We start from the raw sequence: 144,179 nt of genomic DNA on the forward strand, positions 1-144,179 counted from the left end.
CTCACACACCAATATCACACCCACCACCCACCCACCAGCACCCCCAAACAATCCAAACACAACACACCATGACCTCACCTAAAATGCCCAAATTCACTGAGAGTGAGTTGACAGTCATGGTCAATGAGATAGTGAGAGTAGAGCCACAACTGTTTGGTAGCCTGGTCCAACAGACACCATTAGCCAGAAGGACCCAAGTGTGTGAAAGGATAGTCCAAAGGGTGAATGCAGTAGGGAACACCCCAAGATCCAAGAAGGAGATCATGAATCGGTGGCATGATCTCAAGAGGGTTGTCAAGGAGAAGAGGAGCAAGAACTGGATGCTGGCTGAGAAGACTGGCAGTGGACTTCCCATCCCACAGAAAACATTCACACTATGGGAGGAGAAGGTGCTTGCCATCCTGCATTCTGAGAGTCTCACAGGAGTTGGCGGGGGAATGGAGGCTGGTAAGTACAAACAAATGCCAAACAACACACAGAGAATTACTCCCTTGCACAACCCAAACCCCATCACACTGTCCACCCTCACCCAACAGGTAGCCAGCCATCTTGCAATGGATCCTTGTATGGGATGCCTGTTTCACTATGCCCAGCATGCCTCCTGGCCCACAGCCCAGCAGCATGGAGGCCATCCCCACCTAGGAGCATGTGGCAGCCATTGCACTGTTCCCCCTCACCTAACAGGTAGGTAGCCATCCTGTAATGGAGTCCTGTTTGTGGGTGGGATGCCTGTTTCACTACTCCCAGCATGCCCCCTGCCACACAGCCCAGCAGCACGGAGGCTTCCCCCACCCAGGAGCATGTGGCCACCATTGCACTGTTCCCCCTCACCTAACAGGTAGGTATCCATCCTGTAATGGAGGAGTGTTGGTGGGTGGGAGTATTGTATCACTACTCCCAGCATGCCCCCTTCCCCACAGCCCAGCAGCACGGAGGCCTCCCCCACCCAGGAGCATGTGGCAGCCATTGGACAGTCCCCCCCTCACCTAATAGGTAGGTAGCCATCCTGTAATGGAGGAGGGTTAGGATTGTATCACTACTCCCAGCATGCCCCCTGCCCCACAGCCCAGCAGCATGGAGGCCTCCCCCACCCAGGAGCATGTGGCAGCCATTGCACTCTTCCCCCTCACCTAACAGGTAGGTAGCCATCCTGTAATGGAGTCCTGTTTGTGGGTGGGATGTCTGTTTCACTACTGCCAGCATGCCCCCTGCCCCACAGCCCAGCCGCATGGAGGCCTCCACCACCCAGGAGCATGTGGCAGCCATTGGACAGTTCCCCCTCACCTAACAGGTAGGTAGCCATCCTGTAATTGAGGAGTGTGGGTGGGTGGGATGCCTGTATCACTACTCCCAGCATGCCCCCTGCCCCACAGCCCAGCAGCATGGAGGCCTCCCCCACCCAGGAGCATGTGGCAGCCAGTGCACTGTTCCCCCTCACCTACCAGGTAGGTAGCCATCTGTAATGGAGGAGTGTGGGTGGGTGGGAGGATTGTATCACTACTCCCAGCATGCCCCCTGCCCCACAGCCCAGCCGCATGGAGACCTCCCCCACCCAGGAGCATGTGGCAGCCATTGGACAGTTCCCCCTCACCTAACAGGTAGGTAGCCATCCTGTAATGGAGGAGTGTGGGTGGGTGGGATGCCTGTTTCACTACTCCCAGTATGCCCCCTGCCCCACAGCCCAGCAGCATGGAGGCCTCCCCACCCAGGAGCATGTGGCAGCCATTGCACTGTTCCCCCTCACCTAACAGGTAGGTAGCCATCCTGTAATGGAGGAGTGTGGGTGGGTGGGAGGATTGTATCACTACTCCCAGCATGCCCCCTTCCCCACAGCCCAGCCGCATGTAGGCCTCCCCCACCCAGGAGCATGGCAGCCATTGGACAGTTCCCCCTCACCTAACAAGTAGGTAGCCATCCTGTAATGGAGGAGTGTGGGTGGGTGGGATGCCTGTTTCACTACTCCCGGTGCAAAAGGGGGTGGTGATGGACGGAGCATCTGAACCAATCAAACACTCACACCCAGTCAAAAGATCTGGGTTGAATCCATCACCGTTCTTTAGCCCACTCTGCCACCCCAGTTCAGACCTGGCTATATGCAAATCAGTCTGACCCTATGCCTCATGGGAACAGTCCAGCCCGAACTGCCAAGCCATGCCTTCCCTGGACCGGAAACAAGCTTCCGAGGACCGGTTTCTGCCATTACAGCCGTCTTCAGCCCGGCTTGCTTGAATCCAGTGGCAAAGTGAGCAAGGGACTCATGTCTGAGCATACCCTGCCACACTTATGGCGGCCAAAAGCGGTACAAAAGGGGGTGGTAATGGACGGAGCATCTGAACCAATCAAACACTCACACCGGGTTTAATCCATCACCATCCTTTAGCCCACTCTGCCACCCCCAATATGCACAGACAAGGGTAAGTCACAGAAGAGCAAGGCCAGAAGATCATTCTGGCAGACATCAGGCTCACATGCTGTCTCACCTGCCATGGACTCTAGCTCTGTTGCTCTGCTCTGCTGTACTCTCCCCTGTGCGGCCTCTCATGTAATTGCTGTCTCACCTGCCATGGACTCTGGCCCTGTTGCTCAGCTGTGCTGTACTCTCCCCTGTGCAGCCTCTCATGTACTTGCTGTCTCACCTGCCATGGACTCTGGCCCTGTTGCTCTGCTGTGCTGTACTCTCCCCTGTGCAGCCTCTCATGTACTTGCTGTCTCACCTGCCATGGACTCTGGCCTTGTTGCTCTGCTGTGCTGTACTCTCCCCTGTGCAGCCTCTCATGTACTTGCTGTCTCACTGTAGTGTAGTTCCTATATTCTCAATAGGCTCTGCGCATTGGAATAACATAAACAATGGTTTAGACGTAGGACTGAGGTCACTAGAAACTTTCTCGAGTGAACAGGAAGGAGATAACGTTCCTGAATAGACAAGAAGGGATTAGTTTCTGACAACCGCATAAACATGACAACTTTGCTCCCTCCAGAATAAGGAGTATACCTGCTGTCCCCAAAACACAGCCAGGACCCAGTCCGCATGACAGCCAGGAGTGAGTTGTCAACACCCTCATACGCCTGTGCCCCACACAAGTGTGCTAGTCACGACCATGTTTGCGACCTGGGTGTGTTGCTGGCCCTGTTGCTCTGCTGTGCTGTGCTGTACTCTTCCCTGTGCAGCCTCTCATGTACTTGCTGTCTAACCTGCCATGAACTCTGGCCCTGTTGCTCTGCTGTGCTGTACTGTCCCCTGTGCAGCCTCTCATGTACTTGCTTTCTCACCTGCCATGGACACTGGCCCTGTTGCTCTGCTGTGTTGGCCTCTCCCCTGTGCCATGGACTCTGGCCCTGTTGCTCTGCTGCGCCGTACTCTCCCCTGTGCAGCCTCTCATGTACTTGCTGCCTCACCTGCCATGGACTCTGGCCCTGTTGCTCTGCTGTGCTGTACTCTCCCCTGTGCAGCCTCTCATGTACTTGCTGTCTCACCTGCCATGGACTCTGGCCCTGTTGCTCTGCTGTGCTGTACTCTCCCCTGTGCAGCCTCTCATGTACTTGCTGTCTCACTGTAGTGTAGTTCCTATATTCTCAATAGGCTCTGCGCATTGGAATAACATAAACAATGGTTTAGACGTAGGACTGAGGTCACTAGAAACTTTCTCGAGTGAACAGGAAGGAGTTAACTTTCCTGAATAGACAAGAAGGGATTAGTTTCTGACAACGCATAAACATGACAACTTTGCTCCCTCCAGAATAAGGAGTATACCTGCTGTCCCCAAAACACAGCCAGGACCCAGTCCGCATGACAGCCAGGAGTGAGTTGTCAACACCCTCATACGCCTGTGCCCCACACAAGTGTGCTAGTCAAGACCATGTTTGCGACCTGGGTGTGTTGCTGGCCCTGTTGCTCTGCTGTGCTGTGCTGTACTCTTCCCTGTGCAGCCTCTCATGTACTTGCTGTCTAACCTGCCATGGACTCTGGCCCTGTTGCTCTGCTGTGCTGTACTGTACCCTGTGCAGCCTCTCATGTACTTGCTTTCTCACCTGCCATGGACACTGGCCCTGTTGCTCTGCTGTGTTGGCCTCTCCCCTGTGCCATGGACTCTGGCCCTGTTGCTCTGCTGCGCCGTACTCTCCCCTGTGCAGCCTCTCATGTACTTGCTGCCTCACCTGCCATGGACTCTGGCCCTGTTGCTCTGCTGTGCTGTACTCTCCCCTGTGCAGCCTCTCATGTACTTGCTGTCTCACCTGCCATGGACAGTGGGCCTGTTGCTCTGCTGGGCTGTACTCTCCCCTGTGCAGCCTCTCATGTACTTGCTGTCTCACCTGCCATGGACTCTGGCCCTGCTGCTCAGCTGTGCTGGCCTCTCCCCTGTGCCATGGACTCTGGCCCTGTTACTCTGCTGTGCTGTATTCTCCCCTGTGCAGCCTCTCATGTACTTGCTGTCTCACCTGCCATGGACTCTGGCTCTGTTGCTCTGCTGTGCTGTACTCTCCCCTGTGCGGCGTATCATTTACTTGCTGTCTCACCTGCCATGGACTCGGGCCCTGTTGCTCAGCTGTGCTGTACTCTCCCCTGTGCAGCCTCTCATGTACTTGCTGTCTCGCCTGCCATGGACTCTGGCCCTGTTGCTCTGCTGTGCTGTACTCTCCCCTGTGCAGCCTCTCATGTACTTGCTGTCTCACTGTAGTGTAGTTCCTATATTCCCAACAGGCTCTGCGCATTGGAATAACATAAACAATAGTTTAGACGTAGGACTCTATTGAATATGTTAGACTTAATTATGAATGGCAGCTAGCTCAGAGGTCACTAGAAAATTTCTCGAGTGACAGGAAGGAGTTAACTTTCCTGAATAGACAAGAAGGGATTAGTTTCTGACAACCGCATAAACATGACAACTTTGCTCCCTCCAGAATAAGGAGTATATCTCCAGAGTCGTGTGAAAACAATAGACAGCTATTTCACTCAGTCAATCGTGCATGCTTAGTTTCATCAGAGTGCAGAGAATTAGAGAGACGGGCTTTTTCAATAAAAGTTGTTATTTATTGAGCAGTCTACTTTCTCATGCAAGAGAAATGAATTGCCACAATTGCAATACTTGTTATAAAGTAAAGTGCGTACAGTAAAAAGAGTATTATGAAATAATACTGTAAAAGCATTGATATGGTTTCTGAGCGATATGATACTTAAAACGGATAAAATGCATAAAATACATACAATGATAAAAGGTTGACTAAACGCGCTCAACTGGTGTTTCTAAATACGCCTACCCCGGTGTACCTGACCTAAGCCTAATACGTGGGAAGGAGTAAGTTAAGATAATTTTGCCAAGAATCTGCATCAAGAATTCTCTAAGGATCTAATCAGCTCCATACCTTGTTTATAGAATGAAGGAGGTCTTGTATCTCTCTCTCAGGACTTGATATCCCAGCAACCCGCAAGGGTGACTGGAAACACTGGAGCTGAATTTCTCGGCAGGAGAAAAGACAGCGTCTCTCTCAGTGCGTCAAATGGGAAGGTCGGCTTCCTTCAGCACTCGCATCAGCTGGGCATCGAGCAAGCAGATAGCCGTTCTGCTCCAAACCATCGTGTGTTTGCTTAAGGCAAATGCAGGTATATTTATACCTGAAAGGTGCCGAGTTTGACGTAAGGTTGGACATAAGAAGTCACTAAGAACTTACAGTTCTTTCTGGACTCCAGGAGTTCTTGCACAAATCAAAACAAAAGCAGGGGGAATTCCCGGGCTGCTGGAGGCTTGGTTTGTTTAAAGAACGCATTGTTCTTTCTAGGAGTCTAAGGGAGTAGCCTTGCGTATTTGGAATGCATTGGCTATGACTAAATATGGACATGAATCTTATGCCTTTATAAGGATATGATTTGGTATAACCACATAAGGGCATGAATCGGGGATATTTAATTAGGGTCCTAGATACGTTTACAACACCCACTCCACGTATAATGTCCATCATTACTAAATACTAAGCAATATGTAAACATATAAGTATGCATGTGTTTGCCAGCCGACCCCAAAATACAAAAAATGCATATGAAATGGTATATGGTATATACACAAAAATGAGTATTTATACTGTACGTTGTTCAAGCAGTGGTATCATTCAGATAATGCATATATAAATATTGGCTGAATGAATCGCGAAAATTACATTTATGAAATGGCTCTTAATACAGAAGAGAAGGTCGAGACCATTTCATCACATATTTATACAATACTGTACATGTGCTAGAGGCTAAGTCAAAATATTGTCTCTAGAGTCTCTAAAAATAGAAGTTCTGTTCTCTAATAATAGTTCTACTTTAAGCGGAGTACATGTGCCAAAAAAAGGAAAATATTTTGGAGATTGGAAAATAATTTTGCTTTCAGGGGAAAAAATAGTTCCAATGTTTTCAGAAAGTTGTTTATCAAAATTGAAGGCCGAATTCAGAGTTCAGGGAATGCTGTGTGCTTGCTGTTTCAAAAGTTATTCTCGTTGTTAGGAGAGAACATCAAATCAGAAAAGCTGGTAAAAAATGTGTCTACAACGTAGGTGAAAGTGTGACCAGGTTTGAAAATGCTGCAATAGTGCAAATGTGAGAATCATTGCCATCATCGATTTCTACATCAGCAATGCTCACAGAAGGTTGTACCTATGTGGTGCCGCTTTCATCTCGTACTCCACCGCCACCTAATCGTAATGGTGAAGTCTCAACTAATGCCGTCATCAGAATAGGTAGCTGCTGGGGACAACACGTTACATGAGCCGTTACCGAACCAAGCAAAGTATCGATTTCCATTGGTACTGCTGATGGTAGTGTAAGACAGACGTCCAACACGCATTCTTCTCTGCATAGCAGACATCAAAGCACAGGTAAGATGCAATCTTGCCAGATTGGTCTGAATGAAAGAAACCAGGTAGTACTTAGATCTCTTAGCCGGGCCAATCCGAGGACTCTAGTGATTCGTTCTCGGTAACGTATTGCTAGGATCGTTTCTTTCATGATAGCTGGAGTTTTGTCTGTGACTTGGCTTGCCATATCAGAGCAGAAGGAACAAAAATAAAATTCCTGCTACGAGACCCAAGATCAGAGGAAGGCCGCCAAAGACAGACTGCACAAAATTCGGGAAGATGCCCAGAACTGATTCAAAGGGTGCTAACAGTGCCGAAAAATTGTCTTAAATACATGTGCGATGCCACTGGTATCAGACATGTTTAGAATTTGGCTTAACATTTCTACGAAATGCACGGGGCAATTTGTCGATAATAGGGTATGTGTCTCTGCTGCTGTCCTTGCAACTTGCAGCTCATACCTATCTTTGGACGAGGTTAAAGGCACAGTTGTCTGTAAAAGAATAGACTTCATTCTGCTTAAAGTATCAATTCGAATAGAAGAGATATTCAGAGAAGGCCATATTGCTGCCTCTTTGTCTGGTTTGCTGTTTGGATACAATACTTGCATACAGCAAATGACCCTGTAAGTAACGGTTACGAGATAGGCTTTTTCTGGCACCATGCCACAACAGCTGTGGTCACTTATTAGAACGTAGCTGCAGTTGGAAAGCTGTCTGAAAAAAGGCTCTATCTGTGCTGCAGGTGTGCCTTGCAGGTGATATGAAAGGTTATTTGATGAACCTTCGCAGGCTCCATTCAGGTTAATACCTTGACACAGGAGTGTACCACTTAGTGAATTTTTACAGTTGTTACCACTAAGAAATACCTCTTTTTTCCCTTCACTCTAGCATCTATGTGTATAAGGTAAATTCCAGGTTGACTTGATGTATCCTTTACCCAACCTTTCATACAATCCTGCTGGTATATACTTTTGGCAATATTGAAACTGAAAAGTTGTTATCGGAATTGTAATTGTTCCATGTATTATCCATTCAATGACAGGTCTCTCTGACATTGTCAATGATAATATCTCAAGTTTTTCAATGCTCAGAATCGTATAGTCTGCTCCTTTTTGTGCCAAACTGATTTGTTTATCAGTAAGGTTAAAGATAGAATATAATGACGTTATGTTGATTAGACGCCATGGCACGTAGCCTGAACGCAGGTTTTGCAACATCCAGCCTAGCTGTACAATAGAACGCAAGTGGGACTGGCCATGTTGTAACATTAGCAAGTCCTGCTCTATTATATCAATAGCAGATGATAATATTGCTGTCCAGTGAATAAATTCTGGAGGACAGAGTCGTTAACCCATTGTCCACTAAAGAAAATGATTTTTCCAAATGAATACGATCAATTTCTCATATTTTTTCAGCAGTTTCAATTTGTGTTTCTTTCCATGCTTCGTTGTAAGCTGCGTATTTACCGGCGAATATGAAACGTTTTTGACGCTGTTTTTGAGGTCCCAGTATGAAATCTCGCAAGTCAGCACCTTCTTTAAGTAAAGTCAAGTGTTGCTTAATTTCAGGCAGTGTGGATTTCTGTAGCCACTTAAAGGCATAGTTTTCCTACACTATATGTTGTAACTATCCCTGGATGTTGTCTCTGGGAATATCTTGGGTCTGGCCTGTTCTGTGTGAACCCCTGTGTTTTGTTCAGGAATCTATCATGACAGTTATTTGTGTCTGTGGGCCAGATCAACCATTTTTTTCCAATCAGGATTTGTTCTGTTTTGGTATAAAATATGGGATACGTCTATCTCCACATCTGTAGTGCTATTACTATCAGGTATGGGCTTTGGAATAGACGGTTTGTTTAAGTCTTTTATCTTAGCTAGGCCAAGACAAGTAGTTTTTTGAATGGTGTCATTCAGGAATATTATCTGTTCTGGGATCATGCAGGCTGTAAATAATGATCTAGACCTTGTACCTGCCAGTCTTTTGTACCCCAGATGGTTTTTGTCTCAATGTTGTTTTTCCAAAATTCAAAACCAAATGTAGACATTTTTTCATAACATTTTTCAGAGTAAATCAATTTAGTATTTGTCAACATGTTTTTCATTCCTGTTTTGTTTAACATTTTAAAATAAAACGTTTCGGGGTCACTGTTATTAAAACCTGAGAAGTATGGGAATTTCTCATAAAATGTTTTCGAGCTGCCATTTGGCGGAGTTGGACAATGTTCCCATTGGTTATAACTAAAAACATTTCTAGCATTAGCAGATTAATGCAAATAGTGATGACCATAAGGATTATAGCAATACATTTCTTCATAATTTGATGAACCCTGCAAATAATCATGTTCTGTGAATTTTGCTGACATTTGTAAATCTGACATCATATTATTAATATTTTCAAAGTCCCAATCATCAGAGAAAGTACTTGGTGATACAAAGTCACTTAAGGAAATCTTGAACTGGTGTAGATATTTCAAGAGCTCCATCGGGCCATAGATTTCGTAATCAGTTTTGTCCCATGCACACCCCCAGGTATAGGATTGGCTGTGATGTTCACTGAAGACAGTTCTCTTTTTTCGATGTGAGATGATCTGTGAGACTTTAGGACCAAGTTGATGTTCTGACTTGCTGTGTCTATTGTACTATGTTTTCCATCAATAAATCTACCCAAACTTAAAACCATGATGAACCAGAGCAGGAGGAAAAGTACACCTAACACAATCCATAATTCAATCCATGGTAAAATCAGATATGTTTCTCCAAGTTGATGAAAGAGTTCAGTAATTTTCTCTTTGAAAGTTTTTGTTGCTGGCGTTTCTTCATGTTCACTTGGATCATCAGAAAAGTCATCGAAATTGATGAAGTAGCCAGATGCAGTTCTGTCAATTGTTGGAATAGCTTCCGGATTCTCATTAGTCTTTGGATTTTTCTTTGTTTCATTAGCATAGTCTGAGGCTACATCGTTGTAGACAGGTGTTTCTTGACGAACTGTTGCAATTTGGGCTTCAAGAGGCACAAGTTCCATGGCTTTGTTGCATAGTCCTTTTTTATTCACTGCAGGTTTATCAAATGTGATTAGTTTCTCAGTTTGAACCTCTTGGATTGTAGCAAGATTTGGTCTTCTGCTATTGCTTGGGAGTCCACTGGGCCTACTACTTATTATTAGCCACATGATTGTGGTTTTACCAGGTCGATTGATACAACTCTGTTCTCCTTTTTACCAGCAAGAGGCGGTAGTACTACTGATCTTGTTACGCTGACAGCTAAGACAGGTACTGCTTTTCTGTAAGAAGGCCCAAATTTCTTCTTCACCGCGATCTTTTCTCTGACCAGATCCCCAATCTTTGGAATCCAGACAGGTTTTGCTGGCACAGGTGATTTTTCTTCAGTGGTCGTTGGCTTTAGCTTTGTGTTACTTAGACTTCTTCTTTTTTCAATTAAGTCCTGTAAAACAGCCAAACGATCTTTGATATCAAAGGTTTTTTGTTTCACCACTGAAGTCTGACAATCTAGGTCCTGGATGATCATTCTAGTGCCGAACAAAAGTTTGTATGGAGTGATAACTCCTAGAGAATGTCTTGGCAGATTATTAAGACTACGTTGGACACTTGTTAGATGTTTGACCCACTTATCACCCGTACCTAATACCCTCGCTGTGATCTATTGCTTTATGTCACGGTTTTTTCTCTCCACTACCGCATTTCCCTCAGGATGGAATGGACTAGAGTACCGCAATGCAATGCCCATGCTGGTCATGGCCTCTTTGTAAGCTCGAGAGCTAAACGCAGGACCCTGGTCAGAATGTGGCATGCCAATTGTGTATGTGACGATAAAGACTCGCAAATCTTTTATAACAGTTCTGGCATCAGCCGAGCGCTGGGGGCCACATCTAAATGATTCTCATCTTAATAGTTATGGGATCGCATTTCTCCCTCTGCATTTCTGCGCATAGATAGCCTAATGCTTTCTAATAAAGGTGTCCGGGCAGGTGGGTGGTCCGGTTCACAACTGCGATCTCTATTGCAGTTCTGACAATTCATTGCAAAGTTATAAATTTGCACGCTCATCCCCGGCCACAAGTACTCTGATTGTAATTCTATTGGAGATCTCAAGATCTCTTGGTGCCTCAGACCCATTCCCATGTGTGCTTCTTGAATCAAGTAAGCCCTCCTGTCCGTGTTTGGAATTACTCTGTCCCCCACTCCAGGGATTTGAGCAAAAGAAATGGAGTTTGCATCAATTATGTATGCATTACTGAGTGGATAGTTGAGAGGTAATGCTGCATAGTCGCCTTTTAATGAGGCTTTTACCGCCAGCATGGTTTCTCCATCTATGTGTTTTTTAGAACGCTTTTTTGTGGCTACGGAAGCCGGTTGAACTGCTGCCGCTGTGGCTCTGTTACCCAATGAATTCCCTGCAACGTGAACGCCATCACGTTGATGACTCAGTGTATGTATCACGTGAGTCTTTCGTAGTTCTTTCTGCAAAATAACTACTTGTTCCCATAGCTTTTTATGCTTTATCGTGGCACCTGTCTCATCTTTGTAACCGTTTTGAATCCAAGTCTGCATGTAATTATTGTAAGACCGGACGCAGTAATGTGAATCGCACACTATAAGTGTCGGGAATTCGCGATCTGCATTTTCAAGCGCCATCTTTAAAGATCTTATTTCAGCTCACTTAGCTGTACAGTTGCTGAGTGATTCAGTTTTTGTTATTATTGGTCTGAATTTACCTAAGCGCCAGCGACCTTTGACAATCGCGCACGCTGCATTGTAAGTTTGTTTTCCCACAACGTAGTGTTGTGCAAATCTGTCTGTGTAGATTACACAGGTGTATTGTTCTAGAGGCAGGATTTCTGTCGGCAGAGGATATTCCTGTTCGTATTCTAGATCTTTTAGTTTTTTCATTTTCGGGTCAAAAGCGTGTTTCACGTCTTCTGCAGCAAGAGAATTTTCCCATTGTATCCATTTTGGATCTAATGCCAGAGCATTTGGGATGGTGGTCTTGTTACTGCCTCAAGGGCTGATACTGCTGTTAAAACAGATATGCTCCTCCCTTGGACTAGGGCTCTTTCTTTTGCTACAGCAGTTTGAACCGCAGTTAGAATTTTTTCAGTAGAACTGAATTTTATTTCAGCTTGTCTGTACAAGTGTGATTTGTAAGCTATTGGTACCGTTTCTCCCTCATTAGAGGTCAGGTATGTGAATCCGCATCTTCCTGGGATGACTCGGATTACAAGGTTGCGTACGTTTTCGCGTGTTTGCAGTTTTGTTTTATCTAACATGTCTGTTTGTAATGATATTAAAATTTCTGTGTGTTTCTGAGTCCAATTAATTGGTTTGAAATAAGGTTTTATTAATTCGTAGAGAGGTTTAACCCTCTCTGCATAATTTAGAATGTATGTTCTTCCGAAATTCAGGAAACCTAGTATTGATTGTAAGTTCTTCAGCGTTTTTGGAGCTTGGAGTACAGCACACTTCTCTAAGAAGTTGTCTGCAAGGCTTTTGCCTTCACTTGATAATTCATATCCTAAAAACAGGACAGTTAGATGGGCAATTCTTGACTTTTTAAAGTTGAATTTGTACCCTTCAGCTGCGAACCCAAGTATTATGGTGTTCACTCTTTTCAAGTGAGTCTCCAGGTCATCGTCTGTGAGATAGATGTCTTTGACATAAGATAATGCCTCATCTTAATATATATGTAGTAACTCTGTTACCCTTGCTGAGAATAATCCGGAGCTTTTCTTGAATACCTGTGGGAGACGGCAAAATTGTTTTCGCGCCCCCATTGTTGAGAAAGCGGTCAAATATCTGCTTTCAGGTGCTATGTTTTGACAAAAGAAACCATTTGAAATATCTAATGTCGTTTTATATTTTTTGTGCACAATGTTATTCATTAGTGCTGCACTGTGTGAATTTTGTACTGCAAATGTTTTGCAGCAGGAGTTTAGGTGTCTGTAGTCCAAAACTAGACGATATGAATCGTCTGGCTTGGAGACAGGAAACAAAGGATTGTTCATTTGTGAGGTGCATGTTTCAATTACCCCCTGGTATTCAAGCTGATCTAAGAACTCTCTGACTTGTTTTTTAGCTTCTTGCTTAACTGGGTACTGCCTTTGTGCAGTAGGTTGATTTTTTTAACTGAATTTTATGATGAGGAGAATCCTCATCCCATCCTACATGGTTTTTATATAATGCAGGGGCTTGGGCTACTGCCCATTTTCTAGCATATGTATATTTTTTATGAATTGGAATGTGATTTGAGAAGGCAGGCATAATCATTTCTTCGCCATGTGGGCACTCCCTGACAAACTCTGGTGGCCAGTCTTTTTCTGCCAGAAGGATATCATAGCCCTTCGATAGGTTATCCCAAAAGAGACCTCTTATTTTCCTAGTTTTGTCCCCCTCTATACGCAATGTTATTTTGTATAATTTATGGGGCACGCTAACTCTGGTGTCTGCAGTTTCCACTTAAATGTATTAATTCGTGTCCACTGTCTCCAGAAGATTCATCAGGATCTTGCGAGCTATGGTCACTTCTGCTACGCTGTCTAGCATTGTCTGGGCCCATTCTCCGTTTTTCAGTTGTGTCCTCAGAATCCTCGGCATGTTTTATTTTAATACTATCTACCTTCTTCTTTGGATATTGTAATTTTTTACTTTGATGAGCAGGTTCCTTGAATTTGGACTTGACGTGCTCTTCTTTGTGTTCTGACCGTCCTCTTCTTTCCGATTTCTGTGAGGAAGTCTGAAAAGATCGAGAGGGACGTGTATCAATATCTTGATATCTATCAGGTTTTCTCAAATTATCCCTATTTCTAAGGTTGTATCTTTTTTCGGAGGTCTCCCTTTGGGGAGACTTGCCTCCTCTTTCTGGAGATCTATCTCTCCGTTGAGGAGACTTTCCTCTGGACTGAAACTGTTGTTCTCTGGGAGTGGTTTGTTTATTACCCTCCCAACTCTTTTTTGGAGTATTGAGATTATTTTTAATGAAGGTTTTTTCAGGATTTTCAGTTAGCTGGGGTTTTAGTGGTTTCCCACCCAAACTAACTCTACCTAGTTCCTCATAGGATTTTTCTATGATTCTGGCAAGTTCAAAAGGTTGTTCTGCTATATCTGTTTCTTTCAATTTCTGATTGATCGCCACAGATGCTGCTTGTCCTTGTATGTTGGCTAGTAGTATAGCCGAGACTTGCTTGAAGTCTTTCAGTAATTTCATACCTAGAGTTAAAGCAGATTCTGGACCGTATTCTTTTTGAATCTGTCTTAGTACGTCTGGTATAACCGCCATGGACGGAACACCATGTGTTTTTGTGTATATCGAAGCAAAGACTGTGCCCCAAGTGTCACAGTCCTCCACATGTGGTGCAATCCCCATTGGAAGGTAGATAGTCAGAATTATGTGTTTCTCAGTAGGAGTAGTATCAGGAAATACTGCCTCTATTTGAGTGATTTTTTGAGCTAACCAGAATGGAATTTGTTCCCGTTTTGCGGGTATTTCAGCAATCGCTGATTGTATATTCTGTGATGTAATTTTATTTATGTTCCCCTGGTGAGGAGTGTTCTGTGGAATTCTTATTGCTGGTTGGACTGTTGAAGTCCGCATGAAATATTGGACCAATTGTTTATGTTTCTTAATTAGTTGTTTTAGCTGAGCTAAAAGTTCTCGGTCTGACATTTCTTCAATGTCCGGATGTGGTGTGTAGCTGGCTAGAACCGGCCATGTGGCTCCTGGTCTACCTAGTGGACCGAGCCTGGTGATGTGATTTTGATGTTTTAGGGTGCCATTAAACCAGAGCAGGTGCTCTTGGTATGTTAGTGGAACTTCAACGTCCTCGAAAGGGGCGTATCCCTCTGGAGATTCCTCTATTTTATAATAGTGGAAATCGTGTGTTATCGGATTTGCTTCAGGAAAATGTATCCATGAATAGAATACCTCTGTCTGCCGATATTCATGGGCCTCTACCAGAAATATGACTGTACCACCTCTTGATGATACTCTATTTTCTATAAGTTTCTTAGTTATAGTTTTTCTTACATTTACCGGATTATAACATTCGGGTCATTTTCATTAAATCCTGTAACGTCTGAACACGGTGGATTCGCATCTACTGCAGCTTTACCGGTTTCGTTGTTGTCGCTGTTAGTTGACATTATTTCATGAAAGTTTGCAGAGCAAGTTTCAAGGAAACAAAGATTAGGTGCACAATATTTTGGAACACTGTATCCTTCAACGTTGACTAAACCAAAAAATAATACATAGGAATCCCTTCCTACTAAGTTCCGGCGGATATTAACCTGTTACCCACTCCAGGCGTCTATTGGAGTTTTTACTGGAAAAAAGGGTCTGTGTGAAAAGCACGACTGAGTTACTCTAGTATCTTGCGTTAGATTATCGCCTTACCAAACGTTGGGCGCCATGTAGTGTAGTTCCTATATTCCCAATAGGCTCTGCGCATTGGAATTTCATAAACGATAGTTTAGACGTAGGACTGAGGTCGACTAGGTCTCTATTGAATATGTTAGACTTAATTATGAATGCCAGCTAGCTCAGAGGTCACTAGAAACTTTCTCAAGTGACAGGAAGGAGTTAACTTTCCTGAATAGACAAGAAGGGATTAGTTTCTGACAACCGCATAAACATGACAACTTTGCTCCCTCCAGAATAAGGAGTATATCTCCAGAGTCGTGTGAAAACAATAGACAGCTATTTCACTCAGTCAATCATGCATGCTTAGTTTCACCAGAGTGCAGAGAAATAGAGAGACGGGCGTTTTCAATAAAAGTTGATATTTATTGAGCAGTCTTCTTTCTCATGCAAGTGAAATGAATTGCCACAGTTGCAATACTTGTTATAAAGTAAAGTGCGTACAGTAAAAAGAGTATTATGAAATAATACTGTAAAAGCATTGATATGGTTTCTGAGCCATATGATACTTAAAACGGATAAAATGCATAAAATACATAGAATGATAAAAGGCTGACTAAACGTGCTCAACTGGTGTTTCTAAATACGCCTACCCCGGTGTACCTGACCTAAGCCTAATACGTGGGAAGGAGTAACTAAGTTAAGATAGTTTTGCCAAGAATCTGCATCAAGAATTCTCCAAGGATCTAATCAGCTCCGTACCTTGTTTATAGAATGAAGGAGGTCTTGTATCTCTCTCACAGGACCCGATCTCCCAGCAACCCACAAGGATGACTGGAAACACTGGAGCTGGATTTCTCGGCAGGAGAAAAGGCAGCGTCTCTGTCAGTGCGTCAAATGGGAGGGTCGGCTTCCCTCCGCACTCGCATCAGCTGGGCGTCGGGCAAGTAGATAGCCGCTCTGCTCCAAACCACTATGTGTTTGCTTAAGGCAAATGCTGGTATATTTACACCTGAAAGGTGCCGAGTTTGACGTAAGGTTGGACATAAGACGTCAGTAAGAACTTACAGTCTTTCTGGACTCCAGGAGTTCTTGCACAAATCAAAACAAAAGCAGGGGGAATTCCCGGGCTGCTGGAGGCTTGGTTTGTTTAAAGAACGCATTGTTCTTTCTAGGAGTCTATGGGAGTAGCCTTGCCCTATTTGGACTGCATTGGATATGACTAAATATGGACATGATTCTTATGCCTTTATAAGGATATGATTTGTTATAACCACATAAGGGCATGAATTGGTAATATTTAATTAGGGTCCTAGATACGTTTACAACATCCATGGACACTGGGCCTGTTGCTCTGCTGTGCTGTACTCTCCCCTGTGCAGCCTCTCGTGTACTTGCTGTCTCACCTGCCATGGACTCTGGCCCAGTTGCTCTGCTGTGCTGTACTCTACCCTGTGCAGCCTCTCATGTACTTGCTGTCTCACTTGCCATGGACACTGGGCCTGTTGCTTTGCTGTGCTGTACTCTCCCCTGTGCAGCCTCTCATGTACTTGCTGTCTCCCCTGCCATGGACACTGGGCCTGTTGCTCTGCTGTGCTGTACTCTCCCCTGTGCACCCTCTCATGTACTTGCTGTGTCACCTGCCATGGACACTGGCCCTGTTGCTCTGCTGTGTTGGCCTCTCCCCTGTGTCATGGACTCTGGCCCTGTTGCTCAGCTGTGCTGTACTCTCCCTGTGCAGCCTCTCATGTACTTGCTGTCTCAGCTGCCATGGACACTGGCCCTGTTGCTCTGCTGTGTTGGCCTCTCCCCTATGCAATGGACTCTGGCCCTGTTGCTCTGCTGTGCTGTACTCTCCCCTGTGCAGCCTCTCATGTACTTGCTGTCTCACCTGCCATGGACTCTGGCTCTGTTGCTCTGTTGTGCTGTACTCTCCCCTGTGCAGCCTCTCATGTACTTGCTGTCTCACCTGCCATGGGCACTGGGCCTGTTGCTCTGCTGTGCTGTACTCTCCCCTGTGCAGGCTCTCATGTACTTGCTGTCTCACCTGTGTAATGGACACTGGCCTCCCTGTTTGTATTTGAACTGTGCATAGTATCTTGCATTTGGTCATCATGTTGTGCCTTGCTGTTGACTACTATTGTTGTTATGCTACATCTGAGCAATATGTGAATAAATACAGTTACTCCTGTTGTGTGTTTTGTCTGTGTCATTGCTGAATTAAGTACTTTTGGTGTTGGCATTTGATTGGCTGTGCACCATGCTCTATGTCTCACTTCAACATTGCCAAGCTCTTAGCAGGCCTCATATTTTTACACAGGGGTGACAGGGTCTTCTGTCCATACTGTACTTGATGATGGTGTAATCTGTGATGGCTATTGTACCTGTGGTATTTGTGCTGTGCAGGTTTGTGGGGTCTGTGATGTGGTTGTGTTCTTCATGTCTGTGTGCAGCTTTTGTGCTTGTTATACACACACTGCTTGTTGTGCATGCAGTGCTGTATGTGTTTGGCCCTGACATTGCCTGATGTGCATTCCCTGTTGTCCTGTGGTGTTTGTTGATTGGTGTTTAGTGTGCCTCTGTGTTTGCTTCGATATGGCAGTGTGGGTTGTGTGATATGTGTTTTGGTGTGTGTGTTTTGTCCCTAATGCCCATGTTCTGTGCTCATGTTGTGTGAGGATTCCCTTTGCCTTTCCCCAGTATGGCTGACAGGGTATGTACGTTTGTGTTGGAGTTCAGTATGTGTTCCTGTAGTGTTTGTGTGTTGTTGTTGTGCATGCATTTTTGGTGGCAACCCTGTGTGGTGTTGGCATTTGATTGGCTGTGCACCATTCTCTATGTCTCACTTCAACATTGCCAAGCTCTTAGCAGGCCTCATATTTTTACACAGGGGTGACAGGGTTTTCTGTCCATACTGTACCTGATGATGGTGTAATCTGTGATGGCTATTGTACCTGTGGTAATTGTGCTGTGCAGGTTTGTGGGGTTTGTGATGTGGTTGTGTTCTTCATGTCTGTGTGCAGCGTTTGTGCTTGTTATACACACACTGCTTGTTGTGCATGCAGTGCTGTATGTGTTTGGCCCTGCCATTGCCTGATGTGCATTCCCTGTTGTCCTGTGGTGTTTGTTGATTGGTGTTTAGTGTGCCTCTGTGTTTGCTTTGATATGGCAGTGTGGGTTGTGTGATATGTGTTTTGGTGTGTGTGTTTTGTCCCTAATGCTCATGTTCTGTGCTCATGGTGTGTGAGGATTCCCTTTGCCTTTCCCCAGTATGGGTGACAGGGTATGTAAGTTTGTGTTGGAGTTCAGTATGTGTTCCTGTAGTGTTTGTGTGTTGTTGTTGTGCATGCATTTTTGGTGGCAACCCTGTGTGTGTGTTGTGTTTGTGGCTACACTCATGGTGTGTGTTTGTGTGTGTGTGTGTATGTACTGGCTAGGATTGTATACCTTCTGTGTGTGCGGCACTGATGATTTCTGATCCTTGTCAGCCACTGCTGCAGTGTCTGTCTACCTGGTTGTGTGTTGTGTGGTGCAGTGAGTGTGTATTGTGCTTGTTGTAGCAGTGCTTGTTGGTGTGCATGGGAGTGCATGGGATGTGCACCTGGCCTGTGGCTTGGTGGGGTGTGTTGCAATGTGATTTGGGGTGGGGTATCCCTGTGGTGTTTGTGCCCTGCCCATGCCTTGGAGTGGCCCTGTCTTCTGCATATTGCGCATGTGTGGACCACGACGGTGACGTGACCGGGAACGGGACGTTGCTGCTGGTCGAAGGAGGATTTGTGTCCGGAAGATGAGGGGTGCCATGTTGTCAGGTGGGTGATGTGCGTGTGTCCTTGTGGATATGTTGTGACCCCCGGCAGGGTGTCTGTGTGGTGATTGGACCCTTTGCATGCCTGTGTGTTGTGTTTGTATGGTCATGTAGTTGCTTACCTGCGGCGGCGTCTGCGGCGGCCCATCTGGCGGTAGTTTTGGAGGAGGAACATCACCGGATGCATATGGTGGGCTGGGTTCATGGCGTTCAGGTGCGGGTTTCGTCTGTCACGCTCCGCTATCCAGTTTCCGCCTGCTCAGGCTAGGCGGGGTCTCCGCTGCGGTGCGTCGACTTGTTTTGGCCATCCTAATATGTGGAGCGGGGCGGACGTCATTCCGCACGTCGGTGTGTCTGGATTGGCTCTCACCGCCGCGGTGCCGGGCGCACTTTGTTGGTGGTGCGCGGCGCTCCGCGGCGGACGGGAAATGACCTGTGTTTACCTATCGTAATATGGCGGCCGTGACTTCCGCAGCTAGCGGGCGGAAAAAGCTGTTTTTCCGCCCCGCAAACACCGCGGTGGTGCCACCGGCTGACATCCTAATGGACCCCATAGTTGGATGAACATTTAAAGTGGGGCATAGAATAACAAGGAACCCTCCTTTTCCCGTATGGACTCTTTTTCAAAATTAGACTGGTGTCTAGGAACCAAAACACGAATAACTTGTTTTTAACGACAATTCCTTTATTTCAAATGTATGCACTTTGGTATATTCACTCATGAGTTAGTTTCACTATATTTGCTGGGGGAACACATATTCATAATTTAAATTTGAAATATGTGACATGGTAATAACATGATGACATGAGCTTTGATCTAGCTTTTGAAGAAATGAAGAAGCTTATACGATAAGAATACTTGAATTCATTGTCATTCCTTTTGTGTGATCTGAAAGATTAAGGTTTACTTTATCTTTGAATTACAGTACAAGAATAGGGGGACTGGCATTCTTTTGTATACAGTATTTGAGGAGCCAATTTTTTTAATGGAAAAAAGGACCGCACACCATCAACCCTAATAATATGAGGAGTGTAATGCCCTTCCTCCGATGGGCCCTGATCCGTCAGGCTGTAGGAGTAAGCTTAGCAGGCAGACTATTAGCCTAGTGGACTGGGCAGTCCTCCGCAATTGCAACAGATTGCCCTAACACTTGGGGCCTGAGTCACAACGGTAATATTATACCGAAAGTCAAACTTTATTACTTTTCAGATACTCACAAAGGTAAAGTTAGACCAAAAGTTAAACTTAAATCAAAAGTCTAACTTTACTACTTTTTGGTATTCAAAAAGGTAGAGCTAGACCAAAAGTCTAACTTAGACCAAAAAGTTAACTTTACTTTACAGTAACTTACCTTTGTGCATACTAAAAAGTACTAGAATTAGACTTTTGTTCTAACTTTACCTTTATGAATTAGGCCCTTAGTTGCCCCCTAAGTTTTCTTTTGGTCTAAATAGGCACAAACTGTACTGAGCCAAAGTTGTTTAGAATTTGATATTGAAAGGTATTGATCATGGTCCACTATAATAGCACAGCTCTATGTAACAGTCAACTAAAAATAATATGACTGTAAATCAAACAAACCGAGGATGTGTATCTGAATGGAAGACTCACGTTTACATCAGCACACTCTGGGACTCATTTTAGATCTGCCATGTAAAAACTAAATTAACCAATTAGACTAAAAGAAACAGAACTGTTTTTAAGTATGATAGAACCCAGAGCATGAATCAGGCACCTTTATTATGGGGATGAGATCCATTTACTTGCCACTGACTGAGGCCTTGGATGACGTCCTTGCAACAACTGCTGAAAAACCCATTTAGACCTGATTCTGAACTTCTCCAGTCCATCTGATACACTGGGCCAACATATACTGCTTATTGTCAAAAATGTGCTGCAGATCTCACAGAAGAACATTCACAAGCTTTTTGCATTTCTAGATCCAAGCTACAGTGGAAAGGGGTTGACATTTCAGTACCCAGTATTTTCTCCTTCTGAGAGGTTCTGATGGATTTTTACAAGCTGTCCTTTAAAGCACCGTGGGACATATTAACAAAGAAATGACAAAGCGCAGATCTGCAGCGAATTATTTTGCAGTGCCACACACCGCCATTTCCAAAATACAGGAATATGCTGCATGTACAACAATATGTCACACCCCTGTGTCTTTCCTACCGCTGGTGCTAGAAATAGCTGCATAGCACCAACTGAGACACCCTTGCACCATGCCTTGCACCATGCAGGGTGCCTGCATTGCAGGGAATGATTGTTTATGCACAGGAAGAGATACCTTCCTGCATAAAACAATTATAAATGGCGTTTTGCTCTTTCTATGTGTGCTGCAGAATGCATCCCACATAATAATAATAATAATAATAATAATAATAATAATAATAATAATAATAATAATAATAATAATCCACATTTGTAAAGCGCACAATCACCCGTAAGGGTCTCTAGGCGCTGGGGGCCGTCGGGAAGATTAAGCAAGCTATTGCCCAGAGTCACATGGTGCTGGGCTAACCTGCCGCCGGAGCCGGGGATCGAACCGTGATCCCCAGATTCCAGCGTCAGTCGCCCTGGCCGCGGCGCCACACCTCTCCCACTATAGAAAAAGCATAAACAAGGAAATACATTTTTCTCCTTATTGTGCCATTCTACCGCCTGCTATTGCATGGCATTAGTTTTTGGCGCTGCCTCAGATTTACACCTTCTTGTAAATATCGGACAGCACCACAAATCAATGGGTGTTTTTTTTTTTTAAGACGGATGGCAAAGCTTGAATCCAATGTCCATAAACTGGCGTAGTCCAGGCATATTCATTGAAAACGTGTGTGTGTGCACATGTAGACCTATCAGCACAAGCGTAGCTACCAATGAACAAAGCACAGGGGTGTAGCTTAGCCAGTTAGATTTAGGGTGGGGGTGTGAAACCGAGATTTCCCAACCATCACTGCCATTGCAGTGGCTGAAAATAGTCCTCAATTTAAAATGCTTCTCTGCACCACATAAGAGCCACCCAGTCCTTGGTTTATTCTTTGCCTGTTTTGTGTGATGGATAACTGGAGGTGAGGGTGCTTAAAGCTCTGGAAAGTCTGTCTCTGCTATGAGGGCTGCTAATCCAAGTAGAAACCAGATCACAGACGCTGGTAGCCTAACTGGAGGCCCCCTGGTCCCAACTACATCCACCAGAATCAATGGGGGGGGGTGAACAGTTTGTTCGTTTTTTCCATCATCCCCTTTGCCTTTTGTGAATTCTTTCGTTTTTTCCACTGTAACCTTGTGCTGTTGTTTCTTCGTTGCCTTTTATAACTCTTTTGTTTTTTCCCCATTATACCCCTGTGCTTGTGCCTGTCATTTTGTCATTCCCTTTAACCTTCTGTAAATTATTTCGTTTTTCCATTGTAACCTTGTGCTCTCTTCGTTTTTCCCCTCATTCCCCTTGCCTTGTGTAACTTGATTGTTCACTCCGCCCCTCGTTCCCCCTTTGCCTTCTGTGCCCTCCCGCCTCCCGCCTCGCCCTCTGCTTCCCGCCGCTGCACCCTGCGGCCCCGCCCCACCGCCGTTCCCATTCGCCACCCCGCTCCCGCCTCCCAGCTGCTCCTTCCTCCCTCAGCCCCTCATATTGAGGACGCACGGCAGACACGCAGCGGACGAGCGCAGCGGGGGCGCCGATTGTGCGCCAAAGGCAAGCCCGTCTGCGCCCGTCCGCGCCTGGACCGTGCCCAGCGCCAGGACCCCTGGCCCTCGTCGACGCCAGACCACATGACGGACCTACGACGCCGCCACCCTCAACGCACTCAACGCCGGCCGAACCCCCGCCTGCTACCGAGCCACCCCGAAACGCACCCACGGACCCTTCACCTGCCAAGCCTGCAAGTTCACCTGCATCCAGACCTGCACCGCACCCGACAAGCCGAGCACCAGCAGCAACCACCTTAAGTGCATCCTGCTCAACACCCGCTCCGTTCACAGACACGCCGTCGAACTCTGGAACCTGCTCGACACAACATCACCAGAAGTCGCCTTCCTTACAGAAACCTGGTTGAACACCTCCTCAGCGCCTGACATCGCCATAGCCATCCCGGAAGGACAAGATCACCCGGAAGGACAGCATCAACCAGACTGGAGGAGGCATCGCCATCGTACACAAAAACACCATCCACATCACGACCAACCCCGTCGACACCTTCACCGCCGCCGAACACCTCCACTTCAGATACACACCGATCCCAAGACCACCCTCAGAGGCACCCTCATCTACAGACCCCCGGGACCACACACACAATTCAGCGAAGCCATCGCAGACTTCGTCAGCCCGCACGCCCTCACCTCCTCAGACTACATCCTCCTAGGGGACCTCAACTTCCACCTGGAGAACAACAACGACAAGCAACTGGTGAACACCCCCACCCACTACGCCGGCCACTCGCTTGACCCCGTCTTCTCCTCCAGCAAGCACATCTCCTTTAGCCACTCCACCAGACTCCACTGGACTGATCACAGCTGCATCCACTTCAGCTTCAGAACAACAACGACCCACCACCACCCGCAACAGATTCCTCCCAGAAACTGGAGCAAGATCACCACCGAGCAGCTCACCACCTCCCTCCGCCAGAACCCTCCCACCAGCACAACGGACCCCAACAAAGCAGCCAGCAACCTCACACAGTGGCTCACCAACTGCGCAAATGACCTCGCACCACTGAAGAACCCTCCCAGCAGACCAGGCAGCAAGAAAGCCTCCTGGTTCCCCGACGAACTCAAGAACTCCAAGAAGAACTGCCGCACCCTTCGAGAAAGCCTGGCGCCACGACCAGACCACAGACAACATGACTGCTCTCAAACATGCCACCCGCAAACACCACCAGCTGATCCGCACCACCAAGAAGACGCATTCACAGAACGACTGGACAAAAACGCCCACAACATCAAGGAACTCTTCAGCATCGTCAAAGAGTTCTCCAACCCCAGCGCCGGAGACAACGACATCACCCCCTCGCAAGACCTCAGCGACTCACTCGCCTAGTTCTTCCACCGCAAGATCACCAATATACACAACAGCTTCGGCGCATCTACCACGCACCCAACCACTGAACCAACGCCCCCCACCACCACCCTCTGTGCCTGCACCCCGATCAGCACCGAAGAAACCACCCGCGCGATGAACACCATCCACTCCGGATCACCAACCGACCCCTGCCCCCACCACGTCTTCAACAAGGCCGACTCCAACATCGCAGCCCAACTCCGGGACGTCATCAACACCTCCTTCAACACCGCCACCTTCCCGGAGACCTGAAAGCACGCCGAGCTCAGCGCCCTCCTGAAGAAACCAACTGCAGACCCCACCGACCTCAAGAACTACCGCCCTATCTCGCTCCTCCCTTTTCCTGCCAAAGTCATCGAGAAGACCGTCAACAGACAGCTTGCCGCCTTCCTCGAGACGAACGGATCCCTCGACCCCTCGCAGTCCGGTTTTCGAGCCAACCACAGCACCGAGACCGCCCTCATCGCAGCCACTGACGACATCAGATCCCTGCTCGACAACGGGGAAACAGCGGCCCTCATCCTCCTAGACCTCTCTGCAGCATTCAACACTGTCTGCCACTGCACCCTAGTGCAGCGCCTCAGCAACACCGGAGTCCAAAAGAAAGCACTAGAGTGGATCATCTCGTTCCTCGCCGGAACAACCCAGAGAGTCCGCCTCCCCCGTTCAGATCCAAGGCCACCGAAGTCATCTGCGGCGTACCACAAGGATCATCACTCAGCCCAACCCTCTTCAACGTCTACATGAGCCCTCTGGCAGCCATCGCACACAAACACAACCTCAACATCATCTCCTACGCCGACGACACCCAGCTGATCCTATCCCTCAACAACGATCCCGCCACCGCCAGAACCAGCCTACACGAAGGGATGAAAGACGCCGCCGAGTGGATGAAGAACAGCCGTCTGAAACTGAACTGAGGCAAGACGGAAGTCCTCATCCTGGGATCATCGCCCTCCGCCTGGGACGACTCCTGGTGGCCCCCTGCCCTGGGCACCACTCCCAAGCCAATGGACCACACACGCAACCTGGGCTTCATCTTGGACTCTTACCTCTCGATGACCAGACAAGTCAACGCCGTATCATCATCATGCTTCAACACCCTGCGCATGCTCCGTAAGATCTTCCGATGGACCCCTACCGAAACCAGGAAGACGGCCACCCAGGCACTCGTCACCAGCCAACTGGACTACGGAAACACCCTCTAATCCGGAACCACAGCCAAACTCCCGAAAAGACTCCAGCGCATCCAGAATGCCTCCGCACGACTCATCCTGGACGTCCCCCGACACAGCCACATCTCCGGCCACCTGCGAGACCTGCAGTGGCAAGAGGATCACGTTCAGGCTCCTCACCCACGCACACAAGGCCCTCCACGACCTGGGCCCCAAGTACCTCAACAACCGCCTGACCTTCTACGCACCCACCCGCCAGCTACGATCGACCAGCCTCGCCCTCGCCGCCCTACCACGCATCCGCAGAGCCACCGCCGGGGGAAGATCCTTCTCCTACCTGGCGGCCAAGACATGGAACTCCCTCCCCATCCACCTTCGACTGACCCAGGATCACCTTTCATTCAGGAAGCTCCTCAAGACCTGGCTCTTCGAGCAGTAGCGGACCCCTACCCCCCAATGCCTTGAGACCCGACCGGGTGAGTAGCGCGCTATACAAATGCTGATGATTGATTGATTGATTGCATGCTGTGCGTCAACGAGTGCACAACGCCACACTCGACGCCATCCAGAGTCATAATATAGAAGCATCATATTTGCAAGCAGAGAAGTCAGGAGGTGAGAAAAGTTGTGAAATTTAGGATAGGAGTGGTGTGTATTTCCTCAGTGGGAGGGTGTGGAACACATGTGTGAGGAATTCACGTAATTTGCTTTGGTGTAATTGCGCAAAATATGGGAAAAGTTACAAACATTATGCGCAATTACATGAAATGTAAATTCATCATTTAGTGCAAAATGTGGCCTCATGTCAATTTTAAAACAGAATGCATTTCTTGTTAAAAATAAAAATCGTTCCAAAAATTCAAGTGCCACGAGCAAATCTACTTATGTTCTGGCCATTCACGTTGTTCCATTGCGCTCGTGGTAACATTTGCAGCAAAATTAAATTGTGTAATATAAGTGGGTTGGTGCTAACGGCACCCAATCTCTGAGGCAGGTTTGATGGGAAGAAAGTCGCCAGAATATAATAACCTCCATACATAGATGAATGTATGTATTTATGTATATAACGCAGAGTTAACACACTTAGAATTAGGGGAGACTTATTAGGCTGCAAATACGGTTCATTGTGAAATATTTGTGCATAGATGGGTTGCAGAGGTGCATAATGGCTCCTATGATTCTTTCTAAATAGACCCAAACATATTAATAAAGCGCGCGCTCCCACTGGTGTTACAAACCTATTTACCTCTGTGTATTTTTCACCAAGTTCATTGCAGAGTAGCTCTACCTGCTTAGCACAGCATCTCCATCCGTTGCACCCCACGGGGCCTTGCCCCTTCACACTCGGTGAGCCTCCAAGACCTCCCTACTGTAACCAGTGGGCAGAGGTCCGTATGTGGCAGCTCCCTCATGTGCCCACATATAAACATCACAGCACATCCACTCACCTCATCATTGTGTGAAGGTTTATTACTAGATTCACTGTTTCCTTGGACTCTTCCACACACTTGTGCTGCCCTATCAGTCTGAGCTCACCCAATAGAGTGTTTTGAAGATTCTGTCTTTTGAATATATAATATAATTGTTACTTCAGGGGAGGAGGAACTAATCTGTGTACCCGGCAGCACATTTAGCTATAATTCACCCAAAGTGGTGCAGCCATTCATGCAGAAAAACAACCTAGATTTACTATGATTTTGCATTGGGGTTACATCACTTTTCTGGCTCAGCCCCGCCCAAAATCATTTTTGTCATGTAGTTATCCACTCAAAATCACGTTGTGTGGAATTGTGTAGGCGTTACATGGGTGGAGGATGGGCTGTCCCATGCCTCCATCCATGTATTTTGATGCAACCCAGATGTAAAAAGACTGGGAAATCTCGGTTTGCACCAAAATGGTGCACCTACCAGACAGAGGTGTCACAAGGAGAAATCTTTATGTCTTCTCTTTGCTTCCTATTTCCATGTGCGCTTCATTCTGCAGCACACATAGAATGGGAAATATGCCTTTAAGGATTGTTTTGTGAAGGAAGGTGCCCCTTCCTGCACAAAACTCTCGTACCTATAACATAGACACCCTTAAACTATGGTGAAAGAGCGCCTTCGTGGCACTAGGCAGCATACAGTGCACAAGCATAAGTAGAGGAGAGGAAATGATCCATTTCTTTGCAAATTTGGAGCAATTCTGCGCAATCCCTTTCACGCAATGCAGTGCAGCAAGTTCACCTGCTGCCTTCTGGGAAATAATAGTAAATGTGTCCCCATGTACCCGCAAACGCAGCCCTAACTGGATGTGCCTGAAAGCCAATTTACAGGGGGTGAAATACCAAGAAAATGAAGGAGTATTTCGATATTATACAAAAATGAAGCAAGAATGCAAAGTTTATCAAATGGGTTACATGGATAACAACCACTGCCAACAAGGGTGTTAGTATCCTAAGCATCCTCGAGGAAGGAGAGCTAGCAGTAGAGTGACAGTCTTCCAGGCTCCCAAAAAGAAGGATATGATGAGGATCAGATAACTCACGAGACTGGTGCAGGAGACAGATGATTCAGTCAGAGTAAACCCATAACAGGCTGGAAGAGCACATGTTGTCCAAAGAAAGAGTTTGCAAAAAGATACTACACCTGGAGTGGTTTTATAGGGCAGCTTCAGGACCAGAGAGACTTTTTTCCCCTGGTGCTGGGTCTCTTCTGAGGATTGCTTCATACCACTGCAACTAGGCAGATACATTGATTTGGACTCGCTGGAGGTGGCTTCTATATGAGGTCTCGCGGGATCAGCTGGCGTATGTTCAAGTAATCAAGGAAGAATATGCAAACAGGCTGGCCAGTCACTGCAGCAAGGTCCATTTGCACTAATTCCCAATGACGTTAAAATACCTCATTTCTTCTTTAATGTGTTCCCACAGCAAAATATTAAAATATTTTTTCAAAGCATCCCTTGCCATCCCTGCTCCTTCTTTGCTTTCCACAACCTTCTTATTATCCAAAATGCTTCAATATTTTAACTTGACATTCTCTAGCTGTAAACTCCCTGCCACCATCAGGAGAGTGAGTGAACCGTGCAACACTGTGCATGATACTGAGAATATAAATGGCTTGCTCTTCCTTTCCAGTTGTTTTTCATGCATGTGACTTCACCTTCATTCCGAAATTATGCAATCAGATTAATTCCTCATCAAAAATAATATCCTTCACGCCATTTCCAACCAATATATGTTCAATGCCACCATGCCCCATTCGATGAACTTTTCCCACATCAACACAAAGAGGACAGAGGCTCGCTTCCTAATCCATGCTCTCCCTCTCATGGTATCTCTGACCTCACAATATCACTACAAGTACGTCCACTTTAACACATAAGAATGACTCTTCACCTCTTTATTCTTCAACTCCAATGAGCTTCTCCCACATTTGTGTGTGTGTGTGTGTGTGTGTGTGCGTGCTTGTTTGTTTACTTGTGTTTCTTCGGCATCCTAGCAGGGCATAACAAAGCATTGCACTTTATTAGTGGGTCAGTAGAGGATTCCAAATAACCCGTGGCCCTGTGGTGTGGGGGTCAGCAGGGCCATCTTCGGCTCCAGGTGGGCGAACTCGTGGCCCCCCTCCAAATGTTTACTTTAGCCCCGGGGAGGTAATATTCCCTGATGGCTGGGAGTCCACAACAGACCCCCCCCCCCATGATATATTTTGAGCCTCGGGAAGGTGGCGGTCACCGGGCTGTGTGGGGGGGGGGGCACATTGTCCCTCTGCATACTAATACATATGCCCCTGGGACTTGGCCCACCCGGGTGCTTTTTAAATAAAAAGCCTGGCAGCCCATGCTTTTTTTTTATTATACATTTTCCATAAATTTCCAAATTTGCCACTAACTTGCAGTAAAAATACTTTTTTGTGTGTGGTGGGGTCTGCAGAGGGTAAGGGTATGCCTACCCTGCTCCCTTTCTTTATTTTTACTTTTTGTTTTGAGATTCTGTGAAGTCGAGTCCCAAAATGGCTGGCATCGCTGTCCGCTTGAAGTGCTGGCAGCCAATCAGAGCTGTGGATTTCCATGCACGAGCTTGTCTTTTTTCACGAAGACTTCAGAACCACAGATATCACTACATTTTTTTTCTTAAATTTTCAAATGCTACTGAGCAGATTTGAGGCAAATAACAAAAAGCTTGATCTGCATGACAATATCTACCTTTCTGCCAAATGTGGTGTAATTCTGTCCAGTGGTTCATTTGGCAGAAAGGTAGCTTTAGGTCCAGAAAGTGACCTTTACGTAAATTGGGGTAAATGCATTTATTAGTTTAGAAGATATTTAATTTCTAGAACAATTGAGGGTCCACAAACTTTCCCCGATCTCGTGCTGGGATCTGATTGGCTACCAACACTTCAACTAAGAAATTATGGCAGACATCTTGGGACTAGACTTCAGCAGAGTCCCGCAAAAAAAACTTTAAAAAAAGAAAATGTGGCATGGAAGGAACAACCTGACCCCTTGCTCTGGTCCAGAGGGACCCCACCAGGGCATTAAAGCATTTTTAAAAAACATGTTTGCCATGGAAAAGCAATTGAGCCATGAATCTGCAGCAAATATTAAGATATAAAATAAGTGCATGCTCCTGCACTTGTTTATAGAAACACTGCTGCTCTTAAAATCTCCCTAAGTGACCCTTAAATGTGTTTTTTTCTTAGTATTCTTTTTTACCAGGTTTGATGTGTACAGACAACCTGGCGTTCAGTTTGGAATTTATGTCGTACATTTGTCCCAGGCTCTCCCGAAGGCACAGAATATGCCTAATTCTTGACGGAGGGTTCCTGTCTCTCTCTGTCATCAGCAGCCACTAGAAGTGTGGTCTATGCACCTGTAGAAACCCCAGGCCTCTTTGAGGTCAGGGCCGGACTGGGAACCAAAACCAGCCCTGGCAAAGAGCTCAGCCGCCCCCCCCCGCGGTTTGGGGGTGCAACCGAGCTCTTTGCCGGGGCCGGTTTTTGGCCGATTTTGTTACAGGGCTGTTTTTGCGGCCCTTTAACTAAAACAGCCCCCAGGGGCACAAAACTGGCCCCCACCCATGCCGCCCACCGGGGGATTGCCCGGTGCCCGCAACGGCCAGTCCGGGCCTGTTTGAGGTGTGCGGTTACTCTCCCTCAGCTCACCTTGGCAGGCCTGAACCCCTGCTCTATGGGACATGCAGCACACCCAGAGTGCACCATTTGTAAATCTCTTCAGGGTAAACAGAAGTGACAAGGCACTTTTTTTGTCATGGGCTGGCAGCAGACTTGCACCAGGGGCTCTCTGACAGTCCAGCCCCGCTAATCGGGGGCGATCTGTGTAGCGCCATTATGATGGGGATTTCTAGGGGACGTGTGTTTATTTGTGTACGTGCAGTGTGTGTGCAGCTAGCATTGTAAACAGGAAAAGCTGGGGTGTTGTGAACCAGCACAGGTGCGATGCAGTGCTGCAGTGCAGAACTGTGCAACAATGCAGTGCAGAATTCACAGGGTTGCTGGGTAAAATTTGCATTGATGCAGTGCAGAGCCTGGAGAGCTGTAGCACCGACAGAAGAAGCTGTAGGTTACCAGGGGGCCCATTATGATGTCGGGCAGATTGCCCCCGCCTGGCTGGCGGTATCCACCGCCAGCCTGACGGGGGCAATCCGCCCGACATCCGCATTCGAATTCCCCCCGCCATATTAGTATGGCGGGTGGACCTCGGTGGACGGAAAGACCGTCCGCTGCTTTTCCGCCCCGGTCGCCTTGCGGCCGGGGCGGAAAAGGAATAATATGGTGGCGGTGTCTATCAGACACCGCCAGCCATATTATGATGGGCAATTGTGAATGCCTTTCCTTGGCGGCAATGCCGCCACGGGAAGGCATGCGGAGAATCCCTGTGGGGCCCATTGTGGGCCCCCAGGGACTCCGGGGGCGGTGGGGGGTGCACATGGGGGGTACCGATGGTACACCCCAGCAGTTTCATGCACAGCATGCTTTCCTGCCATTGTGACGGGCGGTGCTGAGAGCACCGCCCGCCACAATGGTAGGAATGCGGGATGCGTCCGCCACTGTTGCAGGGGGATTCCTAATACTGCCGGCGGTACCCCTGCCCTTATGGCGGACGGTCCCTAGTACCGCGAGGATGGAGGGCGGGCAAAGTCTGACCGCCATCCTAATGGGGCCCTAAGTGTGCAGTTGCATTGCAGTAATATGCAGTTGCAGGGCAGAACGTACCCTGCTGAAGTGCGGTGACATGCAGGGCTCCACTGTATTAACATGCAGAGCTGGGGCTTTAGAAATCTTTAAAGTGGACATGAGGCATGTCCAGAACTTCAGAGCAGACAGTAAGAGGGTGTGGCTGGAGCTGCCGTGAGCTGGGGACCAGGTTTGAGTCTTGGTGTTGGCTCAACATCCTGTGATTCTATGCAAATGGGAATGTCCCCGTACATAAAAACATTTAAATAGTGTTCATGTAATGGGCTCCAATACCTTTGACTCGAGTCTGCGCTCTATAAAACTGCAAAAAAATGTTTTTTAAACGTGCAGAGCAGCAGTGCAAGACATACAGCACTGCAGCATAAGTTCGCGCAAATCTGCACTATGTCAGTATGCACTGATACTAATGGTGTATGCCTGTAGCTGGAAAGGCTCAGAGTAAAAACATGCACAACTATTGTGTAAAATCCTGGAGGTCACAGCATGTGTCTGCGCTTTGATCTACAAGCATGCAACAATGAATAATGTATTTCGGATGTATATATGGCAAAAAATAATATTTGCACAAAAATATATACCTTTATGACCGAGACCTGAAAAGGGATTTCCACGGGTAGCGATAGGTGGCGAGATCTGCACAGCTGACAAGGGGCTTAAAGAGCCGTCTCAAGGGGTCTAGACCAAATTGTGCAGTGAACCCACTTGTGTCGAATCTCTGTGTACACAGTGTAGTTTGTGCAACATGCCGGCACATTAACTTCCTGGCTCTACGGTGAAGTCGCTCGGCAGTTGGCGGTGAGAAGTGGCCGGCTGCCGTACAGGCTCTTGCCACACAAATAGTGCATTACGGATAGAACGTGTGCACCCTTCATTCAGATACTCAGAAGATTATAGTGCCATGTGTCCAGCAGATTTAGTCTAACAAGCACACGTTTTAGGTTCATTTGGGCCCATCTGTCCTTCAGAGAACATGCTGTGTCCCAGAAGGAACAGAGGGGCAAATTTTCAAGCACTTACTGCCGAGTTATCAGCACTTTATTGCAGCCAAAGTGGTAATAAATTCATTGCCTCACTCACAAGCTGGTGCTAACAGCCGATATCACCAGTTTACCTGTGATAGCAGCCGTTAAAAACATCACCACCGACGACCCCGCTAATGAGATGCAGAGTAGGCGTTTCCGTATAAAAACCCATGACAACACCACTCTGCAACATTCTCAACGACCAGCCATATCGGTGATAAGATCACAAAACAGGCGATAAGGCGCGTTAGAAGCAGGAATTTGACACCTGATTTTACGTGGTGTAAAGTCGGATGACAACCAACACCAGAAAAGGAACCCCAGCCCAGAGCCACACCAGAAGAACAACAGATGCCATTGAGTCACTGATCATGCAGCTTGGAGCCCCAAGGGGGCCACAACACCCTCCGCCACCACCCCTAGGCCTCCTTTCCCCCCAGACCCATCCCCCCGGACTACCACAGAGGCAGCGCAGACAAAGACAGCGGACCTTCAGAAAACGCACCAGCCTCTCAGACCTAACACCAGAGGCTGTCATTTCCCACTACAGGCTCTAAAGTACAACCATCCTCGGCATCCTGAACTTCATTGCCCACAGGCTGACTGTACCCACACAGCGGACAACTAACATCCCTTCGCAGACAAAGCTGCTGGCTGTGCTGCATCTGTTGGCCTCTGATACCTTCCAACCAACAACTGCCAGAGTGGGAGGCTTGTCACAGCCAGCCCTATCAAAGTTCATCATAACTGCCATCATCAGCTTGGTACCCTAGCACCTTCACTTCCCCCACACTGTGCAGGAACAACTGGAGACCAAGCAAGGCTTCTACGCCATAGCTGGCTTCCCGCCCGTCTTGGGGGCAATCGACTGCACTCATGTCCTACTTGTGCCCCCTGCCGACACTGCACACAATAACCCCAACAGAAAGCACACGCATTCCATCAATGTGCAGGCAACAGTGGACCACCGGGCACTCTTCACAAATGTCGTCACCAACTACCCAGGCAGTGTGCAAGAGTCCTACATCTTCCGACTGTCCATCATCAACCGGCGGTTCCAGGATGGCACCTACGGAAATGCTCTGCCCGTTGGTGTGTACCAAATGAACACACCACACACCCCAACTCCACAATCATGCAACTCACAACTCTGTTATGTTATGTTATGTTATAATGTCTCTTTTATAGCACACGGCTACCCCGAGGGGTGTCCCGGCGCTTTGGCAAAGAGAACTGAAGAAGAAACACAACACAGCTACTCGCAGAGGCCGAAAGAAAATCATACGGAAAAAAGCCAGGTCTTCAACTCCTTACGAAAGGAAAGGAGACTGTTGGCTTTCCTTAAGGAGACAGGAAGCTCATTCCAGCATCGTGGAGCCAAATATCGGAAGGAGCGACCTCCGATCCGGGCGAGTCTGATGGGGGGAACAGCAGCTTTGGCCAGCAAGGCCGACCGTAGAGTCCTCCTCGGCGCATAAAAGGCCATGCGTTTCCCAATATATTTAGGGCCAATCGAATGAAGGGCCTTAAAAGCAAGTGTCAAAACCTTGAAAGTAATTCTCTTGGAAATCGGCAGCCAATGCAGTCTCTTAAGCAGTTCCGAGGCTTTTGCCCTGTGCGGAAGACCGAAAATGGCTCTTGCCACCGAGTTCTGCACAATTTGCAGACGGCCTTGCAGATATTTAGGCAGCCCGAGATAGAGGGCATTCGCATAATCCAATCGCTAGCCTATTAGAGACTGAACAATGACTTTTTTTGTGTTGCAGAGACAGCAGCGGAAGAAACTTCCGTAGCATTTTCAAAATGCCAAAGCTCTGGTAATGCACATGTTACAAACTCACATACAACATGCCAAACAACATTCTCACCCACCAGACACAACAGCACAACTTACTCTGGTAACCTGGGCTAGCCATGTACATGAGCCATCAACTGCATGGCACCTCAGCCACACAATAGCAGAATGTGCTCAGAATTTGTAGATTCCCATGCTGTCATTTGATTCTGTGGGAATTTTGAAACATTTCTTATTTGTTGCACACTGGCTTATATTGGAATCCAGAAATGCAGAGGAATCCAATAGGTTCTGTGTTTTCACGTGTCTGCCGGTGCACAGCGTACCCCTTTTGTGGCTGGACCTACTGCCTGTGACCCAAAATGTCCCAAAACACAACATAGAGACATCACATTTCACCCAGCTAAATCATCACATTTTTTTACAAAGTGGGTAGCCTCAGAGTTTGGGATCTAACTTAGCTAACACCTAAGGAAAGCTACTGTACTGAGACATTTCTGACAACTAGACACATGGGAGAGTTCAGGGTGGTGTGCCTTGTGTGATTCTCATGGGGCCTTCCTAATCAGAAGTCCTTGCAAACCTAAAACTTTTCCTAAAAAAAACATGTTCTACATATTTCAGCAAGGTAAAGCTCCAGGTTCTGTGAGGATCCACAAATATCTTACCAACCAGAACACCCAATGTGTCCAGATAAAAATGGTATCTGACTTGTGTGAGTGGGCCTATCAATCCCGAAAGGAAAAGGACCAAGTTACAACATGGACACATCACATTTTTCCACTGTAACAAAAGGGCCTGATTTAGATTTCAGGGAACGTTTACTCTGTCACATTGATGACGGATATCCCGTCCACTGAAATATAAATCCCAATATATTTCAGCAGATGGGATATCAGGCCCGAGTCTTTTTTGACAGTGTTTGTGGTTGTGGAATTTGGGCCCAAGCCCAGCTTGCACCTGGGAACACCAGCCAAACCAAGATATTCCTGAAACCTAGAAAGGTAGTGGAGTCATGGTTGGTGGTGCAAATTACATTGATACGTGTTTTATTCTATTTTTTACCAGAAGCCTTTTCAAATCTCATACTTTGGCTAAAACACATGTTGATCAGGAACAGTTCTAGAATGCGGAATACCTCTACCTGTGTACCCCCCATGTCTCCTGATATGAATGGTACCTCACTTGTGTGAAAGAAAAGGGCCAAAAGCACAATTGAATATTAGTTTCAATCAAAAGCAACTTACATTTTTTTTTAATAAATGCAGAGATTGGGCCCAAGCTCAGACGGCACTCAGGGAAACCTAACAATTCTGCACATTTCTAAAAACTTCACACAGGGGATCCGCAGTGACATGAATTTCATGGCTCTTAAAAGATTTTCTAACACAGAAGTCCTTGAAAAACTTCAAACTTTGGTGAAAAAAACACATTTCCTCTTTTTGCTGTGAGAGAATGTTCTGGATTCTGTTTAGATCCAAAATATTTCTGACCATCCAGCATTTCTACTTGTCTCCCAATAAAAATGTTACCCAACTTGTATGGATGGATTTAGCACCCCCAATAAGATAAATGGACCAAGGGCAGTTCAAATCTTTTCCCTGAACACCAATTCTGTTATTTGTAATGTGACTAACTGTGGATTTTGGAGCTGGGCACGACCGCCCCCCATGGATTCTAACAAATCTTCACATTTCAGAAAACTAGTCACTCAGATGAGTCTAGGATGGTGACGTGGATATAAAAATGTTTACTTACCTAGAAGTCCTTGCTCCTCAAATCTTGGCTAAATGCATATGTTCCTCATATTTATGTGCAGTGAAGTTCCTGAATCTGTGGGAATCCTCAAATTTCTTACTACTGAATGCTCTTAAACATCTCCCAATAAAAATGTTTTCCCCACTTGTGTGGGTGTGCCTAGCACCCTCGATAGGAAAGGGTACAAAACATAAATGGGACACATCAAGGTATTTCCACTAAAAACAACTTTAGCAATTTGGTAAGCTCTGGATTTTGTACTCTAGCTCAGCAGGCACTCAGAGAAATCTACTATACCCAAGCATTTCTGAAAGCTGAAAACCCGGAAAGTCCATCTTAGCATGACTTCCATGGCTGTCATGAGGTTTTCTTACCCAGAAGCTTTTACAAACCTCAAACCTTGGGTAAATACACACATTTTCCTCTCATTTCTGTGAAGGAAAATACACTTACAAAAACTGCAGTGATCCATACATTTCCTGCCACCTAGTGCTCCCAAATGTATCCTTAAAAAAACATGGCACCCCACTTGTGTTAGTGGACCCGCTACACAAAGGGCACATAATGCAACTTGGTAAATTTGTTGTACTTTGGAACTGACCTTTTTTAGAATTTGGTTAGCTCCGAATTTTGGGCCCTAGCTCAGCTGGCATCCTACCAAACCTGCCCATTTCTGAAAACTAGATACCCGGCAGAATCCAGGTTGGCATGACTTGGATGGCTCCCACAAGGCTTAACTGCCCATAAGCCTTTGCAAACCTCAAACCTTGGGTAAAAACACACATTGTCCTCACATTGTGAGTCAAACTTCCACAATCTGTGAGGGTTTCCACTTTTTTCCTATCAACCAGCATTCCCACAAGTCTTTATTACAAATTACACCACACTTGTGTTTGTGGGCCTAGCACTCAGAAAAGGAAAGGGCACAAAATGCAAAATATACACATATTTTTTCAACTGAAATCCAAATTTGTTTTGTAATATATGTAACTATGGATTTTGGGACTTAGTTTGGCAGCCACTCAGTAAAACCTACCATATCCGGAGGTTTCTGAAAAGTAGACAGCTGGGGGATCATAAGGTTTCATAGCTTTTGTGACTCTCAAAAGGGTTTCTTACTTGGGAGTCCTTGCAAACCTCAAAATTTGGATAAAAACACTATTTCTGTGAGGCAAACTTCATGAATCTGTGGAGATGGAAAAGGGCACCAAAAACAATGTGAAAATATAACATTGTCCACTAAAACTCAAACTGTTTTGCAAATTGGGCAGCTCTGGATGTTGGGCCCTAGCTCAGTCGGCGATCAGAGAAACCTACTAAAACTGGACATTTCTGAAAAGTATTCCAGGATGGGTGCCTTGAGTGGCTCCTAAATGGATATCTTGCCAAAAAAGCAGTGCAAATACAAACTTTGGTTAAAACACATATTTTCATCACATTTCTTTGAATGACAGTTTTGTAAATTGTGGGGATCAACCAATTTCCAACGCTTCATTGTTTCCACATGCTCCCCAGTAATAATGATTACACACGTGTGTAGGTGGTTCTACCTGCAACAGCAAAGGCACAAACGCAACATGGACAGATCGAATTCTTACCCTGAAAAGCAATCCTTTTACTCCTAAGTGATTAGCTGCAGATTTCTGAAATGGGCTCATTTGCCACTCTGCAAAGTCCACCGTGGCATGACATGCATGGTTCTCATGAGGTTTTCTTACCCAGAATTAGCAAACCTTAATTGTTGGCTTTAAACACATATTTTACTCATATTTCTGAGAGGGAAAGTTTGGGAATTTGTGGGGGTTCAACCAAACACTTTTATGAGCCTTCAATAGTGTAAAAAAGCTTTCTTTTATTCACAATATGTTAACTAGGTTTTATCAATAAAAACATCACAATAAAAAGTCCTCACAATTGGTATTAATATTCCACAGTTTATGTTAAATAACAAGAAATGTATACACATGTACCACAAAAATACAAATTATACCAATATCATATAAAAAGATTTTCAACAATGTCGACGCTGCATTTCGGTGAACAGGAGATTAGTTCATCACCTTCTTCAGGAAAAACAATAACCACAAGAATGTTTTCTATAAAGCAAAGAAAGCAAGTTATACAATGGTTACTTTTATACAAAATTGATCATGTTACATTGATAATTATTACTATGCCTAGTATTTATGTTAATTTGTTGTCCCCAAATTTATTTTATATATAGATATAATTCTAAAACTGTTTCTGTTGCCTCTTGTACTAGAACAATATTAGAATTTGTTTTATTTGCAGTACCAAATACCAGAAGAAAACTGGCATATTTAAATTTCTCTTATCCTTATAGGATCCTCCCATAATGATATGGGGCAATACTCATCATTCTTCATTTCAAATACAGATTATTACCTTTTCTTTATTATAATCAACATTTATTTATCCTGATTTTATATATAAAGGCCTTTAAGATATTTACTTATCACTAAATATACCTTATTATGATGAAATGGTTTCCTCTTCAAAAAGGGTTATGCAGGATACTGTAATTACACATGATCACATTAACTTTTTTTGAAAACCTGCTTTTTAATTCTTCTACATGTGTCTCTTGCACCAATCCTTAAATCTTTTGGAAATTAATAAAATGACTGATGTTTATTGTACATTTGAGTTTGCAGCAGTCAATGTATTTAGTAATATTAGGGAAATAAACAATAAACAATGGCCACTGGCCAACAAACTCCCTACACTGATATGGCGGACTACCCCATGAGGCACTGCCTGATTGCCCTATGGGCCAGTCCAACACTGTCCTCTTGCAAGGCCTAATAACAATATATATACCATCAGATTTAACAGAGTGTTTTAGTATTTATATTATACAACAGTGCACAATGAGTGCTAGTATTAACATGCAGTAATAAATGCCTAGAATTCGACTGCAATGAAATTGGCCACAGGCTCAATGCAGTATTACAGGTCAATTATTAGAGAAAGTAACATATTTCAGTGATAGTGGTGGCAGAACTCCAGAGGTCTGATCATATCAACTCTGTGAAGACTTTTCTGGCACTGTCACTTCTTTTTCCAGTCTAAAAATTCCTATTGCTTCATTTAATGTCACATAACACACCTGTACTTGCCGTAATAACCACTAACATGTGCTCCAGTCTGTGCATTTCTAATGATAACTTCACATTTCTGACCCCAGTGCCTTCTCCATCAGATCCATCCATAGCAGTGTAAGGAAATATTATTCTTGTTTGCTGACATTCTTACCCCATACGTAAACCCTCTTGTATAAGCCACTGCTCCTAGGAATTTGAGTAATAACATCAGCTGTTTCCTTCAAATAATTCTGTTTGTTTCAACAAAGACCAAACCATAACTAACTGGTGTTGATAGTTGATACAAATAATTCACATTCTTTTTGGTCAACAAAAAACTCTATTCTTACTTTCTCTTGATATAATATTCACTGCTGTTTATGAGCACTCTCCTTTACATTACTATTTACATTTCTGGAATGATAAATATTTTGCTTACAAATAATTGCAAACAGTCTAAAATGCTTTGCATACTGTTCTCTGTGATGCATTCATATGATTTAACCCAATTGATGAAAGTTTTTATCACTGTTACTCAATTCTTAGGACTGGCTCATCATAAAATATTTGAACATTTTCAAACTCTTGGTGTTTGACTTGTCTGTACCCAGATTCCCAAGGAAACACCGGTGCGCCCCGTTTGTTGTGGGCTCAATTGCCAAAACAAACAATTGTTGAGGTATGGTAGATTTCTGGGACTACATTTACACTGGGATGAATAGCCAAATAGTAGTAAACACTCATAAGTTTAAATTACTCATAGGTGTAAGTTACCTTTGTGAATCAGGCACCATGTTTGAATTGGTGTGCCTTTTTGTTGAATCTTAGGGAAAGAGCTAAATAACTTGGTAAAACAATTGGATGATACATGTTGCTCACTACCTGTCGATCCCATATTTTGATTTCTCCAAATTAAAAGAAATTCACTGACAGTTAGTTTTCTCCAAAAAATAAAAACCTTTGCCAAAGTCAAGGGAACCACCCACACACCACCACCTACCTAACTGAATTACCAATCAATTTTGCTTTACTTTTTAGGTAAACCTCAGAAGAATCATGGTATAGCATTTATTTAGATCACCGTGCTTATCACTTTATTCCACAAAGCAAATTTGCAGATTTGGGCCAGATGTACGACCAGTGTAAATTGCGGCTCGCAAATTTGCACTTGATTGCGAGTCACTGATTGCGATTCCCAATGGGGTAGGAAAATACAAGCCTGGTGTATATTAATGAGGCACTCACAATATTCGACCCCTTTGGGAATGGATGGCCCTCTCAGGGATGGTGGCCTGCTGGGATCAGCTGACCTCCATGTCTGGGACTGCTTTCCAATAAAGCCTTTCCTTTTTTTAAATGCAGATGTCCTTAAAGAAAAACAAGATGCATTTAAAAAAAAAAAGAAAATTAAGTTTTTGTTTCATTCTTAAGGGCAGGTAGTGGTCGCAAGAACCACTTCCTGGTCTAAAACATATTTTCCCCTGCATTTGCAAAGGGGAAGGGTTGCCCAGGGGACCCCTTCCCATTTGTGACTGCATTACTACCCTTTTGAAGAGGGCAGTAAATTGCCAGTGTTTTGAGACCACAATTGTGGTCTCAAAACATCCGTACATGGCTTGTGAGTCACTATTAGGAAGGGAACGCCCCTTACTAATAGCGAGTCACAAAACACTATTTTGCAAGTCGCAAAATATTTGTGTCTCGCAAAAGAGTGTTGGTACAAGGCCCAGAGTAAAATTGCATGAGCAAACGGGTCGCAAACCCGTTTGCACATGCAATTTTTTATCAAACATCTGGAACAATGTATTTGTGTTTTTGGACTCTAAGATAGCGCATTTCAACAGAGCTCTGATAGAGGCACATATGTTTCAAGTCATTGTGGCAATTGCGAATAACATGAATCAATCAGTTCTGTCGTGCTTGATATGATGTCCACACAAAATAGGAGTAAAGTGATTCATATTTAAAAGCTAATTCCTTTTCACTGTAGCAAACGCTAAACACAAATTGATTGATTCCTTCATTGTATTGCACATTACACATGTTTAATTACAAATGAGCAAAACTATGCATTACGTATCCCCCACAAATTATTTCTCGAACATTGAAATATGTGTAAGTGAATAAGTAGCATTTATTGACAAGCAGGATGTGTGGTGTACCTATGGCTCTTGACGTCTTACCTGTTATCAAATTTGCCTTCTGCGTCCATATCACAATACTATAAAACCACCTACCTGACATATCCATCAGTGGACAATTGTTTCATGTTACAAAGCATTTAACACAAACATGTTCTTGTAATGTTGGACCCTTCTTTGTGCCTCTTCATAAAGTGGATTATTAATCATTTCTGAAAGATGAGGCTATTATTCTGCTACCCTAGAAAATAAATTAAAATATATGTGTTGAATATGTGTTTAACTTCCATTAAAATATTAACATTTTGCTAAATGAGAGATCACAATATATACACAATCAGCTCTGTTGCAAATGCATATTTTATATTTATTCCTTATTGATGGAATGTATGTCAATCATCTTCAGTTTCTTTTTCTGATACAAAATCTTCACCACCCGCTGGCGAATCTTCTTTGTCCTGACCCCGTAAATAATAGGATTCAAAGTTGGTGGCACCAAGAGGTAGATATTGGCAACTGTGATGTGAATCTCTGGAGATATGTTGTGACCAAACCGGTGTGTCAAAAAGGTGAACACTGCAGTTGTGTAAAACACTAAAATGACACAGATGTGTGAACCACAGGTGCTGAATGCCTTGCGGCTTGCTTCTTTTGAAGGCAGTCTCAGTACTGACCGTAGGATAAAAATGTATGACAGGACTGTTGACAGCAAATCGAAAGCTCCTATCAGTGAGGCCACAGTGAGACTGTACGCTTTGCTTGTGTATGTGTCTGCACAAGCTAACTTTATGATGGCCATGAATTCACAATAGGTGTGGGGGATTACATTGGTGTGACAGTAGGGTAAGCTTTTTACAAGGAATGCTTGTGGGGAGAAAAAGAGTATCCCCCTGAACACTACCACAATACCAATTTTACCTATTGTTGGATTGGTGAGGATAGCTGAGTGCCTGAGAGGATTGCAGATTGCCACATAACGGTCGAATGCCATGGCCAAGAAGAAGCCTGATTCCATAGCTGTGAAGGAATGGATGAAGAACATCTGGACCAGGCAGGCATTGAAGCTGATGTCTTGAGAATTGAACCAGAAGATACTCAACATTTTGGGCACTGCAGAGGTAGACAGAATGAGGTCAGTGATTGAAAGCATGGAAAGAAACAAAAACATAGGCTCATGAAGGCTGTGCTCCACCTTTATGATGCAGAGAATCGTCCAGTTCCCTAAGAGTGCCAGAATATACATGGAGCAGAAGGGAATGGAGATCCACCACTGGACAGGTTCTAGACCTGGAATGCCAATGAGTATGAATGAAGAGGGATGAATATTGGAAATGTTCAAGGATGATATCTGTGGAACATCTTGGCTTCTTCCCTTCAGCATTTGCTCCCTAAAAAGAAACCAAGAAATTAAAATAAGTCAACAAACATCGAGTTAAAGAGCTTGCAGATGGGTGAGTTAGTATTTCTCTTGTGATTCTCTGATCCAATATCCCCTTTCCAAGACATCCTCTTAGGTGTATAACGATAATAGTGTGTCAAAAATATCGTCTGACTCAAGTGGTGTGAAAGAAATATTAAAAAAAATCTTGGGACAAAATATTCCGGGTAGGTATTTTGTGCTTTTCAGTGCTTAATATCCTTATTACGATGTTGGTTGTGAACCCCCTTATCATAATTCGGCAGTTTCACCCTGAGAATGTGGATGCGACCACCCCATGGGTAGTTAGAAACATCAATTTTTCAACGGCAGCTTGTGCGGCTGGTAGAATAGCGCCAAAGCACTAGCTGCCATTGAAAAATGGATGTCTGTAAACATCCCTGTACCATGTGGCAAGCATGATGCAGTGCCTTTCACACGGTGTGGGGATGTTTAGGGGGGCACCATAGGTGCCCCCAAGGCCCCATTGCAGATGGCCGTGGGAATGGAGCCCACCTAGGGGTTCACAAAGTCATTTTCTGACAGTCTTTCCACGTCGGAAAGGCCGACATGGAAAGGCTGTGGGAAAGTGACATCATAATCCGACAGCGGAGCCAAAGCTGACTCTGCCATCATTATGGGATTATGGGTCATTCCGATGCTCCGACTTGCTCCTTGAGCCTGTTGGAAGGGCAGCAGAATCCTCCCACTGATTTCCCTCCGACAGTGGGTATTGTAATACTGCGTCAGAGAGACACAATCGATGTCAGGAGAAAAGCCTCCGACAAGCAGTAAGATGGCTTTCTGCCCGACATCGAAATTTGGCCCATTGTTGGTTATAATATCTACGTTGAATTTTTTAAATGTTTTATGGTATTAATATATTATTGTTAGTTGTCTGTAATTTTGATAGTAATTGTTTTTGTTTTTGCAATATGTTTAAAGTGTTGCATTTGAGTTTATTTCAATTTTTTATGAAATTGCAGATTGTTGCTTTTATAGGGGAGTAGTGTGATAAGGTATTTTAATATATATTTTAGTTTTTGTATTTTTAAAAAATGTTTTATATGTAATTAGTTAGATTATTGATTATATACATTTTTAATTTTTAAATAATGTGAACAATATTTTTCTTTCAATTGTTATTCAGTTGTTTAATTAGATTACAAGCTGTGCATTTTATAGATTAAATATTTTTTTGTAATTTTCTAATGTATTATTTTAATTGGATAATTGCATTATTAACTATGTAACTCATTCAGTATTGTGAATTAATTGATTTACCTATTTTAATCATTTATTTTATTGGCTATGATGTGTTTCTTGTTTAGTACTGTTTCAGATTTTGTGTGCAAATTTTGAGCTGTAGGATAGTAGGGTGGAAAGTGTTTTATTATGTTTAGTGTTTTCAATTGATAAATGATGTTTAAATGCGTGATTTTATTTGTATTAATGAGTCATGTTTTAAAATCTTTGTTTAATCAAATCTGAACAATATTCAATTGTTAACTGAAATTCTGGCATTTTATATTTAGTTTCACTGCATATTCTGTACACTGGGTGGAATTGGAAAATGTGTTAAAACTTATAAACTTTAAAACACAGTAGTTAACACAGTAGTGTGCAGAATACAGCATCGAGTATATGGCACTTTTAGAAGAGACTCCATATGTATCTCTTCTCAGCATCAGTCACTTTTGACTCCCACTTAACTAGGTAATAGACATTGTGTTGTCCGTGAGCAAGCCATGCAAATGCTTAACTTACAGGGTGGAATTGGGACAGAGGGGGGCTGTTGTGTTGCAGGAACAGTGGATTGCTGACTCTGCTGATTTGGAGTGAGCTACTTACCAATGTGATTGCATTGTTCATATCAGTAAATATGCACATTCACTCTGTAGAGGTGATGGCAGTGGTCTTCAAAGTCATAAGGAGCGGGTGCATTTTTTCTGGTATTTAACTCCCACCACTAGCCTCATGCTCCTGAAACGTTGAACCATTTGCTGTGTGAGCGATAAAACCTTCTGCAAAGTGAGAGCCCTTCATTTTCCCCATGCTGAAAATCTGCATCCTCTGTCCAGTACTGTGGATATAGTACTTTGATGTAGGAAACAGATCATCAAACTCAGAGAAGGAGATTGTTGTAATCTCCTCTCTATGGGACAATCCGGACCCCCCTCTCCTCCCTGTCCCAGTTGGTACTGTCCTGTCTTCTGTTTGCCAACATTCCACAGTGCACTCCAACTGACTGGAACCTGTAGTGGTGTGAAGACGAATAAAGAAGAGTTTTACGCTTATCTGGGCTTTGTCTTCATTTTAACACTGGCAACGATTCATCTTGTGGTGACGGTTCTCCACCACCCCCAACGCTTACTCCAGGTCAGCTGTTCAGTTTCTACTATATACAAGTGAGTAATCTCCCTCACTTCTACAGCCTGTTCTTCCAGCCACGCCTCTTCATCTGGATTTGCTGTGCTTTTGTTTGTGCTTTTGAGGACATCCTGGATCCGCTTCTGCCTAGTCTAGGTTCACTCACATGGCCCCAGCTGCAGTGGCAGTTGTATTCCTTGTCATTGATTGTCCTGCAGCGTCAGCTCTGGAGGAGCGTTGTATACTTATTCACAGGGGGAAGCGTCTGACTTAATATCTGCCGTCTGAGTTGATTTTTGACTTTGGACTTTGATTCATTGGAGGAGCAAGCGTGTGTGTTCATAGTGTGTGAGGCATCTGACTGAAAATCCACCATCAGCGCACACATTGAACACTGGAGTATTTTCGATGAGGTTGTGCTTCCTCATGAATTTCTCCTCTTTTTGCCTGCTCGTATTCCTTTTCAATGTGGTTCTGGTCGAGTGCTAGAGCTTGATTTGGGAGCTCTGACGCATTCATTCAGCTGATTACCGGCGCAGCTGACTAGCTCGTCAGCTGAAGAGAATTGTGATTAATTTCCGCTCTCTCCTCACTAGGTGGCAGGTTGGCTCTGCTGGTTCTTCCCTGCCTTCTAATTTGCTACCAGGCCTGAGAATCTAAGAGAGAGAATAGTAGAACTAGCTCACGTGGGTCATTTGTGGCTTAGCCTCACAAAGAACAAAATTTGCTTGGACTACTGGTGGCCAGGCATGGATGCTATGACTGAGAATGTTGTGTTTAGAGTGTAGCCCCAGTGACAAGATTTATCAAACTTGCAAACCACCACTGTCCCCAGTTGAGGTTCCGAACAGGCCTTGGACCAAATTGGCCCTTGACATTATTGGTTCTCTAAACATGAAAAGTTTAAATGAACGGTTCATTTTAGTATTAGTGGACTACCACACTCGTTGGGTGATGTATAAATGTGTACATCAGATTGACACGAAAGTACTCACACAATTCTTTGAAGGGGGTTTTTGTGATGAGGTGCAATTCACTTCCGAAAACATGAAAGACTTTCTGGCATACAGGGGCATCAACCATCACAAGACAGCATTGTATTGTCCCCGTGCAAATGGGCTTGTAGAGCGGATCAACCGTATGGTCAAAGAATGCCTTCAGAGGGCATACGTTATGGGGACACCGGTCAACTCTTCCTTGATGGAAACTATTTGGGCATATCGCTCCACTCCTAATAGTGTAACAGGAATTTCCTTTTTCACCTCTCTCAGATGGAGGGTCCCTAAATCAAGACTGTCTCCTCCAGGGTTAAAAAGGAACAACACATGTGTGGTCAACCACAGTGAAATTTCAAGAAGGTTGAACAAACACCAGACCAAATCCAAAGACAGATATGACCAAACCAAGCACGTCAAATCCCAATTGTTCAAAGAAGGAGAATGGGTCCATGTGGACCTTCCCAAACCATGCAGAAGAGAAGCGTCCAGGTGCTCAGAGCCTTACAGAATATCCAAAGTGGGAAAAAATGTGGTCCAACTTGAAAATGGACAAACCTGGAGCATGGACGGAATCATTCACCACAATGAAGGGGATGACGCTGACCTCAGCTCTAGCCCTGGGAGAGAATCAGTCTTGCCCATACCCAGGAGATCCTTGAGAGCCAAGTCCGCTCCTGTGTGGGTCAAGGATTACTGTGTAAAGTGAATGTTTTGTGCATTTTACTTTGCTTTCTGCTTTTCTCCCCGCTCTGTTTCCAGACTCTCTTTCTCTCCTCCTCCTTTCCCTCTTTCCCTTCTTTCTTCATCAGGGAGAGTGAAGGAGTTCACCTGCAGTCTCAAATGAGTTCACGTAGCATTTTCAGTGCATCCATCTTCATACCTAGATTATTCACAACACTTAACAGCCTTTCTACTAGGGATTTATAATGAGCTTTTTCTATATTTGAACGTTTTAGCCCTGCACCTGCCATTTTCAAGCGAGAACATAAGGCTGGATACTTTTCAAAACTGCAGTGACAGTCCAATAGCTTAATGTAACCATCCTTGTATGAAGCCCTCTGTTTTTGGCTTTCAGCAGGACAGCAAATTCTTCGGCAGAGGTGTTTTACTTTTGGATTTTTGCGAAATCTGGTAAAGATAGTAAACTATGTCAATAAATGCCTTGAAGTTGTGAGCTCCTGTCCTCTTCCAATACCTAGGGGACTGCGATCTCAAACCTGTGGTTGCAGTAGTGCCATGCTACAAGAGTTGCTTTACAAGTGTTTATATTCAGAATACTACGACTCCAGACGCCCAGTTCACGGTTGCATAAGCACCATCAATTGGTATTTTCTGCAATTCAAGCAAATGGAAGAACAAAGCCAAAAGGCTCAGACTCCTCCCAGAACACTGACCTAATGCACACAGCCATAGAAAACGTATGGGGCATATTTATAATTGTTGTTGCTTCACACTTGCATCACACAAGAGTGCGCAATGGTGACACAACACTAACGTCAGATTTATCAAGCCACACAAGGCGTGATGAATCTAGAAGAACATAACACTCTGCAACGTGACTCGCTGCCTTGCATTACCCTGCTCCAGGGAGGTGTTCCATGAGTGGATTCGCCTCATCCTTCCCGGGATTCAGGCACATTCTCAGATTTACCATTAGTGGTAGACCTAAGAATGCATCAAAATGCTATGCCTTTCTGGGTGAGACATAAAGAGGAAAAATATATTTCTCCTTGTTTTTAACATTATGCTGAACACATAGGAAGAGGAAAATGCATGAGTGGATTGTTTTTTGTTCAGGAAGGTTCCCTGCTTACAACCAAGACACACTTCCACAATGGTACAAGGATGCCTGTGTTGACGCTAGGCATCACATTGTGTGCATTTGCAAGGTCAGGACAGGAATGAGCCATATAATGTTAAATTCTGAGCATTCATGCTCTTTCACTTTCATGCATCACAGCAAGTTGGCTTGCTGCATTTGTTGTGATTCTATCTAGGACCCTAATTCGATATCCCCGATTTATGCCCTTATATGGTTATGACAAATAATATCCTTATAAAGACATAAGAATCATATCCATATTTAGTAAGAGCCAAGGCAGTCCAAATACGGCAAGGCTACTCCCATAGACTCCTAGAAAGTACAACGCGTTCTTTAAACAAACCAAGCCTCCAGCAGCCCGGGAAATCCCCCTGCTTTTGTTTTGATTTGCACAAAAACTCCTGGAGTCCAGAAAGAACTGTTAGTTCTTAGTGACGACTTATGTCCAACCTTACATCAAACTCGGCACCTTTCAGGTATAAATATACCAACGTTGCCTTAAGCAAACATACGGTGGTTTGGAGCAGAGCGGCTATCTACTTGCCCGAAGCCCAGCTGATGCGAGAGCCGAAGGAAGCCGACCCTCCCATTTGATGCACTGAGAGAGACGCTGTCTTTTTCTCCAGCCGAGAAAATCCAGCTCTGGTGTTTCCAGTCACCCTTGCGGGTTGCTGGGAGATCGAGTCCTGAGAGAGAGATACAAGACCTCCTTCATTCTAGAACCAAGGTACAGAGCTGATTAAACCCTTAAGAGAAATCTTGATTCAGATTCTTGGCAAAAAACCAACTGAACTTAAACTTCAACTTACTTACTCCTTCCCACGTATTAGGCTTAGGTCAGGTACACCAGGGTAGGCGTACCTTAGAAGCACCAGTTGAGTAAGTTAGTCAATGTTTTTATGTATGTCTATATTTTATCCGTTTTAAAGTGTCATATGGCTAAGAAACCATATCAATGCTATTACAGTATTATTTCATAATACTCCTTTTACTGTACGCACTTTACTTCATGATAAGTATTGCAATTGTGGCAATTCATTTCTCTTGCATGAGAAAGAGGACTGCTCAATAAATAACACCTTTTATTGGAAACGACCGTCTCTCTATTTCTCTGCACTCTGGTGAAACTAAGCATGCAAGATTGAGTGAAATAGCTGTCTATTGTTTTCACACGACTCTAGAGATATACTCTTTATTCTGAGGGAGCAAAGTTGTCATGTTTATGCGGTTGTCAGAAACTAATCCCTTCTTGTCTAAATCAGGAGAGTTAACTCTTTCCTGAACATTCGAGAAAGTTTCTAGTGACCACTGAGCTAGCTGGCAAAACGAATTAAGTCTAATATAGTCAGTAGAGACCTAGATGACCTCAGTCCTACGTCTAAACTGCTGTTTATATTATTCCAATGCGCAGAGCCTATTGGGAATATAGGAACTACACTACATGGCGCCCAACGTTTGGTAAGGCGATAATCTAACGCAAGACATTAAAGTAACTGAGTCGTGCAGTTTTTCACACAGACCCATTTTTCCGTAAAAACTCCAAAAGACGTCTGGAGTGGGTAAAAGGTTAATATCCGCCGGAACTTAGTAGTAAGAGATTCCTATGTATAGTTTTTGGTTTAGTCAACGTTGAAGGATACAGTGTTCCAAAATATTGTGCACCTAATCTTTGTTTCCTTGAAACTTGCTCTGCAACAAAACTTCCTGTCAGAAAAATGTCGGATAGTGAAGAGGAAAGGGAGAGAGCTAAATTAGCAACTCAACTCTTAGCGGATGACACAAGTCTCCAAGAAAATGACCCGAATGCTATAATCATTCCGGTAAATGTAAGAAAAACTATAACTAAAAAACGTATAGAAAATGGAGTATCATCAAGAGGTGGTACAGTCATATTCGTGGTGGAGGCACATGAATATCGGCAGACAGAGGTATTCTATTCATGGATACAGTTTCCAGCAGCACACGCTGTGACACACAAATTCCACTATTACAAAATAGAGGAACCTCCGGATGAATACGCTCCTTTCGAGGACGTTAAAATCCCACTAACTTACCAAGAGCACATGCTCTGGTTTAAAGGCGCCCTAAAACATCAAAATCACATCACCAGGCTCGGTCCACTAGGTAGACCAGGAGCCACGTGTCCGATTCTAGCCAGCTACACACCACATCCAGACATTGAAAAAATGTCAGACTGGGAACTTTTAGCTCAGCTAAAACTACGAATTAAAATACATAGACAATTGGTCCAATATGTCATGCGGACATCAACATTCCAACCAGCAATAATAATTCCACAGACCACCCCTCACCAGGGGAACACAAATAAATTCACACCACAGAATATACAATCAGCCATTGGCAAAATACCCGCAAAAAGAGAACAAATTCCATTCTGGTTAGCTCAAAAAATCACTCAGATAGAGACAGTATTTCCTGATACTACACCTCATGAGAAACACAGAATTCTGACTATCTGCCTTCCAATGGGGCTCGCACCACATGTGGAGGGCTGTGACACTTGGGGCACAGTCTTTGCTTCAATATACACAAAAACACATGGTGGTCCGTCTATGGCGATAATACCAGATGTGCTAAGACAGATTCAAAATGAATATGGTCCAGAACCTGCTTTAACTCTGGGTATGAAATTACTGCAAGACTTCAAGCAGGTCTCGGCTATATTATTAGCCAACATAAAAGGAGAAGTAGCATCTGTGGCGATCCGCCAGAAATTGAAAGAAATAGATATAGCAGAACAACCTTTTGAACTTGCCAGAATCATAGAAAAATCCTATGAAGAACTAGGTAGAGATAGTTTGGGTGGGAAACTAGCAAAATCCCAACTAACTGAAAATCTTGAAAAAACATTTATTAAAAATAATCTAAACACTCCAAAAAAGAGTTGGTATGGTAATAAAGAATCCACTCCCAGAGAAAAACGATTCCAGTCCAGAGGAAGGTCTCCTCAACGGAGAGATAGATCTCCAGAACGAGGAGACAAGTCTCCCCAGAGGGAGCCCTCTGAGAAAAGATACAACCTTAGAGATAGGAATAAATTGAGAAAACCTGATAGATATCAAGATATTGATACACGTCCCTCTCGATCTTTTCAGACTTCCTTGGAGAAATCGGAAAGAAGAGGACGGTCAGAACACAAAGAAGAGCACGTCAAGTCCAAAGACAAGGAACCTGCTCATCAAAGTAAAAAATTACAATTTCCAAAGAAGAAGGTAGCTAGTATTAAAATAAAACATGCCGAGGATTCTGAGGACACAACTGAAAAACAGAGAGTGGGCCCAGACAATGCTAGACAGCGCAGCAGAAGTGACCATCGCTCGCAAGAACCGGAATCTTCTGGAGACAGTGGACATGAATGAATACATTCAGGTGGAAACTGCAGACACCAGGGTTAGCAAACCCCATAAATTATACGAAATAACATTGCATATAGAGGGGGACAAAACTAGGAAAGTAAAGGGTCTCTTTTGGGATAACGTTTCCAAAGGCTATGACATCCTGTTAGCTGAGAAAGACTGGCCACCAGAGTTTGTCAGGGAGTGCCCTCATGGCGAGGAAATTATTATGCCTGCCTTCTCAAATCATATTCCAATTCATAAAAAATATACATTTACAAGAAAATGGGCAGTGGCCCAAGCTCCTGCATTATATAAAATCATGTAGGATGGGATGAGGATTCTCCTCCTCACAAAATCCAGTTAAAAAATCAACCAACTGCACAAAGACAGTACCCAGTTAAACAAGAAGCTAAAAAACAAGTCAGGGAGATCTTAGATCAACTTGAATATCAGGTGGGATTGAAACATGCACCTCACAAATGAACAATCCTTTGTTTCCTGTCTCCAAGCCAGACGATTCATATCGTCTAGTTTTGGACTACTAACACTTAAACTCCTGTTGCAAGACATTTGCAGTACAAAACTCACACAGTGCAGCACTAATGAATAACATTGTGCGCAAAAAATATAAAACGACATTAGATATTTCTAATGGATTCTTTTGTCAAAACATAGCACCTGAAAGCAGGTATTTGACCGCTTTCTCAATAATGGGGTCACAAAAACAATTCTTTCGACTCCCACAGGGATTCAAGAACAGCCCAGGAATATTCTCAGCAAGGGTAACAGAGTTACTTCAAATATATGATGATGAGGCATTATCCTATATCGATGACATCTATCTCACAGATAATGACCTGGAGACTCACTTAAAAAGAGTGAACACCATAATACTTGGGTTCGCAGCAAGAATTGCTCATCTAACTGTCCTATTTTTAGGATATGAATTATCAAGTGAAGGCAAAAGCCTAGCAGACAACTTCGTAGAGAAGTGTGCTGTACTCCAAGCTCCAAAAACGCTGAAGAATTTACAATCAATACTAGGTTTCCTGAATTTCGGAAGAACATACATTCTAAATTATGCAGAGAGGGTTAAACCTCTCTATGAATTAATAAAACCTGATTTCAAACAAATCAATTGGACTCAGAAACACACAGAAATTTTAAGATCATTACAAACAGACATGTGAGCTAAAACAAAATTGCAAACACGCGAAAACGTACGCAACCTTGTAATCCGAGTCATCCCAGGAAGATGCGGATTCACGTACCTGAGCTCTAATGAGGGAGAAACTGTACCAATAGCTTACAAATCACACTTGTACACACAAGCTGAAATGAAATTCAGTTCTACTGAAAAGATTATAACTGCGGTTCAAACTGCTGTAGCAAAAGAAAGAGCCCTGGCACAAGGTAAACGAATAATAATCGTTACACCAATACCTGCCCTAGAAGCAGTAACAAGAGCAAGCTTTCCAAATGCTAAAGCACTACATCCGAGATGGATACAGTGGGTTAATTCTCTTGCTGCATCAGACGTAGTATACGTATTTGATCCAAATTTAAAAACACAAGAATTTCTCCAATATGATTATATGAATGTCCTCTGCCGAGCGAAATCCTGCCTCTAGAACATTACGGCTGTATAATATATACAGACGGTTCAGCACAGCCCGCAGTTGGCGGTAAACAAGCTTACAGTGCTGCATGTGCGATTGTTAAAGGTCGTTGGCACGAAGGAAAATTTAGACCATTGGTCACAAAAACCCAATCTCTAGGAGATTGTACAGCTCTGCGAGCTGAACTACTAGCATTTAAGATGGTGCTTGAAAATACCGATCGCGAATTCCCCACACTAATAGTGTGCGATTCATATTACTGCGTTCAGTCTTATAATGAATACTTGCAGAACTGGGTTCAAAACGGCTTCAAAGATGCAAAAGGTGGCACAATCAAGCATGAAACACTTTGGGAACAAGTAGTTCTTTTACAGAAAGAACTACAAAAGACTCACGTGATACATATACTGAGTCATCAACGTGATGGCGTTCACGATGCGGGGAATTCATTGGCTGATGAAGCCGCGAAGGCAGCTGTGCAAACGGCTTCCGTAGCTGCTATCACCCGGTCAAAAACAAAAATAGACAGCGATATAATGCAAGCTGTCAGTGCTTCAGTAAAAAATGATAGAAAAACACTCCCGAAAGGCTTTCCAGTAAAGTACTCTTACATAACTGATGCGAATAATGTTCCTTTTGCTCAAATCCCTGGAGTGGGGGATAGGGCATTTCCAAACATGGAACACAGGTTAGGACTAATTTTAGCGGCACACGAAGGGCTCGCTTCTGCACACGCTGGTGTTTCCGCCACAGTATCATTATTAAAACAGAGATATTGGTGGCCGCGCATGAGAAAACAAACTAGGAACTATATTCTAGAATGTGAAATATGCCAAAGAATGAAAGTATCAACAGTGAAACGACCAGCACAGACGCCCCTTCTAATCTCAGAAAACCATTAGCGTGTGTTTACCTGGACCACTGTGGTCCCTTACAAAGCGATGGCAACTATAAATATATCATGGTCGCACTGGATTCCTGCACGAGATTCATTTGGATGTGGCCCCAGCGCTCGGCTGACGCCAGAACTGTTATAAAAGATTTGCGAGTCTTTATCGGCACATACGCAATTGGCATGCTACATTCTGACCAGGGTCCTGCGTTCAGCTCTCGAGCTTACAAGGAGGCCATTGCCAGCATGGGCATTGCATTGCGGTACTCTTCTCCCTTCCATCCTGAGGGAAATGCGGTAGTGGGAAGAAAAAACCGTGACATAAAGCAATCTATAACGGCGAGGGTATTAGGTTCGGGTGATGGGTGGGTCAAACATCTAACAAGTCTCCAACGTAGTCTTAACAATCTGCCAAGAAATTCTCTAAAAGGTATCACTCCTTACGAACTATTGTTCGGAACTAGAATGCAAATCCAGGACTTAGATTGTCAGACTTCAGTGGTGAATGAAAAAGCCTTTGATTTCAAAGACCGTTTGGCTGTTTTACAGGACTTAAATGAAACAAGAAGAAGTCTAAGTAACATAAAGTTAAAGCCAACGACCACTGAAGAAAAACCACCTGTCCCAGCAAGACCTGTCTGGATTCCAAAGATTGGGGATCTAGTCAGAGAGAAGATCGCGGTGAAGAAGGAATTTGGGCCTTCTTACAGAAAAGCAGTACCTGTCTTAGCTGTCAGCGGAACAAGATCAGTAGTACTACCGCCCCTTGCTGGTAAAAAGGAGAACAGAGTTGTATCCATCGACCTGGTAAAACCACAATCATGTGGCCAATAATAAGTAGTAGGCCCAGTGAACTCCCAAGACATAGTAGAAGACCAAATCTTGCTACAATCCAAGAGGTTCAAACTGAAAGACTAATCACATTTGATAAACCTGCAGTGAATAAAAAAGGACTATGCAACAAAGCCATGGAACTTGTGCCTCTTGAAACCCAAATTGCAACAGTTCGTCAGGAAACAGTTGGTCAGGAAACACCTGTCCACAACGATGTAGCCTCAGACTATGCTAATGAAACAAAGAAAGATCCAAAAGCAAATGAAAATCCGGAAGCAATTCCAACAATTGACAGAACTGCATCTGGCTACTTCATTAATTTCGATGACTTTTCTGAAGATCCAAGCGAGCATGAAGAAACGTCAGTAACAAAAACTTTCAAAGAAAAAATGACTGAACTTTTTCACCAACTTAAAGAAACATATCTGATTTCACCATGGATTGAATTTTGGATTGTGTTAGGTGTGCTTTTCCTCCTACTTTGGCTCATCATGGTTTTATGTTTGGGTAGATTTATTGATGGAAAATATAGTACAATGGACACAGCAAGTCAGAACATTAACTTGGTCCTAAAGCCTCACAGATCCTCTCACATCGAGAAAAGAGAACTGTCATCAGTGAACATCACAGCCAATCCAATACCCGGTGGGGTAGCATGGGACAAAACGGAATATGAAATCTATGGCCCGATTGAGCTCTTGAAATATCCACACCAGTTTAAGGTTTCCTTAAGTGACTTTGTGACACCAAGTACTTTCTCTGATGATTGGGACTTTGAAAATATTAATAATATGATGTCAGATTTAGTAATGTCAGCTAAATTCACAGAACATGATTATTTGCAGGGTTCATCGAACTATGAAGAAATGTACTGTTTTAACCACTATGGCCATCACTATTTGCATAAATCTGCACAACCTAGACATGTTTTTAATTATAATTAATGGGAACATTGTCCAACTCCGCCAAAAGGCAGCTCAAAAACATTTCAATGAGAAATTCCAATAATTCTTAGGGTTTAACAACAGTGATCCAGAAACGTTTTATTTCAAAATGTTAAATAAGACAGGAATGAAAACAATGTTGACAAATACTAAATTGATTTATTCTTAAAAATTTAATGACAAAATGTCTACATTTGGTTTTGAATTTTGGAAAAACAACATTGAAACAAAAACCATCTGGGGTTCAAAAGACTGGCAGGTACAAGGTCTAGAAGCATTATTTAGAGCCTGCATGATCCAAGAACAGATAATATTCCTGAATGACACAATTCAGCAAACAACCTGTCTTGGTTTAGCCAAGATAAAAGACTTAAATAAACCGTCTATTCCGAAGCCCATACCTGATAGTAATAGCACTACAGATGTGGAGATAGACGTATCCCATATTTTACACCAAAACAGAACAAATCCTGATTGGAAAAAATGGTTGATCTGGCCCACTGACACTAATAACTGTCAAGATAGATTCCTGAACAAAACACAGGGGTTCAACAAGAACAGGCCAGACCCAAGATACTCCCAGAGACAACATCCAGGGATAGTTACAACATACAGTGTAGGGAAACTATGACTTGAGTGGCTACAGAAATCCACCCTGGCTGAAATTAAGCAACACTTGACTTTACTTAAAGACGGTGCTGACTTGCGAGATTTCAAACTGGGACCTCGCAAACAGCGTCAAAAACGTTTCATATACGCCGGTATATACGCTGCTTACAACGAAGCTTGGAAAGTAACACAAATTGAAAATGCAGAAAAAATACGAGAAATTGATCGTATTCATTTGGTAAAATCACTTTCTGTAGTGGACAATGGGTTAACGACTCTGTCCTCCAGAATATATTCACTGAACAGCATTGTATCATCTGCTATTGATATAATAGAGCAGGACTTGCTAATGTTACAACATGGTCAGTCCCAATTACGTTCTATTGTACAACTTGGCTGGACGTTGCAAAATCTGCGTTCAGGCTACGTGCCATGGCGTCTAATTAACATAACGTCATTATTCTCTATCTTTAACCGTACTGAAAAACAAATCAGTTTGGCACAAAAAGGAGCAGAGTATATGATTCTGAGCATTGAAAAACTTGAGAGATTACCATTGACAATGTCAGAGAGACCTGTCATTGAATGGATAATACACGGAACAATTACAATTCCGATAACAACTTTCCAGTTTAAGTATTGCCAAAAATATATACCAGCAGGCCTGTATGAAAGGTTGGGTAAAGGATACATCAAGTCAACATGGAATTTACCTTATACACACAAATGTTATAGTGAAGGGAAAAAAGAGGTATTCCTCAGTGGTATTAATTGTAAAAAATCACTAAGCGGTACACTTCTGTGTCAAGGTATTAACTTGCATGGAGCCTGCGAAGGGTCATCAAATAGCCTTTCATGTCACCTGCATGGCACTCCTGCAACACAGATAGAGCCATTTTTCGGACAGCTTTCCAACGGCAGTTATGTTCTATTAAATGACCACAGCTGTTGTGGCATGGTGCCAGGAAAAGCCTATCTCGTGAGCGTTACTTCCATGGTCACTTGCTGTATGCAAGTATTGTATCCAAACAGCAATCCAGACATGGAGGCGGCAATATGGCCTTCTTTGAATATCTCTTCTATTCGAATTGATACTTTAAGCAGAATGAAGTCTATTCTTTTACAGACAACTGTGCCTTTAACCTTGTCCAAAGAGACGTATGATTTGCAAGTTGCAAGGACAGCAGCAGAGATACATTCCCTATTATCAACAAATTGCCCCGTCCATTTCTTAGACGTGTTAGGTCAAATCTTAAACATGTCTGATACCAGTGGCATCGAACATGTGTTTAAGACAATTTTTTCGGGACTGTTAGCACCCTTTGAAACAGTTCTGGGCATTTTTACGAATTTTGTCCATTCCTTTTTCGGCGGCCTGCCTCTTCTTTTGGGACTCGTAGCAGGAATTTTATTTTTGATCCATCTGCTCCGATATGGCAAGCCAAGCCACAGACAAAACTCCAGCTACGAATGGAGAAAAGATTTTAGCAATGCGCTACAGAGACCGCATCACTAATTCCTCGGATTAGCCCGGCTAAGAGATCTGAGTACCACTTGGTTTCTTTCATTCAGACCAATCTGGCAAGATTGCATCTTACCTGTGCTTCGATGTCTGCTATGCGGAGAAGAATGCGTGTTGGACGTCTGTCTTACACTACCATCAGCTGTACCAATGGATATCGATGATAGCAATCATTCTCACATATGCACAATTTCAGCATTTTCGAACTTGGTCGAACTTTCACCTGATATTGTAGACCAATTTTTCGCAAGTCTGTCTGATATGATGTTCTCTCCTAACAACGAGAATAACTTTTAAAACAACGAGCACACAGCGTTCCCTGAACTCTGAATTCGGCCTTCAGTTAGATAATCAAATCTACTGAAAATAATTGGAACTATTTTTCCCCTGAAAGCAAAATAATTTTTTCCATTTCCAAAATATTTACCTTTTTCTCTGGCACATGGTACTCTGCTTAAAGTAGAACTATTCTTAGAGAACAGAGCTTCTATTTTAGAGATACTAGAGACAATATTTTACCTCAGCCTCTAGCACATGTACAGTATTCTATAAATATGTGATGAAATGGTCTTGACCTTCTTTTCTGTATTCAGAGCCATTTCATGTGTAATTTTCGCAAGTCATTCAGCCAATATTTATATATGCATTTCCTGAATGATAACACTGCTTAAAAAGCGTACAGTTTAAAATACTCATTTTTCGTGTATATACCATACACCATTTCAAATGCAATTTATGTATTTTGGGGTGGGTTGGAAAACACATGCATCGTTATATGTTTAATATTGCTTAGTATTTAGTAATGATGGACATTAATATGTGGAGTGGGTGTTGTGATTCTATCTAGGACCCTAATTCGATATTCCCGATGTATGCCCTTATATGGTTATAACAAATAATATCCTTATAAAGGCATAAAAATCATATCCATATTTGGTAATAGCCAATGCAGTCCAAATACGGCAAGGCTACTCCCATAGACTCCTAGAAAGTACAACACGTTCTTTAAACAAACCAAGCCTCCAGCAGCCCGGGAAATCCCCCTGCTTTTGTTTTGATTTGCACAAGAACTCCTGGAGTCCAGAAAGAACTGTTAGTTCTTAGTGACGTCTTATGTCCAACCTTAGGTCAAACTCGGCACCTTTCAGGTATAAATATACCAACGTTGCCTTAAGCAAACACACGGTGGTTTGGAGCAGAGCGGCTATCTACTTGCCCGAAGCCCAGCTGATGCGAGAGCCGAAGGAAGCCGACCCTCCCATTTGACGCACTGAGAGAGACGCTGTCTTTTTCTCCAGCCGAGAAAATCCAGCTCCAGTGTTTCCAGTCACCCTTGCGGGTTGCTGGAGATCGAGTCCTGAGAGAGAGATACAAGACCTCCTTCATTCTAGAACCAAGGTACGGAGCTGATTAAACCCTTAAGAGAATTCTTGATTCAGATTCTTGGTAAAAAACCAACTTAACTTAAACTGCAACTTACTTACTCCTTCCCACGTATTAGGCTTAGGTCAGGTACACCGGGGTAGGCGTATCTTAGAAGCACCAGTTGAGTACGTTAGTCAATGTTTTTATGTATGTATATATTTTATCCGTTTTAAAGTATCATATGGCTAAGAAACCATATCAATGCTTTTACAGTATTATTTCATAATACTCCTTTTACTGTACACACTTTACTTCATGATAAGTATTACAATTATGGCAATTCATTTATCTTGCATGAGAAAGAATACTGCTCAATAAATAACACCTTTTATTGGAAACGCCCGTCTCTCTATTTCTCTGCACTCTGGTGAAACTAAGCATGCACGATTGACTGAGTGAAATAGCTGTCTATTGTTTTCACACGACTCTAGACATATACTCTTTATTCTGAGGGAGCAAAGTTGTCATGTTTATGCGGTTGTCAGAAACTAATCCCTTCTTGTCTAAATCAGGAGAGTTAACTCTTTCCTGAACATTCGAGAACGTTTCTAGTGACCTCTGAGCTAGCTGGCAAAACTAATTAAGTCTAATATAGTCAGTAGAGACCTAGATGACCTCAGTCCTATGTCTAAACTGCTGTTTATATTATTCCAATGCGCAGAGCCTATTGGGAATATAGGAACTACACTACACATTGCATTGCATGAATTCTCGATACATTTGCAGCCTATTATTTACAGTACTACACTCCTCCATGAGAACACAGAACCTAACATCTTTTTCAATCATGTATTCAATAATCTACTTTTCTTCACCAGTAAAGTCACAACTTTCAGCACAGCTTTTAAAAGAGTGATGAACTCTGCCCATGTCTGCCCTATTTGCCACCTGTAGTCTAACAGATCAGGCATATCTGAGAAGGGGCTGGGTTCTTGGTTTCCTGATTATATATGCTGTGGAAAAAATATGCCATGTGAGTTCATGTTGTGAGTCTGCCAAAAAGTCCTGGCTGTACTTGAAGAAGAGTCTTTTTAGCCTGCTGGTGGGAATTGCCCTCCCAGTGCTCCAAGATTTGTTCTGCAGTGCAAATTGTTTGTCTTTTTTTTGTTATGGGTGTGCTACCAATCAGGAACTGTAACCATGCTCTAGCCAATTTTGAGCCTAGGACATGCTGGTGTAAACTCAAGGCTCTAACTTCAATACACATGGCACAGCCCAGTCACCTGTTCCTTATTTTTAGCAAGGAGTTTTGAGTTCAAAAATAGTTGGCTTGGTGTTCCATCCAACACCTGGGTAGGTTGCTCTACATCTTATCGATCTGTTCAAAAGTGACAGTCTCACTGCCTTATGGATCACTGTGGCCAGCTGCTACAGTTCCATTTACAAAAGGTCTTCTAAGACTGGCAACGTGATTGTGATCACTGTTATATTATCCATGTTAACTTTGCAGATCTCCGTTTCCCTCTACGGAAAGCATTTTGCAGGATTCAATTTCCAAAATGTTATTCTCCTCTTCCAACCAGAGCTATTCTTCTTTTGTCTTTGTGATAAGAAATTCAGCAAAATCAGAGATTTATCCATTTTCCTCTTCATTATGGCTGAATGGAGCACACTTGGAAAGAGGAAACAACGAGGAGAAATAAAGATATTTGAGCTTGATGTGCCCTCCCTAAGAAGGCATAGCATTTTGACACATTGCTAGGTTTACCAGTCTTGGTAAATCTGGGAATATGGTACAATCCATGAGTTGATGCCTTGGAACACCCATGCTTCATGAATGGAATGTGTTCCCAATGCAGAGTAACACAAGTCAGACACTTGCGCTGCCTTCCCATACTCCAGATTTACTAAGCAAGGCAAGGGCATGCAAGCTGGCCTTGCGTTGCTCGGTAAATCTGACTTTAGTATTGTGTTGCCCTTGTAACATCTTGTGTGACATGAGGGCAACATAACATTATGATAAATCGGGGTCCTGGTCTTTATTAGGGGTGGGCAGAACTTGCAAAGTTTTACTTCAAGAAACTCTTCGGAGTTACAAAAAAAATCAGCGAGATTCCTCGAAGTTCAGCAAGCGGTAGAATCTCAGTGTGTCATACAGCTAGCATTTATTTCAGTGCTGAGAGCTTCTTCTGTGATGTAAAATCAGCACAAACGGCACCACAACCACGCCGGAGGGTGCTGCTTCTTTATGCTGCTCGAGTAGATTTTCGACTTGAGCGGCAGCATACTCAATCCAAATGAACTTGTCATAGTGCTAAACTTTTCTTACTCACGCTCATCAACTTAACAATGGCAAGCTGTGTGCTAGAAAAACTCCACCACACAGCAGTTCACAGAGTTTTTTTGGAACTCCGTGCTCCAGGTGGAGTGCAGAGTGGGCAAAACCCTAAGAATTCTGCTGGCAGAGTGGAGGTTACCGCCCACCCCTAGTCTGTATTATTTCCAGCAGTAACAAAGGATTGTAGGCAGCATGAACTGTTCTAGTCTACAGTACCAAGGAACCCTGGTGTACTTATTTTAAGTTCTAGATATTTTGATTGATATTTGTATATTAATATTTTATGATGTGTTAGAAAAAATAATTTATATTCATTAATATATTGTTTTTAAACATTTACCCTATTGTTGCTTCGGTGTGGGTGGGAAAAGTAAATCTGCCCTCTCCAAAATCCAACACTATGCAACCCTTTCTCTAGTCAAAATCCAAAACTGTCTCTCTAACCCCACTCCTGGCTCCCTTGGAGTCCCTCGAGGATCTATTCTATCTCCCTCCCCCTTTAACCTCTTTATGGAACCCCTCACTGTCATTCATAAACAAGCAGGCATTAACTACCACCTCTACGCCGATGACACCCAAATTTATTACAAGATAAAAAATCACGCTGACATCCTTCACCTGAACAACACCCTCACCAAGATCCAAACCTGGTTCCATTCCAATCATCTAAAACTTAACCCTAACAAAACCGAAATCATTCTCTTCTCCCCTAAAAATAACCCTCTTCCCAACCAGTCCTGGATATCTGACCTCAATGCACTCAACTGCTCACTCACCCTGTCCAACTCCGTCAAATCTCTTGGTATCTCTATCGACAACACACTAACCCTTAATGTCCACAGCAAAAACTCCGCTAAAGGAGCCCTCTGCACTCTCCAGCACCTCAAAAAAATCAAGCCTTTTATACCTACTGATGACTTTAAACTTGTAGTTCAATCACTTCTCCTTTCACGTATAGATTATGGTAACGCCATCCTCAACGGAATCCCCAAGGTCCACCTTGCTCCAATCAAAGCTGTGCTGAACCTTGCAGAAAGGCTCATCACTGACTGCAAACGTTTCCACCATATCTCCCCAGCTCTCAAATCTCTTAAATGGCTCCCTATCAAAGGTAGATCATCCTACAAAACTGCCTGCATCACTCATAAAGTCCTCCACCAAAACACTCCAGAGTACCTCTCCAAGAAACTCCTCATAGCAGGCTCCACACGACCTCTGAGAAGCACCAACACCCTCCTTCTTATCCCACCACTGCATAAAAAGAAATCCACACAATCACGCTGCTTCTCCGGTAATGCCCCTATCATCTGGAATGCCCACTCAAAAAGCCTGCGCTGTAACCCCTCCTATTTCAGCTTCAAAAATGACCTAAAAATTCACCTCCTGAATTATTACTGGGGATCATAACTTGGGAACTGCACTTAGTGTCCAATCTCACCTTTTTACTTATTGTCAGTAATATTTATCCTTTTCCTGTACATCCTACTACTAAATATTTAATTTGTACAGCTCCTGCGCCCATTAATCTCTTATATTTGTATATCTCACAGATTGTTTTCACTAATCTTTTATCTACTTGTATAACATGTTTGGCCAACTTAATATTAAGGGTCCTAATCTGTGACATGCACCCGTCTCTCCAAATCATCATGCTATTTTTGTTTGGTAACTATTTGTCCTTCTTCGAACATCATATTCCTAATTACTGGTGGTGTATAGCTTTTTCCACATCTATGTATTTGTGATTTGTTTTTACGTTACATGTTTTATCACTTTTTTTTATCTTCGTTTATGCCATTGTTTGCCTCATATTAGCTTCTCATGTAAAGCACTCTGATACCTCCTGGGTCTAGCCAGCGCTATATAAAACTCTCAAAATAAATAAAATAAAATAAAATAGTGTCAATTAGGTAGTAGTGGAAATAGCAAATCTGAGCCATTCAAAGTTGAGCACGTTAACTACTGTTACTTAGGTGGGAGTGGGAATAATAAATCTCACCCCTCCACATCCCAGAGCTTTACCTGCTGTTGCTTAGGTTGAAGTGTAAACAGTAAATATGACCCCTCCATTGTCCAACACTTTCCCTACTGTTGCTTTGCCTGAAGTTGACATAGTGAACGTTACTACTTCAAATATAATATGTTTTTGATATCTTTTGTAGATGTTAGAATGTCACATGTGGTATATTTACGTTTTTGTTTTACTTTTCATCCTATTGGAGTTTAATTCTTTGTTTGATATTTAGCATTTTTCTTGTTTAATATTTTAGTTTAAGGTGCATTCATTTTCATTCATTTATTTTGTAGAATGTGAATATATAAGTATTTTTGAATGTGTATAATTTATCTTTTACTTTTTGTTAATTTTTTGTTCTCTTTTCTTTTACATTATATTTTGATTCCAATTTTGTATGTTATTGGTTAACTATTTTGAGTAATATTAATTTTGCTAGTGTATGTTTAAAATGTTACTTTAATGATTCATTGTTAGATTGTACAATTGTACATGTCTCTATTCATATCTGCTTTTGTATATGTAATATTTTATAAAGGTAATTTGTTTTAAATTATTATATTATTGAATACCTTTAAATATATATGTACCTATGTGATCTCACCATCTAAGACAACAATATTTTGTGTACAGTATTTTTGTAGTTTATGTGGTAAGTATATACACTCAATATTTAGGATTATGATATTTTTGCATTGCAATATGTTCGACGTCAATATATGTCATAGAAGCTACAGGAGACCTAGATGTTGTTAACACTGAAGAACGTGAAGCAGTGGTGGTCAGTCCAGTCACATGGTAATATGGATTCAATATGGATGGTGTGCTTCTTTTCTATTATTATTAGGTTTAGTGTGGCTCCTTTATTATGCCTTGGGCTGTTGCAGGGATCTTCCCGTAATTCGGAGGGAGATGATAAATATGACAGTCATGCTGTCCCAATGCAAGCACAGTCTGTTGCAGTGGGACAACAGTAACAGGTTAGACCAACCCAGACAGCAAGCACCTGCAGTGGCAAGCACTGATGGAGAGCAGCCCCTAATTTAGTTCAGCCCCATGTTCTGCCTTTTACTGACAATGCTGGATGTAAAAATGATATGGGCAATGTTTTACCAACAGATTACATCCATCCCTTTTTGGATGTTGACTTCCTTTAGCAAACTTTACAGCACACAAATTTGCGTCCCAAACATTTTCTTAGGGAGCATTCCAGTAGTCTCCCACTTCTCTGAAGGAGTGGAAGATATTTTTGGGCCTTACAGGATTAGTGCAGAAACCAACCTTGCAGTCCTATTGATCTATTTGCATGTTTGCATAACCCCAATTGAAACACAGTACATAAGCAGAGATAGTTTTTTGCAATTGAGGCGTGCTGCATTTCAATGACAATTGTGCTGCTTTGCTCTGGAACCTTCCAAACCATGACAAGATTTGGCCGGTCATTGAACGTTTTTCTGCCAGGTTTCCAGAGATTTTTATTCCTGGAAAGAATTTAGCCGTCTAAGAGTACTTGATGCTTAAACAGGGCAGCTGCTGTTCATGCAGTAAATTGCAAGCAAAAGAGCTCACTATGGCATCAAGCTATACATGCTGTGTAAGAGCTATATTGGCTGTGTGTGTGCAACTTGAGAATGTATACCGGGAAGGGCTCCACTCTAAACCCTGCAGGTTGTCCTCCCAATCTAGGGGTCAAACGAAAGATTGTATGGGAACTTGTCCAGCCACTCATTCACAAGGTTTATAACATTTTCGTGGACAGTTACCAAACGGGGGAAGAAGTGTTCAGTGAACTCGACTTAGCTGCCACTGTGGCCTGCAGTACAGTTAATTGTCGCTGCAAAGTATTCCTGCACAAGCTTGTTTGCAAGAAGCTCCAGAAATCCCAGACTACTACGTTGCATTCCAATGAACTGCTCACAGTCAAGTTCTCTGTTAGCCGTGTTGTGTGCTTGCTCACTTCAATTCATGATGGGAGCACTTCCCTTTGCCTCAGTTTTAGTTCAAATGGCCGAAGTTCACAATCCCACCTGTTTACTTGATTACAAGTACATCTGCGAAGTGGACAAACACAAACAGGTTCTACAGCCATCTAATGTGAGTCATAAAACCTGCACTTGGTACAAGAAACTATTTACCCACCTGATCCAGATGGTAGCATGCAATTCATTTATTGTTTGTCATCAGACAGCCCCATGAAGACTCATGTCTTTCCTTGACTTTCAATTATCTATGATTAAAAGTATTAATGCTACAGAAGCAGCAGCCTCCACTTCGTATGTTCTGGAGGATGCAGCAAGGCTGCAGGAGCAACACTTTGCTGATTGCATCCCTAAAAAAAACCAAAAAGGATCAACCATGTTGTCATTATTAAGTGTGCTTAAAGCAGGGAAAGAGACAGGAGAGTCATGTTTACTGTCCCCTGTCCCCATATCAGTCAGGCTTGTTTTTTCCTACTTGCTTCATGTTGTATCATACTAAAGCAAACTACTGGGAAATTGACTGAGGTGGAGCTGAAGTTGGGTAAACCTTTCAATAGCTGTGCATGCATACCTACTGTCTATGGGACACTACTTCGCTAGGCAAGCAGCAGCCGAATTTGTGTTCCTCTACTTCAGGAAAACATAGATTTTCCTATGGCCTGCTTGATACCTTTATCCACTGTCAGAATGTGGTAGGTGTTCTGTTTGCCGATTTGCAAAGGCATTGTAAATTCCCAAACTGCACATACAGGTGGACATACCATATGCCACATTGTGAAGGAGTTCCCTGTTTGGCAAGATTTTCAAATGCTGTTTATAGAACATATGTATACTACAGAAGAACCACCCTGATTGTCCACGAGAACCAGAGTAAGTGTACTATGTGAAACAAATGTCCAGTGGGACTTATTCACCAACATTTCTACATGCTTTGAAAATGTGAATACTCAATTAGTAACTTGTAACATAACACATGTTATTGAAAAGGGGTGCTGGACACAATATCTGGTATAATGATTATTTTCACATATTTAGTATAAAAAGTGAAAACAATCATCATACAAGATATTGTGTCTTGTACCCTTTTTCAATAACTTTGGGTGTGATATAAGTTACTAATTGAGTTTTCATACTGCCAAAGCAAAACTTTAAGTGTCGATAAATGAGTCTCGCAGGACATTTGTTTGGCTTATCACTTTAGGCAGTATTCCCTAGCATATCGGCCTTAGTGTCAACTGCAAATTATGCTCACTGGGTTCAAGGAATAGGCCTCACAGGGCATCTTTGAACAACCCCAAATTATATCCACAAACTAGAAGCAGTTGAATTTAGCACAGTAAGTGCATTGATGGCACATGAAAGACACATTTTCCTGAGTTTAAAGTAACAAGGGATGGAAGACATTAGTATAGGTTCACCTGCCACTTATGCAGGATTAGGTAGGACTCTTATGAGGACAGAGACATCGACAGGTAGGAAAAGCTTATGGCAGGTGTGCTTTCCTAGGGATATTGCATAGATAGAAAGGCAGATGGTAAAGGTAGTAGAGATACACATGCCATGACTTCATCTTAACCTATGGATTCAAACCCATTGGTGCCACTCTTGCACTGAATTACAATGGCACAGTGAGTGAAATAAAGGCATATGAAAGACATGTCTCTCTGAGCCTCATGTGGCTATCATGTGAGCCATTAGCAAAGGTTCACTAGGCATGCGTTCGGTAATGTTCAGGAAGAAGCAGGCGGTTACTTGACAGGTGGTAAAATGTAATCAAACTTATTCTTTCCTGTGGCGTATCAATGTGATGGACCCGTGCATGGTCGCGGTAAGTTGATGTGAGTACATTGATTGATTAGATTGGGCCAGTGACAGGAGGTATGAAAGTCTTGTGTGTGGTGCATGAATGACATATGAATGGACAATAAACTGGTTGTTGCATGAAGAGGCTTTATGACTCACCTTCAGAAGGCTTGGCTTCAATATTCAGATAGCTTGATATTTGGTATTCATGCTTTAAAACCAGACTTTCTGGAAGTGGTAAAACACACAAGTGTAAGAGGTGGATTACCTTGAACAATTAGCGCCAGATTTATATCTGGGCGGTAAGATGCTCCCCACTAAGAACACTTTTTTTTTCATTATGCGTAACTGTGGAGTTTGAGCCCTAGCTCAGAGGCCCCTTGGCAAACCTGTACATTTGTTAAAACTATACAACCAGGGGAGTCCAGGGGTGCATGACGTTTGTGGCTCTCACCAGCTTTATTTACCTAAAATACCTTGCAAACCTCAAACTTTGCCTAAAAATACAAATTTTCTACCCCAGTTGTGTGCCTAGGCCTAGTGTCAGCATCAGGAATCGATCACCCGAGGGTCAATACTAGTCTTCATACATGGACTACCCTCGACCCTTGTGTGATCCATTCCTGTCGCAGGCACTAGGCCACCAGAGGGATAGAGTTTTTATCAAGACAAGTTGGGGAACACTGGGCGGTAGGAAGTTTATTGATCCCTTCATATTCGCAAAGTTCACATCTCAGAAATGCAAGGAAACGTTGTGTTTTTATTCATTGTTTCCAATTTCCCCGGTATTCAGGGTAAGGAAACTGAAAAGTGACACCTCCACGGACTCCTCTTGAAGTCTACTTTTCAGAAAGGTCTGGGTTTGGTAGGATACCCTACAATGTTGCGGACCCCAGGACTAATTAGTGCCCCTACCATAGTTATCAATATCGCCACTATACATTTTGGACCCTTCCACACAAGTGAGGTAGCATTTTTGTTGGGAGACCCGGGAGAGCTCTGAGTGGTAAGAAATGTGTGCCTGCCTGATGATCCGACAACTTTACCACAAAGAAATGTGTGAAAAATATGACTTTTAAGCTAAATCTGAGGTTTGCATGGCATTCTGGGTATGAAATCTGCGGGGTATCCATGCAAGCCACACCTCCATAGACAGCAACAGGTGTTTAGTTTTCAGAAATGTCTGGGTTTTGGTAAGTTTCCTTAGATGGCCACAGACACTGGGAACAAAAATGCATGTGCCCCCTTACAAAAGCAGCATGTGTGGTGATAGATAATTTTTGGGGATTGGAGAAGGGCTCTATTTGTTCAGATGATCATTCATTAACTTAACTTAAGGCAACAGCCAACCGCCCTCTTTAGCCAAGATCCAAGGTTACCTGCTGATCTGGTTGCGGGATAAGGTAATATGGATACTGAAGTGAGTGTGGTTGGATGCACAGGGGAGTCCTTGCGTTATGCATGATGATCTGTGGGTTTTTCCTGGTTCTGTTTATATCATAGTGTGCACCACATTCTCCATTTACACCTAATATTATGTCAGAGGTCGCCTACTTGGCAACCACAGACAAGGGTGCCCAGTGATCCACAGGAACAAATCTTGTTTCTTCATAATTTTGTTCCAGTCCTCCATTCCCTTCATTGTGACACATTCAGGTGGAAATGCGGTCCACATCGCAGTGAGGGGTGTGGTTGCACAAGCACAAACATCGCTCTTGCTCACTTCAGGTTATCTCAGGTTAGTGCATCTGACTCATATGCTGATAACACACAAAAAAGGGTTTCAATTTCTAGTGATGTAAATTAAATAGATTTCACAACTGCTTCAAGGAAGTGGAAATGTGGATGAAGGAAAACTGCTTGAAATTAAACCCAGGCAAGACCGAGGTTCTCCATTTTGTCTCCCACCTGATGGCAACAGTAGCTGGGGACACTGCCAACCCCTGTCAACAATGTCAGAAACATGGTCATTGTATGTGATGAGCAACTGATTTTCGAAGCACAGATGAATTCACTCTCTTCATCAATTTTTAGCACCTCAACCCCTTAGCAATGAGTGTTGCTGGCAAACACACTTGGGGAGATACAACTGGAAGACCTCACTGGATGAAGTTTTGCCACAGTTTTGTTCAGGGAATCCCCTTTGTTATTATGCAGGTACTGTCTAGAGAAAAGACAGGAAAACACCTAATACTGTTTAAAAGTATAGCTCCCAAAGAACAACCCAGACTGACCATCCCCCGGTGTTAGACCCGCTCAACACACTCACTGAAAAGAAGTCTCCTGCAGATATCATAGGGAGCTGAGTTAATCCCAATCTTCACCTCAGGAAAAAGCTCCTGATATGTACATGGGTGGCATAACATTTCAGGTTATTAATTGTGAAATAAATCATTTACACCGCAGATTTTTGAATTATGATGCAGTATATTAACACTCATATACCGTAGAGATTTTTACAAATAATGGTATTCCACAACATATACACAGGGCCATCACTGAAAATATACCAAAATGAAAGCCTCATAAATTGAAAATGGACATAGTGTATCACAACTAAAAAAACATTTAAAACCACAAGACATTACATAATTCCACACAAAATACAAAATGATTCCAAAGGGTGTTCAAAAGAAGTCTGCATACATTCAATCATATGTCATTAATATTTGGAATGGGGATATGCTCAACCAAGGTACGGAGCACCTATAGTAATCATCAACTTTCGACCCAATAAAGTTATATGTTCGGATCAAACATCACCAGGGGTCTTCATCAGGACAGAGAAACAGAAAGAGTGGCCTGTGTGGTAAAGGATAGTTGGTGTCAAGGATGTGAATAAATCCAATTCATTACTGTAGCAAGATCTAATTATGGTTAAAACATCTCACCTTGCGAGAATGACCTCTAAATGGGCTTCATGGTTAACTCATGAATGTAGTATCCACAGGGCTAAAGCCCTAATGAATTGTAGAACCAGAGTCCTAGTTAGAAAAACATATTAATTAGAAATAATATGGGAGTAATGAGAAGCATGAATACAGAAAGCCAAGCCAGAATTGGCCTTAACTTAGCTACCGGGATGTTTTTTAAAATTATTTAAATGCAGAGTAGAGGGTGATTCTTCTTAACAACTCCCAACATAGGGGTCAATTAGGATGGCGGACGGCATCCTTGCCCGTCCGCCACCTATTTCCCCCCGCCATGTTACAATGGCGGGGGGACCGTGGCGGACGTGAATACCGTCCGCCGCATTTCCGCCGCGGTCGCAAGGCAAAAGCTCTAATATGGCGGCGGTGTCCATCAGACACCGCCAGCCATATTAGGATGTGGTGGGGGTATGTATTTCCGTGGCGGCAATGCCGCCACGAAAAGGCATACGGTCCTTGCTTTGGGGGCCCCCAGGATGAAGGGGGGAGATGGGGGTGCACATGGGGGGTACCTATGGTACCCCCCTGCCGTTGCATGCACAATGCGGCAGGCACCGCACGGTGCCTGCCGCTTTGTGCATGCAAATGCACAGCATGCATTTTTTACTTTGCGGCGGGTGCTGCTTAAAGCAGCACCCGATGCAATGTTAAAGATACGGGATGTGACCGCCAGGGTGGCGGTCACATCTAATTGCAACGGAGGGAACACCGATGCCTTTGCGGAGGGTCCTGCCACCTTGGGGGTGGCGGACGGACGCAGGTCTGTCCGCCATCATAATTGACCCCTAAGTATGGTATGTAAACCAGTGCCTTAAAAATCCAGTTTGGATTCTCTATTGAAAAAAATATGTAGTATCATAAGAGACACCCCACTATTTACTGTGATGGTCAGCTCGTTATGTATTTGTATAACAAACCAAATGCATCTAACCGTACCAAGTCAATGAGGGAAGTTGAGTCGTGTCTTAACAGTCAGGAAATCAAATCCTAAGATGTGGGGTCGAAGCCTGCAAGGCTTTAACCCGTTGGGTGCGTTGGATGACCCCCGGAATATAAATATGTTTCCTTGTGGGACACATAGACAGTAGCTAATGCAAACTGTTGATGATCTACAGCATGAATCAAACTTTTACGTAAAAAAAATATATAATTAAGCATTGAAATTGAATTGAACCAATAAGCAAGTTACTAGTGGCTATGATTAGAGGGAATTGAAACACATTTCATTGTGGCACAAATTAACAATAGATAAGAGGAAATCAGATGTAAATAAATAGGGAGGCTACTTTGTTGACAACTTCTGACATGCAGAGTCCTGGGCAGTTGAAGCGAATGAATACTATAGATGTTCCGCAGCATTTGCCAAAATCATGCATTAGTGCAAAAATCATTTCGGATTAAACAATTAAAGAGAACAAATAGAAACCTTAGGCTAGCATGAATGACTAAGCATATCATCATTAACAATTCAGCGTATCAAGAGCAATCATTGGAAATTAATCACTTTCTTCTGAGTACATATATCCAGAAAGCCGGAAATACAGGCTGAGTGAGTAAACTGCATAGGCAATACTATTTGGTGTCAAAGACGTATCTCACAATTACTAACCAGAAGGTTTAGGCTATACATGTGACTATTCCAAAGAGGTTTATAAAAGTCATTTTGTACTCTCCTACAGAACCAGTTGTTGCTCTTTACGACTAGCTTTCCCAGGTTCTATGGGACACTGGGTACCCCATTAGCATTAATGACTTCTTGATATCAGCCTTAGGATACAAAAGGCTTGGACCCACATCTCAATTCAGCCTGTCTTTGTGGCCGCTCCCGTTAATTTTTCCTCCACAGCTGCAAATCCTTCGCCAAAGAGGTATCCAAGTCCCTGGAACTTTTTTTGGTTGCAGCCTCTTATCTCATCCCCGTGGAGATTTCGGACTTCCTGAAAAGAGACTAAGGGCCTAATTATGAGTTGAGCGATCCATGGGACTGCCAAAACCGTGGTGGTAGGCCCTGGATCACCAGACGGTTGTATGACAGAGGCACGCATGGCTAAACCACCCATGTCTCTATTATGTTGCCTAAACTACGAATGTATCTGAACACAGCATTCCTTTACCATGCATGCCTTTACTGTGCAATATTGAGGTAAAGACATGACTGGTACAGGGATGTGTGGCAAAGATCACACCCTATGGAAGAGGTGTGGCGCCGCGGCCAGGGCGACTGACGCTGGAATCTGGGGATCACGGTTCGATCCCCGGCTCCGGCGGCAGATTAGCCCAGCACCATGTGACTCTGGGCAATAGCTTGCTTAATCTTCCCGACGGCCCCCAGCGCCTAGAGACCCTTACGGGTGATTGTGCGCTTTACAAATGTGGATTATTATTATTATTATGCCATCTGCTCTTATCCCTAACAACTATCCCGACACCCCGAGTCCTAAAAAGTGCCCAAACCCCACCTTGAGCCCTTAAAACAAACCCAACCCCCCGGAGTTCTAAAATCTTATCTGGCCCCCTGGAGCTCTAAAAACTTCTCTGACCTCCCTGAGCCAAAAAACTACCCCAATCCCCCCCTGCAAGACCGAAAAAGAATCTCGACCCCACCAGGGGCCCTAATAAATACCTCAACCCCCCAAGCCCTAACAACTACCCTACCTCCGGAACCGTAAAAAGTATCCCAACCCCACCCTGAGCCCTAACAACTGCCCAACCCATAAGATCTACCCCCCAAAAAACCAACCCCCACTTACTTCACCCCGTCCTCTCCTGAACCTTCCTGTTCTTGGGCCCGCCCATCTCGGCATTTAGACTGCGCATTGCCTTAACTACGTATATACGTGGTTAAGGCATATGCGTGGTTGAGAGAAGGGTGGTTGCGCTTGCATTGGAATGGCCCACCCGGCTCTGCCCGAGTTGTTCAGGCCATTTCCCCCAACAGACTGGCAGTCCACCTTTCGTATTATAATTACAGCAGTGGGACCGCCACAAGACCCTCGATGGTGGGCAGTGGTGTGTGGCTATACTATGCAGTAGCACGACCAAGTCCATATGAATAGAGTCACTGTGACTCAATTCATGGTGGTGAGCCCGCCATGAAAAGGATGGAAGTGAGCAAACTAGAAAGCTACAGGGCCCCATGTTGCCTCTGTGCATGGGGGTAGATGCAGAGGGACACATGTTGTGTCCCCCTGTATGTCTGCACCCGCTGTTCCTGCACAGAACGAAATGCAAAACAATGTGCATTTCGGCCCGTGCAGTAACGGGCTGTGACACTCCAACAGTGGAGCCTTTCTGAGTCTCTCCTATGAGCCCTAGAAAGGCACCTCCGTGCAACTACCACCGCAGGACCACCAGACCTGTATTCCAGTCAGGATTCTGCGGCTGGGCTGATGGTGGTGTTGCAGTGCGGACAACCAATGGTTAGCGCAGATGGCCAAATCCACTTCCTGTAGTTGATGCATTCTCCATCACCAAGGGTCATTTTTTTTACTTTGACCCTGTCTCACATGACTAGATGCAGACAGCGCTTTGATCTTTTAGACACTTGTTTTTACTAAAAACAAATTCAAAACTCCGGTTCTACCAATTGGATTTTTGTTGTTTTGGTGAAAAATTATTTATATAAATGTACTCTATTTTTGTAAGTTGTTGTGTGATATTATTTTTTGTGTTTTCACTTTATTACTGTTTGTGTGCTGCATAAATACATTAAACATTGCTGCTAAGTTAAGCCTGACTGCTTTTGTGCCAAGCTACGCAGGGTTAAGCACAGGTTAATTTGGTGACTTTTTATTGTTCACCCTGCAGGGGATTGTAGCTGTTGCTTGATCAGGACACACACCCCAGTCAACCAACAACCTAATTTCTCACCACTGATTCAATAAACAGTCATTACGCTTCATTCTTTTTGGTACTATTTTTACCTAAAATATCAAGAAGTCATATATCCTTTTCACCTTATTGATTTTTCTTTAATTTTAGTGTCATTTTGTTTATTACATTTTATTTTATATTTTAAATTGGTTTTGGAATTTTTATGGTTTGCTGTTTTGAATGTATTACTGTTTTGGTACTGCATACATTACACATTGCCCTACGGTAAGCCTGCCTGATTTCGGTCTTAGCTACCAATTGGTTGATCTAAGGTTACTTTAGTGGCTTTGGGATTCAATCTAACAAGTTGATGTTATTATTCCTTGAGGTGAGCGACTGCTCAACACAAATATGAACCCACTTTCATACAGTGGCTTTCTGAATACTTTTCAATTCTGACACCTGTAGTTCACAAAGTTCCAATTAAAAAACTTCTTGCATGAATGGGTGTAAATCATATAGGTGAAAAAGTAGATCGTTTTAGTTTGTTCAAACGTGCAGTGGCTCATTTAGGGTGCAGGCCAAAAACCAACCTGGATCAAATAAAATCTGCAGGTGGTTTGTAATATTTCTTGATGTTTCCTGATATGTCATCTTTTTGCTGATGGTAAGTGCTAGTGCAACTCTAGGGCCATATCATGAAAATGTGCACTGACTCACCTCACAGCTGAACACATATTTGTTTGCCTTTGATGGTACACAATTACTAACACTTTGCATCAGTGCTAGTCTGACGCAAAGTAATGCACGGTAATGCAAAGCAACACATTCTATGTACTATTCAGCACATACAAGTTTAACTTTTCACAGCACAACAACTGCTTTTGTGCAGTTCTGCATGGAATTCAATCCTTATTTGGATGGAGCAGTGCACACACGCATAAGGTGTGATACAATGGTTTATCTAGGACGGTAGGTAGAGCAGGCCTTGCGTCATAAACGAATGCTTATTTGACACAAGTGAAAGCAAAAGGAAGTGTGCTCATTTATCAAACAAATGATGCATATGATGTGTACGGCAGTGCACAGCATACATCCAAAGAGTTGGGGCCTTATGTGGTAGGATGCATGTTGCTCATTCTGGCTGTGTTTTAGCACAAGCCTTGCGTATCATGCTAAAAGTCTTAGTAGACCTGCCTCTGTGCTGTTTTTTTCTCTCAATGTGCAATAAAGTCCAGCAAATTTGGATGCTGCACTGTGATGTGTGAAAAATCAGTAAATCTGGGTAAAGGTGTCTAAAGTTTATACATATAACCTGAAATTTCTCCAAAGTAATGCATGTAATCTAGACAGATCAAGTTGGTAACCCTGATCAGGAATGACTCTCCCTTTGTGATGGCTGAAATTCAGGCATTAACTGTAGAAACTCCCATCTGTATATACACTGCCAGCTTTAGCGTTGGTGGCGTCCAGCGCGACAATCTTTGGTGGTGCCCCAATCCATGACCTCTTTCATCAAGGATTCATTCACTACCACCTTTCCATGGTGCCCTTCATCTCTTCTTAGCCCATATCACAGATTTATTCATTTGATAGAGCTATTCATCCCAATGTAGACTGTCAGAGCACTTCATATCACAACCATAATATAGAGGGAGAGTGAGTCATACAAGTGTGTATATCACTGTTTTTAAGCAATTATACTTACAATGAGTACTACAAGAAGTAGCAGTGACGCCATCCACACTGTTAGGAATTATGGGGCAGATGTATCAACATCAAGATTTTTTAGAAATCGATATTTGAGATTTGCAAATTGGTATGTATGTAGAAAATCGAATTTTTTTGTGATTTCTTAAAATTCTTTAATTGCGATTAGCAAATTGCGAATCGCAATCAAAGAACAATTTCCCATTCATTTCTATGGGCCAGGAGGCCCATAGAAATGAATGTGAAGTATTCTCAATTTGCGATTCGTAATTTGAGAATCACAAATTGAGAATAATTTCAAGGTTGCAAGGGTGTCATAAGGACACCCTAATGCACCCCTGAAATTCACATGTGTGCGCATATGGTGCACATACATGGGGCATGTATGTGCGCCACATGGCACCTTCACAAATGCAAAAAAATGGTGTGAAAGAAATCACAAATTACCACCAACTTCAAGTTGGTGGTAATTTGCGATTTCTTAATGAGAAATCGCACAACTTGGGTGCTTCATACATTGCATTTAAGGAATCGGAAAATTTGCGATTCCTTAAATGCAATCGCAAAATAAGGAATCACAAATTTGCGATTCCTTATTTTGCACTAAATTTTACTACATACATACCATTTTCCGAAAATGAGTTTGCAAACGCCGAATTTCGGCGTTTGCGAACCCATTTGAGCTTCATACATCTGCCCCTATTTGTTTAGAAGGCTACATCGGGAAAAGCAAAGGGGCAGGTTAACTATGTTTTTACAATGTGCAGTAACCAGGGTTTTTGTGCTGTGTTGCATGAAATGGAGAGAGGACAACAGCACCATATCTACAATATGGTGCTGTTCCTCTCTCCTGTAGTGCTTGTGTACCTTAGACTGCTCTGAGTCAATGCACACACAATTGCATCATACTCCAGTGTGTCTGTGTGATGTCAAGCTTAGTTTTTGGACATGAAACATGCACTTTTAGCACAAAATGATTTCTTTGGCAAAGTTCAGCACTCTGTCACTTGGCATGTTTGCTGTATGGTGCAACACACATGGAAAATTTGAAAAGTTTTGAAAAAAACTAATATTTTCTCTAGCTTTACAAATGTGTTGTTTATGCCAGTCCCTTTCTACCAAATGAGTAGATAAGGATTAGCGATAAATCCATAAGTGAGTGTAGGGAAACAAGCATGTACCACCCATGGTACACCACCTTGCCGTAAAGTAGTACATAGAGCTGCCTTCTTTTATTTTAGTGCTACTATCCAACACATTTCAAGATTTGTGCTGGACAGTAAATTCGAAATCAACAATTTGCACTAGGTGTAGTGTAACTTTGAGATGCAAACCAGGCGCAAAGTGCTAGTAAATCCCCACCATAAATATAATTAAAATATATATAGTACTATGATTGGAGTGCCATACTAACAAAAGTATTTTGCTGCACAAAGGAACCCTATTTTAGCCACCTTAGAATAACGAATGATTGAGTGGGAAAAATATGCATGCAGCACTTTGATAGCAGTTCATAGGTCAATGTACTATATTATAAGGATTGTTTCTAATGAACTCCAGGCAACAAAAACAACAAATTATATGACAAAAGCAAAAACCCACTAAGCTACCCACATAAAATACTAATCTGTGATTTGCATGTCACAGGTTATGCTTTGCAGCTGGAATATTAACCCTCTATGATACTATCCATGAATCAAAACTGTGACTGGACCAGGTTTCTCCAAAGTAGTTTGTGAATTATTAGTAGCTCTCTAGCTACCTGTAAGTAGATCTTCAGTGTGCAAACCAGCTTATTAAATTGGGAAGACTTATCATTACCATGCTGCCAGGGGCATTAAGCCATGACTGTTATGTTTTACCTATGTAGAAGCATTGCAAATTGATAAAGCCTTTTTTACATTAATGCTGGTAACCCTACCTGATGCATTGAGGTGATGACTGCTGATAATCTTGAATAATGTGGCTACCAATGTTATCTTGTCAGATGTGGTCATCATCAGAGCACTTATCACATTAGTACTTTGGGAAGATTTTTATTGAACGTAATAAGCTCTTACAAAGAGAAAAGGTTGGAAATCATTGGACTAGACAAATCGAAGATCTCTCCATTAAGTGCATGGACTTTAGACACTTCAAAGGCAAAAAACAATGACAAACAACAAAACCATCAACTGTTCATGATACTTAGGGTCCCAAGATTGTACACAACCTCCACTGTAGCCAGGGCTAAAATTGGGCAAATACAGTATCCACCAGTTTTTGCACTAGCAGCAGGATCCAATGAAAGCCTTAATAATTCCTTTATACAGGCAGGTGTAGTGTAAATGAATCATAATATCTCGGCTCTACTACCGAAGAAACTTTACCAAATGTAATTTGCCTATTTTACACCCATTTCAAACTCTTTGCTTTCTGATGAAACGGGCGTGTCGCAGAACCATTTCGATTCTTTTGTTAGCTGGCTATTTCTCTCTTCAGCATTTTGTCTAATAGTGGCATTGTTTAACTCTTCACGTCTAAGTTTGGCTTGGTAGTTATGTGTGATGAGTGTTGGACTGAGAGACTCATTTTTGCTCACTTGAGACTGAACAGGTAATTGCACATTACAATTGTGATGTGAAACTACCGCAAATAGGCCATTGCAACAGCTTGAGAAATTAAGAATCATTTGAGGCAAAAATCCTACTGCAGGAGCACAGGAACAACAAACTAAGAGAGAGCGAGCGGCTGCTGACTACTAATGTCCGTGTCAGTTATCATTGAATATGTTAGACCTGTCTGCCCCTGTGAGTTCCCTCACAATTATTATTTATTTTGTCCCCTTTGGCATTCCAGTGAATCCAGTTATGTATTTTCTTTTTTTTTAATGTCCACCAGAATTTTTCCAGTGTTCTCGTGGGGGCTAGGTGTTTCTTGGGCCTATTGTTTTACCAAGGCCTAGTTTTCCTCACAGAAAGCAACTGTTAGAACATGATTCCTAAAATGGTGGCAACTAACTGCCATAACGGTCACCTAAGGGTGGCAGACCCATAGGCTAGCATGAGGAAGGTTCCAGAACCAACTAGTAGCTTCCAGGGGTCTGAGGCCAGCCTATAAAAGGCCAGTGACCAGGGAGCCATTTTGGGGACAGTATTGGAATTGACCAGTGCGGAGAGAGGCGACTTGAGGAGGAGGATATCACACTAGTAGTGACAAGATCAACCTTTGGGGCCGGCTGTTGCTCTACTGGGAAGTGACCCCTCATAGGCTGACCAAACCCCACTGCCACAGCAACCATATTAAGAAACAGAAGACTCCGTGGCAAGTTTTATAACCATCAGTGACTCTCGCAGCGTGGCTCTCAAGTGACCTGTGAAGTCCTGCCCTGAAGGCACGTGTGCAGTGGAAGCGAACCTGGACACAGTGACACTCTGAATGGTAAAGGAATCAGGGGTCAAGGAGTTAAAACTGCCGCGACTGCAGCACATGAGCCCGGAGTCCACATTGTGAAGAGAAGCGGCGGAACCGGCTGTTGACCTGACCCGAAGGAAGCGCCACTGCCCGTGTGGGATCCCTGTCGTGGGATCGGAAGAGGAGGAGGAGCCCAGCTGAACCGTGTTGCCATCCGGAGGAACCTGAGGTAGCGTCGGAAGAGGCGGGGAGACTGCAGGAGGAGGCCGGACGGGGTCGGAGCCTTCGTGCCTGAGGAGAGCGTCTGCGAGGATCAGGAAGCAGCTCGAAGCGGCGGACTGAGGCAGCGGTAACGGAGCAGCGGTTCAAGGGAGAGACAGTGGCCGCCGACACTCGTATAACGCAGCACAAGTGGGCAGAGAAGCCAAGACACCACAAGTAAGCGTGGGAGAGTGGTCGGGCGGGGAGGAGCAAACGAGTCCCTGTCGGAACTTACCCCAAGTAGCTGAACAACCGGGGACACGTAAGGAGACAGCAAATTACCTGTGTGACACTCATTTAGGAGATATAGCAAACCCGAGACAATCCTCTCAGTGAGGGGGTGATCCATGTGAGAAACTACCTGCCCATAACGGAACTTGTGAGGGAGAGTAAGCTGGAAGCCGAGGGGCTTCAGGGAAACGGGAGGTAGCGAACCAAGTGGGGATCACCAGAGAGTTCTGGGGGAACAAAAGGTGATTGGTGGTGAACATCCTGGAGGGTGGAGGACACGATATCCGAAAGGCTGGCAGCACCTGTGTTTACTCTGATGGTCTCAGTGGTTTAATAAGTTTGTAGGGTGTTGAGAGCTGTTCTTCAGGGATGTAATATCTTGCTTGTCTTCTCCAGTAATTCAACTACTCGCACCAGAGCCTAATCGTGATTGTATGAAGCTGTGCGGGGGAGCTGCACCTGGCGAAATGTAATATACCAGATATGATTTATTGTAAAGAAGCCTGTTTAATTATCAACCCGAATAGATGGGGAATGTAAGAGATTGCAACTCTAAGTTGTAGGGATTTCTCAACGTGACCTTCATACTTGGGGGTAGAGAAATACTGAAATTGCCAAATGAATTTTGCGATGAACCAATAATTGAATGTGATAAGGTTAAATGATCTGAAACTGAAACCCGGCTCTAAAGAAAAGAAAGATACATCAAAGAATTTTATAAAAGGAACCGGTATTTTTCTAAACTGGTGTGGTGTCATTATTTTGGTTAGTCATTCACTGGGTTACTGTGGGTGAGATTGTAAGCACTACACAAAGCCTCGAGGGGGTTTAGCTGATGCTGCTCTGTGCCAGGCTACCCTATGTAGTCTAGAAAAACCTAGGTCTAACATAATTGGTGCTTCAGCGGTGGGATAACGTGTTTGTGCTTACAACCACTTATTAGTAACACAGTGCTTACCACAGGCCTACACCTGGAGTTTTCTCCTGGCGGAATTCCTAATTACTACTTTTGTTTTTTCCAAATTTACTCCTGGTGGTGGGTGGAGGTGACCCTCAGAGTTTCCTATCCTTGTAACTTACTTCGGGGTGGTTGTCCACACTTTTCACTGACAAGATGGAATTCGAAATGTCAGAGCTGGAGACCTATACTGTGGCACAGCTCAAGGATTTCTGTCAGGAAAGGGGAGTGTTCGTTAGGCGAGGGGCCAAAAGAGAAGAGCTCCGTACTAGTCTGCGAGCCTGGGTGGAAGCGCACACGGAGGGAACGGTAGAGGAGGAGGAGTCAGACAGAAGTACTGTCATTGAGAGGCTTGCAGAATGTCCCCCGGGGATGGGTGAAATGTCAATCAGCCCGAAGGTAGTCTCACGGGAGGGCAGCAGTGTGTCATCGAGAGGATTGTCAGAGACCGAGTTAGCCGACAGGAGAGAGGAAAGACAGTTAAGGTGGGAGATGGCCAAACTGGAGATGGAAGGGAGGAGGATGGAACACGAGCTCAAGCTACGAGAGCTCGACCTCAAAGCCCTTAACATCACTCCAAATGGTGGCAGCGAAATCAAAGAATTAACCAGGGAACCCAGACCCTACTTGCCCAAGGATGTCATTGCTAGTTACACCCCAGGTGATGATATTGCCAAGTGGCTACCCGCCTATGAGGTCTCCTTAAGGGCCCATGGGATCTTGGAAACCCACTGGGGGGGGTAGGCTGTATAAGTACATGCCACCTGCTGGCAGGGATACCTTGTTGGCCCTGGAGCGGGATGAGCAAACCCACTACCCTACAATGAAAGTGGCGCTGTTGAAAAAGTTTGGGCTAACCCCGGAAAAATACCGTCAGACGTTTAGGGGGAGTCACAAATTAAGCACACAAAATTGGGTGGATTTCCTGGACTATGCAAGAAAAGCCTTGGAGGGTTGGGTGAAAGGCAGCGAGGTGAAGGACTATGAAGGTTTATATCACCTCATACTCAAGGAACACCTACTCGAGAAATGCTTTCCCGAGCTGCGACAGCACCTGGTGGATAGCAAGCTGACCGACCCCCGGAAGCTTGCAGAGGAGGCGGACATCTGGGCAAGTACCCGGGTGTCCTCAAAGGGGACTGGAGGGGATTCCCAAAGGGCCGGACAGGGCGCCCCTCAGAAGAAGGAGGGGGGAGATAAAAAGCGGGAGTTCTCTAAAGGTCCCCAAAACAGTTTCCAGGGAAAGGGAACAGGTTTCACCCCTAAGGCTAACCCGCCCAGAATACCTCATTCTGGCCAAAGCCAGCAGCCAAGGGTTGTCCACTGCTTTGAGTGTGGTGGTGTTGGACATAATAAGGGAGATGTCAGATGCCCAAAGAGACCACCCCCTCCCACCGGAGGCAAAGCCCCGGGAGTAGCCAGTGTAGCGCTCGGGGAGGAGTTGCCCTCAGATAAGGGGGGTGAGTGGGCGGGTGTCACCTTAGTGTCCCTGGGAGAACGGGAGATGGTTCCTAAGATTCAGGTGCCCCCAAATACTACCAAGTATGGGCAGTGGATCACCATCAATGGCCAGAGAGGGGAAGCTCTGAGAGATACAGGAGCCAGTATGACTATGGCGAGAAGTCAACTGGTGTCTCCAGAGCAGGTGATTCCCAATGTACTCCACCCCGCCGCGATGGCTGACGGCAGAATGGGCCACTACCCCGTGGCCGAGGTTCCCTTTGAGTGGGAAGGGGTTGCAGGTTCACTTTGAGTTGCCGTAAGCCCTGCCGCGCCAGTTGATTGCCTGCTGGGGAATGACATGGAGCACAATGCTTGGAGGGAGGTGGAATACCGGACTCATTCTGAGATGCTGGGTACACCTGACTGGGCCTGTGTCAGCACAAGGTCCGCGACTACCCGGAGGGGGAGTTCGTTTACGCTGGAGCCTGGAACAATGGCCCAGCCAGCTGCCAGAGAAGAGAAGGACAGTAGGCAGGAGGAACCTGCCTCAACATCTCTACCTCATGAGATAGATAGGCCACCTGCGAAGGTGGATCTGGAGTCCACGGAGGAGAATGTTACTTCCTTGAAGAACCTACCCATCCCTGCTGAGTGGCAGGTGGAGGGAGGTCCTTCCAGGGAGGAATTCTGCAAAGCTCAGAAGGAGTGTCCTACTCTTGAGGGGCTGCGGCAACAGGCCAAAGCCCAGGCAGCAGGGAACGTTGTAGGGAACTACCAGATTTACTGGGAGGATGGACTCCTCTACAGTGAGCCCAAGGCACCCGGACATGGTTCATCCAGGGCCTTGGTGGTCCCTCAATGTTTTAGAGCCTTTCTTCTAGAACTGGCTCACGAGATACCCTTGGCAGGTCACTTGGGTCAGGACAAGACCTTTGCCCGGCTTGTCCCCCACTTTTACTGGCCTCGGATGAGAGTGGCGTCTGATACCTACTGCCGGACGTGTGTGTCTTGCCAAGCTAGTGGCAAAACAGAGGTGAAGCTGAAAGCTCCCCTGGAACCACTTCCAGTCGTTAGCACCCCCTTTGAAAGGGTGGGCATCGACATTGTAGGGCCATTAGATCCACCAACTTCAGCTGGTCACAGGTTCATCCTGGTTCTAGTGGATCATGCCACAAGGTACCCAGAGGCAATTCCTCTGAGGATCATCACTGCACCTGCAGTGGCAAGGGCTCTGATGGGGATCTTCACCCGAGTGGGTTTCCCCAAGGAGGTTGTGTCCGACAGGGGGACCAACTTCCTATCAGCTTATATGCGGGCTATGTGGAAGGAGTGTGGTGTTACCTACCGGTTTACCACTCCTTATCATCCACAGACCAATGGTCTTGTGGAAAGGTTTAATAAGACCTTGAAAGGCATGATAAGAAGTCTGCCTGAGAGCCTGCGGAGGAAATGGGACGTCCTCCTACCCTGTCTCTTGTTTTCCTACAGGGAAGTGCCACAGAAGGGAGTGGGCTTCAGCCCCTTCGAACTTCTGTATGGGCACCCTGTACGGGGTCCTCTCAGCCTGGTGAAGGACGGATGGGAAAAGACTCCCAGGAAGCTTCCCCAGGACGTGGTGAGCTACATGCTGGCCTTCCGGAGCCAAATGGCCAAGTTGTGGAAGCAAGCTTCTGACAACTTGGAAGCCAGCTAAGCAGTAATGAAGGAGTGGTATGACCACAATGCTCACCCAGTGGAACTGGAGCCTGGACAAAAAGTGTGGGTGATGGAACCTGGAGAGCTAAATGCCCTCCAGGATCGTTGGACAGGCCCCTTTGAGGTATTGGAGAAAAAGGGTAAGGCCACTTACTTGGTGGACCTTAAGACCCCGAGACAGCCCCACCGGGTGCTTCATGCCAATCGCCTCAAGCCACACCATGAGAGGCCCGAGGTCGTCTTGATGATGGTGACCGATGGAGCAGAGGAAGAGGAAAGCGAGCCTCTCCCTGATCTTTTCTCGTCTCAGGAAAAGGATGGGTCGGTGGAGGGAGTGATTCTCTCACCATCCCTGACTCCTGAACAGCAGAGAGATTGCCGCCAGATCCTGGAGCAATTTTCGTCACTGTTCTCCCTTGTCCCGGGAAGGACCCACCTGTGTACCCAAGATGTGGACACAGGAGACAGCCCACCTGTGAAGTCTAAGATCTACCGGCTGTCAGACAAGGTGAAGGCCAGCATCCATGGTGAAGTAGCCAAGATGTTGAAGCTAGGAGTGATTGAATCTTCCAATAGCCCTTGGTCCAGTCCGGTGGTTTTGGTACCAAAAGCTGCCCCACCGGGCGCCACACCTGAATTAAGATTCTGTGTGGATTACCGAGGACTAAATTCAGTAACAAAGACTGATGCTCATCCGATCCCCAGGGCGGATGAACTTATTGACCGGCTGGGAGCTGCCCAATACTTAAGTACCTTTGACCTTACTTCCGGGTACTGGCAGATTTCCCTTACTGATGGAGCAAAGGAAAGGTCAGCCTTCTCCACGCCTCAGGGTCACTACCAGTTCTGCGTGATGCCCTTTGGGCTCAAGAACGCCCCTGCCACTTTTCAGCGGCTGGTGAACAAGGTCCTTTCTGGTATGGAAGCTTTTTCTGCTGCTTATCTGGATGACATTGCTGTCTTCAGTAGTAGCTGGGAGGATCATTTGCAACACTTGCAAGCTGTTCTCCAGGCCCTGCAACAGGCTGGCTTGACAATCAAGGCCAGCAAGTGTCAGATCGGTCAGGGGTCGGTGGTGTACCTAGGCCACTTGGTGGGCAGAGGGACGGTGCAGCCCCTCCAGGCGAAGATCGAGGCTATCATGGCCTGGGAGCCACCCAAGACCCAAACTGAGGTCCGAGCCTTCCTGGGCCTCACTGGTTACTACCGTCGTTTCGTGAAGGGGTATGGCACCATTGTGGCACCCCTCACTGAACTTACCTCCAAGAAACAACCTCGACGAGTAGTCTGGACGGAGGCTTGTCAGCGAGCCTTCGTGACTTTAAAACAAGCATTGTGTACTGCTCCAATACTTAGGGCTCCTGATTTTTCCAGAGAGTTCATTGTCCAAACAGATGCATCAGAACATGGCATTGGGGCAGTGTTATCGCAACTAAATGATGAGGGCCTGGATCAACCCGTGGTCTTCCTATCCAGGAGACTACTCCCCAGGGAACAGAGGTGGAGTACTATAGAGCGAGAAGCCTTTGCGGTGGTTTGGGCTCTGAAGAAGTTGCGTCCATACCTGTTTGGCTCCCACTTCCTGGTTCAGACCGACCACCGACCCCTTCGTTGGCTGATGCAGATGAAGGGGGAGAATCCCAAGTTGTTGAGATGGTCCATCTCCCTACAGGGAATGGACTTCCAGGTGGAACATCGGCCTGGAGTGGACCACGCCAATGCAGACGGTCTCTCTAGGTATTTCCGCCTTAGTGATGAGAACTCCCAAGGGGTTGGGTAGCTCTCCCCACTTTCAGCTGGGGGGGACGCGTGTTAGACCTGTCTGCCCCTGTGAGTTCCCTCACAATTATTATTTATTTTGTCCCCTTTGGCATTCCAGTGAATCCAGTTATGTATATATATTTTTTTTTTAATGTCCACCAGAATTTTTCCAGTGTTCTCGTGGGGGCTAGGTGTTTCTTGGGCCTATTGTTTTATCAAGGCCTAGTTTTCCTCACAGAAAGCAACTGTTAGAACATGATTCCTAAAATGGTGACTACTAACTGCCATAACGGTCACCTAAGGGTGGCAGACCCATGGGCTAGCATGAGGAAGGTTCCAGAACCAACTAGTAGCTTCCAGGGGTCTGAGGCCAGCCTATAAAAGGCCAGTGACCAGGGAGCCATTTTGGGGACAGTATTGGAATTGACCAGTGCGGAGAGAGGCGACTTGAGGAGGAGGATATCACACTAGAAGTGACAAGATCGACCTTTGGGGCCGGCTGTTGCTCTACTGGGAAGTGACCCCTCATAGGCTGACCAAACCCCACTGCCACAGCAACCATATTAAGAAACAGAAGACTCCGTGGCAAGTTTTATAACCATCAGTGACTCTCGCAGCGTGGCTCTCAAGTGACCTGTGAAGTCCTGCCCTGAAGGCACGTGTGCAGTGGAAGCGAACCTGGACACAGTGACACTCTGAATTGTAAAGGAATCAGGGGTCAAGGAGTTAAAACTGCCGCGACTGCAGCACATGAGCCCGGAGTCCACATTGTGAAGAGAAGCGGCGGAACCGGCTGTTGACCTTACCCGAAGGAAGCGCCACTGCCGTGTGGGATCCCTGTCGTGGGATCGGAAGAGGAGGAGGAGCCCAGCTGAACCGTGTTGCCATCCGGAGGAACCTGAGGTAGCGTCGGAAGAGGCGGGGAGACTGCAGGAGGAGGCCGGACGGGGGCGGAGCCTTCGTGCCAGAGGAGAGCGTCTGCGAGGATCAGGAAGCGGCTCGAAGCGGCGGACTGAGGCAGCGGTAACGGAGCAGCGGTACAAGGGAGAGACAGTGGCCGCCGACACTCGTATAACGCAGCACAAATGGGCAGAGAAGCCAAGACACCACAAGTAAGCGTGGGAGAGTGGTCGGGCAGGGAGGAGCAAACGAGTCCCTGCCGGAGCTTACCCCAAGTAGCTGAACAACTGGGGACACGTAAGGAGACAGCAAATTACCTGTGTGACACTCATTTAGGAGATATAGCAAACCCGAGACAATCCTCTCAGTGAGGGGGTGATCCATGTGAGAAACTACCTGCCTATAACTGAACTTGTGAGGGAGAGTAAGCTGGAAGCCGAGGGGCTTAAGGGAAAGGGGAGGTAGCGAACCAAGTGGGGATCACCAGAGAGTTCTGGGGGAACAAAAGGTGATTGGTGGTGAACATCCTGGAGGGTGGAGGACACGATATCCGAAATGCTGGCAGCACCTGTGTTTACTCTGATGGGCTCAGTGGTTTAATAAGTTTGTAGGGTGTTGAGAGCTGTTCTTCAGGGATGTAATATCTTGCTTGTCTTCTCCAGTAATTCAACTACTCGCACCAGAGCCTAATCGTGATTGTATGAAGCTGTGCGGGGGAGCTGATCCAGCGGCCTATAGGAAATATGCCATAACCAACGCTACCCAACTCTATAATCTGTTATGTAAAATACTATTCTAACTCATGGACCCATTAATCAAACATGACATATTTGACCTACTGAATCAGGTGATCAAATTAAATCTATATACACCTTATTCACAACTCTATATACACATTATATACAACCACGGTAAATGTTGACATTATTAGAACAAAACCTAACTATTTATATGACCACCATGGCGATGGCATCTAGCTAATAGTAACCTACGCTTCTGAATAACCAAGACCAGCTTGTTTCAAAAGTAAGATTTTATTAACTAATTGTAGTTAAATCAAAATATAAATTTATAAATGTAATTTTATTAGCAATATAGTAAGCATCTTTGCAAAGTATCATGAAAAATAAAGTTTAAGCAAGGAGATATAAGTTTAGCATTTCTAAAACCTAAGTCCCTAACTGAGCTAAATAAAATGGAAATAAAGTAAAGTTCTTTGAGTGTTCTTACGTGCTCCACGCAATGTCCATCAGTATAACGCCCTCATCGGAAAGTCAGAAAGCAGCAGCCAGCCCATCCCCAGGGCATGGACTTTTTATACCTTTCTATGCTAGCTAATCTAAGTAAAGGAAAATTTTCTACAAAAGTCGATGTCTCATTGGTCCAAGAGTGACAAGTGACATGTCACCTACATTTCAAAACTTCCATTCGGTCATATTCTTTGGGACCATTGTCTTTCTTGTACGAGTTCCAACACATCCTTGGTTTGCAACATTTTAGACTGACTCCATTGCACTTCCGCGGATGCCAACATAGCAAAAGTCTTTTCTACCGGTTTTTGACCTTGGCCACGTCCGCCAGAATAATGACAGCACATCATCTTTGCTGAATGAATGCAACTTGATGGAAAGCTTTTTTTCCTTTTTCAGAGACATCTCGTGCTCCTTGCAGAATTAAATTCATCGTTTAGCAAACTCGAGCAAACTAGGCCCAAAAGCAGGCAACTTACTTTTCTAGTATAAAACAAACACAAGGAAAGTATTAATGTAAGAATTGTCATTTATTCTGTATCCACCCTTCATTTACTAATTGATTAACCCACCCAATTAGTTTAACGTTACCTAGCACCAAGCAACGTATAAGCAGCATTTTATATCTACCAGTCTTCATGAATCCATGAAACTTTATGTGCACCTAGAATAGTGGAAATGACATCACATAGACAAGGAAAGCAAAATAAGCACATGCTCTTTTAAAATCTGCTGCAGTTTAGTATGACAAAAACGAAAACGACAAATTATTTTATTATTCTTGCACGAACAAAAAGATGCAACATTTATGCACGTTTATGAGCACACATGTTACCAACCCCATGTGTAAAGTTTAATCTAGGTTGTATTAGTAAAACAAACCACAAGACGTTAATATTATTATTTATGTTATGGAAATGTGACTTCACGAGTTTAAACAGAATTCTGTTTTCTATCTCGCTCCATCAACTCCCTCATCTGGTGATTAACAAATCACCACACCACCACCCAAAATTTTGAAATTTAAACTTGTCTGGAAAATGATTCAAATTCATTTGTGTCAGTATTTCTAAAAGTCTGTTTCTGCAAAATCCTTACAATTATCGTAACGAGCTCGGTGTAATTCTTGCAACTCAATCTCTCTCTCCTCTTCTTTTTTGAGTTTATAAATTCTTCTCTTCTCTTTCATTTGTCTCTTTCTCTTATGCAACAAACAACCAATTTTTGTCAAAATAAAAATGAATATAATCACAATCAAAGGTGCCAATATCTTGCCAAGAACTGAACTTCCAATGTCATGAAACCAATTTTTGATTGCTTGGAATCTTTTTGAAAGTCTTTCTGAAAAATCTTCCTCCTCTAACGGAATTATTTCTGAATGCATCTCTGTGATGTTTTTAATGTACATCTCAAGGTTCTTACTCTCATCGGGGATATAGGTACAACAATGTTGCACATGTAATATGCCACAGACTCCTCCCTCTTTTGCCAGGAGTATGTCTAAAGCAAGGCGATCTTGAATTACCATGGATCTAATTGCAATGACCTCAACGTTTACTAATTGGAAACCATCAGCTGTGTCTGTTGACAATCTGTCAACAATTGTGGACAATTTTCTGATCCTACCTGAGTTCAGGGTTATACCTACAATAGGTATTACTGCTTGAAAAATATCTCCCATCACTTCTGTAAAAGATTCTCTTTTAACTCTATTTACATGGTTATGAATTTTAAACAAACCCTCTGAATCTCTGTCAACATGAAATATCTTAGGAAACACAATCCCAACATAACAGGTTCCGTACCAATGGTCCGGAAGGTTATAATAAGCTTTGTCACCACACACAAAATATATCCCAGGGAAAATTGGATCCTTTCCACCTTTGAATCCCCAACCTCCCATGATCTGATAAGTATCTTCACAATTACTCGCACCCACAAAATAGTTATCAAAAAGTGTATTGTCTCTTCTAATGCAAAGCTTACCACTAACTGGTTTGTCTATGTGAATTGCAACAATATCAAGCATTCTGCCATTAAGCTTCCCATCTTCTTTCTGCCAGAACCTGGATTTAGTCTGCTTGACTATCTCATTTCTTTTGTAAATTGCTCTCCTTTCTTCAACCAGGTTCAAAAACTTATTTCCCTCAGCACTTAATTTGCAAGTTAAATTATTTTTGTAAGCATACTCATAGGTAAGTTCATTAGTCACAAGGAAAAATTCCCTCATCTGTTTGGCTCTCTTATGCTTATTCAAAGCACCTTCAATTTTTAAATTAGCAAAAATCTCGTCAAAATCTGAATAATAGTATTCTAAGCGTCCAGTCTGATAGAACAGACTAGCTAACACACTGCACGTTACACCATATGTAAGAGGAAGCATATTGTATGTCACTCCCTCAGAAACGGAAGCCGGTAACTTGACACAGACATAACAGTCTTTTGCATCCATTACCTTGACGTATTCACTCAAAAGCTTTGTGAATGTATTGCTTGAAAAATCACTAATAGAATTATCCTGATTAACATTAGGCTGATGATCAATAACTTTGCCAGTTGCACTAATTTTATTTTGACTAACTGAAGCTTTGCTTGTCATGTTAACTTTGTGAAAACCTTTGTTATATTCAAATGGAATAATAACAGCTAAAACTACCCAGAGCAGAATTAAAATGAGCAGACACACCAGAGTCATCTTACAGCATCTCTTAAAAATGGAACATCTCGAAGTACTTTGTTCCATAACATAAGGCATCTTTGATTAGTTTTGCCTTAAAAAGAAAAAATTAAACAAAACTATTTTAAATTTTAACTAAAAGAATAAAATAATTATTTATTTACACCCCCCTTTTAAAATATATATATATTTTTTTTTAAAGTACCCTAACAGTATTTCTTCGACCTTATGTCACAAATGAATTTTCTTCAACTAAACAACTTTTCTTCGACCTTGTGTCACCTAACAAGATTTCTTCAGCCTTTTGCCAAAACTAAAACCCAATTACAATTTCTGTACTCTAATCATTGTCACTGATTTCTTCAATTTCTTCTTCTTCTTGACTATTATCGTAAATATCAATAACAGGTGGAATTACTAGATAAGTCCACTCAGGCGACTTGTATTTTGATTTGGCCTTACAATCCTCTTCCCTTTTCTTGTTATAACTTCAATTTTCCTTCCAACTCCAACTTCCTTCTCAGAATCCTTTTGACTACTGATTTCTTCCACCTGGTCCTTCGGTTTCTTTATCAACCTAACTCTCAATCTTCCACCAGGCCAGTAATCTGCTTTCTTCACAAACCTTTTCTTTGGTTCCGAAGTTTTCAACTCAGACTTCCAAGATCTTTTCTTTGGACTTCTGTTTTCACCATCCACATCACTTTCTCCAGTATCACTGTCTGAAACTTCAATTATTGACTCAGGAACTTCTCTATTCGGCAGTTTCACTCCTTCAGGAACACTTTGTCTTCCAGCACTGGTACTCGGCAATTCGTCTTCCTCCTCCTCTTCAATTACCTCCAACTTCCCAGAATCTGGACTTCTGTTCCTTACTTCAGAGCTTAACTTCTGCTTTTCGATACTCTCCTGGTCAGAAATTTCTTTCGGTTCAGCCTCACTGTCTTCAATGGAAATTACTCCATTAATCTTCTTGACTGACTCCTCAGTCGATTTTCCTTCTGATAGATTCTCTTCTTCTCCAGAATCTATTTCAATTATTTCAGAACTTTTTCTTGATACTAATCCTTCATTCACAGGCACAGGTTCCAGATGTCGACTTCCCTGTCGATCTTCAGTCTCTGGATTTATTTCAATTTCTACTTCTGAATCAGAATCATCTGTAGTATCACTTTCAACATCAGAACTTTCAGGAGTAGGCACTGGAATGGTATGGCTAGGATGTATCCACCTTTTCAATCCTCTGCATTTCACTGCGTTTGTAGTAACCAGAATTACTTGTCTAGGCTTCTGCCACCTAGGAGCCAGACAATTTCTTCTCCGATGTACTTTTGTTCTGACCCAATCACCAGGTCTCAAATCATGTGTTAGGACTTTCTCATTTGATTGTGCTTCAGTTCCCACCTGATTAGACACAGAAGTCACTATATCAGATAACCTTTTACAGTAATCCAAAATAGCACTGTCATTTATACTCAATAATTTGCCTACAGGTACAAAAGCCTGTCTCATGACTCTTCCCATCAGTATTTCATGAGGACTTAAACCTGTCTTTTTATCAGGCGTACTTCTCAGTGACATTAAAACAAGTGGAAGAGCATCAGTCCACTTTACACCTGTCTCTAGACACATTTTTCCAATTCTGTTTTTAATTGTTCCATTAATCTGCTCAACCACCCCAGATGCCTCTGGTCTGTATGCGCAGTGTATTTTCTGCTCAATGCTCAATGCTTCACATATCAGCTTCATCAGTTTGTTATCAAAATGGCTTCCTCCATCACTCTCAATAGTGACTGGAAAACCGTACCTTGGGATGATCTCTCTCAGTAGCAATTTTGCCACTGTGATTGAATCACAATGTCGTGTAGGGAAAGCTTCCACCCACCTTGAAAACAAACAAACAATCACAAGAACATATTTCAAACAATTGTGTAGAGGCATTTCAATGAAATCCATCTGTAATCTGGTAAAGGGACCACCTTCTCGACCAATTATCCCTGTACCCACAACTGATTTTCTGTTTGGATTCATTTGTTGGCATGACAAACACCTTTGACAAAAAGACTCTGCAATGGTTCTAAATTTAGTGTTGAACCAAGTCTCTCGGAAAAGTCTGATCATGGAATCCCTTCCAAGGTGAGCTGGGCCATGATACAATCTGGCCATGTCAGCAATCAAACAATTTGGTAAAACTACTCTGCCATCTTTATAGACCCACACTCCATCCTCATCACGTGGTCTACAATCTGATCGCAACCATAGATCTTTTTCCTCATCATCTGCTTCATTTTGTAAATCTCTGATTTCATTCCATGTTCCTACCACTGTTGTTAGCATTAATGAATTTGAATCAGTTTCTTTACTCTTTTCCCGATTGTATGCACAACCTTTTCTTGCGCAGTATTTTGCTGTCTCATCTGCATAGGCATTGCCTTTTGAGATATAATCCACTCCTTTTGTATGCGCAGCACATTTAACAATTGCGATTTCTTTCGGCAACTGTATGGCATCAATTAATCTTTTAATAAAGACTGCATTTTTAATTGGTGAGCCTGCTGAGGTCAAATAACCTCTCTGAGACCAAAGCTGTCCATAATCATGTACAACCCCGTATCCATACTGACTATCAGTAATGATGGTAACTCTTATATCTTTTGATATTTCACATGCACGAATCAAAGCAATCAATTCAGCCACCTGTGCTGAACGAATTCCTTCCAGACATGATGCTTCTTCAACATCTGCAACTGTACAGACAGAATATGATGCTTTCAAAACACCTCCCTCTGTCCTCAGACAGGAGCCATCCACAAAGTAGACAACATCTGATTCAGGCAAAGGTACATCTTTAATGTCCTGCCTTGGTTTGGTGCAAAATTCCATGACATCCAAACACTCATGTTCCACTTCATTTTCATCAACAATTTCAGAGTCAGGCAATAATGTTGAAGGATTCAGATTTAAACACCTTGAAATAGAAACATTATCTGCTCCTAGTATGATTTTCTCATAGTTTGTCAATCTGCTGCTTGTTAAATGTTGAGTCTTACCTCTTGTCAGTAATATTTCAACTGAATGAGGCACAAAAACTTTCACAGGAAATCCCATTATGATTCCTTCACTCTGTTCAAGACTGACACTTGTAGCTGCAACTGCTTTTAAACAACCTGGTAATGCTTTTGCAATGGGGTCGAGAACTGCAGAAAAATATGCAATTGGCTTCTTCAGATTTCCATGTCTCTGAATTAACACAGACAATGCACATCCTTCTCTCTCACTGCAATACAGTTCAAAATCTTTCTCATAATTCGGCATACCCAAAGCAGGAGCTTGACATAAGCTCTTTTTCAGATTTTCAAAAGATTCCATCTCTGCCTCATTGAGAATAATTGGATCTTTCACATCAGATCTTGTCAATCTCTGTAGTGGTTTCGCAATCACCGAAAATCCACTTATCCATTGTCGACAGTAGCCAACCATTCCCAAGAACATTCGAACCTGTCTCTGTGTTCTGGGTGGTTGCATTGCTTGAATCATTTTAATTCTCTCAACTGTTACCTGTCTTTTTCCCTTTGCAATTCTGTGACCAAGATATTTCACCTCTTGTTTGCAAAACTGTAATTTTGCTGGAGACACTTTATGTCCCTCATCTGCAAGATGATTCAAAAGTGTTATTGTGTCTGTCACACAATTCTCTCTCGTTTTAGCAGCTATTAACTGATCGTCAATATACTGCACTAACGTAGACCTACCTGGTAAGTCCAAATTTTCTAAAGATCTTTTCAACAGCTCATTAAAGATAGAAGGACTCTCTGTATACCCCTGTGGGATTCTACACCATGCGAGGGTCCTAGTCTGGAATCTGAAAGCGAAAATTTCCTGACTATCTGGATGTAAAGGAACCGTAAAGAATGCATTGCAAAGATCAATGACAGTATACCATTCAGCATCATGTGGAATCTGATACAAGATTACTGCTGGGTTTGGAACCACAGGACAACATGGAACCACAATTTGGCTAATTTTTCTTAAATCCTGAACTATCCCATACGTTACATTTGATTTTTTAATTCCCATAATTGGTGAGTTACAAGAGCTACTCTCAATTTCTTTTAAGACACCTTGTTTGATGAATTTGTCAATCACAGGTATCACTCCCTCAATTGTCTCCACTTTCATTTTGTATTGAGGTATATTAGGAAATTCTATTCCCTGCTTCAGTGTAATTTTGACTGGATCGACATGTTTCATCAGACCCATCTCATTCCCAGTCAAATCCCAAATTTCAGATTTTACTGTTTCTTTGAGTTCTTCTGGCAGATTTTCTTTTTCAAATGCAGGAAACAATTTTGTTTCCTCTGTTTCCATCAACATCATTGTCAATCTGTACAAACCATCTTCTTCCATTGTTTGTAATTCAACTCCTTCAGGAGAACAATATATTCTGCAATTAATTTTACACAATATATCTCTGCCCAACAGATTCACCGGACTACTGTTACAAACCACAAATCTGTGTTTGTCTTTGAAATTTCCAATTTCAACTGGTACTGGATCAGTCAAATCAGTCCTGATTTGTTGATTACTTACTCCGACAACTTGGATGGTATCCCCAGAGAGAGGTAGGTTTTCAATTTCCACTGATCTAACAGTAGAACGTGTAGCACCAGTGTCCACTAGAAAAGTGATGTCTACATCATTAACTTTTCCATTTACAAATGGACCAGACTGGTCAACTTCAAGAGTGGCTCCAACAACACACTCTTCCTCCTCTCTCGGGCACCGTCAATAACAATCATCAGAATCACTCTCTTGACTTTCTGTTAACAAAAACTGTTGTGCAGTATTCTGCACTCTCTGTCTTTTCGGTTTTATTATCTGATCTTCTCCTTGAAATCCTACACCCACATTATATTTCTGTGTTCCCCCACAATTTGGAAACGGTGCCTGAGGCAACTGATTCTGACGGTTATTCGCTTGATTCACCGGTTGCTGATTTACCTGTTGCTGCAACTGTCGTTGAAGACTCAATTCGTTTAGACTCTGTTGCAACTGTAGCTGTTGCTGCAGGTCAACATCATTCTGCATCTGTGGATTTAATAATGGGCTTTTTAAATTTCTAGGCGGTTTCTTACACTCGTCTTTCCAGTGTCCAATTTCGTCACAATTAAAACAAGGTAATCTCTGTTTCAACTCTTCAACTTTTGGATAAATTTTTCTCACAAAAGTATTATTTTTAAACTTGCCTTGCCCTTGGTGGTTTGGATTTGTAGTTTGCACAAAATTTGTGTTTTTATTACCAAGACTGGCAATCTGTTGCTCAGCCACCTTTACCTGAGCCCACATGGCTTTTTCTTTGAGCTTCTTTTGTCTGACTTCCAACTCGTCACTGCAGTACTTTGCCTTTCTCAAAATGTCATCAACAGATAGTGCTTGCCATCCGACAATACTATTTCTGATCATATCTGCAATTTCTGGTTTTAAACCATAAACAAATCTGTAGACAAAATGACTCATATCCTTCTCGTCTAATTTTTCATAGCCACTGTATTGTTTAAAAATCAACAGTAACCTTTCATAAAATGAATGAACTGATTCCTTTGTTTCCTGATTTGTTCTTTCTATTTTAACCCAATCAACTTCTTTTGGTGGAATTTTGTTTTTCATCCAAACAATCACTTTTTCATAAAAATCCATTACAAGAGGATTTGGAGCACCTGTTTCCTTAACCCTCTCAGGTTCCGTTTTTGGCCAGCTTATGGATATTTTACATTCTGTCCAAAGATCTGATGGGACAACTATGTCAAAAAATCCATCCAGATCAATCCACAGAACTTTTGAGACTTTGATAAATCTATCCACTTGCCTATACCACTCCACTGGCTTTTCCCTTAGTTTTGGAAAATCATTTGTGAACAGTAGTATGTCCTGTCTTGACCATGGGACATGAACATATCCTCCACCTGCAATCTCTCTCATTGGAAATTGTTTTGACAATTTTTCCAATTTCTCATCTTCCTTCTTTTTAGTCCATTTCACTCTCCACTTATTCAGTTCTCCTAGTTTTTTAATGTACACAATCAGATCCTTTATGTGCATTATTCTTCCCATTGAGTTTAAACTCTCAATGTCACTTTCTGAAAAGTCTAATCTGTAATGTTTTGCAAAATTCTTCTGCCTGCTCACATCAATTTCAAGTTCAGCTGCCAGTTCTTCCAACTGATCATATTTATTTTTCATTTTCCATTGCATACTCTTGCAGATGAACAGTAGTTCATCATCTCGATAATAATTTAGACTGTCGGGACCAATGGTGCCAATTATTAATTCCTCAATATTTGCTTTTAATTTTGCGACATCAAGTTTAGGTTTGGTCACTCTAACTTCAGGACTCTCAGCATCAGAATCTGCACCCATCGGTGTTTTTGGAGATAAATCCTCATTAAAAGTTAAATCAGGCATTCTCGATGTTGAAGAGTTTATTTCAGATAAATCTGAAAAAAAAAATTCAGCAACCTTCTGGATTTCTGCATTTAAAGGAACAGTTAACCCTGTCTTATTAGTTTCTCTTTGTTCAAAAACAGGCTGAACAGGACCAATAGTTACTGGAACTGTCACAGCTTCCATGCTTTTTGTTATTTGTCGAATTAATTCTTCTTTTGATCTTAAATACTCAGAAGAATCAACAGTCTCAACATTTCTTGTTTCTCTTACATAATTTTTTGGAGCTTCCCTTGCTCTTGGAGTCGCTGAAAAATATCTACCCTCATTACGGACATCTTCAAATTCTGGTCTTTTTGGAGTTTCAACAATTTCACAATTATTTGGATAAAGTCTCGGAGCTTCATTCATTGGAGGTGCACTCGGTGAAGTTTCAGTAGAAACCACCGGTGTAGACCATGACCTAGGAGGTCTGAAAGGCTGATTCTTTTTATCTGTAGTGTATATTTCTTCTAAAACTGCATCTTCCGATTCACTTTCCAAAGGAGCACTAATTCTTTTTTCAGTTTCTTTTCCAGTAGGAGACCCTGAAACCATTTCTCTAATTACAAAAAGTCCCTCACTCATGTTTCCCTGTCTCCACATTCGCATCCTGTCTTCATGTGTCTCTCTCCTCCAACTTGGAGGTTTAGAAGATCTTTTCATTCCACTTGCTTCCCTTTGTAACTGGTACATTTCATCTTCCCACTCAACTAAAGCCTCAAATTGAGTTGGTCTTGGCTTGGGTTTAAGAGCATTCATTTTCTCTCGCAAATTTCTCAAAACTTTTATATTAAATGAACCATCATCAGGCCAGACTAAAACACCGTCATCCTTTGTATATTGTTTCCAAGCGTCAAACCACAATACCGTATGATAACCATATTCACCTTCCATATACCCTGCAGGTGTTTTGTACTTATGAAGTAATTTACCACCTCGCGTTTCAATTTTCTTGTCAGGCGATATAAAATTTTTAAGTTTCTGAAACAACGTTGGCTTTTTCTCAACGTGTTTAAAATGATAACTCATCTTTACGAGCTATTTCCAATTAATAAAATCGTTTGTAAAATATTTCCGGGATGTTCCGCTAAAACAACCAATCCGTGCGCGAAACACACCAACAAGCCAATGAGGGTTGAGCTACGTCACTTTTCTGCTCAACTAATCAAAATGAAGATTTTCTGAGGCACCAATCGGCTTACAGTTCGTCAGAGACTCAAGAACCAATCAGAGCACGGCTTGTGACGTATGTCATCCAATCCCAGCGCGGCTCTGTGACGTACACAGTAGCTGCGGTTTCTCACTTCTCACTCCTTGCGCTTACCCCTCCTTCACAAAATCTTTTCACAGCGCCATTTTGAGAACACTTTTTCTGTTAAAATTAATCTTTTACAATGACAATAAAGACTCATCTGACTGTTTCTCTAATTAGGATAGTTTGCATGCATTCAAGTATTCACAACCTGGAATAGTCAACGCTATTCTCATAGAATAATTTTCACTCGTCAGTAGAGCAACTTTTACTCTACCCTTCTATCGAGTAAAATATGAACTCATTTCCCTCTGAACGCACAACTAAGTGACTGTTCGAAAGTTCTACTTGAACACACTTTACAAAACAATCACGCACTTTCACACGGAAAAATTCCCTAACTTCAAACACACATGAAATCCGTATAGGACTCTCACCTATTTATAGAAATCATGCACCGTTAGCAAAATAACGCCGTTATCCTTACAGGACTCTCACCTGTTTATAGAAATAAAACATGTACCCCTACAGGACTCTCACCTGTTTATAGATAATCATGCACCGACATTACCCTACCCTTCACTCAAGCTCGAATATATCTAATACTCTTATCACAGTGAGTTTTACAACAGGCGCTTTGTCCCTATTCTCATGCTGCTCTAATTTCTTAGAAAATCCTCACTATACAAGATTCACGCCTAGCCCTAAAACTGTGTTGCACGACCACAACAACTGTGTTGCACGACCACAACACGTGATACACGACGATATCACTTGTGATACACGACGATATCACAAACAGATCAGATGTTTTGCGTGACTACCTTCTCATCACACAATCTGTACCGGTACAATTTACATATAGCACGAAAACTAACTCAACATATGTTAAACATCGATCCTATTTCTATACCATAGCAACGCCTTGGTTACCCTTAGCAACCATCAATTTCTGCTACCAGAAGAATTGATCCAGAGGCCTATAGGAAATATGCCATAACCAACGCTACCCAACTCTATAATCTGTTACGTAAAATACTATTCTAACTCATGGACCCATTAATCAAACATGACATATTTGACCTACTGAATCAGGTGATCAAATTAAATCTATATATACCTTATTCACAACTCTATATACACATTATATACAACCACGGTAAATGTTGACATTATTAGAACAAAACCTAACTATTTATATGACCACCATGGCGATGGCATCTAGCTAATAGTAACCTACGCTTCTGAATAACCAAGACCAGCTTGTTTCAAAAGTAAGATTTTATTAACTAATTGTAGTTAAATCAAAACATAAATTTATAAATGTAATTTTATTAGCAATATAGTAAGCATGTTTGCAAAGTATCATGAAAAATAAAGTTTAAGCAAGGAGATATAAGTTTAGCATTTCTAAAACCTAAGTCCCTAACTGAGCTAAATAAAATGGAAATAAAGTAAAGTTCTTTGAGGGTTCTTACGTGCTCCACGCAATGTCCATCAGTATAACGCCCTCATCGGAAAGTCAGAAAGCAGCAGCCAGCCCATCCCCAGGGCATGGACTTTTTATACCTTTCTATGCTAGCTAATCTAAGTAAAGGAAAATTTTCTACAAAAGTCGATGTCTCATTGGTCCAAGAGTGACAAGTGACATGTCACCTACATTTCAAAACTTCCATTCGGTCATATTCTTTGGGACCATTGTCTTTCTTGTACGAGTTCCAACACATCCTTGGTTTGCAACATTTTAGACTGACTCCATTGCACTTCCGCGGATGCCAACATAGCAAAAGTCTTTTCTACCGGTTTTTGACCTTGGCCACGTCCGCCAGAATAATGACAGCACATCATCTTTGCTGAATGAATGCAACTTGATGGAAAGCTTTTTTTCCTTTTTCAGAGACATCTCGTGCTCCTTGCAGAATTAAATTCATCGTTTAGCAAACTCGAGCAAACTAGGCCCAAAAGCAGGCAACTTAATTTTCTAGTATAAAACAAACACAAGGAAAGTATTAATGTAAGAATTGTCATTTATTCTGTATCCACCCTTCATTTACTAATTGATTAACCCACCCAATTAGTTTAACGTTACCTAGCACCAAGCAACGTATAAGCAACATTTTATATCTACCAGTCTTCATGAATCCATGAAACCTTATGTGCACCTAGAATAGTGGAAATGACATCACATAGACAAGGAAAGCAAAATAAGCACATGCTCTTTCAAAATCTGCTGCAGTTTAGTATGACAAAAACGAAAACGACAAAGTATTTTATTATTCTTGCACGAACAAAAAGATGCAACATTTATGCACGTTTATGAGCACACATGTTACCAACCCCATGTGTAAAGTTTAATCTAGGTTGTATTAGTAAAACAAACCACAAGACGTTAATATTAATATTTATGTTATGGAAATGTGACTTCACGAGTTTAAACAGAATTCTGTTTTCTATCTCGCTCCATCAGAGCTGCACCTGGCGAAATGTAATATACCAGATATGATTTATTGTAAAGAAGCCTGTTAAATTATCAACCCGAATAGATGGGGAATGTAAGAGATTGCAACTCTAAGTTGTAGGGATTTCTCAACGTGACCTTCATACTTGGGGGTAGAGAAATACTGAAATTGCCAAATGAATTTTGCGATGAACCAATAATTGAATGTGATAAGGTTAAATGATCTGAAACTGAAACCCGGCTCTAAAGAAAAGAAAGATACATCAAAGAACTTTATAAAAGGAACCGGTATTTTTCTAAACTGGTGTGGTGTCATTATTTTGGTTGGTCATTCACTGGGTTACTGTGGGTGAGATTGTAAGCACTACACAAAGCCTCGAGGGGGTTTAGCTGATGCTGCTCTGTGCCAGGCTACCCTATGTAGTCTAGAAAAATCTAGGTCTAACAGAATGCATTTACCTTCGCGCAAAAAGCACCATAAGGCCCATATTGAATGTGAGGGTGCATTCTTCACTTTGAAAATAGATCTAAATGCTGGATTATGCTTCTCACACAATAGCACATAATAACGAGTAACTTTGGGTAAATACGGGTGTTATATTCTACATAGCTACTGTGTCATGTATATTTATCCTGTCCCTTTAACTGCACGTGCCTTATTATGTTTCCTCTCATGTTCTGTATCCTTAACAGAGCTTTATTCACACAGCATTCTGTACTGTTTGTCAGTTATAACCTGGACTTTGTTGTGCTAGGATTTGATGCTGTGCTGTACAATAAATCATCTTGAAAGCCTATTTTTCCTTGGATTATTACAAAATTTGGCGACGAGGACAACCCTACTCCAGCCATTTTCAGCACAGGAGCGGAGTTTGGACCCATTACTGCAATTTTGGTTCATTTTGGATTATTTTTTATGATTTTCTGCCTCCTCATTCTTTGAGAGAACTTTTCGTGCTGTCTCTCCACCAGGAAGTATCACCTACGATTTTTTCATTTAGTGGAAATACTTTGGATTGCTTTGAACTTATATTTTCATAGTCTGCATCTTTTAAATAATGCTGGCCGCTGCACCGCTATTCCAGTCTACTCGTCATAGCGTCTTACCTGCTTGACAACCACTCGTCATCCTGATGCCTGGCAACAGCTGATCCGGCGTCGTCTTCCACTGTGTGCCCTCGTTCTGCTGATTCGAGGAGCGAGGGAAGGGGAAAACATTCTGTTCCTTCTGTGTTGTCGAAGCGCCATTGCCATGAGCTAAGAGACGCCATTACCGGAGCTTGCATGAGATGAGGGGCACTGCGCAGTGCGAGCAGTGTTTACTTTCAGGAAACGTCAGCAGAACGTCATCGCGCAGGCGGCGACCATCACGTGACGCGCGTCACGCAACGTGCCTCCATTTTGTTGATTTCTGTGTCCTAGCAACCAGCTCACCAAAATGTTCGTGTTTTAACGCGAACACCTTAAATTGAAGCAGTGTTTTTATTTCCTTTTAACCATTCCAGAGCAGCGCTTCACCCCGTGCAGCCTATAGTACGTTCATTTATTTCATATATTGGGGTTCATTTTGATGCAGTTTTCGTTACACGATATTCAAGACCAGCCAGTTTTTTTTAAAGACCTTGGTATTTCATTACTTTATTTTACAAGTACTTTGACTGTATATTCTTTTTGGAAGACCCTTTTTTTTTTCTTACTTCAATTCAAGGAACATTGACTATATATATATTTTTTTTTCTTTTCAGTTCATTTACATATGCCATTTGGAATTTTGTTCATTCTTTCAGTGTGTGTATGCTGTTGACAATTTCTTTCGACTTTTCTTATTGTATTATATCGTGCTTATTTAAGTCAACTTTCTCTCTATCATAATGCAATTTGATCCTCCTGCTAAATTTTTACAAGTCAAGGGTGATCCTCCTATGCCTTGGTCAAGGTGGAAGGAGGAATTTTTCAACTATATGAGAGCTATAGATGGGGAACGTATGGGAGCTGAGAGGAAAAAAAGTATTTTACTACATTGTTTAGGTTCTGAAGGACAAGAGATTTTCAGAACTTTACCCCAATTATCGGTGCCCACTGATAGTGGTGATACTATGAATGTTTATACTGAAGCCCTTGGTAGACTGGAGAAAAGGTTCAATCCCACGGCTAATATTGCTTTGAATCGTTTTAAATTTTACACTAGGGCCCAAAAACAAGAAGAATCTTTTGATGATTTTCTCCCGGCTTTAAGAGCTCTAACTTTACATTGTAATTTTGGAGCTATGTCTGATGAAATGATCCGTGATCAGATCATTGTTCATGTCAAGAACAAGAAAGTTCAGGATAAATTGTGGTGTATAGGTGACCCTAATTTGGAAGAAACCATTGCTATTGCCAAATCCACTGAGATGTCTGAAAAGTGGATGGACATTGTGGTTAAACAAAGCTCAAATACTAGCAAAAATAATGCTGAAGAAGAAGTATGTCTAGTTAAGTCCAAAAGTTTTATTCCTACTCAAGTGAAAGCGAAGACTTCTTATAGTCCCATTAATAGAAGAACAGATTTTTCTAGTGTTTCTATGTCATGTTATAGGTGTGGAAACAAGTCATACATTGCTTCTTTTCAAGGTTGTCCCGCTTTCAACAAAACATGTAATATTTGTGGAAGAGTTGGACACTTTAGTAATGTGTGTAGAGAAAGAGAAAAACGTTTTAATGTCCAGTCACGCGCAGGACAATCAAATACACCGTCTAGTACTTTTACCCCTACAAAAGTATCTTCCATTAGTACTGTTGATGAAGGTAAACAAGACCGTGACCATGGGTATGTGGTTTCTATTATCCAAAGTGGGTGTATAGTTTTAACAAGTAGGAAATCTCCGAAATGTATTTTTCAAGTTTTTACTATTGATATTGAACTTATGGTGGATTCCGGGTCTCCATGGACCATAATTACTAAGGAATATTTTAATGAGAAATTACAAACCGTGTGTGACATTTCTACCTTACGACCTGCGGACATTTTTGCAGATGGTTTCAATGGGAACAAGATTGACATTGAAGGATTTTTAAATGTACCGCTAAGTTTTAGAGGTAGATCAGCCCTTATCAAATTAAACATTGCTGTGAAGGGGGTCAATGTTCTGGGTTGGCATGACCAATGGGAACTTGGTATCAAACTTAATCCACGAGCCAAGGATCCTATCTCTCTTTGTAGTGAGCAGGAAATGATAAATTCTATTTGTTTTAGTGATGAAAGTAAAAATGATATTTCATTTTGGAGCAACAAGTTTAACAAAGTCTTCTGTGAGTGGTTAGGGAAATTAGAAAACTTTTCACATAGGATTGTGCTTAAGGAAGGTGCCCTTCCGGTTAAACAGAAACTAAGAGGGGTTCCTTTAAATGTCAGAGAGGAGTTAAAGGAAATGTTGAATGATTTACTGAAAGACAACATTATAGAACCCATTGAATCGTCAGAATGGGTTTCGCCCATAGTTTTAGTGCGCAAACCCGATCAAAAATTGAGAGTTTGCATTGATTTGAGGGCTCTCAATTTCAACATTATTATTGATTGTCACCCACTTCCAAACATTAATGAGCTTGTTTCTCTATTTGATGGCGCGCAGATCTTCTCCACGTTGGAGCTTTCATCACTCCCATGGGCCTTTTCCAATACAAAAGAATGCCTTTTGGGTTGGCATCGGCAGCCTCCGTTTTTCAACGGGTTATGTTTCAAATTTTCAGAGACTTAGATTTGTTCGTAAAGTGTTTTCAGGATGACATCTTGATTTTCTCCAAAAATGAGGTGGAACATACTTCACACTTGAATGAGGAATGTAGTAGATTGAAAAAGTATGGTCTCACTCTCAAAGCACACAAATGCAAACTTTTTAGAACATCTGTTGAGTACCTGGGACACACGTTATCTGGGGAAGGTTTGATTCCCAAGAGATCCAATGTTGAAGCTATTCTCAGTGCTCCAGCTCCAAACAATAAGGAACAGCTACTGTCTTTTTCGGGCATGTGTGAATACTACAGCAAGTTTGTAGTCAATTTTGCTACAAAAATGGAACCTTTAAGAAAATTATTGAGGCAAAGTAATGAATTTGTTTGGGAAGCTGAGCAGGATAAGGCTTTTACTGAGATTAAGCATGATATTGTCAATTTCCCAACCTTGAAACCTTTTAGAGTGGGAAAAAAATGTATCATCACCACTGATGCAAGTTTATATGGTTTGGGTTGTGTGCTATCTCAGACGGATGGTGTCATGGAATGGAATGTGGCTTTTTCATCTAGAACCTTGAATGAGACAGAGCGCAGGTATGCTGTTATCGAACGAGAATTACTTTCATGTGTCTGGGCCGTTGAACATTACAGGATTTTTATATGGGGAAGCAAGTTTATCCTGAGAACCGATCACAAGCCGCTTGTACATATTTTATCAGTTGGTGGAGTTTGGAACTCCACAGCAAGGATTGCACGTTTGGCATCAAGGTTACAGGAATATAATTTTACTATGGAATACATACCTGGAAAACAAATGTTACTGCTGACTGCTTATCATGTCTTCCTTGTAGTAGTCAAGAAGACAAAGTCAACAGTATTAGTGAATTTGATTTTGTGTTAAGTTTGTCTGACATGGTTTCTCCTCAGTATCAAGATATCACTGAACAGTTTTGGATGAAATGTCAAAGTGAGGATGAGAAATTGGTAATGTTAAAAAGCTATCTTTTTAAGGGCTGGCCCAATAAAACCAGTGTCAGGGATGATTTACTTCCTTTTTATAATGTGGCTGATGAGTTGTTTTGTGAAGGTGATTTAATTTTTCAATCTGGAAAATGCATACCGCCTGTTGGTGTACAGGAATTGATTCTTAAGTTAGACCACAGTACTCATCCTGGAATTTCAGCCATGAAACGTTTAATAAGGTTGAATTTTTGGTGGCCAGGAATGGACAGATATATTGACCGCACAGTTAGAGAATGTAGCGAATGTTGTACCAAGGATAAAATGTTAAAATTGTATGTTCCACCCCTTAAAACTGTGAAGTGGCCTGAGTTACCTTGGAATAAAATAGCTTTTGATATTTCAGGCCCTTTTCACATTTTACCAGAAGCTTCACGTTTTGCTTTAGTTATGATTGATTATCATCCCAAATGGCCAGAGGTGAAATTTGTAGCTAAGGTGACTTCTGAGGTGGTTATTGCCTTCTTTAAGGAAGTTTTTGCAAGGGAAGGTTGTCCTTCTGTGTTGGTATCGGACAATGGTGTACAGTTAGTTTCATCTGAAATGAAGTCTTTCTTGCAAACTTGCAATATTAGACATATTAAGACTTCCCTTTATGAACCACATGAGAACGGACAGGTTGAACGCTTTAACCGTGTATTGAAGAGCTTTGTTGCTGATGCCATTAAGGAGAAAGGCAATTGGTTGAATGTGCTTAGGGAGAAGCTTTGGACCTATCGCATAACTCCCCATACCACCACGGAGGTTAGTCCTTTCAAATTACTTAAAGGTAGGGATCCTGCGTCTAATATATGCCCCTGGTGGTTCAAGGAAAGATGTAAAAATTTGAGAGAGGATGAGGTTGATATCCAAAGTGTGGCGAATAGAGTTAGTTGTAAACAAAGTAAGTCTGCTGTGTGGTACAACAAGAGGTGGAAGACAAGGGAACATAGTGTGTGTGTGGGTGATTGGGTCAGGATTTTGAAACCTTTCATGGTTAGCAAAGGTATGAGTAAGTATGGTAGACCAATTCAAGTTAAAAGAGTTTTCAGTAACTCTATCATCACCCAGGATGGCAAGGTCTGGAATTTGAGCAAGGTTGCAAAATGTCCTACACAGAATGATGCATGCGTCCAGTATCAGAAATATTCTGACCAATGTGACAGTTCCTTCGACAAGTCTAGTTCAAATTCTTTTTCTGACTCAGTAGCATCAAGAGTCAAAGATGATATGCGTGTCAGAAGAAGACCTTCTACTTTACAGGATTTTGTATGATTAATAATTTTGTTTTTCTTGTTAATGAGGGAGATGTGTTGTTGGACTTGGGCCTTGTGGCAGGGTCACCCCTGAACTTTTTGCCTTAAATTATAATGATTTCTGGTCTTTGCGCACTTGGACACTGTGGCGCAGTGTAAAGTGCGTGCGCTCCTTGAGTGCGTGTGTGAGATAGGCCTGCCCTCCCATAGGAATGCATGGGGAATGTATGTGTCCCTGGTAGTTCCTGATGCGTGGGGAGTGCAGGCTCGAGTTTAGTATGTGTGAAGGGCGAATCCACGTGAAGGGGCCCCGGTGGGGGACCCTCAGGCACCCGAGTGGTGCCCCTTGCCCTGTCCAGAGCAGCCCCGGATGTCAGCGGGCTGCTCCTACGTTTAGGGGGGCATTTTGTATTAAGAGCCAGAGAGGCTCCTGGGGCACTCTGCGATTTCGAGTCCCCCGGGCGGGACTCCAACGAAGGAGGCTCCTACTTCCCTAAGGCATTTTTGAAGGGTAGGGCGGCCCCAGTTGGCAGCGGGCCGCTCCCCATGCCCCCCCAAGCTAGAGGGCTCCACCGTGGGGCATTGGTTTTATGCAGAGCCTAGAAGGCTCCCAGTGTGCGCAGTTTTTGGATCCTGAGGGGCTAGTGAGAGCCCCTGGCGCAATTTGCTTCCCAGCTGCCCAGCAAGTAGTGGGCAGCTGCACCGTTTAGGTATTTTGCTTTTAGGGACATGTACTCTGGACTTTAGGAGTGAGGCGCACTCCTTCATCCCTGGCCTGCCAGCTGCGCAGCACTTAGTGCCAGCTGCAGCGTTTAGGCCCCCTGTTCTGTCCCTGCCCTCAGCTGCCCAGCACTTTGTGGGCAGCTGCTACGTTTAGGTTCTGGCGCAGTGGTGCAACCTGGACCCTGGACTTTGATGTAAGTTCATGTTAATGTGATTTCTGCAAAGTGCTCTTTGCTACACCGCTGAACGTATGTTGATGCGTCATGTGCTTCCTTTACACCTCTGAATGTATGCATTGCATCATGTGTTATGTTCTTACACCCCTACAGGTATTGTGATATGTAGGTGGTTGTTTTCTCCCTAGTACAGGTGGTGCTAGTGAGGTCCTGTTACCAGTAGTTACTGGTTGTGTGCTATTTTTTGCTACAGTGATTTACATTCTAAGTGTTATTTCTGAAAGTGTTACTTCTGATTCCTGACAGTGGTCCAGGTGGCCCTGTCTTGTACATATCCCCTGTAAATTCTGCCCGTGCCTCTGGCACATTGTAAAGTGTGTGTTTTATCTAATGTGTTTTGGTGTAATACAAAGGCTATTTTTATATAACCTTGTGTGGAGTTTCCTTTGTGGTGGGTCCTGGGTGTTGTTGCTGGGGTGCGTGCGCAAATACTTAACTTACATCGCCTCCAAGTTTAGCCTTGCTGCTTGCGCCACGTTACCTAGAGGGTGAGCAAGGGTTATCTTGGCGTGTAACTCCCTTGCCCTGACTTGGGAGTGGTGGTCTCTGACTGACTTTGGCGAAAGCCCTGGCCAGCCAGGGATCCCATTTCCAACATTGGACGCAGCGGTGAGGATAAGGATTTGTGTTTGCGTTGTACCACAGTAGCAGCTGGCTGCACCACAAAACTCTGCATTTTAGATGACCACATTTTTGGGGATTATTGTTTAAGTTTGCTGAAAAGGTCATTTCTGTGGAAATGTGTTTCTTGTGCACTTTGAGTTAGGTGTCCCTAGCTCGGGAGGGTAGATCATCCCCCTAAGTGCAGTGTGTTTTCTGGATTCACCAGAAGGGTGGGATCCAGTGGTGGCAGCATAAGTATGTCCAGTGCATGTGTCCCCCGTCCCTGTCCTGGAGTAATGGTACCTGTGTCAAGTGTGGTCAGGTTGAGAAGTCAGGGGTGGTAGAAACTGCCTTACCAGTCTGGGGAGGGGTGTGTGTGGATGAATGGTGTGTGGCACTGGACGTGTTTGTGAGTTCTCTGGATGGGGAGCTTGCTGAATGCTTGTGTACTCTTGTTTTGTTCAGATACCTAAGTCCTGTGTGTTGAACTTTTCCCAAGAACGTCTGCAGACAGTGGAGCCTGCTTTTTGATTTCTGTGGTCTGTTGAGACAGAATTTTGGAGTTGGTAATGTTCTGGGAGGAGAGAGGCATAGGGGATGGAGTGATTCCAAAAGGAGTGTCTGAGGTGTCTTCCAGCCCAGCGTGGTGGAAGAGGTTCAGTGTAGCCCAGCTAGGTCTCGGTGTAGGGGCTCACGTCCTGTCTCAAGAGGAGAAGGAGTGGGTGGGACTGCATGTCTCCAGGTGCCCGAAACCCAGTGTCAGGGCCTGGAATGTTTCTGAAGGGAACATCAGGTCGGGGGCCTAGGCTGTACCAATAGGTCATTTGAGGAGGATCTTCTAGAGTGTCTGGAGAACGTGGAACCTCTGTAACCAGGGTTCCAGTAGTTCTGGTGTCTGGCAGTACCGCTCCAGTTGGGAGGGTGCAGAAGTCCAGATGGAGGGGTGCGAGGGGGATAGGTTCCCCAGTGGAAAAGCCAGTGGGCCAGGGGCCAGCCAGAAGGGTTGTGTCGCCAGGGAGTGACCATGGTGATGCCACTTCTGTCCTGAGTGTCAGGCAGACTTGTACACGACACATTAGTTGTGTCACCCTCAAGGAAGTCCTGGTGCGCCAGGCATCTGACCAAAGGGGTACGTCCCTTGGTTGGGGAGCCAGTAGCCGGTGTTTCCGGATCTGGACGTAAGGGCAACTGTATGTAGTGTCCTGAAGTTACAAGATGGAACTCCTGCCTGAAGAGAAGGAACCGGGTAAGCTGTAAGGGGTATTGACCTGCAGTGGTTGCCTTGCTGCTGAAGGAGGAGAGAAAGTCTTAGATTTTTGTTTTCAACTTGTAGAAGTCCTGGTGCGCCAGGCATCTAACCAAAGGGTAGCGTCCCTAGGTTAGGGAGCCAGGTTCAGGTGGTTGCCTGTCCTGGACGGCAGGGCGACTGTAGCCAGTGTCCTGGCCGGTTTGTCTTCATGGGGTACCCCTGTGAACACAGGTGGGGCTCATCTTAAGTGAAGAGACCCTGTGTTTCCCAGAAGGGGTGGTACAGGCCTAGCAGGGATCTTTACGGTTCTTGGCTGAGTGTTGTGGTACTACCCTGAGAGCAGGTGGGGCCTACCTTAAGTGGAGGGACCCTGTTCTACAGTGGGAGTGTGCAGAACTCTGGAAGGGGGTCAGAGGGAGTCTGACCCCAGTGCATCCGGTGAATTTGAATCCCAGGTGGTAAACCAGTTAAGGGAGCTGTGACTCAGTCATGACCACCCTGGTGTCCTGTAGGCACCGCACTGAGCAACGTCCCCCTCGAGCAACGCCGCCTCTGCGCTCACCGACGTCGTCTCGACGCCGTCAACGAGCCAGAGGCTGCACCGCAACTGGGGGGCACCGCGACGTGCAACGCCTGGCTACACCGTTCTGGTGGTGGTCTGACCGTGGTCACTGCTGCTGAGGAAGTAAGGTCCTAAACTGGTGGGAGAGTTGTGTTCTGGAGGGTGCTTCAGAAGTAGAAGTAGGGTGGGGCATTCTTGCCCGTGACCTCTGGTCAGCCTGAGGGTGCGGACCCTAGGTTGAAGGACCAGTGGTAGTTTGGAACTACACTGAGAGGGAGTGGAGAATGGCTAGTGCAGGCCAGGGGTTACTACCCCCCACTCTGTGGATTGGCAAGGACCAGTGGTATCTAGGTGGCCTAGAGCCTGGTCCTAGCCGTGGACAACTAAGGAGTATCAGTGGGGTAGCCTAGTTGGGCCTGTATTTTTTAAGTATGTCCTTGTCTTATGGATTAACTTGGCGTAGAACCGGAGGGTGTCCCTGCAGTGCGGGCCCGCGTCCGTGTTCTATCGCCCCAAGCAGGGAAGTCCATCACGGTGGTGATTGGTCTCCCCAGCGTTTTGGCTGGAAGGGGGTTGTGTTGGACTTGGGCCTTGTGGCAGGGCACCCCTGAACTTTTTGCCTTAAATTATAGTGATTTCTGGTCTTTGCGCACTTGGACACTGTGGCGCAGTGTAAAGTGCGTGTGCTCCTTGAGTGCGTGTGTGAGATAGGCCTGCCCTCCCATAGGAATGCATGGGGAATGTATGTGTCCCTGGTAGTTCCTGATGCGTGGGGAGTGCAGGCTCGAGTTTAGTATGTGTGAACTCGTGAGAGTGAATGCTGCGAGATGGTGTATGCGGCATGTATGTGTCTAGAAGGGAAGTGCTACTTCTGGACATTGATGTGTGTGTGCAGAGAGGGTGCTGAAGCGTGATTGGCTGGAGCTGGCTGGCATGCCAGGCTCCAGGAAGTCTGGATGGGTCTGCCCGGTGGTGAGTGTGAGATTAGCATGAGTGATGTGTGGGAGGAGTGTACCTGTGTCCTGGATGGGCTGGGTTTTCCCCACACAATGCTGGCTCCGCCCCCCTGTGGTGTGTCTAACGACCCTAGCCTCCCCAGTGAATTAAATGGGTGGTTGGGCCATCAAGAGTGCTCCGGAACCAGCTGCGACTGGTTTCTCCCCCACCCTGCACCCTTAGACAAAGGATTTGTCTGTATAAAAAGAGGCTGTGACCTCTTGGAAAATGTTCTTGTTCCCAACTTGAATCTTGCCAGGGGCGTGCTGCTGCTTGGGCTCAGGGGAAGGCTTGCCTGCCTGAGCCCTGCCCAGCCCCTGGATTGCTGAGTTGCTGGAATACTGAAGGACTTGTTGCTTTTTGTGCCTTCATAGCGCTGGGAGCGCTGTATTTCTTTCCTAGCGCTTGGGAGCGCTTTATTCTGCTTATAGCGCTTGGGAGCGCTGTTTTCATGCCTTTATTCTAGCCCCAGGGCTGTGGCTGCCCCTAGCGCCCCGTGAGCGCTTTATTTCTAGCTCTGGGCAGAGCGCTGTCGTTTTCCCTCTGAGGGAAGCGCTCCTGCCCTTTGTTTGCCTGAGTGCTTCGTGTGCACTCTTATCTTAATGACGGGTGCCACCCCGATTATGGCGCCCTGAGCGAGTGCCCACCTAGCTGTAGAGTTTGATGGAAGCCGGTGCCCACCCGGCATTTGCCCCGCAAAGTGCGCAAAATTGTCCCTGTTGCCGCCCGGCCGCGACCAGGAAGTCAGGCAGGCTGGGGGCGGGACTGCGGGACACCACGTGACGTCATTTCCCGGGCCGCGCTCTGATTGGCTGCCGGCCCGGGATTTCCTTGTGATGTCACTCCCCGGGCCGCGCTGGGATTGGCTGCCGGCCCGAGGAGATTCCGAGTACCGAGGAGAAGTGGAGAAGTGAAGTCTTCCTGCGGCCCGGGTCTCCCATGAGCTGGGGAGAGCCCCGGGGCCGCCAACCAGGCAAAGCGCGAGCCATTGAAGGCCTGGTCCCGAGATGGGGGACCGGGGAACAGCGAAGCGGGCGCATGAGGAAGGCGGCGCTCCCATGAGGAGAGAGAGCCCCGCCGAGCGCGGCCGCCGCCCCAAGAAGAAGCCTTCCCCCGCCGAGAGCCGGTAAGTTGGGGCGGGTAGAGCGGAGGTGAGGCTATGTAGGCACCAGGGGCCTGCAGTGGCGGGCCGGCCCTAGTGAAGGGCAAATCCACGTGAAGGGGCCCCGGTGGGGGACCCTCAGGCACCCGAGTGGTGCCCTTTGCCCTGTCCAGAGCGGCCCCGGATGTCAGCGGGCTGCTCCTACGTTTAGGGGGGCATTTTGTATTTAGAGCCAGAGAGGCTCCTGGGGCACTCTGCGATTTCGAGTCCCCCGGGCGGGACTCCAACGAAGGAGGCTCCTACTTCCCTAAGGCATTTTTGAAGGGTAGGGCGGCCCCAGTTGGCAGCGGGCCGCTCCCCATGCCCCCCCGAGCTAGAGGGCTTCACCGTGGGGCATTGGTTTTATGCAGAGCCTAGAAGGCTCCCAGTGTGCGCAGTTTTTGGATCCTGAGGGGCTAGTGAGAGCCCCTGGCGCAATTTGCTTCCCAGCTGCCCAGCAAGTAGTGGGCAGCTGCACCGTTTAGGTATTTTGCTTTTAGGGACATGTACTCTGGACTTTAGGAGTGAGGCGCACTCCTTCATCCCTGGCCTGCCAGCTGCGCAGCACTTAGTGCCAGCTGCAGCGTTTAGGCCCCCTGTTCTGTCCCTGCCCTCAGCTGCCCAGCACTTTGTGGGCAGCTGCTACATTTAGGTTCTGGCGCAGTGGCGCAACCTGGACCCTGGACTTTGATGTAAGTTCATGTTAATGTGATTTCTGCAAAGTGCTCTTTGCTACACCGCTGAACGTATGTTGATGCGTCATGTGCTTCCTTTACACCTCTGAATGTATGCATTGCATCATGTGTTATGTTCTTACACCCCTACAGGTATTGTGATATGTAGGTGGTTGTTTTCTCCCTAGTACAGGTGGTGCTAGTGAGGTCCTGTTACCAGTAGTTACTGGTTGTGTGCTATTTTGTGCTACAGTGATTTACATTCTAAGTGTTATTTCTGAAAGTGTTACTTCTGATTCCTGACAGTGGTCCAGGTGGCCCTGTCTTGTACATATCCCCTGTAAATTCTGCCCGTGCCTCTGGCACATTGTAAAGTGTGTGTTTTATCTAATGTGTTTTGGTGTAATACAAAGGCTATTTTTATATAACCTTGTGTGGAGTTTCCTTTGTGGTGGGTCCTGGGTGTTGTTGCTGGGGTGCGTGCGCAAATACTTAACTTACATCGCCTCCAAGTTTAGCCTTGCTGCTCGCGCCACGTTACCTAGAGGGTGAGCAGGGGTTATCTTGGCGTGTAACTCCCTTGCCCTGACTTGGGAGTGGTGGTCTCTGACTGACTTTGGCGAAAGCCCTGGCCAGCCAGGGATCCCATTTCCAACATGTGTTATATTCTACATAGCTACTGTGTCATGTATATTTATCCTGTCCCTTTAACTGCATGTGCCTTATTATGTTTCCTCTCATGTTCTGTATTCTTAACAGAGCTTTCTTCACACAGCATTCTGTACTGTTTGCCAGTTATAACCTGGACTTTGTTGTGCTAGGATTTGATGCTGTGCGGTACAATAAATCATCTTGAAAGCCTATTTTTCCTTGGATTATTACAACGGGTAATTATATTAGAGAGAATTGCACCAGTTAAGCTCACTCCTATTGTTGACTCTTCAGAAGTTCCAGGGTTCCTCTCTCTGCTTGTTACTGTTCATTCTCCATACACACCTTTTGAAGCATTGATTGCCTCTTAACGGATTGTGTTTTATACAGGCACCAAGGGTGCCCACATTATGCTCTTGATAAATGAAAATAAGGTCTGCAAACCTGCAAGCTCAAATCTTGGAACTTAGGAATAAATGAAATGCACCTGTTCCTGGGAGCAATGGATGCACACTAGAGATGAACTGCCCGCTCACAGAAAGACTGTCATTAAAGAGGTGCTCAAGTATTATGTGTAGAATTAACCTGTTTTCAAAACAACCTATCTCTACATCTACTTTGATCTGAAAACAACCTGCAAGAGTGAAGTAAGAACCAGGAATTCAAAGTTTTTTTACATTGATGACTATATATTAATGAACTACAAAGCCCATAATGACAAATGCGCCGACCAACTGGACTACATCTGTTATGTATAATCAGGTTTTTGTGGTGTGTTCCCATTCATAAATGATATTATATACCAGTACTAAGGGCCTGATGTACAACATTTAGGGACTGTGATTTCCTAATTGTGCTTGTTGCTGAATCACAATTAGGAAATCGCAATTCCTAATGTAAGAAAACTTACTAGTCTGAAATCATTTCTAGTGGGTTGCAAATTGACCTACGTCATGAAAATGAATGAGGTAGGTTGCAATTTCTGATCATTTAGGAATCACAGACATCAAGGGGATGGTGGCCTGGTGGGGTCAACAGAGCATCATATCTGTGATTGCTTTTAAGAAAGTTTTTTTTTAATGTTGTCCATTTCCTTAAAGGTAAAAGAGATACATTTTTAAAAAAGCAAAATGAAACGAGAGCAGACAGAAGTACCTTGCTTGAAAAAAATATTTTTTTAACTTTCTCAAAGAAGAAGAGGTACCAAGGAGTCCTGCCCCTTTCGCAAATGGATTACCACCACTTTCAAACTGGTGGCAAAGTATTACTGTTGTGCAATTGGGATTCATTTGCAGAATACTAATATGTACTTGTGGCATCCTGTTAATGCAGCTTGTTGCCAGGTTGCCACATGCATTGGAATGCTCTGTACAGGTTCTGACATTGTTTGATTTAGAGTTTGTAGGCAGTTAAGCCTGGATCTTTCTACTGCTGACAGCTATCCTGTGGATGGGATCCTATTCTACAATAAATACTTATTATACCTTCAACTTACCCTTGAACTTCTTTACATTGGCGACAGGACGGGATTTATGAAGAAAGAAAGAAAGGATCTCAACAAGGATATCTCCTTATACTTTATTTTGAAAATTCACAAAAGGTACTGTCATTTTTAAACTTTCAAATTTATATCTCCAAGCTCTTGACAAATCATCAGCCTTTCCTGAATTAAGGAACTACTTTTATGACAGCTTTTTTTTTATATATATATCCTTTAAACCACTTTTGATTCAGCTAATTTAATGCTCCATGTGGTAGGATATTCTATCTAACCTCTGTTGACAGCGCTGCTTTTAAGGACAGGCATTTTTGGACTGAGTATTAGTCTGTCAGACTCTGCCCCCCCTCGGGAAAAGCGCTTGCTCTGCCCCATCTTTACAGCGCTTTACATTTGGTGTGTTGTCACAACTTGTTCTGGCTGATTTGGCAGTGTGCAGTGTTTCAGCGCAGCGCTCGCTTACTCATTTTGTGATTTTGAGCTGGCAGTAGATAACGAGAGGTAAACAGTACAGCCTTTACATCGCCATTTTTTGAAAGCCTCACCGTGTCTCCTGCTCGAGCGCCACAACATTCTTCCCCATCTGAGCGCCACAACGTTCCTTCTCACCGACGCCGCAACGTTCTTCCTCACGGACCGACAAATTCCGAGAATGATCGGCTGACAAGTGAATTCTGGGTAATTGTCATCACGCAGGAGCGTCATGACATAATCACGACGACGTGGCAGCCATTTTGTCTTCACAGGAGCACTTTCGGAGCGATTTTCTTCTTCGTTTGGCAGATTCTTCATTTTTTTTTCTTTTTCTTGTTGTCAATTTCACTCCGAAGTGGTTAGGAGAGTGTGCAAAGTATCGGCTGATCGAACTGAGCATTGCAGAGCAGGAGGTATCGAACTGTACAATTTATTTTCAGTTTTAAACAAAAGGAAAAGACACTGAGACTATATATATATATTTTTTAAGTTTTATTGAATGGAAATTTTTTATTTAACTCTCTACACGTCTACTACCATCTAAAGGTTCTCATATATTATCACTAAAGTGGAAGTTACAGTGGTCATATTTTATTGCTGATCTAAAAAGGGATGTGTATTATTGCATTGTTTAACATGATCTTCCCTTGCATTTTTTTTTTAAGTGTGTACATTGACATTGATACGTTTTATGTAAAGTTGATATAATTTATATAATGCAGAACGTAACGGCGCCTCCGTTCTTCTTACAATCTCCTGGGGATCCTCCCATCAGATGGAATAAATGGCGTAAGGTCTTTGAGAGGTATGCAAAGGTTTGTGGAGCCAACTTAAGTGCAGAAAGGAAGACGGCTTTATTGCTGCACTGTTTGGGATCAGAGGGTCAGGAGGTGTTTGATCTCCTTCCTGAATTACAAGTTCGGAATATAAATGAGTATGAAATTTACATAGCTATGCTTGATAAACATTATCTCCCTAAAGTATCCACTATTTTAGAGAGAAATCACTTTGGTCGCAGAGTACAACTTGAAGAAGAAAGTATAGAGAACTATATAACTGCGCTAAGGAAGTTAGCATCATCTTGCAAATTTGCAGCCTCTATTGACGAAAGAATAAGGGACCAGTTTATGCTGGGATGTAGCATTGAACATGTTAGGGAAGAGTTATGGCAGAAAGATGAGCCTGATTTGGATGATGTAATCACCTTAGCAAAGAGGATTAAGCATTCTATTAAGTGTGTGGAAGTTATAAAAAAGAATGGTGAAAGTAAAGACAAAAGTACTGTTAGTCTTGTTAAAACTTCGAATGCAGTAAAAGAGAGTACTAGTCAGAGAAGTGGTTTGAGAGATGTAACCAGCAACAGACCTCTCAATGATAAACCAGGTGGAACATTTGATTTTGGACAAGTGAAATGCTTTAGATGTGGCAAAATGGGGCATTTTGCGAACGACAGACAGTGTCCTGGGTGGAAAGCTACTTGTAGTAAGTGCAAAAGGAAGGGACATTTCTCTGTCGCTTGCAAGGGGAGGGAGTATTAAGGCAAGGTTAGTGAAATTTATTATGATTTTGATGACACAAGTGTATATGATGAAAATCTTGATTGTGGTCAAATTTTAGTTCAAGTGATTTTTGGTCCTCCAACAAAGAACTGTCCTACTGATGAAATTTTAGTTAATGGTCATTCCATTAGGGTGTTATTTGATTCAGGTGCCAAAATCACCATTGTAGCGAAAGAATTTTATCTCAAGAATTTACGGGGAAAAATTAAAATGTTTCACCCTGATATAAGACCATTTGCGTACGGTAGGAAACCTATAGAGCTTTTAGGGTACTTTCTAGGAAATATTGATTACAAAGGAAGGCTTACCAGCTCGAAAGTCGAGAATTTCTCAGAAAGGAGATAACATTTTGAGTTGGTTTGATCAAAAAGATGTGGGAGTAATGCTTGATCCCAATTCCTCTCCACCCATCATTTTGAAGGATCTTCCCATTGTTAATACCAATGCCGTCAATGTAAATCAAAACTGTGATGAGTCTTTTACTGATAAATTGAGAAAAGATTTTCCCAATGTTTTAATGAAAAGTTGGGTTGTTTAAAGAACTATAACCACCACATCAAGTTGAAAGAGAATGCCATACCTATTTGCTGTAAGGTACGTAGTGTTCCTATTGCTGTTAGGGATCAAGTTAAAGCAGAGTTGGAAAAATTGGTCAAGGAGGGCATCATAGAGGAGGTTGAAGCAACTCAATGGGTTGCTCCGATTGTAGCCGCAAAAAAATCGGACGGCTCTCTTCGTTTATGCATAGACCTCAGGGAGTTGAATAAGAGCGTGGTGGTAGATCACTACCCATTACCTAAAATTGCGGACATGTTAATGTTATTAAAGGGGGCAAAAGTTTTTAGCACGGTGGATTTGAGATCCGCATATCACCAGATAAGACTTGATGAGGACTCTAAGTATTTGACCGCTTTTGTAACGCCATTTGCCACATTTCGCTTTGTGAGACTTCCCTTTGGGCTGGTGTCAGCTGCTTCAGTCTTTCAAAGAGCTCTGGAAGGTGTCTTAAAAGGTTTAAAAGGTGTGAGGGTATATCAGGATGATATTCTTATTTTTGGAGCTTGTGATGAGGAACATGACCATAGACTTGGTGATGTTTTGAAGCGTTTGTGTGAATCTGGCCTGACAGTAAAGATGGAGAAATGTAAATTTAAAAAGGACTCTATAGATTACCTTGGTCATACGATCTCGAAGGGTGGTATTTCACCAAAAGGTAGCTTAATCAGCACCATGATGAAGATGTCTTCTCCAAAGAACAAGGATGAATTGGTTAGCTTTCTAGGTATGGCGGAGTACTATAGTAAGTTTATAAATGGTTTTGCTTCTTTGTGCGTTAGTATGAGGTCGTTGTTGAAGAAAGGGTGTGAGTTTGTGTGGAGTAATGAGTGTGAAAAGGAGTTCATTTTTCTAAAAGAAAAATTGAACAATGCTCCTAAATTGAACAGTTTCGATCCTGAGAGAAGATCTATTTTGATAACAGATGCAAGCTTATAAGGATTAGGGGCAGTTTTAACACAGGTAATTGAAGGACAGGAGGTAGTCATCTTGTTCTTATCAAGAAGTTTAAGGGGCCCAGAATTGAGGTATTCCGTAGTGGAACGTGAGGCGTTAGCAGTTTACTGGGCTATAAGGAAATTAAAAAACTTCCTATGGGGAAGTACTTTTGAAGTGAGAACTGATCACAAACCGTTATGTGAAATTTTGAAAACCAAAGGGATTGATGCAGTGTCTAGTAGAATCACGAGATGGGTTGTAGGACTACAAGATTATAATTTTGAGGTCAAGTACCTGCCAGGTGTTGAGAATAAAGTAGCAGATGCTTTATCTCGCCTTGTTTCTGAAGAAGAGTTAGATCTGGAAGATGATTGGGAAGGTGAAGATGAGATGGTATGTGCAGTAGGTGAAAGTGTCATTGATAAGTGTAAGTGGTTGGAAGCTTTACAGGAAGATTTGAGTCTTATGGAAATTTTGAGGTTGATCAAGGTTGGCTGGAAGGTCAAGCCAAAAAATGATGATATGTTAGAGAAATGTTGGCATGTTAAAGATCAACTGTCTGAACATGAAGGCTTGCTTGTTAGAGGCACTAGGTTAGTTCCTCCAATGTCTATTAGGAGTGAACTCATTTTACTGGCTCATAGTGGACATATGGGCATTTCAAAGACAAAAGAGAATTTGAGGATGTCGTACTGGTGGCCTAGCATGGATTTGGAGGTGGAGAGGAAAATTAGAGATTGCATGGAGTGTGCTTTGAGTGAGAAAGTAGCGAAACCCAAAGTTCAGCCCATGGTTAACAGAACACTTCCTGACAAGCCTTGGGAAGAAGTTGGCTTGGACATTCTTGGGCCAATATACTCAGCAGGGTCTGAATGGTATGTTCTAGTTTTGATAGATTTCTTTTCTAGATGGCCAGAGATTGCCATTACTCGTGGCATAGAGTCTAAACATGTGATAGTTTTTTGGGAAAAACTTTTTGCTAGGGAGGGTATTCCTAACATCATTTTAACGGACAATGGGAGTCAACTTGTGTCTAGGGAGATGGAGTAATTTTTGTCTAAACATGGTATAAAGCATACAAAATCATCTTTGTACCACCCAGAGACGAATGGCACCGTGGAGAGATTTAACCGTGTGCTCAAAGAGACAATTAGAATGTCTAAATCTGCAGGTTCAGATTGGATATCGGATGTTTTTAATAAGGTCAAGCTTTACAGGTTATCGCCACATGCCACAACGGGTAAAACACCGTTTGAGCTCTTCAGATGTAGACGTGCCAACACTATGGTTACTCCGCCTTGGGTTAATGACTTACATCTGAAATAATTAACTGGTAATGATGAGTGGAAGCTAGGTCAAGAAAGAAAGCTTCAGGCTAGGAAGAGGATTCATGATTTGAGAAATTCAGTTAAAAAAACAGTGGTGCATGTGGGTGATTGGGTTCTCATAAAAAATCCTTGTAAGAAGAACAAAATGGTATCTGCTTCATTTTTGAAACCTATAGAAGTTATTAAGGTTTTAGGTAATGCCATTAAAACAGCTGATCATCGCATTTGGAACTTGAACAGGGTTGTAGTGATCAAGAAGAACTTTGTTGACAACTCTAAGTCTCCGATGTCAAGTACTCCATCTGCAGGTACCTCGTCACTTTGGGCCGTCATTGGTCCTGTCATCGCAAGGAAATCTTCAAGGATTACACGTGTACCTACTCATTTAAATGATTTTGTAAAATAATGTTTTTCTTTATATTGCTATTTGTTATAAGAAGGGAGATGTGTGGCATCCTGTTAAGGCAGCTTGTTGCCAGGTTGCCACATGCATTGGAATGCTCTGTACAGGTTCTGACATTGTTTGATTTAGAGTTTGTAGGCAGTTAAGCCTGGATCTTTCTACTGCTGACAGCTATCCTGTGGATGGGATCCTATTCTACAATAAATACTTATTTTACCTTCAACTTACCCTTGAACTTCTTTACAGTACTATACCGATTCGGCATTTGGAAAGGACATACTAATCATGGCGCTTCCAAATAATAAATCGCAAATGAAAACTGTGATTCTGTAGCAAGTTATCGAACCACATTTTGCCATTTGTATATTCAAAAAAAATTATTTTTGCGATCACAAACAGCCTGGTTCTGCAAATTGGCCAGTTTGCGACTACAAAAATGCTTTGTACATTTGTCCCATAGTCAAGTATATTGCATTTATATAATACTGTCTTTTGTACCAGAGGAATACGTCTTTGTCAGAGTGAGTTTTCTTGCAGGCAAAGGTGGACTTCCCAGGCTTCAGGTGCACGTTGCCACAGAGGGTTTCCTTCTTCCAGTGTCTCCCACAGAGTGTGAGTTGCTGCCGCCATCACGTCAAGTCTTGAACTCATCAACTACCTATACATTAAACCACTGGTCCTCAATGCAGGGATGGAAGTGCCAGATCCGTGGCAGATTTATAGGAAACTAAAGGACCCCTTATAAACAGCACTTTAAATAGGCAGGTGCTCACAGGTACGGAGTACCTGCCTTTTTTTTTTCTTTAAGGGGAGAGTCCCCTCTCTAATCAGCAGTGGTACTTTACTTTTAATGGTGAGTATCAGCACTTCACAGTTGCAAACAGGTACTCTTGGATAGTGAGTACCTGCACCTTTCTCTCAAGCACTGATTATAAGCAATGCAGGCCAATTTAACCTATTCACAGAATGAGTGATGACCCTGACAGTCTGGCCAGGTCCTGGCCTTCATAGACATGCCTCTGACATCTGTGTGTCAGGCTGTGTCCTCGCTCCTTCCCGGTCTGTAAATGGTTAAACCAGAGTCTCTGCTCGAACAGGAGCCCAGAGGTTCTGGTGTGACCTCTCATGGTCAGTCTATACTGAATGTGTCTCAAAGTGTAAATTCCCAGTGCAATTAGTTTCACTTGTAGGTCATTTCATGCTGTTGCCCACAAATGTCTCACTGTCATAAACCAGCAGAACATTATTTTCCCCATTTTTGCAGGAAGTATTCAGTTTGCCTTGGAGTGCAGTTATCAAAGGGGAGTGGACCATTTTGAGGCCGATAACTGGATTATAATTTACATTTAGGTTCAATTGTAACGTCGTCCAAGTTAAGGGCTGGGCTACTCGGACAAAACACATCACCAAAAACAGACATTGATCGAGGATTTGGAGTAAAATACTGTGGCCCTTCGCAGAATGTTGCGAGGGGCCCCTAAGACTCCCCATCTCACAGATAGTCATTGGCCTGCGTCTGAACGGGGGTGCTAGGGTGCATCAGGTATGGGGGGTTCGTTAATAACTGAATGCATTCTGGGAGCTGTAGTCCGATACCTTTCAATTGATGCGATTGCGCCTCCATTCTTGAAAGCAATGATTTAAAGACAGAAAACCCGGCGCTGGAGTATCGCATCCTTGGTGACCCGGAGTCACCAGCAGCCTCAGCCTCACTACACTTTAGGCATCGACAGATCTTGACAGGGGCCTCGTCTAAGTAACATAAGACACACTGCAGCAGCCTGGAACACATGCAAAGGATGCTGTGAGTTCAGTGCATACCGATGAACGATTCCAGCAACTCCAGCCTCGCCTGTCGATGCACCTTGATCTGGCCTGGGCACCGCCCCAAGGGGGATCCGAAGCCGTAGGGATGCAGGGCTGAGAAAAGACTCTCTGTGCACAGAATCTATAGTCACAGAGGACAGTATCTCCAAACTCAATGTTATTCGTGAAATCCACTTACAATACATTATTGGATTGGAGAAATCAGTCTGACAGAGTGAAACTAATGCAAATTTGTTTGGGGGCTTGTTGTAGGATTTACAGTGAGTTCACACTGGTGTTGGAAAGTCTGTGTAGAAAACTGACTGATAAGAAGATAAGAAGCCTGGTTTATGTATCTGTGCTCTAGTTCTATTATATTTACTTTGGTGCATTTGTTGTGTTCCAGTGTCCTCTCTACAGCACCAGGAAGCCTATGAGTCAGAGCACTTTAAAATAAGTCACAACATAACATTAATGTGCGTTGCAAACGATGTAAAAGCACCTGCCTTATTTTCTGCACTAGTGAAGTTGCCATTGGATTGGATATGGTGCCACCTTGCGCCTCCATTAAGGCACAGATGTGACTGGTTTACATGATTTTGTAAATCTTGGCAGCGTCAAATTCCATGGGTGTTGCGCGAGCAAACCTATTATAACACCAATGCGAGGTGCAGTGTATGGAGAAGCATTCATTTCCACTGCTTTACATTATTTATGATTTATGAGGCCACTCAAAGCCACGCAGGGTGGCTTTGCTTGGCCTCATAAATGTGATACAGAGCCCTGCATCATGCATGTACCACTTTACATGATGCAAAAGTGACTCAGGGCTCTCATAAATAAGCCAGACTGAGCAGCAACCCAAGTATGCATCTGTGTGCTGCGCTATGTGCTGCACGGGCGCTAATTGGCTGCTTTACCAGGGCAGTGAATTCAACGTTGAAAGAGTGATACCTTAAAATACGATGTTCCTTTTTTTGCATGTTGACAACTGAAATATATAAACATCATCCCATCCACTACATCCCCTTCCATATCTGCTATGAAAACAGGAACAGTTTCCTTGACTCTACGCTATGCCACTCCACTGCATGCCACTCCACTGTACCCCTCGTCAGTCTATGCTATTCCACTCTGTGCCACACTGTACAGTATTCCACTATATGATATTCTATTGTGTGCTTTTCCACTTTACAGGAATCCACTCTACGCCACTATAGTGCATATCGCTCTAATCTATGCAGCTCCACTGTATGAGAATCTCCTCCAGTCTATATAACTCCACTCTGTAAATGTCCACCACACTTCATGGCATGCTACAACATTCTGCTCCACTCCACCTAGGCAAGCTGCTTCTGGTGCCTAGGGGCTTAACCTGCCAATGAGGCTCTCCTGCCTCTGCTCCCACTTCCTCTATGCCGATGTGACTGTCCGCTGCTCCTCTGGTGAGGTACAGCGGTGCAGTGGGGCAGGGCAGTGAGACGAGGAGATGGAAGCCGGAGCTAGGGATGAGGGGGAGGCTGCCAGGAGGATGCTCCGCAGTGCGGCGACTCACTGCGGTCCTTTGCTGCCGTCCTGCTCCCGTCTGTCGTCCACCACTGCCCCCACACCAGTGCCACCTGCTTGGCAATTCCACAGCCCCCAGCTCTGGCGCTCACCTTTCGCTTCGCTTCTCGCCGCTGACTCCACCTCCATCACCTGTTTCCTAACTCCACTGTCCAACTCTATACTCCACTGTATGCTGGACACTCCAATATACAAAACTCTATTCCACCATGGAACACCTTTCCATACAACATGGCACATCACTTGACTGTACGAGAACCATTCCACTTTATCAGAGTTTACTACGTATGTTACTCTAGTGAACTACACTCCATGCCACTCTACTCCATGACACACGATTACTCCACTCTACAACACTCTCCTACACTCTATGCCACTCTCCAATTCTTTACTCCTGTCTATACATCCACGGTCATCTCTACAGCACTGTACTGTACTTTATGCCACTGTACAACGCTCTACTTCTCTCTACCCTATGATACTCTAGTCCACTATATAACATGGTAAGCAATTAGTTGTATGCCACTGTATCCTACTTTTCTCTACTCTACTCTGACACAGCTCTCCACTGAAGTCTGTGACTTCACTGTGCGCCACTTCACTCTATGCCACTCAATGCCATTGTACTCTATAACATTGTTTGCCAATTCACTGTACAAAACTCTACAACACTGTACTTTATATCACTCCACTCTACAAAAATCAACTAAACTATATGTCGCTCTACTCTTCTGTAGTCTACATCACTTTCCAATATTGTACAACACCCCACTACATTCTACAGTACAAGGTAGTTCTCAATTTTATGACACTTTACTTGATTGTATGCTAAGCCACTCCACTCTACTCTACTCCATGCCACTATAATCTACAACACACCACTCCACTTTATGACACTTTACTCCACTCTACACTACCCCATTCCAATGTACTTCACTTCACTATACTCCACTCTACTCCACTTTATCCCACTCTATGTCACTGTACCATACTCTGCTATGCACCACTCCACTGTCGGACAATCTACTCCTCTGAATGCAACAAAATTCTCCAACACTGTACTACACTCAATGCCACTCTGTGACTTGCTACTCCATTCTATGCCTATCCACTCTAAGTTACTTTGTTATACTGTATGACACTGTATGACACACCACTCAACTTCTTTCTACAATACACCACTCGACTACATGACACTGCACTCCACATTACAACACTCACCTCCACTGTACTCTACCACCCTCCACTAGGTCAGGCTCTACTCTGTGGTACTCTACTTAATCCTACTCCACTCTAAAACACTCTACTCCACTCTGTGACATTCTACGACACCCTACTCTACTGTTTGACATGCCATTCCACTGTTCAACTTGCTGCACCAGTCTACCGTGACAACATCAGACTGGATATACCTGTTGAATTTGGGCGCTGCATAGTATGCATCTTTTGCTCGATTCTCACCATGAGACATACACAATCTACTCAGATGTCCATCTGTGAACACCTGGACATCGAAATCTAGAACAAAGACAAGACAGTTTGTACACTCCACACGATTTATCACCCTGTTGTGATAATTGTCTTTTTATCGAACAATTAATGGAGAGAATATCCTCTAACTCTGACTAACACGCTAACCATTTCTACCTTGGGATTTCAACTTACACTGAAACAACGCAAATTGTCCATTACTGTGCACCTTCAAGGCTTTCCTCTCCGGCCTAAACTTTACCGGGTCCTGCAATGGACCTACACACAACAACGGCTCCACCTTTGATTTAATCATAGCTAAAGATAACGTTATACAACTGGATGTCATATCAACTTGGGACTGGTCAGATCTCTATCTAATCACTTTTCTCAGCTTGGAAAGGGTGCTGATTAGACAAGGACACTCACCAAAAACGCATTATCAGAACCAGCACAGTGCCTTTCCATGGCTACCCTTGGCGAGTTCCCCTCTTTCTCGCTCTCTAGACTATACTCCAAAAAACAATGCATTGTGGATTACTGTTCTACTACCCTATGATGTCAAGCTACTTAAATCCATAACTTTATTAAAATCTTCAAATCATTTCAATGATCCTCTGCCCACCAAGTTCTTGAAAGAGCTCAGATCTTCCATTCTCCCACTCTGGTCAAAGATTGTTCATGAATCTCTTGTGCGGGGCATGATTTCTCATTTCCTCAAGATAGGACAAGTCACACCATCTCAAAGAAGTCAAATGTTCCTGATGCACTTTGCTTCCTTCACTTTCACGACCGCAATCCCTATGCAGTTCCTGTGACCAGGAGTTCTTTCTCCTCGTCCGCTGCTCTGATCGGTCTCTGACCTTCCATACACACGAGGCATGGAAACTCGCATAGAAGCCCCTTCCCCCATTTGGCCCCGCACAGAAACAGTAGCCCTGGGGAGAAAGCACACCTGCCCAGCCTCTACAAAGCTCATGATTGTTTTTGGGCTGATGAATGCGTTACTGAATTTGAGCATCAACTCGGGCACCTGCTTTATTTATATCTGTAAGTGCTTCCTGTTTCAGTTCTGTTACAGGAGCATCGTGCCAGAATGAACCCTGCCCTTCATATTTATCCAAGAAGACGCCATTGTTTTGTGCGATACCTCTACTCAACGGGAGTACTTTCTACTGGCTAATCAGTAAGTGCTACCTCGTTGGGTATATGTATAGTGCTTTTCCTACACTACAGCTGCGTAAAGTACCAAAAGAGTTGTCTCCAGTGACCATGTGTGTGTTACTATGCCATCGTGCCGAAGGGCACAGGGGTCCCTTGAGTGAGCTGGCCATAAAAAAAAAAAATCCGCCCGCTCGCGAATATGCGAATTTTCGGCAATTTCGAGAGATTCGTGGACCGCTAAATTGTCGAAAACCCATCAAATTACGCGAGCCTAACGGATTTTTGGCACATGCTTAGTGTAGTGAGCAAAAGAACAATGGATTTAACCAAGATCCCTTGACTGGCGGAGAATGTTTGAATCATTCAGCATTCCATCCATCATTTGTTGCAGGTACACTTTTTGCCCGAAGTGGGATAATTATGCCCAGACATGGGTCCCTTGCTCACTGTGCCACTGAATTCAAGCTAGCCAGGCTGATTAAGGGTGGCATAACTGAAACCGGTCCCAGCATGCTTGTTTCCAGTCCAGGGAGGACCTGGATTGGCAGTTCTGTCTTGTCTATTGCCATGAGGCACAGGGTCAAGACTGATTTGCATGTGGCTAGGTCCAAACTGGAGTGTGCAAAAGAACAATGGATTTAACCCAGTTCTCTTGACTGGGGGAGAATGTTTGAACCATTCAGCATTCTCTCCATTATTTGTTGCAGTTTTTCTTTGTACAACAAAAACTCCCCTCCACCCTGGCAGCAAGCTTCAGGCCTCGGTCGGGTACGGGCTCCGGGAGGCTGCACCGGGCAGTGTATCACTGCTCTGGGGTCTGGTGCTCCATCTATCAGCGGACACATTGGTGGTCCGACATCTTGGACCAAGAGCAGGACCTGCTAGGGGTTGAGTTTGCAGGGCTTGATGAGTAGCTAATTATTAATATTATTATTACTTGTGTGTTCAATGTTATTGCTAATATTTTTATCACAAATAGCAAGCATGCTGCTCACATGCAGGTAAGTTATGTTTACAAATCTTATAATATGTGATCATCATTCTAGCCCAGTGCTCGGAGCTACCTAATCATACTTCTTAGCGAATTTGCCATTGCTTGGGATGATTATGTAAAAACTTAAATAATGCAGACTAGAGAGAGACTCCTTTCCTTTGTCCTGTCACTAAGATCGTGTTAGTTATTATTAGCAATTTAGCAGTAAGCGTCCTCTCACTTCAGTTCTTAGAACCTTTTTTTGTAGCTTGTACAGTGACAACCAACCAACTAAGTTGGTGTATGCATGTGTCCAACTATGCATTTAAAGCCTGTCAAGGAGGATTGAGACTGATTGCTAATTAGAAGCAAACATAATTTGTTGCAATTTATTAGTAATTCCAAAGTCTTTGGAATAGGTGGGCTAGGTAGGTTTAGGAAATGTGAAATAAATAGATAGGATGGTCCGAGATACTAATCTACTACTAGTCGATCTGATTTAGGGAGGTTCATTGTTATTGCAATTGCTGTTTCCTGTCAAAAATCGTTTTTGTAGAGATTATTCATTTACCACCAATCATTTTTTTGTCTCTTTAATTATGTCTTCCATCAGCATCCAGGAGCAAGAGGAAGTCCGAGGCAGTGCAGGGGCTGGAGGTGCCTCACAGAGTGAAGAACGCTTCCCGGTCGATGGCTCTCCTGGCCCCCTCCCCTTGTTAATATATATTTTTTTTAAACATTTTTATTTGCATTTTAAGATAACTCAACAATACAATCATGTCATTTTCATCGCACATTTCCCGTTCTCCCAATTTCCACCCTCCCCCGTATATCTCTAGCTAATTCCATGTCAGCGTAGACCAGAGTCCAAAGTGCAATATTGCAATAGTCCTTTGTATTCGGTTGTTGATGTCTCCCTAGATGACATAGATACATTCTGAATTCCCTTTTAATTATGCAATTTTCATAACCCACCATCCAGCCCATGGTATTTTCTCCATTTGACCCAGACCTTACGTATCTTCTTCGGGCATCCCCTCGCCTTGTAAGTAACTCTTTCAGTGGCCATGTAAAGGTCAAGCCCTCTCCTCCATTCCTCCACTGTTGGTGGTTCTGGCGCACCCCAATACTTGGCTATATCCCTTTTGGCCATCACCAACGCCAGAGCCAAAAAGGTCAGCAGGGGACGTGTCAGGTCTATGTCGTTTGTCATGCCTAGAAGGGCCAATTTGGGCTCCGGGTCGATAGGGGTCTCCAGCACCTCGCTTAACTCTGTGAAGATAGCTCCCCAGTACCCGTGAATTGTTGGGCAGGTCCAGATGATGTGGTTGAAGTCTCCTCTCAGGTCCCTGCATCTCAGGCATCTAGTGTCTTCCGTCCGTCCCATTTTATGAAGCCTAACTCTGTCATAGTATGTTCTATGCATCACATTAAACTGGATAAGTCACAGTCGGGACTTAATGGCCACCTCCCTGGGGTGCATTAGGACCGTTTCCCAATCTATATCCTCCATGTCTCCCACCTCACTCTCCCATGTTCTCCTGAGTTTCTCCAGGTCACCTAGCATGTTGTTTGTTAATGTTCTATATGTGAGTGATACAGCCTTTTCCCGTATCTGTTCCTGTAACAACCTACCTTCTAGAGGTGCATATTCCGGGAGCCCGTCTAGGTGTATCTTTTCCGCTCTCCAGGCATCTCGTAACTGAGCATATTTGAAAAACTGCGTGTGGTGCAGTCCAAACTCTGACCTCAGGGCCGCGAATGATTTCAGGTTTCCCCTTGCCACTATGTCTCCCAGGGTGGAGATACCAATATCGTCCCACCTCTGGAAGCCTTTTAACTTTTTCAATTCTGTGAGCCACACGCAGTGCCAGATCGGAGTCTGTCGGGTGGGTTTCTTTCCCTAGCCCGTGCGTCTCATCGCCTTGTTCCACAGCTGCAAAGTATTTACTCGTAGCGGGGGAAAGCTGTCCTCATCGGGCACCCCCATATAGGTAGTACAGCAGTGGCCTGGCTGAGAGTTTATGTCTCTCAAGAGCATAGGTAGGATGGTCTGCCGGTGCATGCAACCAGTCGTTGATTGGGGCTATATGTTCCGCCCAATAGTATGCCTCCAGATTCGGGAGCGAGATCCTTCCACTATATTGATGGCGCTGGAGCGTGCTCAGTGCTACTCTGGGTTGTTTGTCCAGCCATAGGAAGGACCTAAGTTCTGCGTGTATTCTCCCAAAAAATTTCCCCGGGAGAGGGTAGTACTCATTTTGCAGGGCATATAAAAATGTTGGTAGTGTAATCTGTAGTAACTTACTCCACGCAGGTAAGTGATATTCAGGTATATTTATTGAATATTGATGGAGATCAGTAATACATTAGTAGATAGCCCCATCAGGAGTGTCCAGCTAGGCACTCAGCCCTACTCCAACTGACAGCTTCATAGAACAACACTACAAATGACATCATACCTGAGTGTTCTACAGATGGAGTAGTGGGAGATATGTATACACTCAATATACAGGATATTACATATCCTCCTTTCTAATGAAAGCAAAAGAAGATATTCAGGTGTAAAACCAAGTATACAGAATTAAAGAGAAGAGAAGTGTAGAAACAAAACTGTAGACAGAAATAAAGAGAGAAGACGTGTATAAACAAAACTACAGCTGAGAGGATTGAAAAGAGAAGAGAACTAGGTAAACAAAGTAAAGCTGGATAACAAGAAAAACTAAAGTTGAGAGAATAGAAAAGAGAAGTAAAGTAAAGCTGGATAATAAGAAACTGAAATACAAGACCCGTTTCCCATCCTCCTTTCTGATGAATGCGAAAAGAAATAAAGAGAAGAAACAGAAACCATCAATGAGAACCCTCAGTGTACGAACTGGCCAGGAAGGTACACAAAAGAGTAAACCACATCAGGAGAAATTAAGATGATAGAGAAGAAGTGAAAAGCAAATTAGAATTCCTTCCTCTCTATACAATAAAAAAATAATAGAATAAATAATACAATAGAAAAGTACTGGGCTACAGTGAAATAAGTTTGAAAAACACAATATAGAAATGCCCAGTCTTAAGCAGACCACTGCAGTAAAAGCTAAACCATACACCCAACAGGGTACAGTATGAACGTGCAGAGGAAAAACGAGATACTTAAAACTTGTGCACAATTCACGTAAAACTATTAATCTTCATTTGACTCCTTAAGAAAGGTTTAAAACCTGCACTAAAATGAAGGTAAACACATGGAATAATGAGTAGTTGTGCATAGTAGACAAAAAAAACATTAACCTACACTGAAGTGAAGGTATACATGTAATATCAATAGTAAAAAACATGTATGTGTAAAAACGTACTTCGACATGAGGTCACGTTATGCACAGGATGATGGGTGGACCCAATAAACACGCACCTCCAGAGAGGTCAAAATTGTGCAGAAAACAAGAGATAAAACGTAGACTCAACCCCCAAGTAAGGGTACACAAGGTTCTAACAAAACCCAGAGAACAGCATGTGAATGCTGCACAAGGTAACTAAAGCACACAGGGACATACCACTGCATATAATAAACCCTAAAACATGCCAAGACGCATGTTCCGTTAACTTGTAGGAAACACAAATCCTCAAAAATTGTAAAACTATAATACAGTTAAGTCATAAGTTGTATTAGGCAAGAGACTAAACTGTTAAGCATATATGACATAAATCTGTACTAGAAATAAAGCCACTAGATGGCAGCATTGTACAGCGCAGTGTATACTGAGTACATATTGAACTTGCTTAACTCTGAGAAGAAATGATACTCGGATTAACTTTTCAACATTCTTTAGCAAATTAAAAAAAACGTCTCGAAGTGGCACTTAAATCAATGACCCTTGAAGATCATGAAGTGTGCCTCTGACTATGTCGATACACAAAAAGTACCTTGAAGCATCAAAGTTAGCTGCGGCAATTTATCCTTATTTCAAACGTAAGTGAAGCATCTCTTAAAATAATCTTTCTTTACTTATGAATAGCCACTTAATCTTATGTCGAAAAAGCCTTCTTTGATACATCGAGTTGTCAGCCACTTATTGCGCCTCTTTAGTTTGAATATGAGGTTCATAGCGATGTAGGCAGATCTCCGGTACTTACTGTGTGACGTGATTTATCTGATAAAACAGAATATTTACACTGAAGGCTAACATCAGAAAAATGGTGGCACGTAATCGACGTTATACAGGATGGCTCAAGGCAGCAGCGTGCGGCAAAACGCTTGAAGGCAGCGCTGCAGTTGATGCGTCACACTATCGACGTGTCATACTGACGACAGAAGAAGAAGAAGTATCTGGAGTCTGCACGAGACGCTAGAACTGCTCTCAGGTAAGCGCGAGCTAAGTTTTTGAAATATTTAAGTGGCAGTTGTAAAGTGCGACATATCTGAAGTTCTTGAATTAAAACATTGAATTTGACTCGAAATTAAACGTAAATCTGTCTTGCTCGAGACTCCTTAAAAAAACGTATGTGATCCCACACCAATCCTGTGTGAAAAACGCACTGCCCCTTAAATCAATGTCAATTACTTTAACTCCATGGGTCGTAGCTGCATGCCCCCAAATCTATTTTGTGTCCTGGTTTCGTTGGACATTGGACGTAGAATAATGTTTGTTAAAATTGTTCTTGCGTTGGTTTCATTGGATTTATAGCAGTCAGAAAAACGTGCTTATTTTGTTGAAAGGTAACGCTTATAGACGCTGTAAGAACAATCTTTTTGTTGAAAGTCAATAAACATACAGCATCCTAGAACAAGGTTGTCAGGTCTGAAGGACAGTGGTGAAAGCTTGAGGTGCTGTTAGCGTTATGAGAAGGTCGTATCTACTCACTGTCGAAACAGCAGGCAAGAGTGCAGGCATGTAAGAGGCAAAGAGATCAAGAACAATCACAGCAGGCAGAGGCTTGAGGCTTGAACTGTAAAAGGAAGTGCAATTCCTTGTTTCTTGTAAATAGGGAACGCAGTGAGGACACACAAACTGAATGAAAGGGTGCTGCTTGCGTCGCAAAGAAAGTCTTTTACACGCACTGTGTGCAGGAAAAGTGTGTAATCAAGTAATAGGCGCAAACAGATCACGCAGGACGCATACTGGCAGGCTTACCCTCATTGAAGAAACAGGAACTCTAACTGGCACTTAAGCGTTGAGGGCGACCGGTGGGTGGTCACTGGTGGGGCTGATTTATGCCAGATGAAGAGTTGGAGCAAAATTGTAGGTTGCTTGAAGTTACTTGAGGTTGAGTAGGAACAAAGGATGTCTTCAATGGTCCTTAGAGGTAGCAGATGCAGGTTCTTTAGTCCAAATCGTCGCCAAATAAATGTAGTAACTTACTCCACGCAGGTAAGTGATATTCAGGTAGATTTATTGAATATTGATGGAGATCAGTAATACATTAGTAGATAGCCCCACCAGGAGTGTCCAGCTAGGCACTCAGCCCTACTCCAACTGACAGCTTCATAGAACAACACTCCAAATGACATCATACCTGAGTGTTCTACAGATGGAGTAGTGGGAGATATGTATACACTCAATATACAGGATATTACATAATCATTTTGAACATAGCCGCCCAGCCCAGTATGGTAAGGGGGAGCTGCCTCCACTGATTCGCGTCCTCTATGAAGTTCAATATTATTCGTTCTACATTCCGTTGGTAGAAATGTTAACGATCCAAGGTAACATATACTCCAAGGTATTTAAACCCCTCCATGGTCGTCTTTAACCTTCCAGGACGGTCTGGACAGCTGCCCCATCCCTTGGAGTCGTAGAGGACCGACTTGTGCAAGTTTACCTGGTAACCTGCGTGTCTGCCATATCTTTCCAATTCCAGAAACATCTCCGGAATTGTGGTCTCCGGCCGTGTAATGTATAGGAGGATGTCATCCGCGTAAAGCGATATTTTTTCCTCTTCGGAGTCCATCTCATTTCGCCTGAATCCCCCAATGGCTACATTCTGGCGCACTCTGGCTGCCAACACCTCTATCGTGAGAGCGAACAGGAGGGGGAAAATGGGCAGCCCTGTCAGGTTCCCCTTCGGACTGGAATTTCCCTCGATAGAGCCCCATTCACTCTCACCTTAGCTCTGGGTTCTGTATAGAGCAACTGAACCCATTTCCGGAATTTAGGGCCGAAACCGAACTTCTGCAGGACACCTTCAAGAAACGGCCAGTGGACCGCGTCGAAAGCTTTCTCAGCATCTAGGGATAAGAACCAGTGTGGATCGTCCCTTCTTCCCACCTCTTGCAACCAATTGTGGGTGCGCTGGAGATTTAACCTAGTGGCTCTAGTCAGGAGGAACCCTGTTTGGTCTAGATGTATTAGATCTGATACCACCGAGCGGAGTCGCAGTGCTAGGATGGTTGCCAAGAGTTTGGCCTCTATATTCAAGAGGGAGATGGCGCGGTACGACGCACAATCGTCTTGCAGCTTCCCTTCCTTATGTATCGGGACTATTATTGCCATACTCGGATCTGAGGGAAGTCTCCTCTCTTATAAAGCCCCTTCCAATAGCTCTTTCAGATGGCGTGTCAGGAGGTCCGTCGTACGTTAAAAAAACTCTGCCAGGAACCCGTTGGAACCCGGGGTTTTACCCGATCGGAGCCTAGCCAGGGCCTCAGTAATGTCGTCTAAAGTGATGTCCGCCTCTAGGCCTTGATGGGCCTCCAAAGGCAGGGTCGGTAGTTCAATCGGTTCCATGTACTGTAGCGCCTCCTCACAGGTCCCCAAGTCTATGGCCCGGTAGAAGCCTTCATAATGGTCTGTAAATATCTCGGCAATATTTGCATCAGATCTTATCAGAGCTCCCGTAGGGTCCCTGATTTGCTCCACCCATCTCGCTGCGTGCTCTTTTTTACTAAGCCACGCCAGTAACTTGCCCGACTTATCCCCCACATCATACAGCCGGTGTAACGTGGCTACCCTCCTGAGGGTCCCCGTTTCTTTTGAGATCAAGTATTCCCTCTCCAGGTCTAGAATACTCACCTCCAGTGCTACTGTGTCTGCTTGGAGCTTCCTCCGTTAAGCCGCCAGTCTATTTTGAGCCCTGTCTCGCATTACCGTTTTTAGAGCCTCCCAGAATGTTACTTTGGAGTGGACCTTCCCTTCATTGTCGGCTACATAGGCCTTCACGCTCTCAAACCCTTCAATACATTCACATTTTGTAAGTCCCATGCCGTCAATCTCCAGGGCCCTCTACTCCATCTCTTCCCATTCCCACTCTTGCTAGCAGTGGAGAGTGATCAGAGATCAATCTGGCTTTATACTCCGCCGTGTCATCTATTGCCAAGTGTTGCCTTGACATAAATATGTAATCCAGCCTTGAGTACACTTTATGGGAGCCCGAGAAGAAGGAGTAGGTCCTCTGATCTGAGTGTAACCACCTCCATACATCTGTAAGTCCCATGTCCGTGATCATTCGGGATAGAGGGGTCCGGGTCCGATCTCTGGACGCCATTCTCGTCCGGTCCAGCCCTGGGTACATCACATCATTGAAGTCCCCACCAAGAATCTGTGTAGTGTCAGCTGTATTAATGAGAATATCTATATTAAGTTCCAATGAAGAAGGTAAATCCAGGGTAAATAAAAGAGGTTTTAATCTTCTGGAGCACAGTACTTCTTACAGCCAGGTTCACAACCAGAATGGTTAAAACAGTTCTGAGTGATGTCATACACAACTGTAAGGCATGTGCCATAGTTAAAGGAATACAATATGCATAAAAAGGAAACACATTTAAAAGGGAAATACAAAGAATGAAGGATATAACACATCTCTTCCCTTACAAAAAAAAGTATTCATTCATAAAACACTTGGAGACTCGTCTCACATTCCAAACTTGACCATTTTGGGTGACAACACTATTTTTGTTAACTTTGACAACTCACAAAGGTTTACTAAGGTCTACTAAATCTTGCATCATCTTTGAGCAAGACATAATCCACAACATGGAAGTTTGGTGTTTTAACACTCATGCGAGAGTCATAATAGATTTTGCTTCTAGACTGTTTATACTCTACAGTTTGAGCAATATCATCCTTACTCAGCTGTGATCACTTATCTTTAACAACCTTCTTAAACCACCAAGGACATAGTTCAGAAACTGGATCTCTACCTCTACCTTATCAATTCCCTTAAAGGCTCCATTTTTGACGCAAAGTCCTTAATGAACTTACTGTAATATTCACAAAGACCGGAAAAAGAAAGAAGTTTCTCTTTAGAATCTGGTGCAGGTGCTTTGAGAATGGCATCAACCAAAGATTTTTTTGGAACTACACCTTTTTTTAGAGAGAGTATGTACTAAGTATTCAACAGACTCTTGGAAAAATTTACATTTGTTTCTTTTCAAAGTCAGACCATAGTCCTTGAGGATCCCACATACACTTTTTAAATGCTTATTATGACTTCCTACATCAGGTGAAAAAATCAAAATATCGTCCTGAAAACACTTCACACATGACTGCATTCCCTTGAACAGATTACACATTGATCTTTGAAAAACTGACGCCGCAGAGGCAAGTCCAAATGGCATTATTTTAAATTGAAACAGCCCCTGCGGCGTTATAAAGGCAGTCAAATTACGAGATTCCTTAGCCAACTCTATTTGATGATAGGCCGATCTTAGGTCTAACGTAGAGAAAATCGTGGCCCCTCCCAGTGTGCTAACTACCTCATTAATATTAGGCAAAGGATGGCAATCAATCAGAATGTTAGCTTTTAGGGCACGAAGATCCACACACAGCCTCAGGGAATTATCCGATTTGCGTGCCAAAACGATGGGCGAAACCCACTCGGACGATTCCACTTCTTCAATCACTCCCTCACTCAACATTCCATCCAACAACTTTCCTAACTCATCTCTCACATTAATGTGTACATTCCTGAGTCTTTGTTTGACAGGAGAAACCCCAGCTTTAAGTTTGATTTCGTGACAAAAACCCTTAAGTTTCCCTAACGTGTGAGTAAAAACTTCAGGAAACAACTCTTCAACTACAACAGAATTACCATTCACCACAGAACAAAAATCCATATCTTCTACTAACATAACAGGTTCTTTACTTCCGTATGTATGCTTCAAGCAGGCGCAGGGTTTGAGTCACGCATCATTGTCCTCAAAATGACCGATTAAAATCTTGTAGATGTCCCTCAGCCACTTTTAGGATGCGTTCCTGCGCAGGAACGCCCTCCCTTGTGCCGGAACGCCCCCTGATGGCGCAGGGCTTTACAACGTGATGCATCTCCCATATGTGTCACGTTGTTAATATACGCCGCACCATGGCGCCTCTTTTGTTCTGCCGCTGCGTCACAAAAGTCACGCAACAATGGAGCAAAAGAGCCGCAAGGGGCTTTTAAATCAGCCCCTACAGACTCAAGTCCAGTCCTTCCTTTGTACACATGGCGATAAGAAGAAATAGTGGTGGTGGATTGATAGTTTGAGTATTTTAATGACTGGTTAATGTAGTAGGAAACTTTTTAGTGTTGTCGCTGATCTGCAATCACGATGGACATTGTCTGTCACTTTGCGTGCTGCGGACTGCTGCCTGCCAGTCCTAGGCGAACCTTTTCAGTAGTTTGTTCAGTGAGTTACATAAGAACTTTCCAAGTCGACGGTCCGCAAATCAAGCAATACTAATAACGTAGTAGACCACATGAGATCGGTCAATATATCCCGTGGAATAGTTGTGTATTTGCTATTTCGCCCAAATATTTTTTTATTGTTCTTTTGAAATGTTTGATTTGGTTGACAAATATCATCCATGTTTTCTGGTCTTTCTTTCTTTCATGTTTTACATCAGCTCCCCCCAGGGGCAAGAGGACAGAGGAGGAGGCTGCTGCTGAACAGGATCGGTCAGGCGAGGGCTCCTTTGCTGGCCCCGGTAAGTTTTAATTTTAATATAGAGTACCTATTTTTTCCTAGCGTTCCTCATTCGATTTTTTCTAAATCGTCTTTGATCTTCTTGTAGACTGTATCTAAATTCTTATCCTGCCTCTACTATGACTCCCTGTGGTATTACTAGATTATTCTTATTAGTCTGTATGTGTAGCTAACTAAGATTGCACATTTGGCAATTCCATTGGACTCCCATTCTAGTCAGCAATAGCTCTATGCACTGAGCCTTCCCTGGAAAAAGGGACATTTTTACTTTAGATTAGACAGTCACAATTTATTACATTGTTTTCTGTTTTTTTCACATTTCTTTATTCCTAGACCAAATATTATATAGTAGTGAGTGGTGTATTCTAACATTCTTAAATATACTTTGTAGGTGGAACATCTGGTGGCGGGGCCAGAGCGGAGGTGGTGGTGCTGGATGAGGAGAACACTTCTGGGGAGGAGGCGGTGCAAGTGCCGGACGACACCAATGTGCCTGTGACGGTTCACACAGTGGTGGCGGGCAGAGGTAAGCTATATATTCCTTACTTATTGAGATTGAAGACTGCAGAGTGTGCTTTCTGCACGGGTGTATCATAAATCAACCAGGTAGTAGCCTCCTCTAAATGTACTTCGACTTAGCTGTGAAGTTTTTGGCGAGAAGAATCCCAATCAGATCTGAGATGAACTTGATGGATGGGATGAACGAAAAGCGAAAGAAGGGTGTAAGTAAGTGTGGAAGGACGAAAAATTTAATGATGACTGGCAAAGAAGAATGATATGTGTTTGCTTGGTCCCCGAGGTGGCTGGGAAGGAAAGAATATGGTATGGTGCATGGCTGGGTGAATGATGAAGCAAGGATGGGTGGAAGGAGAACAGCCTGGGTGGGTGAAACAGAAACTGTATGTGTGCATATACTTTGAATGGATGGATGCCTGGATCATGGTACTATCTGACTCTTAGATAGCATATGTGTATCTAAAGAGAGTAGACGGTCACTGGATGAATTAAGTGTTACTTTGAAGAGCATGTAACACCGCACCCGCACGTCCGTTCCAGTGTAGGAAAGGCAAGGAAAAGAAGTTGTAATTTTGTCCAAATACTACCATGAATAGTAGCAGTAGTTTGTATTGCAACTGCAAGCACAGCATATATCCGGTTATTACGGTGGACACTCCCTACCTCTCTTAATAAGTTTGGTTTAGTAGTAGTACATCATTCATGTGTGGGTGTATCACTGTTCACTCAATAAAAAGCAAAGCACCTAAAGTCATCCCATTTGTAATCAAATACATCCCATGTGAAGTGATAGATAATCAGATTATTTAGCTTCTTCATTTTCCTTTTCTAGTACTTATTTGCACTGTAGGGTGAAAGTTAAATTAATTAAGCAGTAGCCCTTTTAACAGAGTATTCTCAGTGCCACCCGTAATAGAAAAGTAAGAGCTTCACCACCTGCATGTACTGGACCGGTACAGTAACGCAAGTCTGTCTCACTCATCATGGTGTGCGTCTGTTTTTCTCGGGTGCAAGTTCACTGCGCTGGCATTATGCCGGCTTGCAGAAGATAACGTACCAATTTTCCTAAACAAGAGAGAAGAAGAATAAGACTGTTGTACTGTCATAGTCGACTGTAATGGAAGTCCATAGTGCTCGTAGAATTTGTTCCTTAAACTCGCACTAATGTTAGAGCAAGGATGAAGAAGTGGGAGGTTAGATAGATACTGGCCTCAATAGTTATGCACTGTGCTTTCAAGTTGCTAGTTGTACTGTGACACAACTTTCTGCTCAATCATTTTTTGTTAATCTTAAGGAGCATTGGTTACAGACTATGTCTTTCTTTCTTCATATAGTTGCTCCTTCCAAATAAAAGAAACCAACAAGGAAGGAGCAGGCTCGAATGGGCCGGCAACGGAGGCTGGATGCCACTGTCGCCGAATATCGGCGGCTGGTGGCCCTGGAGGAGGAGGACACGCAGTCTACTGGTACATCCACTGGGACAGCTGCATCCTCCTTCGTGCCCCCACGGGCTGCAAGCCAGCGCAGTGCTCCAGTGGTACGGAGCCGGGCTACCAAAGCCAACCGCCACCGCCGAGCAGCAAAGACAGCAGCTGCCCCCCACAGGAGTTGCAAGGCACGCCAGCGCCGCTTATGCCTCAGAGTGTCCTACCTGGAGCAGGAGGTCTTAACATATAAGAACTTGGTGGAGGGCCTCCGATCCGACCATGCCACCCTCCGCAAGGAGTATGATGCCCTGGCCGCTAAAATGAACAGCATCCTGCCGTAGTGTCCCTTGCCCCTTTTTAAAGACTTTTGGGGGGTGGGAATTGGGAGTTGGGTTGTTTTTGGGACTTTTGAAGGACAATCGTTGGGGTTAGGGAGGGTCTTGCGGGAGATTATTTTGTTAGGGCTACACAAATATACTTTTTGAAACTTTATCTTAGCATACCTGTTTTTTACTGCTTTTGAGTCTGGTGGGTGGGGGTTTAACAGTAAGTTTGTTTTCCTGAAACTTAAGTCTGTGTCATTTTCTTCCTTTAAGTGTAAATGGCTAAATGTTTTCAACACTAAGTGCCTCTCACAGAGTAAGTGATCCCCCCTTTCCCACCATGGATTTTCTTCAAATCACTTGCAACAAAAATTACACATTCCCACGAGTGCTCTAAGACCCCAGAACTCAGTTGCAAAAATCAAGAACACCCCGAAACACATGCAATCCTGCTGCTAGGGCTAACCCTAACGAACCCTGAGTTACAAAAAGTGCCAAAAGGCTTTTCCGCATGGATTTTGTCCAAACCAGTTTTATCCGGTATTAGACCTTCCCAGCAATGGCCCCAGAGCCGTCAACCCAGGCGGAAACAAGTAGAATACCCCCAAACAGCCAAAAAGCAAAAGTACAAAAATGGGGACTTAGTCACTTTTGTGAAAATTTACAAAATCACTCCGTGCGCGGTCTGCAGCTAGGCCCTAACTCCCCTCTGCCTCCATGGATTTCCTTCAAACCTCTTGCTATCAAAACTATCCATACCCAGCAGTGCTCCCAGACCCCGAAACCCACCCACAAACACCAGGAAGCCCCCCAAACAGGCCCCCGAAAATGCTACATTGAGCGAAATGTCAGAAAATGCAAAAACGTTTCCCTCATGGATTTGGTCCAAACCAGTTTTATCCGGGATTAGAGCTTCCCAGCAATGGCCCCATAGCCGTCAACCCAGGCAGAAACAAGTAGAAGACCCCCAAACAGCCTAAAAGCAAAGTACAGGTGATTAAAGTTTTAATTATATTAACTGTGCAAAACAAAGAAAGACAGACACACAGGAATAAAAGTGAATAAGTACGAAAAAGAAAGTTATTGATTCATTGGCTCATTTTCAGGGCTCGTGTCAGGGAAGAAGAGTTCAGGTGGGAGTAGGTCACCTAACAGAGAAGAAATTCCCTCATCTAAGTTGGTGTCCTCCTCGTCTTCTTCCGGCGTGTATTCTCGTACTTTGTAATCTGGTGGTATGAGGTGCTGATTCATCTTGATCATTGTTAACCTCTCCACATTTTTGGGCGAGAGGCTGGTCCTTTTGCAAGTTACAATGCCACCAGCAGCACTGAAAACACATTCAGAAGACACGCTTGCGAGTGGGCAAGACAAGTAATTTATAGCCAGGTTGGTGATCTCTGGCCACAATTCTTTTTTCCCATGCCCATACGCCAATGGGTCAGCATTAACATAGACCTCTGTTGAGTCATTCAGATAGTCCTGCACCATCGACTCAAGGTTCTCCACAGTTCCTCCACTTTGCTTACTTTTTGCTCGGACCTTTTGAGAACCAAACCCAAGCTCAGCTAGCCAATCCTTTTCATCACTCGATATTTCTGTTGTGTCTGGTGCAGATGATCCGGTTGCCGGTGTCTTTAATGGCTGAGAGGTCACTTCTGCCACAGCCACAGGTGCAGAAGTGGAGTCTTTTGACTGGGGATGGCCTGCTGATGCTGATGTACTGCCTTTTCCTTGAAATTGCTGCCGTTCTCTTTCAAACCTCATGGCTGACAAGGCTAGCCAATGTTTTTACTTTGTAACATCTTCATCACCAAAAGGAAATAATGCACTGCCTGCCAGCGCCTTTTTGTAGCCTGGATGCAGAATAGTAGCACAAATGTAATGCTGTTCTGAGTGGATCTTTTGAAGACATTCATCGCCAAGTAGGTGCTCTAATAATTTCTCCGCCAAAACAAAAGCTTCTTGCTTTTCTTCATCTTTTTGAAACTTAGAAGACACCGCCTTCAGTTTGTGCTCCAGCATGGGCAACAATGGGATAGCTTTTCCCAAATTACAGTCCTTCCTTCTGACTGCACGCGTGAAGACCTCAAAAGGACGAAGCATGTCTGTCAGGCTTTTAACTAGCTCCCATTCCGCCTCATCTAGCCTCAGGTCTTTCTGAGCTGTACCCAGTGTTAAGAATTACTGATCGAGTACCGTAAACTGCTCATACAGACGCTCAAGCATGTAGAAGGTTGAGTTCCAGCGTGTTGGCACCTCCTGGATGAGTGCTTTCACTGGCATTCGACGTTCATGTAGCAGGCTCCTCAGATGCTTCCGGGCCTTAAAAGAATGGCTTAAATGGTTGCACATTTTTAGGCAGGTGGCCACTAACTCGCACGCTGGACTGTCTTTATCCAAGAATTTTTTAACAACCAGGTTTATACAGTGCGCCAAACACGGCACTCTGAAATAGTGACCCAGATCCATGGCCTTAACTACATTGGCACCATTATCCGTAGAAACATAACCAATCTCGCGTTTTTTTGGGGACAGCCAGTGAAAGACCTTTGTGTTAAACTCATTCAAAATGTTTTCTGCTGTATGACGTTTCTCCAAGCCAAACATGGCTAGTGTTGCATGTTTCCAAGCAGCTTTAAAAACTTGATCCAGGTCAACACCTGCGTTTAGCTTTGCTTTAACTCCTGAAAAAGAGACCCAGTGTCCAGTGATGCACATGTAATCAGTGCCTGCACCACTGGTCCACATGTCTGTTGTCAGATGTATAGTGTGAACAGCACTCTTCTGCAAAGCTGCCCCAATCACCTCCAGCACATCTTCATGTAGTGCTGGAACCGCAACTCGGGCAAAATAGAACCGGCTAGGAACCTTCCATTTAGGGCAGAGCACTGCCACTAATTCTAGAAAACCAACCCCTTCTACAAAAGAAAAAGGGAGAAGATTCAGCGCTAGCATTTTAGCCAGCTTAGTGTTATACAGACGCGCCGTTGGGTGGTTGCGTTCATATGGCGCGTCTGAAAACAACATGGTTCTAATGTTGCCCTGGACCATTTTACGGGATGATGATGACTTCTTCGACCCAGTTACGCTCGCTGATGAACTTTTTCGCATTGATGTCTCACTCTCTCCCACTCTCTTAGTGTGGCTCACAGGGGGTGTGCTGACAGGGGTACTGGGTGTAAGTGAAGTGTGTGACGCTTCTTCCTCCTCGTCATCATCAGATGGAACATCAACGTTTTCTTGACTTGCAATTCGGGCTTCCTTGACCTCCTTTAGGTGCGCAAGCCATTGGACAAGGTGCTGTCTCTTAAGATGACCTCTCTGGCCTCCAGTCCCATAGTTGGTACCAAGCTTACCACGACTAACTGCAAGCTTACAAATGCTACAAATGGCTAGGTTTTCCCTTGTTGTGCTAACACTAAAGAAGTCCCAAACTGCGGACTTCAAATGTCTGGGGGGGCCGGAGGAGGCGATACTGGTGGTGGTCATGCTGCTAATGCCTGATGAAGTGGAGTATGCGTATTGCTGAAATTTACTACGTTGTGCACTTTGCATACCACTAATTGGGGTCGAGGTGGATGGAGGTTCCTTCTGGCGAGGAAGAAAAATGGAAGCGGTAGGTGGTTGTGTACTAGTTAACTTCAATGATTGTGGTGTTCCCATTGCCTCCTCGTCGACTTCATCATCACGCTCAGCAGCTTGTCGGGCTAGGGTCAAAATGTGTGTTTGCTGCATGCCCGCTGAGGCTGGAGTCAAGCCTGTGATGACTGCGTCGTCGTCGTTAGAGTCTTCAGCAGCAGGAGTATACGCAACTTCTTGTTGAGCGTCATCACACTCCATAACTATGAGAGTTTCGACGACCTTCTTTTTACGCTTAGCTACCTTTGTCAGATCATGGTGTGCCTCAGCCTCACTCTCAGACGGCAGTGGTGCTGGTTCCCAAGTAAGATCCATATCCTCAGAAGGAGGTGGGCTTGAAGAAGATGTAGACACCACCACCCTTGATCTTTTCCTTGCTCGGGATGTGGAAGACAATGAATGATCATCAGGAGGAGTGGCTTCCTTGAATGCTACCTCGGCTTGATTGTCGATTTCCAGATGTGCCCCTACTTCTGGAGGAACAACTATTGTGGGCACTTGTTGTGCCCCTCCATGCACCTCTGCTAGTGCATCTCCTTGTGCTGCCTTTCCTTCAACATGTACTTGGGCTTGTACTTGCACATGTGGTTGTTGTTGCGGCTGTGGTTGTTCAACACTCGTCAGATGAGTTACAACAACCTGTGTTGATTGAGGGACATTGCTGCTGCTTTCTTGCGATGAGCCAACATCACTGGTCGATTGTGATTGAACAAGTAGACTAGCTGCCTCTGCAGCACTCAAGGGCTTGGACTTAAGTTGGCGTGGGGGTGGTGGCACTGAGCCCAATGGAGCGGGGGTGCTGCTCCCAGCTTGGTCCCCAGCAGATCCCGCTGCTGCTGCAGGCGTACATTTTTTTTTATTCCCAAAAAATGTGGCGGGCGGCACACCAGTCTGCTTGGTAACTCACTTCTTCTGCTCCTTTCTGGCAACTTTCTTGCTAGAGAAGATACGGGGAACTTTTTTTGGGGCCATCTTCTTCAGATGTCACTCAGAACAGCAGGCCGCAGTTGCACAAGTTGCAGAGTTGTCTGTGGCCACACGTGACGTTGTGCTGCACACACCGCAGCAGGACTTCTTCCTGGCACTGGTGGTTCTCTTGTGCACCTAAAAGCAATGGAAGACAGAGGGACATCAGTTATACACCCCAAAAAATCGACAAAAACCACAAAATTCAGCACAATCAAAGCCCACCCATGGCCTCAATGATGTTTAAATTCAAGAAGACACCCCACAGAAAGACTAGGCCCATGCACCACTCACTACCCCTGGGCATAATGGATGAAAGCTATGCAAAATGGGTGCACCCCAAGCACATGTTGCCTGTACCAGCACTCAAGATGGCCACCACCACCCACATGGCCAGTCCACATCAACAGTACACCCCAAAAAAACGAAAAACACACAAAAATCACCACAATCCAATGCCATCCAGGATGTTTACATTAAAGAGAGTGAGAGCCCACAGGCAGACTCAGTCCATGCACCACTCACTAGTACT

General features: G+C 43.7%; 1 protein-coding gene and 3 pseudogenes across 1 annotated transcript; all 4 read right to left on the bottom strand.

The window, feature by feature from the left end:
- Nucleotides 1-41,618: 41,618 nt before the first annotated feature.
- On the bottom strand, nucleotides 41,619-46,121 carry LOC144774018 (olfactory receptor 52E4-like). The gene is made up of 3 exons (XM_078659057.1): nucleotides 46,034-46,121; nucleotides 45,507-45,593; nucleotides 41,619-42,562 (listed from the first exon to the last, which is right to left on the bottom strand). The coding sequence occupies exons 1-3, from the start codon at nucleotides 46,119-46,121 to the stop codon at nucleotides 41,619-41,621; spliced, it is 1,119 nt and encodes a 372-aa protein (XP_078515183.1).
- On the bottom strand, nucleotides 44,322-45,466 carry LOC144773255 (uncharacterized; annotated as a pseudogene).
- Nucleotides 46,122-46,756: 635 nt separating the features above from the next.
- On the bottom strand, nucleotides 46,757-49,382 carry LOC144774019 (uncharacterized; annotated as a pseudogene).
- A 10,367-nt stretch (nucleotides 49,383-59,749) lies between these two features.
- LOC144774020 (uncharacterized) lies at nucleotides 59,750-101,622 on the bottom strand (annotated as a pseudogene).
- Nucleotides 101,623-144,179: the final 42,557 nt, after the last annotated feature.

Source organism: Lissotriton helveticus, chromosome 8 (assembly GCF_964261635.1).
Source record: "Lissotriton helveticus chromosome 8, aLisHel1.1, whole genome shotgun sequence".
In the NCBI taxonomy this organism is placed as follows: domain Eukaryota; kingdom Metazoa; phylum Chordata; class Amphibia; order Caudata; family Salamandridae; genus Lissotriton; species Lissotriton helveticus.

Coding starts and splice junctions, on each gene's coding strand:
- LOC144774018 (XM_078659057.1), bottom strand. CDS start 46,121: ATGGTTGATGCCCCTGTATGCCAGAAAGTCTTTCATGTTTTCGGAAGT. Junction 45,594..46,033: donor AACCCCCTTCAAAGAATTGT/GTGAGTACTTTC, acceptor AATTCTCTTCAG/CTGACGAGCTAGTCAGCTGC. Junction 42,563..45,506: donor TAGCACTCGACCAGAACCAC/ATTGAAAAGGAA, acceptor TTCATCCCTCTT/CATTCATACTCATTGGCATT.